The sequence below is a fragment of the Balaenoptera physalus genome (genome assembly GCF_965194825.1).
Source record: "Balaenoptera physalus genome assembly, chromosome: 3".
Classification (NCBI taxonomy): domain Eukaryota; kingdom Metazoa; phylum Chordata; class Mammalia; order Artiodactyla; family Balaenopteridae; genus Balaenoptera; species Balaenoptera physalus.
This window is the reverse complement of record NC_138890.1, coordinates 20,295,771-20,403,108: the sequence shown is the minus strand read 5'-3', so window position 1 is coordinate 20,403,108 and position 107,338 is coordinate 20,295,771. Positions and strand designations below refer to the sequence as shown.

At 47.1% G+C, this 107,338-nt stretch overlaps 4 protein-coding genes and 2 long non-coding RNA genes across 15 annotated transcripts; 4 read left to right on the top strand and 2 right to left on the bottom strand.

Moving 5' to 3' along the window:
• Positions 1–8,610: 8,610 nt before the first annotated feature.
• Positions 8,611–12,103, bottom strand: LOC309657050 (transmembrane emp24 domain-containing protein 9-like; the record flags this gene model as incomplete). Its single annotated transcript, XM_082454012.1, has 6 exons — positions 8,611–9,135; positions 9,261–9,407; positions 9,976–10,101; positions 10,435–10,535; positions 10,959–11,336; positions 12,019–12,103. The coding sequence occupies 6 exons, from the start codon at positions 12,101–12,103 to the stop codon at positions 8,986–8,988; spliced, it is 987 nt and encodes a 328-aa protein (XP_082310138.1). The 3' UTR covers positions 8,611–8,985.
• Positions 12,104–34,619: 22,516 nt separating this feature from the next.
• On the top strand, positions 34,620–38,304 carry TMED9 (transmembrane p24 trafficking protein 9). 2 transcript variants are annotated; one of them, XM_082453608.1, is made up of 5 exons: positions 34,627–34,861; positions 35,031–35,131; positions 35,884–36,009; positions 36,371–36,517; positions 37,470–38,304. In XM_082453608.1, the coding sequence occupies exons 1-5, from the start codon at positions 34,678–34,680 to the stop codon at positions 37,617–37,619; spliced, it is 708 nt and encodes a 235-aa protein (XP_082309734.1). In that variant the 5' UTR covers positions 34,627–34,677; the 3' UTR covers positions 37,620–38,304. The 2 variants fall into 2 exon arrangements, with proteins under 2 accessions (XP_082309735.1, XP_082309734.1); XM_082453609.1 differs by lacking the exon at positions 36,371–36,517 and having other exon boundaries at positions 34,620–34,861.
• A 2,536-nt stretch (positions 38,305–40,840) lies between these two features.
• Positions 40,841–50,961, top strand: B4GALT7 (beta-1,4-galactosyltransferase 7). Of its 8 annotated transcripts, none has more exons than XM_082453583.1 (7): positions 40,841–41,002; positions 42,781–42,936; positions 44,671–45,033; positions 47,893–48,136; positions 49,224–49,307; positions 49,574–49,678; positions 50,211–50,961. In XM_082453583.1, exons 1-7 carry the CDS (start codon positions 40,953–40,955, stop codon positions 50,364–50,366), a joined length of 1,158 nt encoding a protein of 385 aa, XP_082309709.1. In that variant the 5' UTR covers positions 40,841–40,952; the 3' UTR covers positions 50,367–50,961. The 8 variants fall into 8 exon arrangements, with proteins under 8 accessions (XP_082309709.1, XP_082309716.1, XP_082309710.1 ...); XM_082453584.1 differs by having other exon boundaries at positions 40,842–41,002; positions 47,911–48,136; positions 50,211–50,883; XM_082453585.1 differs by lacking the exon at positions 42,781–42,936 and adding an exon at positions 43,127–43,206 and having other exon boundaries at positions 40,859–41,002.
• Positions 50,962–52,967: 2,006 nt separating this feature from the next.
• LOC309656762 lies at positions 52,968–98,168 on the bottom strand. Its single transcript, XR_014261497.1, has 3 exons — positions 97,853–98,168; positions 58,881–58,928; positions 52,968–53,349 (listed from the first exon to the last, which is right to left on the bottom strand). It is a non-coding gene; the product is annotated as an uncharacterized lncRNA (long non-coding RNA).
• LOC309656765 lies at positions 53,345–62,184 on the top strand. Its single transcript, XR_014261500.1, has 2 exons — positions 53,345–53,384; positions 57,633–62,184. It is a non-coding gene; the product is annotated as an uncharacterized lncRNA (long non-coding RNA).
• Positions 98,169–98,342: 174 nt separating the features above from the next.
• Positions 98,343–106,779, top strand: N4BP3 (NEDD4 binding protein 3). 2 transcript variants are annotated; one of them, XM_082453535.1, is made up of 5 exons: positions 98,343–98,490; positions 103,696–104,043; positions 104,563–105,078; positions 105,522–105,749; positions 105,874–106,779. In XM_082453535.1, the coding sequence occupies exons 2-5, from the start codon at positions 103,723–103,725 to the stop codon at positions 106,399–106,401; spliced, it is 1,593 nt and encodes a 530-aa protein (XP_082309661.1). In that variant the 5' UTR covers positions 98,343–98,490; positions 103,696–103,722; the 3' UTR covers positions 106,402–106,779. The 2 variants fall into 2 exon arrangements, with proteins under 2 accessions (XP_082309661.1, XP_082309660.1); XM_082453534.1 differs by having other exon boundaries at positions 98,344–98,490; positions 103,693–104,043.
• Positions 106,780–107,338: the final 559 nt, after the last annotated feature.

Below are 107,338 nucleotides of genomic sequence, written 5' to 3'. Positions count from 1 at the left end.
TTCTATTACCATTATTACTCATGTCATCGTTTATTTCAGTATCAAGATATATATGTATGTTTTTAAAAATTGAGATAAAACTCATATAACATAAAATTCACCATTTTAATCTTTTAAAAGTGTACAATTCAGTGGTTTTTAGTATAATCACAATATTGTACAACCATCATCACTATCTAATTCCAGAACATTTTATCACCCAAAAGGCAACCCCATCCATTAAGCAGTCACTCCTCATTACTCCCCAGCCCCAGCCCCTGGAAACCATTAATCTACTTCCTGTCTCTATGGATTTGCCAATTCTGGACATTTCATATAAATGGAATCATACAATATGTGGCTTTTTGTGTCGGGCTTCTGTCCCTTGGCTAAATGTTTTCAAATTTCATCCGTGTTGTAACATGTATCAGTACTTCATTATTATTCATTCACTATTGACTGATATTCCACATTTTGTTTATCCATTAATTGGTTGATGGATATTTGGGTTGTTTCCATTTTTTGGCTATTAGGAATAATGCTGCTACGAACATTGAGGTACAAGTTTTCGTGTGAACATATCTTTTAAATTACCTAGAGGTAGAATTGCTGGTCATATGGTAACTCTATGTTACCTTTTTTTTTTGGCTGCATTGGGTCTTTGTTCCTGAGCGCGGGCTTTCTCTAGTTGCGGCGAGTGGGGGCTACTCTTTGTTGTGGTGCACAGGCTTCTCATTGCGGTGGCTTCTCTTGTTTCGGAGCACAGGCTCTAGGCGTACGGGCTTCAGTAGTTGCAGCATGTGGGCTCAGTAGTTGTGGTTCGCAGGTTCTAGAGCGCAAGCTCAGTAGTTGTGGTGCACGGGCTTAGTTGCTCCGCAGCATGTGGGATCTTTTCGGACCAGGGCTTGAACCTGTGTCCCCTGCATTGGCAGGCAGATTCTTAACCACTGTGCCACCAGGGAAGCCCTATGTTACCTTTTTAAGGAACTGCTAAACTGTTTTCCACAGCCTCTGTTCTGTTTACATTCCCACCAGCAATGTGTGAGGGTCCTAATTTCTCTACATCTTCATCAACACTTGTTACTTACCATTTTAAAAATTATAGCCACTCTGGTGAGTGTCAAGTGGTATCTCATGTGGTTATGACTTGCATGTTCCTAATGCTAATAATGTTGATCATCTTTTCATGTGCTTATTGGCTATTATATATCTTTGGAGAAATTTCTACTTGAATCCTTTGCCCATTTTAATTTTTATTGGATTGTTTCTCCTTTTGTTGTGGAGTTGTAAGAATTCTTTATGAGTTCTATCCAGACTAGACACTAGGCTTTCTGCTGTCTTGATGCTATCCTTTGATGTACAAAAGTTTGAAACCCCCCCATTTATTGAGATATATTGACAAATAACATTGTGTAACATTGTATAAGTTTAAGGTGTACAATGTGGTGATTTGATATACATATATTTTGTGAAATGATAACCATATTAAAGTTAGTTAACACATCCCTCACCTCATATATCTACCATTTGTATGTGTGTGTGTATGTGTGTGTGTGTGTGTGTGTGTGTGTGTGTGTGTGTGTGTTCGGTGAGAACATTTAAGGTCTATTCTCTTAGCAAATTTCAAGTATACAATACAGTATTCAAGTATACAATACAGTATTGTAAACTATGGTCACCATGCTGTACATTAGATCCCTAGAACTTCTTCTAATTGCAAATTTGTATCATTTGACCAACATGTCAAATCTCCCCATTCCCCACACTCCGAAATCCCTGGCTACTCTCTGTTTCAATAAGTTCAGGTTTTTAGATTCCACACATAAGTAAGATCATACAGTATTTCTTTCTCTGACTTACTTCACTTAGCATAACACCTCAAGGTTCATCCATGTTGTCGCAAATGACAGGATTCCCTTATTTTTTATGGCTATATAATATTTATGTGTGTGTATGTCCATATCATCTTCTTTATTCATTCATCTCTAGACGGACACTTAGATTGTTTCCACGTGTTTGCTATTGTGAATAATGCTGCAGTGAACGTGGGGGTGCAGATATCTTTTCAAGATAGTAATTTTATTCCCTTTAAATATGTATCCAGAAGTGGAATTGCTTGATCATATGATAGTTCTATTTTTAATTTTTTGAGAAACTCCATACTGTTTTTCTTTTTTAAAAAAATTTATTTATTTTTGGCTGTGTTGGGTCTTCTTTGCTGAGCGCAGGCTTTCTCTAGTTGTGGCGAGTGGGGGCTACTCTTTGTTGTAGTGCACGGGCTTCTCATTGCGGTGGTTTCTCTTCTTGCGGAGCACAGGCTCTAGGCATGCGGGCTTCAGTAGTTGTGGCTTGCGGGCTCTAGGGCGCAGGCTCAGTAGTTGTGGTGCACAGGCTTAGTTGCTCTGTGGCATGTGAGATCTTCCTGCACTAGGGCTCGAACCCATGTCTCCTGCATTGGCAGGCAGATTCTTAACCACTGTGCCACCACGAAGTCCCTCCATACTGTTTTAAATAGTGACTGTGTCAGTTTACATTCCCACCAACTATGCATAAGGGTCCCTTTTCTCCACATCCTCTCCAACACTTGTTATCTCTTATCTTTTTAATTGTAGTCATTCTAACAGGTGTCAGATAATATCTCATCATGGTTTTGATTTGCATTTCCATGATAAAGTTTAAAGTGTATTTTGTCTGATATAAGTATAGCTACTTCTGCTCTCTTTTCATTTCCACTTGCATGGAGTATCTTTTTCCATTCCTTGACTTTGAGCCTATGTGTGTCCTTAAAGCTGACATGAATCTCCTGTAGGAGGCTTGTATTAGAGCAGGGGTCCCCAACCCCTGGGCCACGGACTGGTACCAGTCCATGGCCTGTTAGGAACCGGGCTGCACAGCAAGAGGTGAGGGGCAGGCGAGTGAACGAAGCTTCATCTGCCAGTCACCATCACTCCCCATTGCTCACATTACCACCTGAACCATCGCTCACAATACTGCCTAAACCATTCCCCCCCACCCCAAACCCCTCCGTCCATGGAAAAATTGTCTTCCACGAAACCAGTCTCTGGTGCCAAAAAGGTTGGGGACTGCTGTATTAGAGTCTTGTTTTTTCAATCCATCCAGCCACTCTATGCCTTCTGATTGGAAAATTTAATCCATTTACACTTAGAGTAATTATTGATAGGTAAGGACATACTAATGCCATCTTATTGTTTGCTAGATGTTTTGTTGTTCCTTTATTCCTCTCTTGCTGCCTTCCGTTGTGAGTTAAATTTCTGTGCTGGTATGCTTTGATTCCCTTCTGCTTATCTTTCATATATCTACTATAGGTTTTGCTTTGTGGTTACTGTTAGCCTTGCATAAAACATCTTATAGATATTACAGTCTGTTTTATGCTGATAACAACTTAAATCACTTACAACAAGTTTACTCTTTTTTCTCCCTTCCTTTTATGTTTTTGATGTCATAATTTACCTGTTTTTATGTTGTGTACTTATTAACAACTTATTATAGCTACAGTTATTTTAATACTTTTGTCCTTTAACCTGTATAGTAAAGTGGTTAATATATCACCATATTACAGTATTAGAGTATTCTGAGTTTGACTATATACTTACTTTTATCAGTATGTTGTGTATTTTCATGTTGCTAATTAGCATCCTTTCATTTTAGCTTGAAGAACTCCTTTCAGCATTTCTTTCAAGACTGGTCTAGTGGTGATAAACTTCCTCAGCTTTGTTTGTCTGGGAAAGTCTTTACCTCTCCTTCATCTCGGAAGGACAACGTTGCCATATAGAGTATTCTCACTTGGCAGTTTCATCCTTTCAGCACTTTGAAAATATCATCCCCCTCTCTCCTGACCTGTTAGGTTTCTACTGAGAAATCCTCTGATAGTCTTATGAGGGTTCCTTTATAAGTTACAAGTTTCTTTTTCCTTGCTCCTTATAAGATTTTCTCTTTGTCTTTGTCTTTTGACAATTTTACTACAATACGTCCTAGAGAAGATCTCTTTAAATGGTTTGGTGACCTATGAGCTTCATGAACTTGGATAGCCAAATCTCTTCCCAGATTTAGGAAGTTCTCAGCCATTATTTCTCTAAGTAAGTTTTCTGCTTCCCGCCCCCCTTCTCATTCTGAGATTCCAATAATTTGCAGATTGTTTCTTTTGATATTATCCCATGGATCACATAGGCTTTCTTCACTCTTTTTCATTATTTTTTCTTTGTTCTCCCTGACTGGATAATTTCAAAGGTCCTGTCTTCTAATTCCAGATTCTTTCTTCTGCTTCATCCATTCTGATGTTGATGCTCTCTATTGCACTTTTTTTTTTTTTTTGGCTGTGTTGGGTCTTCGTTTCTGTGCGAGGGCTTTCTCCAGTTGCAGTGAGCGGGGGCCACTCTTCATTGCGGTGCGCGGGTCTCTCACCGTCGCGGCCTCTCCTGTTGCGGAGCACAGTCTCCAGACGTGCAGGCCCAGTAGTTGTGGCTCACGGGCCTAGTTGCTCCGCGGCATGTGGGATCTTCCCAGACCAGGGCTCAAACCCGTGTCCCCTGCATTGGCAGGCAGATTCTTAACCACTGCGCCATCAGGGAAGCCCATATTGCACTTTTCATCTCACTCATTGTACTCTTCAGCTCCAGAATTTTGATTTGGTTCTTTTATATGATTTCTCTTTGTTAACGTTCTCATTTTGTTTGTGTATCATTTTCCTGATTTTGTTCTATTGTCTTTCTATGTTTTCTTGCAGCTCATTGAGCTTCCTTAAAACAACTATTTTGACTTTTTATCAGGAAAACTATAGATCTTCATGTCTTTGGTATTGGTTACCAGAAGATTATTGTGATCCTTTGGTGGTGTGATAATTCCTTGATTTTTCATGTTCCTTGAAGTCTTGTGATGCTGTCTTCACATTTGAAGTAGCAGTTACCTCCTCCAGTCTTTACTCATTGACTTTGGGAGAGAAATACCTTCTGTCAGCCCTGCTAGGCATTCTGAGGTTTCTGGATATGCCTACTCTACATTCCTTGTTGCCTCTTGTGGCAGAATTCTTAAGCTTATATGCCTTCTCTCCATCCTGCAGTGCACCAGACCAGAGGCTGACAGACTCCCTTTTGCTTTTCCAAGGATAGAGCTAAAGCTCGAGTTTGTGGTCTCTCCCTGGCCAGCAGATTTAGGCCACCTTTCTACACATGCTCACTACTGTCTGCCAGAGCTTGCTCTCACCACCATCAGGAGTGCATTCAGGGAGATAAGCCACAGGGAGGTGTGTAGATGAGGCACATGGAGCATTGGCAGTGCCTGTGGGCCATTTGGGAGGTTTCAAAGGTAAAGTGTCCCCAGCAGCTCATGACAGTTAGCAGGATCCATGTCCCTTTAATGTCCTCTGAGGGTCCTATCTGCTCTCACTCAACCTCTTCCCACCCCCCAGTCATGTAGCTCACAACTCAGTACTCTGGATGGAGCAAGAGAAAAATGACATCTTTGACAGGATCCCACACTGCTGGAGAAGCTGTGTGCTCACTCACACACTCTCACTTTACCCTGCAGGAGAAATCACTGACCAAGAAAATGATTTCTTAGCATTGAGCTGTGCCAGTTTTGGGGACAGGTAATGCAGGTAAACTCAAACTGTTCCTCTTACCCTCTCCAATGTGTCCAAATGTGTATTTTTCTGCTCCAACTATGTGCTGGAATTTCTCTTCTGGAAACCTGGACTTCCACAAAGGCTCTCTCATTCATAAGTGATTGTCTAAGACAGTGTTCTCCAGGGAGAGAGGCTCACTCCTTCCTCATAATCTTTATCATGCCTCCTGGATATGCACAACTGTCATTTTCTCACATTTATGTCAAGTGTTGCAAAACAGCTCCAAGCTCCTCCATCCAACCAGTTTGCCTATCCAATACATCCCAAAATTTATACTACAGAAGCTGTGGCACTGTTACTGTTGTCAAATAATTTGAAAAAAAAATAACACAAAAAAAGGACAAACAATATACTTGCAGGTCACCAGTCTGCAGCCTCTGATAACAGCCTACTTCTAGTTGTCCAATTTGCAGTAGGTATATTCATTTCCATCCGTTGTTTGATCTAACTTTCCTCCTGTCTTCATCCTACTCATGCTACACTTATTTTCCTGATTCCTTTCTTTTTCAAAGTCTCTGTCTTACAGTGGTATATATTCATGGGTATTGGATTATATTTTGAATTATATTGAAATCTTTTGTACATTTGTATCTCTACAGGCTCCATTAGCCCAAAATGGAATTCCTTCCCTATTCTTCATATTTAAACCATTTCATCTTTCAATGTTCTACTCACGTACTGTCTCTTTTATAAAGACCTCCTTGGCCTCCCTTTTCCCATTCATCAATCCATCCATCCATCCACCCAGGTCTCACCCCATCCTGAATTCTGAGAGCCCTGAGTACCCCATTTGTTAGATCACTTGGGACCTTATCAGGCATACACTTCTTGCTCTCTGTCGTGGGTTGAATGATGGCTCCACAGAAGACATGCCTATGCCCTAAACCCTGGACCCTGTGAATATGAGCTTATATGGAAAAAAAGGTCTTTGCTGATATAATTAATTTAAGGACCTTGAGATGAGATCATCCTGGATTACCTTGTTAGGTCCTAAATCCAAATGACAAGTGTCATTATATGACACAGAAGAGGGGACACTAGAGGAGGAAATGGAGGCAGAGATTGGAGTGTTGTAGACACAAGCCAAGTAATACCTGGAACCACCAGTAGCTGGAAGAAGACGAAGGATTCTCTTCAAGAGTCTTTGGACGGAGTGCAGCCCTGCTGACATCTTGATTTTGTACTTCTGGCCTCCAGAACTGTGAGAGAATAAACTTCTGTTGTTTTAATTTACCAAGTTTTATGGTAATTTGTTATGGTAGCCACAAGAAACTAGAAATTCAAATGGCCAGCTCTTTAAAATCAGAGGCAGTGTGTTTTACCTCTTTGTAGGAGGTCTTTCCTCTACCTGGAGAAAAGTAGCCAGAACAGAGAGAAGAACACCAAGAACTGAGTTGAATTGGCCAGGTTTCAGCATAGCCCATCCCTTATTAGCTGGCTCTCTTTTCTAAATCAGGGACACATGCCATTTCCTCTACAGAGTCACTGTGAAGGTTTCATGTGGAAATGGATGGGGAACTCTCTTCTACTGTGTGTGTGCAGCTCTCCCATGTACTCACTGTTGCTCTTTTGTGACTTGTTTCCCTATTGAAGTGTCAGGATAAGGTCTCACCTCTGTGGGTAGAGGACAGGGTCCCTCTGAAAAGGGTGGTCATTCTGGGGTTAATCACTGGGGAAGAGGCAAGTCCTAGACATGAAATCATAATTTAGAAAGCAGGCTGAAGGCAGCCTCTCTGGATTTGGGATTTTGCTATAGTGGCCTTCTTTCAGCTTCCCCAAATAGCCATGTTCTTTTTTGTTTTAGGGCTTCTATATGTGCTATTCCCTCTAGCCAGAACATTCTTCCCCCAGCTAACTCCCATCCTCTGTCTCAGTTCTAAAAAGCAGCCTTCTATTACTACCTAGATTAGGCCAGGACTTCTGACATATTGCCCTTAGCCCACGCCCTTCTCCTCAGAAGCATGCATCACCCTTACGTCTTGTTCAACATTCTGCCTCATTTGGTGTCATACCACAGGTTCCATGGGCAAGAATGTGCCCACCTGGGTCTTGTGCTTCCCCTGCAGCAGAGAGCAGAGCACCCTCCCCACCCCCACCACCAGCTTCACATAAGGGAAGTGACCCTAAGGTCACATTCTCTGGTTAGAGGTTACTCTCCAGTGGTCCCCGCCCCCAGCCTTCAGTTAACTCTCACTTACACTTTCTGAGGCTAATTGTGGCCAGACACACCAGTGATCAGCACCCCTGAGGCTTGCAGTCATCCCTAAGGAGTATCCTAGGGGAGGGTGCATCTATCTCAGGGGCCAGGGCTGTCACAGCTGCCCCACCCTATGGGGAGTCTCTCTCATTGATATTCCTGACCTTGACAATTTGGACTTGATTTTATTGAGGGTGCCAACCAGTGAATTTCCTTATAACAGAAAATGTCAAATTCACGTGAGAGATGGCTATAATCCAACAGGGCAACCAACATAGGGCTTGGTAAAATATGGACTAGATCAGGCAGAAGCAATGGGGGGCATCTACACCTGTGTGCACTTGTGAAGGTTGAGTTACAGGAGATGCTGAATGTAATGGAAACATTGACTTGGAATCTTTAGGCATCTCCTGAAAGGATTAACCAATGGCATCATAAAAAGAGACAGAGGTCAACTGAAAAATAGCAGGATGACAGAGGTGCCCTTCAGACTCCTTGAAGAACCCAGCAGTCCAGGTGATTAGAATAGGATAGCACATGAGCCTGACCAGAGCCCAGAGAGAGAGAAGGCGGGTTGGGCACAGGATCACCATCAGCATTCAGGTTACCCAAAAGATGGGCCCAAATTGGACTTTTCTGGAAAAGGTTCCACAGGTTGCTAAGGCTTCTGGGGTAAAAGTATTCTTCACCTCATCCATTTTGGGATCAGTCCCCCACTAATGCATGCAGGGCCTCAAATATTAACATCTGATTGGACACATATAATGAATTTCAGAGTAGGAGGCAATAAATGTTTAGGTCAGAAAATTTGACAGTTATAATTTATATTCACTCTTAGTTCACCCATCCTGTTTAACATGGGGGTTGGAGTAACACTCACCCCACTCCTGCTCAGCCTCACAGAGCAACAAAGGAGCCTACAGCTCCTCCCACCCACATGTCTCCAGCTGGAAACCCATCCTCTCCCAAGTCCTGGCTGAGAAACCAGTTTAAAGAGGTCCTCTGTCCCCCCGCCCCGCCCCCCCCCCCCCCCCACACCAGTAACAAGGAAGTCCCTCAGGGTTGGGAGGGGTGGGAGAAGCCAGGAGACAGACCAGGTCAGGCCACTTCCCATTATTCAGCAGAAGGGGAATGAGTGGGGGCTAAGCCTCTGGTCTCTGGGGCTCATCTACACCAACTTCTTGGCTTTAAAGAAGCTCTTGAGGTGCTGCATCTGCCAGATGCCAGTGGCCACAAGGATGAAGGTCTGCAGAATGAACCACCACAGCACCCGCTGGTTGGTGCTCTCGCTGGTCTGCCGGAAGCGCTCTTCTCGCCACTGTGGGAGGGGACAACAGGAAGGCGTGGCTAGAACTGAATTGACCCCCAGGGGAAGAGCTGAAAGAGCCACTCCTTGGGAGGTTACACATCCACTGTCCCAACTGGCCCAGCCCAGCCCCTCACCCTCTGGTACTCCTGCTCCTTCTGGATCTTCTCCACTTGCTCCACCAGCTGCTGTATGCGCAGATGCAGCAGGGTCAGCTTGTCATTGGCTGCAAGTTCCGTATAATCATTGGTGTGTTCACCCAACTGCATGTCCAAGTGAATGGCCTGGGGAGCAGAGGAGCCAAGGGTGGGGGTCAGGGAGCTCAGCTCCACACACCTGCCAGAAACCCAGCTTCCACACGCCAGTCTGGGCCTGACTGAACTGAGCAGTTCAGTGCCTCACACTCATTGATGTGGGGACTAGCTCTGTTCCAGGTGCCAAAACACCAGATCAAGGCCCTGCTTACATGGAGTTCCATGTCCAAAAGACAGAAGGGACAGAACAAAATGTGCAGAACAAAATGTGTATGACTCAGTGTTTGAGACAAGCAGCTCCTAGGAGTTCCATGTCAGTGGGAGGTGGTAATGAAGAGCCTGGGAGCATTCAGCTGCTGGACAGCTCTGAATTTCACCTTATGAAGCTTGGTCTTTATTCTAGGGATGGCAGGGAGCCGAGAGATGATTTTAAGTCAGAGTGACTCCCTCCTGGGTCCCCTCTCATTCTTCAGGACCTGTCCTCTGTATGCTTACTTCATGGAAAGCCCAGGCCTCCTCAAGAGGCACTGCCTACTGAACCCTTCTCACCCAAGGGACTGAGATGTTAAGGGTTGGTGACTTTCCCCTCCATACTCACCAGCTTGCCGTCATAGAAGAGGGCGAACCGGATGGACTCGAGGTGAAGGCAGATCTGGTGCTCTCCGGGAGACTGGGAGGTGAAGGTAAAGGTGCCCCGAGGGCCGTACTGACGGGCCAGCAGATTCTAGAGGAAACAGCCTCCGTGAGCACAGAGAAGCTGACCAGAAACCTGCTTCTAGGAGAGGAACTCTGGGGGTATCCCAGGTTCTGACCCCCACAGGCCAGGCCAGCAGGGAGGGTGTGAGGAAAATGGCATCAGTTTGGGCTTGAAAATCTCAGATCCCAGCACTGCTAGTACACAATACTCCACAGATTGCAAAGAGCATGGCCTTCCTTGAGCCCTCCTGCCTGTGAGGAGATGAGCCCTCCTCTGAGAAATGGAGGACTAGGGAGGACTAGACAATGACGCTGGAGATGTGGGGGTGGGAGGGCTGCAGGGAGTCAAGGCCTGCCTCACCTTGTTCTCGGGGTCCTTCACAAAAACGAACAAATTGATCCACTGCGGGGAGGGCTGGTACTTTTCCACAGCGGGGTCGTATAGCTCGGTCTTGTAGTTACCTAATGGGGAGGCAGCCTGGATGCATCCCCACCCACACTCACGACCAAGAGCCCGCCCAGGACCTCCAGGAGTCACGGGGGCCGGGGGGAGGAACAGGAAGAGCCGGGTGTCTGATGGCGGGGCTTGACCACAGCCCTCCGCCTCTCTCCTTCCCTCTCCTGCCCCGCTTTTCTGCTGTCATCCGGGTCTGGATCAGACTTGCCTCCTCGGCGCCCCCCAACTCCGGCACAGGCAACGGAGAGGATGCTTTGCCCACACTGCTGTCCACCCATTTCCCACCCGTGCCCACCCCCGGCAGCAGAGGGGAGGTATGGGCCTGAGCTGATCCCGCGGGGCCTCATCCCCATTCCCTCTCAGGACTCTGGGTGCGGGGAGGGCAAGGCCGGGACTCTGGGTGCGGGGAGGGCAAGGCTCGCGCGCACCTATGACCACTGTGCCATCGGGGATCTCCTGGATGAAGCACTTCTCCTCCAGCTCGCTGACCTCGAGGTAGAACGCGCCTCCGCCGCCCGTGAGCGCCAGCAGCTGCCCCAGCAGCAGCGGCAGCAGTCCGGCTGCCCTCGCTCGGCCCCATCCCTGCCCAGGGCCGGCCCCGGGCCCAACGCCTCGCGTCCCGGAGGCCCCCGCCACCTTCCCAGCCGAGTCCGAGGCTGTCTGTGCGGGGCCTGCGAGACTGCAAACTCGGGCACGGACTACAAATCCCAGGAGCCCCCGCGCGGACTCGCGTTGCGGAGGGGCCACGCGAGCTCCCACCCCACTAGTGAGGCGCTGTTCCGCGCTTTCCTTGCCCCGCCTCGCTTAATGCGCGCAGAAACCCAAGGAGGCGGGTTCTCTTAGTCCCATCTTGCTGATGTGGTAACAGCCTCAGAGAGAAGAAGGAAGGGACTAGCCCTCTGAAACTTGCAGAGCGGCTGCCTGAGATGGGTGTTGAGAGTGTGGGCAGGTCCAGGCATGACCTGGACCTGAACCTCGAGGAGGTTAGAAGTGATGGTGAGACAGAATGAGAACTGCAGAGAAGCCCTGTGGGGTTCAGAGGCTGACGTAGTAGTTCAGGAAAGGAACGGAGAAATGTCCCTTTTATGGAAGGGGTAAGTTTGACTCAAGCTGTGAAGGATGGTTAAAATCTCCCTGAGCAGCGATGGAGCAAGAACAATTTAGGTGGAGAGACCTAGAATTGCCTAACAGCAGCAGGCCAGTTAAGGGACTAGGGGAAGAAAGTTTATGGGCACATGGGAGGGAGGAGGTAAGTTGGGCCGAATCACTGAGGGGGCAGGAGCTGCCAGGCCCACTTGCACAGGTGGGACTCTTCATCCAGTGGGACCAAAAGAAAAGACTGTGAGTGAGCCTGGCGGGTGAAAGAAGTCGGCAGGAATGCAACTGGAAAAGGAAAGGTAATACATAACTGAAAGGTGTGGGAGGGTGGGGCCAACATGACAAGACAGGGACCCAGGAATAGCAAATCTCAGGAATTGCGAAGCTCACGATGCTCTGAGTAGGGCAGTGTATACTCAAACGTCAATATAAAGCAGTAGCCCTCCCCAGGTGGTGGGATGAAGTCCTCCACCATCTAGTGCCTGATGATAATAGATGCTCATTGGTTTATTCAGTAATATAAAATGATGATGAAAATAACAATACTTTTTATTCTTCTGTGCCAGCCACTGTTCTAAGCACTTTTAAACGTACTAACTAAATTAATATTTTAAAAACTCTATAAGGTAGACTCTAATAGGATTCCAGTTTAACAGTTGGGGAAGCAGTGGCAAAGAGAGGTTGAGTAATAACTTGCCCAAGGTCATCCAGTGATAAGCGGCAGGCATGTGCTCACACAAACTCTGGGCAAGACTTTACGATACATGTTGGACATGAATATGAGTAAAACCTGTCTCCTGTCCTCTAAGAGCCCACTGAAAAGCAAAGGAGCAATGTCAATACAGTGTTTTAAGATTAATAACATGGGGGCTTCCCTGGTGGCGCAGTGGTTGGGAATCCACCTGCCAATTCAGGGGACACAGGTTCAAGCCCTGGTCTGGGAAGATCCCACATGCCACGGAGCAACTAGGCCCGTGAGCCACAACTACTGAGCCTGCGCGTCTAGAGCCTGTGCTCCACAACAAGAGAGGCCGCGACAGTGAGAGGCCCGCGCACCGCGATGAAGAGTGGTCCCCGCTTGCCACAACTAGAGAAAAAGCCCTTGCACAGAAACAAAGACCCAACACAGCCAAAAATAAAAAATAAATTAATTAATTAATTTTAAAAAAAGGTATCTCTAAAAAAAAAACATTTAAAAAGATTAATAATATGTTTTAGCTACCAGAAATTGTCCCCTCACTTTATCAGTGTGGCCCACTGATAATTCTAGGGGAACGTTTTTATTCCTTCCCTGGGAATGATCTTTAAATGAAAATGACAGATGCAGGTGTTAACAAAGGCAGACACTTCAGAAAGGTCAATTAAGACAACAGCTGAAAAGCATCTGTTGGATTTGGGAACTAGCTGTTCATCAAGGGCATTCACCAGGAGCTGGGAGCAGGGGTGATGATGACTCAGGGTTTGGGAGGCAGGATGAGGTGCTGTCCACGGTCCTGAATCGTGATTGCCAGTACCACCGCCTGAAGTAAGGGACTGGTTTTTGGTTTTGGTTTTTGTTGTTGTTTTATATATAAATTTTCCAATCCCTCATGAACCAATACTTTTGTAAAAAAAAAAAATGAAACTGATTATGTGCTTGAATGTCACATCAATGTTAAATTTCTATAAAAGTTTCTAAGCACTCAATTTCTGTGCTTATCTCATTGCAGACCTATAACAAACACTCATGGACCAGCACTGGCCCGCAGTGAGTAGCACTGTTTCATAGCCAGTGATCAGACTGCCCACAGAAATCCCCTAAAGGGACAAAAGTGGGAAATTATTAGGGCCTGCAGTGACATGCATGTAAGGAGATAGTGCACCAGTGACTTTACAGCAAGATTTCAAAGCCAAGAACCCAGATGTTGGGAAGGATGAGATGGTTCCCAAGTAGAAAAAGTATTGTGTTGATGATAAAACCTGTTTCTGAGTGATGACAGGGCTGAGAATACAAGAGCAGAGAGCCCACCATTCTGGGATTCTCCCACTTGACAGTGATCTCATTCCACACTGTCTGCCAAAACCACTGAACCTGGGTGCCATTTGTGAGATTTAAAGGAGACATTGGGGAACTTCATCTACTTGCCCTATCTGTGGTTCCCCTAAGATCGAAGACTCTGGCAGGCCTCTACTACATGCTGTTCCCTTTCTAAGGGATGTCCTGAGCCCCCATTGCTGCCCTCTTTTCTGCTTGCCTAATTCCTATTCACCCTTTCAAGACTCAAGTGCAGCATCACTCTTTTAGGTGTTTCCTGCCTTGGGCTCCTTGGGACCTTGCATTAACCATGTTGAATTATAATTGTCCATTCACATGCAAGTCCCTTGGGGCTGATAGCTGGAAGAGATTAAGACAGGTTTCTGCCGCATATTATCTCTTTGCTCCCCAAAGCCTAGCGAAAACCTAGGAACAGCATGATTGTGCAGTGGATGTTTGGTTAGAGAAAGGGAAGAGAGAGGAAGGAGAGAAAGTAGAAGGGAAGTATGGAGGGAAAGAGGGGGATAGAGAGAGGAAAACGAGAAGTTGGAGGAAGAAAGAGAGAGAAAGAAGAAAGCAAGGATGAAGGAGGTTGGAGAGAAAGAAGGAAGAAGAGTAATGGTGAGTCATAAACCAAAATCTCCATACCTTATTCCTGGCCTTTCTTATGATGTCCCCTCCTCATTATTCCCATTAGGCATCTTGAGCTAGGGATGGTGGGGGTGGAGATACATCAGGGTTAGAATGTTCTTGCACATAAAATCAGAGCTTCCATGTGCAATTCTGCTCTGGTACTGGGTGGATTCTGTTGGTTTGCTGGTGACCTCCACATCATCCCCAGAACACCACCATGCCACTGTTCCTTCCTCTGGTCCACGGGTCTCTGCATTCTTCTTCCTCCCTGGCATGTAGAAAAATATTCCTTTTGACCATCTCCACAAAAGAATTTCCTATGAAAGTTCTTTTCCCTGTGCTTTCTTTCCCAGAACACCTGGGCACTGAAGGGTGTGTGTGTGCTGAATCCAGGGATATCAAGAACAGTTATCACACTGGACCTGGAACCAACCACTGTTCCTGCTTCATGCACCACCCCCACCCCCCACCCCCACACAGGCTCACACTTATCCCTCTGACAGAATTCTTCCACTCCTGGTGAGTTTTCTCAGAGTTTTCTCACTGTCTCCCTTTCCGGTCCATCTCTCTTCAGGGCTTCGGGCAGTCCATCCCACAGGTCTGTGCCTGGCTTGGTCCTCCAACCCTCCTGCACTGGAGGGGTTCCCATAAGGAGGGCAAATCAAAGGGAGTGACTGGGCTGTTCCTCAGTCCTTGAGAATCAGGAAGCCATTGATCCCAGGACACAGAGGACTTCTAGGGATAATGTGGCCAAATGCAACATACCAGTGCACTTAAGCCTCAGCTCTACTCCAGCCAAAATACCGTTATACTTTCCCACAGTAAAATGTTTGCAGCATCCTCAAAGGTCTCCACCGTCTTCCAAACATCTTTTCTGGATGAGTAAAGAAATGCACAGACTTGGTTGAGGCACCAGGACTCCTCTCTGGGCTCAGTTTTCACCAAAGGCGAATCCTCTCCCCTCATGCCTGAGGTTGTATAGATGAACCTGGACAAGGGATGCAGCTTTCTCAGACATCTTCTATTTATCATCACCCTTTCCATCAAGTTCCCGAACTGGTAACCACTTCTGCCCTTGAATGAAGACTTTCTCTCCAGTCTTCCATGCAAATGGGAAACCTTATTCTTTTGGTTCAAAGATCATTCATTGTCTAGAATGAAATAGAAACCAGGGAAAAAGGAGGGTAGGGGACATGATGGGGAGACCAAGGTGGAGGGAGGAGAGAAGAGGAAGATGGCAAATCCAGACAGTGACACTTCCTTACTTCCCCTTTCTTCCCCTTTCCTCTCCACTATTTCCTCCCTTCTTTTCCATAACACCTCCCTCCTCCCTCTTTTCTCTCTGTTTTTAAAAGGTAAGTTTTACTATTATTCAGGCATGGTGAGGCCAACAGATCAGGAGATGATTACTATTGAAAAGATAGTTTGGGGACTTCCCCGGTGGTCCAGTGGTTAATACTCTGCACTTCCACTGCAGGGGGTGCAGGTTTGATCCCTGGTTGGGGAACTAAGATCCCACATGCCGCAGGGCATGGCCAAAAAAGAAAGAAAGAAAAGATAGTTTGTTACGCACGGTTCCCAAGCAGACTGGGTACACCAAGTCATGCAGGGCCACATGGGGAAACACCAGGGTTGGTCAGGAGGCAGAAGGAGTGAGGGGAAAGCATGGATAAAAGCTTTTATTATGGTGTTCATGGGAAGGAGTGGGTGATTGGTTAGTCTGAATAATTTCAGCAGGCTCTGTGGTGTCAGGGCTGTCGTGGGTTTTCTGGTACCTGACCCTGAGGTGATTAGGGCATGAGGAATATTGGCTTGGTGCGTGAGAGTTCAATAAAGATGGTGGTTGGGGGCCAGGGGGTATGGGCTTCGGATTGGTTGGTTTACATATGAAAGGTACCCCCTCAGGTGAGTCCTTTGCTATCTCTAAGAACTAACCCTGGGAGGGGTAGTGAGGCCCCAGATGCCAGAGCATCAGGAACACAGAATATAAGAAAATATAGTTAATACACTTCCCAACCAGAGTCTGCACCACTGGGTTTCCAAAAGATCATTGCAGCATTCTCATCCCACCTACGTTGAGGGCTTTACAGGTCAGGAGATGGGGAACAGGGTGGAGCGGGTGAGGAGAAAGGTGGGTCACAGCCCTGCCTTCTCTTGGACTGGGGCGGAGCAGATTGGGGCCAAGGTTAAGAGGAAAGTAAGACAATTGAGTTTCTACTGCTGCCACTGCCAGGATACTGCTGCACCCAATCTGGCAAGTCCCAGCCATGTTTCTGGCTTTGAAGAACAGGTTCAAATGACCTAAGGTGTGTCCTGGTCTCCATCCTTCCCCATCCCCATCCCCAAAACTAAGATTCAGGATTCTGTACTGGCTCTGTCATTAGTTGACTGTATGACCTTTTACCTTACTTCCCTTCTCCGGTCCTCATGTTTTCCTGCCCCTACAGCTGCTCCAGACGAGGGCTCAGCCCCCTTGCTGCTGGTCCATGTTGCTGAACTCTCTGCCTGTCAGGGGGTTGTGTCAATCACTCCAGCTTACAGGTGCCAACTGTGTGAATACTTGTCTGTTGAATGGGCACTGCCACCACTGGAGAGGAGGAAGAGAACACCAGGACTGCTCCCTGAGCATGGGAGAGGTGGCGCTGGTGTTTGCTTCCTGAGATTGGAGTCTCTTCATGAGGGAGCTTCTGACTTAAGGATATGTGGATGGAATCAAAGTGAAGTAAGTTCTTCAGTTACCATCAACACTGTGATGTTATTTGATCTCCAATTTCCCTGTTCCCCTGAATGTATGTCAAGAATAAACTCCAGGGCTTCCCTGGTGGCGCGGTGGTTGAGAATATGCCTGCCAATGCAGGGGACACGGGTTCGAGCCCTGGTCTGGGAAGATCCCACATGCCACGGAGCAACTAGGTCCGTGAGCCACAACTACTGAGCCTGCGCGTCTGGAGCCTGTGCTCCCCAACTAGAGAGGCCGCGATAGTGAGAGGCCCGTGCACCGTGATGAAGAGTGGCCCCCACTTGCCGCAACTAGAGAAAGCCCTTGCACAGAAATGAAGACCCAACACAGCCAAAAATAAATATAAAAATAAATAAATAAATTTAAAAAAAAAGAATAAACTCCATACCTGTGTCCCTAATTACACACACACACACACACACACACACACACACACACACACACACACACACACACATTGGGTATACATTCATATTCTCCTACTGCTGCCTTCTTTACTTTCCCTGTATTATTTAATCCCTCATGAACTTTTCCCCTGTTACTGTTCAGACTCCCATCTCTTGAGTGTTCTCAAAGCTGTGGCCCTGGATTTAGGAAAACTGTTTCGGACATGGAACCCATCTTCTGCTTTGACTATGTCCAATGCTCAGTGGGGGAGATTTCCAACAAGACTGGTAAATGTCTGGATAGAAACGATTCTCTTTTTCTCCACTGCCACAGAAACAGAATGGGCCAAGAGTTGTCTACTTCTTACCAGTGCAGTTCTCAATGTGAAGATTCTGACTTAAAGAACTCAGAGGAAACCAATGGAACAGACAAGACAGTGTGTCAGACAAAAAGCACACAGCCTGGTGTCAGCATAGCTTGAGAAATATGACATGTGTGAGATGTAGAGATATCCCTTTCCTCATCTCACAAGATATAGGAAATCAAGGAACTTCCTGTAAAACTGCTTTAGCAAAACTCAAATTTTAAGGCAATGACACCATTTAAAAACATCTAACCATGGAAAAAGACTGAAAGCTTTCTTTCTAAAATCAGGAACGGGACTTCCCTGGTGGTCCAGCGGCTAAGACTCTGCTCCCAATGCAGGGGGCCCGGGTTTGATCCCTGGTCAGGGAACTAGATCCCACATGCCACAAGTAAGAGTTCGCATGCTACAACGAAAAGATCCCACACGCGGCAACAAAGATCCTGCATGCCGCAGCTAAGGCCCAATGCAGCCAAATAAATAAATATTTTAAAAAAATCAAGAACAAGGCAAAACCTTGTTTTGTCTACTCTCACCACTCCTATTCAACAGCGTACCAGAAGATGTAACAACTGCAATAAGGCTGGAAGAAGAAATAAAAAGCATGCAATTGGAAAGGAAAAAAGTAAAACTGTCCCTATTTGTAGATGACATGATTGTCTATATAGAAAATCTCAAGGAATCTACAAAAACCTCCTAGAACTAATAAATGAGTTTAGCAATTTGCAGGATATATGAGCAACACATATAAATCAAGCACATTTCTATGTATTAATAATAAACATAAAGAAACCAAAATTTAAAATGTAATACCATTTACAGTCATGCCAAAGAAAATGAATTACTCAGGTAAGATCTAAACAAAGCATGTACAGAATCTGTTTGCCAAAAACTACAAATCCTGATGAAAGAAATCAAAGACGACCCAAATAAATGTAGGGACATACTGTGTTTATGTATTGGAACACTCAACATAGTAAAGATGGCAATTCTCTCCAAATTAATATTCAGGTTTAACACAATTCCTATAAATATCCAAGCAAGAATTTTTATAAATATAGGCAAGATTATTCTAAAACTTATATGGAGAGGCAAAGGAACTAGCATAACTAAAACACTTTTGAAGAAGAAGAATGAAGTGGCAGAAATCAGTCTACCCAATTTCAAGACATTATACATAGTAATCGAGTAATCAAGATTATAGTAATCAAGGCTGTGTGGTATTGGTAAAAGGATAGACAAATAGCTCAGTGGGGCAGAATAAAGAACCCAGAAATAGACCAACACAAGCCAATCTGATTTTCGACAAAGATGCAAAGCAATTCGATGGAAGAAAGATATCTTTTTTTTAAAAAAAAGACATTACTTTTAGAGCAGTTTTAGGTTCACAGCAAAATTGAACTGAAAGTACAGAGAGTTCCTGTATACCTCTTGCCCAGCACATGCACAGTCTCCCTACTACCAACATCCTGCACAAAAGTAGTACATTTGTTACAATCAACTAACCTACATTGATACACCATTATCACCTACAGTCCACAGTTTACATTATGCATCACTATTGGTGTTATACATTCTATAGTTTTGGACAAATGTATGATGACATGTATCCACCATTATAGTATCATGCAGAATAGTTTCAATGCCCCAAGAATCCTCTGTGCTTTGCCTATTTATCCCTCCCTCCCCCACTCCCCCAACCTCACTCCTAGCAACCATTGATCTTTTCATTGTCTCCACAGTTTTCCCTTTTCCAGAATGGCAAATAGTTGGCATCATACAGTGTGTGGCCTTTTCAGTTTGGCTTCTTTCACTTGGTAATATGCATTTAAGTTCCTTCATGTCTTTTCATGGCTTGATAGCTCATTTTTTTTTAGTGCTGAATAATATTCTATTGTCTGCATGTACCACACTTTATCCATTTATCTACTGAAGGACAACTTGGTTGCTTCCAAGTTTGGGCAATTATGAATAAAGCCACTATAAACATCTGTGTGCATGTTTTGTGTGGACATGAGTTTTCACCTCCTTTGGGTAAATACCAAGGAACATGATTTCTGGATCATATGGTAAGAGTATGTTTAGTTTTGTAAGGCACTGCCAAGCTGTATTCCAAAGTGGCTGTACTACTTTGCATTCCTATCAGCAGTGAATGAGAGTTCCTGTTGCACAACATCCTCATCTGCATTTGGTGTTGTCGGTGTTCTAGACTTTGGCCATTCTAATAGGTGTGTGGTGGTATTTCATTGCTGTTTTAATTTGAAATTCCCTAATGACTTATGACAATGAGTATGTTTTCATGTGCTTATTTGCCATCTGTATATCTTCTTTGTCAAAGTGTCTGTCCAGGTCTTTTGCCCATTTTTAAATAGGGTGGTTCATTTTCTTATTGTTGGATTTCAAGAGTTTTGTGTTTATTTTGGATAACAGCCCTTTCTCAGATGTCTTTGGCAAAGATTTTCTCCCAATATGTGGCTTGATTTCTCATTCTCTTGAAGATAGCCTGTTCAACAAGTGATGCTACAGCAATTTGCCACCCATAGACAAAAAAGAAAAAAGAAAGAAAAGAAAAGAAAAAGGCCTTGACCTGTCTCACACCTTATACAAAAATTAACTTAAAATAGGACTTCCCTGTTGTCGCAGTGGTTAGGAATCTGCCTGCCAATGCAAGGGACATGGGTTCGATCCCTGGCCCAGGAAGATCCCACATGCAGCAGAGCAACTGAGCCCGTGTGTTACAAATACTGAGCCTGCGCTCTAGAGCCCAAGAACCACAACTACTGAAGCCCGCACACCTAGAGCCCATGCTCTGCAACAAGAGAAACCACCACAATGAGAAGCCCGTGCACCGCAACGTGCTCGCTGCAACTAGAGGAAGCCCACACACAGCAACGAAGACCCAACATAGCCAAAAATAAAAACAAATAAATAAATAAATTTATTTTAAAAATTAACTTAAAATAGACCACAGATTTAAATATAAAATGTAAAACCATAGACTTTTTAGAAAAAAAAATAGGAGAAAATCTTTGGGGTCTAGTGTTAGGGGTAAAGAGTTCTTAGACTTGACACCAAACCCATAAAAGAAAAAACTGATAACTTGAACTTCATCAAAATTTTGCAATTTTGCTCTGTAAAAAACCTTGTTAATAGAATGAAAAGACAAGCTACAAACTGGCAGAAAATATTTGCAAACCACATATTTGACAAAGGTCTACTATATAGAATATGTAAAGAACTTCCATCACTCAAAAGTAAAAATTCAAATAGAAAATAGGCAAAAGACATGAAGAGACATCTAATTAAAGAGGATATAAAGATGCAAATGAATGCATGGAAAGATTTTCAACATCAGCCATTAGGGAAATGCAAATTAAAACCACAATGAAGTTGAAACCACATTCCTCAGATGAGACTCGAACCCAGCTGCACCTCAGATTGGGACTTGAACCCACAATCACTGACTTAGGAGGGCACTCAAACCCACTGTCTTTAAATGAAACCACACATCTAGTCTCAGGACTTATTGAAGCTCAGGTTGTTTTGTCTCGGCACAGAAAGAATTCAGCAGGAGGCAAAGAAACAGGCAAAGAGTGAGTTTATTAGTATAGGACGCTTGTGAGAGCTACAAGCCAGCAGGCAAGGGAGCGCAGCCCTGAGAACAAAGAGGGCTACATTTTTATAGTGAAAGAAAAAGTGGGGAGGGGAGAAGACCACTTTCTTCCTCATTTTTGGGTAGACGTCAAGGCTTACATCATTAGTTCCTCCTTTAGCTCTGTATCGTCTAACTGGGACTGTCATGGTGCTATTTAAATCATATGTATATTAGCAAAGGGGTGGTGACGTACTAAAATACGGTAATTCATCTCAGGTTTCGGCATAACGTTCCCTTTCCCCTAGTTTTTTCACCTCTCACCTATACTGCTGTAGTAGCTATGTGCAGAAATGCTACTCTTCAAGGACCATTAACTCACTGAGTTCATGTAACAAGATTCAGACTCCATAACTATTGTCTTGTATTTTAACTATGAGTATCTGTGGCTTGAGTGGGTCTGGGGCTTGAATGCACCTGGTCTTCCTTCAAGGTAGAGTAGATTATTACTAGGTTACTTGATTCTTTTCTTGAGTCCTCATTAGCTTACAACAGTCTCCCAAACTCCCTTAAAATTCCTTTTCTGTCTTTAATCCCCCAGTGGAATTTCTAAACTATTTCATTATCCTACTCTATCCTTATCAAAGTGTCATTACAAACATATCAGAATGGCTAAAGTAAAAAATAGTGACAACAACAAATGCTGCTGACAATATGGAAAAACTGGATCACTTATACATTGCTGGTGGGAATGTAAAATAGTAGTCACTCTGGAAAAGAGTTTATCAGTTTCTTTAAAAACTTAGCATTCAACTACCATATGACCCAGCAATTGCTCACCTAGGCATTTGTTCCAGAGAAATGAAGCTTACGTTCATACAAAAACCTGTACATCAGATTTCCCTGGTGGTGCAGTGGTTAAGAATCCGCCTGCCAATGCAAGGGACACGGGTTTGAGCCCTGGTCCGGGAAGATCCCACATGCCGTGGAGCAACTAAGCCAGTGCACCACAACTACTGAGCCTGCGTTCTGGAGCCCATGAGCCACAACTATTGAGGCCATGTGCTGCAACTACTGAAGCCCTCGAGGCCTAGAGCCTGTGCTCTGCAACAAGAGAAGCTGCTGCACTGAGTAGCCTGCTCACCGCAATGAAGAGTAGCCCCCGCTCGCCCAACTAGAGAAACCCGCCTGCAGCAACGAAGTCCTGACACAGCCAAAAATAAAACATAAACAAATAAATAAAGTTAGAAAAAAAAACTGTACATAAATGTTTATTGAATCTTTATTTGTAATGGAAATAAAAATAAGCTGGAAACAACCCAAATGTTCGTCAGTGGCTAAACTGTGGAGCATCAAAGGATGGCTACTACTTAATGGTTACTTTCTCCTTCCCTTTTTTTTTTTTTTAAATTTATTATTTTTAATTAACAGTCAAATTGGGGTATAATTGACATATAACATGACATTATGCTATTTTTAAAATAATGAAATGAGAATACTTTTCATACATTCATGTAATAAATACTTATTGATCATCTATTAGATACTAGACATTGTTTCATAGCAGGATACACAGCACTAAGAAGACAAACTCTGTTCCCATGGACTTATATTTTACCTCTACAGTGGGGGAAGATAACTGATAAACAAGTACATGAATAAAATAAGAAAATATCAGGGGCAATACTTGCTTTAGTAAAAATAAAACAGAATGTTGTGACTGAGAGTGACTGGCATGGGGGGTTATAGTACTCTGGGTTGGGAAAGCCTCTCTGAGATGGCATTTAAGCTGAGCTTTGAACATCAGGAAGAATTCACCATGTCAGGATCTGGGAAAAGGACATTCCAGAAGAGAGACAACCTACACTGTGCATCAAAGTTAGGAAATTGGATGCAGCCAATTCAAAAATTGATAACTTTTAAATTTCCTCATTATTGAAGAAAGAATGAAAACAATTGCATTATTGATTCAATTCAAGAAGTTAGAATAAGGATAAAATATCCTTTGAAAAGGAGAAAGGAAAAATAAAGATAACAACCAAAATAATTAATGCAAAAACAAAAATAAAAAAGCAGCATTGATTTTGTTTTTTCATTCTTCTTTTTTTAAATTTTTGAATATTTTATTATTATTTTTATAGAGCAGGTTCTTATTACTCATCAATTTTATACACATCAGTGTATACATGTCAATCCCAGTCACCCAATTCATCACACCACCACCCCAACCCCCCCACCACTTTCCCCCCTTGGTGTCCATACGTTTGTTCTCTACATCTGTGTCTCAATTTCTGCCCTGCAAACTGGTTCATCTGTACCATTTTTCTAGGTTCCACATATATGTGCTAATATACGATATTTGTTTTTCTCTTTCTGACTTACTTCATTCTGTATGACAGTCTCTAGATCCATCCACGTCTCAACAAATGACCCAATTTTGTTCCTTTTTATGGCTGAGTAATATTCCATTGTATATATGTACCACTTCTTCTTTATCCATTTGTCTGTCGATGGGCATTTAGGTTGCTTCCATGACCTGGCTATTGTAAATAGTGCTGCAATGAACATTGGGGTGCATGTGTCTTTTTGAATTATGGCTCTCTCTGGGTATACGCCCAGTAGTGGGATTGCTGGATCATATGGTAATTCTATTTTTAGTTTTTTAAGGAACCTCCATACTGTTCTCCATAGTGGCTGTATCAATTTACATTCCCACCAACAGTGCAAGAGGGTTCCCTTTTCTCCACACCCTCTCCAGCATTTGTTGTTTGTAGATTTTCTGATGATGCCCATTCTAACTGGTGTGAGGTGATACCTCATTGTAGTTTTGATTTGAATTTGTCTAATAATTAGTGATGTTGAGCATCTTTTCATGTGCTTTTTGGCCATTTGTATGTCTTCTTTGGAGAAATGTCTATTTAGGTCTTCTGCCCAGTTTTGGATTGGGTTGTTTGTTTTTTCAATATTGAGCTGCATGAGCTGTTTATATATTTTGGAGATTAATCCTTTGTCCGTTGATTCGTTTGCAAATATTTTCTCCCATTCTGAGAGTTGTCTTTTCATCTTATTTATGGTTTCCTTTGCTGTGCAAAAGCTTTAAAGTTTCATTAGGTCCCAGTTGTTTATTTTTGTTTTTATTTCCATTACTCTAGGAGGTGGATCAAAAAAGATCTTGCTGTGATTTATGTCAAAGAGTGTTCTGCCTATGTTTTCCTTTAAGAGTTTTATAGTGTCCGGTCTTACATTTAGGTCTCTAATTCATTTTGAGTTTATTTTTGTGTATGGTGTTAGGGGGTGTTCCAATTTCATTCTTTTACATGTAGCTGTCCAGTTTTCCCAGCACCACTTATTGAAGAGACTGTCTTCTCTCCATTGTATATCCTTGCCTCCTTTGTCGTAGATTAGTTGACCATAGGTGCGTGGGTTCATCTATGGGCTTTCTGTTTTGTTCCATTGATCTATGTTTCTGTCTTTGTGCCAGTACCATATTGTCTTGATTACTGTAGCTTTGTAGTATAGTCTGAAGTCAGGGAGGCTGATTCCTCCAGCTCCGTTTTTTTCCATCAAGACTGCTTTGGCTATTCAGGGTCTTTTGTGTCTCCATACAAATTTTAAGATTTTTTGTTCTAGTCCCGTAAAAAATGCCATTGGTAATTTGATAGGGATTGCATTGAATCTGTAGATTGCTTTGGGTAGTATAGTCATTTTCACAATATTGATTCTTCCAATCCAAGAACATGGTATATCTCTCCATCTGTTGGTATCATCTTTAATTTCTCTCATCAGTGTCTTATAGTTTTCTGCATACAGGTCTTTTGTCTCCCTAGGTAGATTTATTCCTAGGTATTTTATTCTTTTTGTTGCAATGGTAAATGGGAGTGTTTCCATAATTTCTCTTTCAAATTTTTCATCATTAGTGTATAGGAATGCAAGAGATTTCTGTGCATTAATTTTGTATCCTGCAACTTTACCAAATTCATTGATTACCTCTAGTCGTTTTCTGGTGGCACTTTTAGGATTCTCTATGTATAGTATCATATCATCTGCAAACAGTGACAGTTTTACTTCTTCTTTTCCAATTTGTATTCCTTTTATTTCTTTTTCTTCTCTGATTGCCGTGGCTAGGACTTCCAAAACTATGTTGAATAATAGTGGTGAGAGTGGACATCTTTGTCTTGTTCCTGATCTTAGAGGAAGTGCTTTCAGTTTTTCACCATTGAGAATGATGTTTGCTGTGGGTTTGCCGTATATGGCCTTTATTATGTTGAGGTAGATTCCCTCTATGCACACTTTCTGGAGAGTTTTTATCATAAATGGGTGTTGAATTTTGTCAAAAGCTTTTTCTGCATCTATTGACATGATCATATGGTTTTTATTCTTCAATTTGTTAATATGGTGTATCGCATGGATTGATTTGCATATATTGAAGAATCCTTGCATCCCTGGGATAAATCCCACTTGATCATGGTGTATGATCCTTTTAATGTGCTGTTGGATTCTGTTTGCTAGTATTTTGTTGAGGACTTTTGCGTCTATATTCATCAGTGATAGTGGTCTGTAATTTTCTTTTTTTGTAGTATCTTTGTCTGCTTTTGGTATCAGGGTGATGGTGGCCTCATAGAATGAGTTTCGGAGTGTTCCTTCCTCCGCAAATTTTTGGAAGAGTTTGAGAAGGATGGGTGTTAGCTCTTCTCTAAATGTTTGATAGAATTCACCTGTGAAGCCATCTGGTCCTAGACTTGTTTGTTGGAAGATTTTTAATCACAGTTTCATTTTCATTACTTGTGCTTGGTCTGTTCATATTTTCTATTTCTTCCTGGTTCAGTCTTGGAAGGTTATACCTTTCTAAGAATTTGTCCATTTCTTCCAGGTTGTCCATTTTATTGGCATAGAGTTGCTTGTAGTAGTCTCTTAGGATGCTTTGTATTTCTGCAGTGTCTGCTGTAATTTCTCCTTTTTCATTCCTAATTTTATTGATTTGAGTCCTCTCCCTCTTTTTCTTGATGAGTCTGGCTAATGGTGTATCAATTTTGTTTATCTTCTCAGAGAACCAGCTTTTAGTTTTATTGATCTTTGCTATTTATTTTTGTTTCTATTTCATTTATTTCTGTTGTGATCTTTATGATTTCTTTCCTTCTGCTAACTTTGGGTTTTGTTTGCTCTTCTTCCTCTAATTCCTTTAGGTATAAGGTTGGATTGTTTATTTCAGATTTTTCTTGTTTCTTGAGGTAGGCTTGTATAGTTATAAACTTCTTCTTAGAACTGCTTTTGCTGCATCCCAGAGGTTTTGGATCGTCGTGTTTTCATTGTCATTTGTCTCTAGGTATTTTTTAATTTCCTCTTTGATTTCTTCAGTGATCTCTTGGTTATTTACTAACGTATTGTTTAGCCTCCACATGTTTGTGTTTTTTACGTTTTTTTCCCTTTAATTCATTCCTAATCTCATAGCTTTGTGGTCAGAAAAGATGCTTGATATGATTTCAATTTTCTTAAATTTACTGAGGCTTGATTTGTGACCCAAGATGTGATCTGTCCTGGAGAATATTCCGTGCACACTTGAGAAGAAAGTGTAATCTGCAGTTTTTGGATGGAATGTCCTATAAATATCAATTAAATCTATCTGGTCTATTGTGTCATTTAAAGCTTCTGTTTCCTTATTTATTTTCATTTTGGATGATCTGTCCATTGGTGTAAGTGAGGTGTTAAAGTCTCCCACTATTATTGTGTTACTGTTGATTTCCTGTTTTATAGCTGTTAGCAGTTGCCTTATGTATTGAGGTGCTCCTATGTTGGGTGTATATATATTTATAATTGTTATATCTTCTTCTTGGATTGATCCCTTGATCATTATGTAGTGTCCTTCCTTGTCTCTTGTAACATTCTTTATTTTAAAGTCTATTTTATCTGATATGAGTATAGCTACTCCAGCTTTCTTTTGATTTCCATTTGCATGGAATATCTTTTTCCACCCCCTCACTTTCCGTCTATATGTGCCCCTAGGTCTGAAGTTGGTCTCTTGTAGACAGCATATATATGGGTCTTGTTTTTTTATCCATTCAGTGAGCCTGTGTCTTTTGGTTGGAGCATTTAATCCATTCACGTTTAAGGTAATTATTGACATGTATGTTTCTATGACCATTTTCTTAATTGTTTGGGGTTTGTTTTTGTAGGTCCTTTTCTTCTCCTGTGCTTCCCACTCAGAGAAGTTCCTGTAGCATTTGTTGTAGAGATGGTTTGGTGGTGCTGAATTCTCTTAGCTTTTGCTTGTCTGTAAAGCTTTTGATTTCTCCATTGAATCTGAATAAGATCCTTGCCAGGTAGAGTAATCTTGGTTGTAGGTTCTTCCCTTTCATCACTTTAAGTATATCATGCTTAAAGTATATCCCTCCCTTCTGGCTTGTAGAGTTTCTGCTGAGAAATCACCTGTTAACCTTATGGGCGTTCCCTTGTATGTTATTTGTCATTTTTCCCTTGCTGCTTTCAATAATTTTTCTTTGTCTTTAATTTTTGCCAAGTTGATTACTATGTGTCTTGGCACATTTCTCCTTGGGTTTATCCTGTATGGGACTCTCTGAGCTTCCTGGATTTGGGTGGCTATTTCCTTTCCCATGTTCGGGAAGTTTTCTAGTGTAATCTCTTCAAATATTTTCTTGGGTTCTTTCTCTCTCTTCTCCTTCTGGGACCCCTATAACGTGAATGTTGTTGCGTTTAATGTTGTCCCAGAGGTCTCTTAGGCTGTCTTCATTTCTTTCCATTCTTTTTCTTTATTCTGTTCCGCAGCAGTGAATTCCACCATTCTGTCTTCCAGGTCACTTATGCATTCTTCTGCCTCAGTTATTCTGCTATTGATTCCTTCTAGTGTAGTTTTCATTTCAGTTATTGTATTGTTCATCTCTGTTTGTTTGTTCTTTAATTCTTCTAGGTCTTTGTTAAACATTTCTTGCATCTTCTCGATCTTTGCCTCCATTCTTTTTTTTTTTTTTCACACACACACACTGTATTTTATTTTTACAAGAGATAAATAGACTGACACCAAGCATTGTACATGGATGACCAGAACAAAAGCAACAATGATTGCAATTACCAAACATGAAACACACTCATACTATGTCATAATATTGACATTCAGTCCAGTAATCCTCCACTGTAACAGCTCCTTTACTTTGCAGTGAAAATTGATTTGTATATTCTTTTTTGCCTCCATTCTTTTTCCAAGGCCCTGGATCATCTTCACTATCATTATTCTGAATTCTTTTTCTGGAAGGTTGCCTATCTCCACTTCATTTAGTTGTTTTTCTCGGGTTTTATCTTGTTCCTTCATTTGGTATATAGCCCTCTGCCTTTTCATCTTGTCTATCTTTCTGTGAATGTGGTTTTTGTTCCACAGGCTGCAGGATTGTAGTTGTTCTTGCTTCTGCTCAGCATTGATTTTAAAATCCAAAATTTATTTCTTCTGCTAGTTTGGAGGGTCTCCTGCGGAGGCCAGGGGTGGCTGTGGCTCACCGTGAGGACAAGGACAGTGGCAGCCTCCTTTTTTCCCCCAATATATTGTGGTAAAATACACATAACATAAAAGTTACTATCAACCATTTCAAAGTGTACAGTTTAGTAGTGTTTAAGTACATTCATATTGTTATGAAACTATAACCACTGTCTCCAGAACTCTTTTCATCTTGCAAAACTGAAACCCTATACCCATTAAATAACAACTTTCCATTCCCCACCTCCCATAACCCTTCAGGGTTTCCATTCTACTTTCTGTCTCTATGAATTTGACTACTCTAAGAATCTTTTGTAAATGATGTAATACAGTATTTGTCTTTTGTGATTGGCTTATTTCACTTAGCATAACATCCTCAAGGTCTGTCCATGTTGTAGCATATACAAGAATTTCCTTCCTCTTAAAGGCTGAATATTTCATTGTATGTATATACCATATTTTGCTTATCCATCCATCAATGGATACTTGAATTTCCACATTATAGCTATTGCTGTTATGAACATGAGTGTAAAACTATCTTTTTAAGACCCTGCTTTCAATTCTTTTGAGTATATACCCAGAAGTGAAATTGCTGGATCATATGGTAGTTCTGGTTTTTAGTTTTTTGAGTAACCACCATACTGTTCTCCACAACAGCTGTACCATTTTCCATTCCCATCAGCAGTGCACAAGGGTTCCAATTTCTCTACATCCTTTCAACACTCGTTTTCTGCTTTTTGGGTTTTTTGATACTAGCCATCCTAATGGATGTGAGGTACTATCTCACTGTAGTTTTGATTTGCATTTCCTTAATAATTAGTTATGTTGAGAATCTTTTCATATGCTTACTGACTGTTTGTATATCTTTTTGGAGAAATGTCTATTCAAGTCCTTTACTATTTTCGAATTGAGTTGTTTGTTTTTTTGTTGTTGTTAAGTTTTAGGGGTTCTCTATATATTCTAGATATTAATCCCCTGTCTAATATATGATTTGCAAATATTTTCTCTCATTCTGTGGGTTGCCTTTTTACTTTGTTGATCGTTTCCTTTGATGCACATTTTAAAAATTTATTCATGAAGTCCAATTTGTCTATTTTTTCTTTTGTTTCTTGTGCCTTTTGTGTCATATCCAAAAAAACATTGCCAAATCCAATGTCATGAAGCTTTTGCCCTATGTTTTCTTCTAAGGGTTTTATAGTTTTAGGCCTTATATTTAGGTCATGGGTCCATTTTGAGCTAATTTTGTATATGGTGGTAAGGGTTAAACTTCATTCTTTTGTATGTGGATAACCTATTTTCCCACCATTTTTTGAAAAGACTGAATGGTCTTGGCACCCTTGTTGAAAATCATTTGACCATATATGTGAGGGTTTATTTCTGCACTCTCTATTCGGTTCCATTGACCTACATGTCTGTACTTTATGCCGGTACCACACTGTTTTGATTACTGTAGCTTTGTAGTAAGTTTTGAAATCAAGAACTTGATTCTTCTTTTTCAAGATTGTTTTGCCTATTTTGGGTCCCTTGACATTCCACATGAATTTTAGGATGGGTTTCTCTATTTGTGCAAAAATAAATCATTGGGATTCTGATAGGGATTGCATTAAATCTGTAACTTGCTTTGGGTAGTACCAACATCATAAAAATATTTATTCTTCCAATCCATGAACATGGTATGTCTTTCTATTTATTTATGTCTTCTACAATTTCTTTCAGAAATTTTTTGCAGTTTTCATGGTACAAGTCTTTCACCTCCTTGGTTAAGTTAATTCCTAAGGCTTTATTTTTATACTATTGTAAATGGAATTTATTATTAATTAATTAATTAATTAATTAATTAATTTAGTTTTTGCCTGCATTGGGTCTTCATTGCTGTGCATGGGCTTTCTCTAGTTGCAGCGAGCAGGGGCTACTCTTTGTTGCGGTGTGCGGGTTTCTCATTGTGCTGTCTTCTCTTGTTGCAGAGCACGGGCTCTAGGTGTGTGGGCTTCAATAGTTGCAGCACACTGGCTCAGTAGTTGTGGCATGCGGGCTCAGTAGTTGTGACTCATGGGCTCTAGAGCGCAGGCTCAGTAGTTGTGGTGCAGGGGCTTAATTGCTCTGTGACATGTGGGATCTTCCTGGACCAGGGATCAAACCCGTGTCCCCTGCATTGGCAGGTGGATTCTTAACCACTGCGCCACCAGGGAAGTCCCCTCCCCTTTGCTTTTATCTCTTCTGTCTGCCAGGAAGTTTTCAAATCATTTAGTTCAAATACCGAAATACTCAATAAGCAACTACTTGATTTTTAATGATGACTTCACAGGAATGGTCATCACTAGGTGCTTTGTTTCTTTTGTATTATACTTGCACTCATCTCTTGGATTGGATATAGCAATAACATTTTTTCATTGTTGAGAGCTCTTGAATTCAGTCATTATCCCCCAGAACTAAAGAGAGTTGGTTCTGAATTCAATTCAGATTAAAATTATTGACATTTACCCCAAACAATACAAAATTTGGTTTTATTTTTGTCCTTCAGTTACCTAATGTGAAGTTTGGATGAACAAAGCATGCACAACTACAGGCTTTCTACTTAACTTCTGGGTTTGCTATTAAAAACGCTGTTTACCCTCATCGCCTTCTCCTTAGCCCTTCATATTTCTTTGCCTCTATTCTTCTGTACTGTAGATTTTTCTCACCTATTGTACAAATAAATTGCGATGTATATTTTCATGTAATTTGATTGTGGAATTCTGTCACCTTAAGTAGTGAGTTCTTCCAAAATATAATATTTTTCCAATAAAATAAAAAAGTAAAATAAAATTAAGTAAAATGAGTCTCTTGCAGATAGCATACAGTTGGATTGTGTTTTTTACCCATTTTGCCAATCTTTGTCTTTTGATTGGAGAATTTAATCTATTTACATTTAGTAAATTACATTTAAAGTAATTACTTATAAAGAGGAACTTACTTCTGTCATTTTGCTATTTTTTTCCATTTCCCTTATAGGTTTTTGTCCCTCATTTTCTGCATTTATTTCTTTTGCATTAGTTTTTGTGGTGAAACATTTAAATTTCTTTCTCATTTCCTTTTGTGTATATTATTATTATTATTATTTTTATCCATGCCTCATGGCATGCAGGATCTTAGTTCCCTGACCAGGGATCGAACCTGTGCCCCCTACAGTGGCAGCACAATGTCTTAACCACTGGACCGCCAGGGTAGTCCCTTGTGTATATTCTTTAGCTATTTTTTTTTGTGGTTACCATGAAGACTACATTTAACATCCTAAAGTTAAAACACTCTAATTTGAATTTATACCAGTTTACCTTCAATAACACATAAAAACTCTGCTCCTTTAACAGATCTGTTCTCACCCCTTTCAATTGTTGATGTTACAAAATTATATCTTTATACATTGTGTGTAATGGTTATTTTTTTACTATAAAAAGAAACTAACAGTTGGAACATGCAATAAAATGAATAAATCTCCAGAGAACTATGCTGAGTGAAAAAAGCCAATTGCAGAAGGTTACATACTGTATGATTCCATTTATATAACATTCTTGAAATGACAAAGTTATAGAAATGGAAAACACAGATTAGTGGTTGTCTGGGGTTACAGAGGGGGTAAGGGAGTAGGGAAGTGGGTGTGGCTATAATAGGACAACATGAAGTATCCTTGTGGTGATGGAAGTGTTCTGTGTCTTAACTGTATCAATGTCAATATTCTGGTTGTGATATTGTATTATACTTGGGCAAGATGGTACCATTGGGGGAAACAGAGTAATAGGCACCGTGGATCTCCTTTAGTTACTTCTTACAGCTTCAAGTTAATCTATAATTATTGTGGTGCTCCAAGGACAATGGTGCTTCAAGGACAAACGTGCTTTCAGGACCCTGCCTGAAAAAGTTGCAGGGTTACACCCCCTACCAGACTCTTAATCGCCCTCCCCACTATGTTGCGATGGTTACGAAATTCCTGAGCCCACCTGGGTGACGCCCACCTGGGCAATGGGACCTGTCCCAAATAAGGAAAGGCATATGCCCTGTCCCACTCCCACTCTATAGAAGGAAGGTATATGTGCCTCGACCAATCAGTAAATGAAATTTTCACCTCGGACCATTCCTTTGTTTTCTGTCTATAAAAACTGATCAATAGCACATGTTTGGGCTCGACTCTCCCAGACTACTAGGAAGTCGGCCTGCTCTTCTGGCAGTGACCCTTCCCTCTAATAAATTCTATCTTCTTTACATTCTGCCTTGTGTCTGGAAATTCTTTTCCAACCCGCGTTTGGATCACGACAATTATCTCAGTATAAAAAGTTTAATTTTAAAAATACCTGAAAGTATTATCATAAAATGTTATCATTTATTAATTCTGTAATTATTTGTTAATTCTGAGTGGTGGTTACAACAGCAGTAATATAGTATGTAGTTATAATAGCACAAAGAAAAACACAACCAGCAATTCATAGAAGAAAACAAATGACCAATAAAAAAATGTTCAGTCCTCAAGGAAATAGAAATTAAAGGATACTGAAATACTATTTTTCATCCACTGATATTGCAAATATTTAAAAGGTTAAGAACATTTGACCAGGGTATGAGGAAGTAAGCACTCCAACACACTGTTGGTGAGGTTGTAATATGGTACAAACTTTTTGGGAGGATAATTTTGTGATCTCTTATCAACAAAACTATGTCCTACAGCAATGGTTTTTAGAAAATGAACAAGAATTTTTACTGCAGCATTATCTGTAAGAGCAAATAATTAGTGGGATAGAAATCTTAACCACTTTCATCAGTTATGGTTAAAAAAAATAAGGTACATTCATTTTATGGAATTTTATTACTGTTAAGAAAAATAAGGTAAAGACTTTCCAATGAGGGAGAAAGCTAAACGCATTCCCACTAAACCCCCCTCCCTAGGGACAAATGAAACAACAAAGAGAACTCAAAATAAAGAGAAAACTGAAGCTTCTATGAAGTCTTGAGGTAGCACAATCATAAACTGCAACTCCTTAGAAGAGCTGCCAAAATACACTGAAATTCGGATACAATTCACGAAAGGCAGATCTCTGCTGATCTGACCCTGAGCTCTCCAAAACGCGCAGTTCCGCCCCAAGACCCCCACCAATACTCCTTTACCAGCCTGCCACTGGGGCACTGAACCCCGGTTCAGAGACGAGCCATCAAGGCTGGTATCTGGCAGCAAAGCCGGCGTGGATGAGTAGCGGGGGGGAGTGGGGGTGGGGTGGGGTGGGGCGGGGTGGGGCGGGGGGGTGTGGTAGGATGCCTGGAAGCACACAGACTAGTGGACGGCGTTTGGGGGACAAAGACATGGCAAAGGGGTACCGTGGCGGCGGCTGCGGCTGCTACCGCTGCTGTTTCTTGTTTCTTCTTCTTCTTCTTCTTCACTATTTGAAACATTTTCGAAGATAAATTCATGGATTGTTTGTGCCATTTTTTTCAAAATTCTATTTTTAAAAACAGAAGCAAACCGAGTGGCAGATGCTATGCCGAGGGAAGTCAAGGTTCCTAGGTTCGAATCCTGTCCCTGATCATAATTCGCTTCGCGACTCAAACTGCGTTAGTTTCATGATCTGTAAAAAACTGATAATCAACACCAGTCACTGGGCCGCGACGAGGGTCAACGGAAAGAATTTCTCAATTCTGCGGCCCCAATTCGCTCCTAGGTAGAAGCGGCGCCCCAATCAGGTACCGCCGCGCCGCGGTCTCGGGGCATCTGGGATTTGTAGTCCGCCCGGCGGAACTCGCTGTCCCGGCAGGCTGCGCGGCGGCGGCAGGGCTACGTGGCGGGGCCGGCAGCTGCTGCGCGGGCAAGTGGGGTAAGATGGCTGCGCAGCGGGGCGTGCGGGTTGCTGGGCTCTGCCCCGGAGCCCGCTTGGGTAGGGTCGTTCGGGCCCTCCTGCTACTGCTGTGGTTTGCGGCCCGCGGAGGCGCGCTTTACTTCCACATCGGGGAGACGGAAAAGAAGTGCTTTATTGAGGAGATTCCGGACGAGACCATGGTTATAGGTACGAGGGAAGGGAGAGAGTTTTCAACAAGACCGCGGTCTTGGGGCGGGGGGGTGCGGGAGGGTCATCTCCTCAGAGCTGGGAGCAGGCGTCCTCGGCGTGCCCTGGCGACCGCGGACTCAGCGCCACCTCGCGTTCCTCTGACTGGGCTCGCCCTGCTTGCTTCCAGGAAACTACCGGACGCAGTTGTATGACAAGCAGCGAGAGGAGTACCAACCGGCCACCCCCGGGCTTGGCATGTTCGTGGAGGTTAAGGACCCAGAGGACAAGGTGAGTCGGCTCCTTAGCCCCGCTGAGCCCTCCGCTCTGAACTTGAGCGCCAGACCAAGCAGGCGCCGGTACTTCTTCCCCTCCTAGTTTCCGCATCTGCTAAACAGTTGGTGTTGTGGGAAGATCCTGGGTTTTCACTCCGGGCTAACCTTGGGCTTTTTCAGTGCTGGCTGCTTCTCTCAACTTGTTACTGACCGCTGCATGAACCCGCCAAGTCAGTTGCCTTCTCTGAGCCATTTCCTTGGTCTGTGAAATAGAAATTCATCTGTCTTATAGATGTGATGAGTGGATTAATTGTGGTGCTAGAAACCAAAGAGTTTTGTCGACTCTAAAGCTATGACATAAGACTTTACGATTTCACGGAACAGGGTACTTTCCAAAAAGAATGAGCAGCTTTTAATTTAACAAATAAGGATATTAAAACAAACAAACCAAAAAACAAAACTTCAAAACCGTTCAACTGTCACCTTTCATTTGAAAGAATGACAGCAAAAGAGTTGAAAGGGCATGAGCTATGAATAAAGTAAAGCCCTTTCCAAGAGTGGTCACATGCCAACCTAATGTCAGACTCTTCGCCCCTTCTCCAGATAGTTCGAAGGCAAGTTTTTGGCAACTGCTGCTAAGCAGCATTGGCGCTTTTAGTTTTGTAGGATGCCTAGGGCTCTGCTTGTCAACTTTTGAGGCACTTAGAGCCTTACGCACCATTCAGTCCTATTCCTACCATAATACTCACTGAAGTCCCTTCTCTCCAGGTCATCCTGGCCCGGCAGTATGGCTCTGAAGGCAGGTTCACCTTTACCTCCCATACCCCTGGTGAGCACCAGATCTGTCTTCACTCCAATTCCACCAAGTTCTCCCTTTTTGCTGGAGGCATGCTGGTAAGTGGACCCATGTTGGACTCTTTCAGCCTCTAGCCCCTGGTCAAGACTGGGGACTGGTGCCACTGTAGGTGTGAGATGACTATGTCAGATTTTGTGTCTCTTAATACAGCTGGGTTTCCAGTGAACATTCAGGGTGTGGTTGCGGAGCTCTTTGTATATGCTTTGGTCAGAGTATCAGCCAAGGCTTATTCTTGCCCTTGGGCCTAGAGCCCCATAGGGCCAGACACTGACGAGACCTCAGTCAGTGTTGCCTAAATGAACAAATAAAGAAAGGTGGGAGGACCAGCTGTTAGGCCCTGGCAGGAAGACAGAGCAGGACTACCTGATTCTCCTATCTTCCTTGTCTGTCTGTCTCCAGAGAGTTCATCTGGACATCCAGGTAGGTGAACATGCCAACGACTATGCAGAAATTGCTGCCAAAGACAAGTTGAGTGAGTTGCAGCTACGAGTGCGACAGCTGGTGGAGCAAGTAGAGCAGATCCAGAAAGAGCAGAACTACCAGCGGGTGAGTGGCTGAGCCAGGAGCAGTGGGCTTCTTCCCAGGAGCTGCACACTGACTTAGCCAGGAGTCACATGTCAGATTTATTATGAACCCAAGGGATTTACATGTCTGTGCTGCATTGCAAGTCTAAAAGGTGGGTTGGGTATTACTAACTACTTTGTAATTGAGGAGGCAGTCTCTTAAGGGGCTGTCATTGTCTTATTAGGAGACACACAAAATGACAGAGCAGGAATTGATACCAACACCTTGGGTGTGATTTCCATGGTTCTCAGTGCTCCCAGGATCAGGGGTTTCAATATCACCTGTGTCCAGGAGGCAGGCAGGTATCATGAATGGATCTGTGACCATAATGACGGGTAGAATAGTGACCTATCTAAATGGAAACAACTACTGTGGTCAGCTGAGGGCAGCATTGCAGAATTGCTATCCCAGGGTTTTAAGAGGCATTTAGAGGTCCCGGTTTTTTATGTAAAAAATTCTGGGTTTTAAATGTCAAAACACTGTGTGAGCCAACAAAAACGTGTATGGGCTCGATCCAGCCCCTGGACCACCAATTTGCAACCTGTGCACACAGTATTCAAGGAGCAGTTTGGGAGACCCAGGCAGAGGGCTCAGAGCAAGTCCACTTCTGAGTGTTCCAGGACAGCTCTGTCTGATAGGGTGATACCACAGCCACTTTACCACTCCCACAGGCATCAGGGTAGGACCAGGTAAGGGCTGTACCTTACAGATGAGCAAATAGACCTAGGAGAAATGAGTGGGTTGCCTCAGGTCATCTGGCTGGTGAGGGTGAAGACAGTTCCCAGGTGGGGTGGCTTTTTTCGGGCACTTGACTGGAACCTGGGCAAAGTTAGTTGGCCCTGGGACATCCTCCGGGGAGGGAACCCAGCAGTTCTAGTGGCCCCAGGTGGGGCCCAGCCAACTCAGGCTCGTCTTCCTTTCTCCCCTCCCACAGTGGCGAGAGGAGCGCTTCCGGCAGACCAGCGAGAGCACCAACCAGAGGGTGCTGTGGTGGTCTATCCTGCAGACCCTCATTCTCGTAGCCATCGGCGTCTGGCAGATGCGACACCTCAAGAGCTTCTTTGAAGCCAAGAAGCTGGTGTAGCCGTCCCAGGCTTCCCAAGCCATCCTTTCTCCCTGGCTGGGGAAGCAAGGGCCTCCTGGACTGACTTCTCTCCGGCAGGAGGCCTGGTCCCCAGCCATGGGTGTCTGCAGGGGAGAGGGGCCACAGCACAAGCTGAGGGTAGCAGCTTGGCTGGCTAATACTGAGCAGGTAGTAGCGTAAATGCCTGCCCCCTCCCCTGGGCCCTTTGCAGTAATCTGAAGCCACTGGGAGCCCTACTGACACCTCAGAATCACAGTGTTACTGATCAGGGATGTGAGCCTATTGTCTGGGATGACTGGGGGGAGGGGAGTGGGTGGGCAAGCCAAGTCTTCCTTCTGTCTTCCTTTCCTAACTTGGAATTTTGACCAGGTTGGGGCGTGATTCCCTGCCACCCAGGAAACCTCACTATTCCCTCCTTGGGCCTAGACCCAGCCTGCTGATCCGGGGTGTGTGTGTCAATTGAGGGTGGGGTAGAGGGAGTTGCAGTGTGGGAAGGTAGCCCTGAGGTGGACCCCGGGTTCTTCACATGGTTGTTCTTTTGGGGACTAGAGAAACTGGGGTTAGGCCAAATAGAGGCCTTGGTGCTGGTTGGGGATGGGGCCTGCAGAGTCTTAGTTACTGATTTCATTTTCAATAAGTTTAGGTTTGTTACATTGGTTTCCCAATAAAAAAAAAATTAACTTCTTGTCCAGTGTAAAGTTACTCTACTGTCAGTGGGCATAGCACTGCAAGGTGCTTGAGGGAGTGTCAGTTTTTCCAATGGGCAAAGCACTTCACATTCTAAGATGAGTACCCACCTGTGAACTTCATACTTTTCATCCTCTCCATACCCTCCAGTGACAGTGGGTAGTGGTTTTGCCCAAGACCATCCAACAAGTGAAACGTAGGTGGACAGAATTGTTGTGGTGCTTCAAGGAAGTGCCTAGTTAGTGAAGGTACTGTACATTGAACAGAGGAATGCTGCAGGTGTGGAAAGGACAGGAATCCCTGAGTTGGGGGCAGGAGGGGGATACTGATGGACTTAACCAATAGCATGGGATCTCAGCAGTGACCTTGAAGGAGAGGAAGGATTCTGATGAAAGAAGGCAGGACAGGGGTGGTTGAGGAAAACAGGCAAACAGCTGGTATGCAGATAGATGGGCATTGTTTCAGCTGAAGTTGAGGGGGCGGGGTTGTGAGAAAGCTGGAAAGAAAAGTTAGAAGAGCCTTGAACGCCAGGTAAGAAATTTGGATATTACCCAGTGTTCAACAAAGTTTTGAGTATTAGAACACCCTGAATAAAACTTGAGGAAGGGTAATCCAACAGTGTGTGAGAAGGAGACTGGGGGTGGGGAGGCAAGTTTGGGGACTACTTGAACTGTCAGGAGAATGTAGTCTGAGCTCATATTGCCACTTAGGCCTCCACATTTAGGGAAAAAAAAACTTTTTTAAGAACAGCTTTAGAATTGCAGAAAAATTGTGAAGATAGTTTACATCATGCAGTAGTATGGTACATTTGTTAATGTTAAAATGAATGAACCAATAGTGATAGTCTATGCTTTATGCAGATTTCCTTAGTTGTTACATAGTGTCTTTTTTCTTCCAGGAACCCATCTAGGAGATACTATTGTTACATTTAGTTGTCTCCTTGGGCTCCTCTTGGCTGTGACAGTTTCTCAGACTTCTTTATTACCTTGACAGTTTTCAGGGATACTGGTCAGGCATTTTGTAGATTTCCCTCAATTGCAATTGGTCTGATGTTTTTCCTCATGATTAGACTGGGGTGCTGGGTTTTTGAAAGACCACAAAAGGAAAGTGCCATTCTCATCCTGTCATATTAAGGGTACTAATTATCAACATGATTGTGGATGTCACAGTTTAAAATAAGTTAATTTGGATTTTTACATGAAACCTGACTTAGATCTGATACTAGGGGGCTTCATCCTGATGCGACAACAATTAGCTGGAGTGAATGGTAGCTATCCCCCTAAGATGGGCTTGTGCTTTCCAGGTCAGGCCCATCTCCCAGTTTCCATCTTTGGCCTTACCTGACTGTCTCTGCAGGGGTCAGCCTTGCCTTTGTCATCAGCCAAATCTAGGCTGGATTTGTCGAGGTTCTGGTATAAGGTACGCTGCCCTGGGAGAGCTCAGCAGGAAGGGGACTGGTGGGTTGTATGCTGGGTGAAAGGGGGCTCCTGGGAATGATTAATTTCCTACCTACTATAGTGAAGTCCCCTCAGAAGCAGAGTGGTTGAGACCATAGATTGTGCAACCAAACTACCTGGGCTTACATTCTGAATTACCTCTCTGTGCTTCAGTTCCCTCATCTTTAAAGTGGGCATAATAAGTACAATACTCATAAGGACAGATTGAGATAACAGTAGTAAAGAATTTAGAAAAATGACTGGCACATAGTAAGAACTCAATGGATGTTAGCTATTAATATTTATTAGGAAACTTAAAATTTGCCTGGAAGAACAGAGGAGATCAAGTCTAATAACTTTGCCACTTTCTTTTCCCAGGTGGGAAGCTGGCCCAGCTGGGGCCTAAGTTCTCAGGGTGACAGGGCAGATATGAGAAGTCAATCTTATTCAGTTCTTCAGTTCTCAGTTCCACCAAAGTACTCCTCTCCTGGCTGATAGCTGCCATTTATATAGCGTTGACTACTGTGCCCTTCACTGTACCAAGTTTTTGCATTTTCTCCTTTAATCCTCACAGCAACCATATAAATCAGGAACCATTTATATACTCAGATGAGGAAACAGAAGCAGGCTGTGCCCCAAAACACAGCCGAACTGGCAGAGTCAGCTTTCAAATCCAGCCAATTTGCCTTTAGTGCCTGTCTCCTAACTACTACTTGGGGTGTCACTTGAGGTATCAGGCTGAACGCAAGACTGAGCCCTGAGCTTGGCCCTGCCCCCCCCTCCAAGCTTGCTGCCGAGAAAGAATGCACTTGGTTTGACGGCAGGACTACTTGGACGCCTTCCCTTGGGAAGAGGAGGAAGATGCAGATTATCCCAGAGCGCTGGTTTGGAAGTCTGGAGTCTAAGTCCAGTCCAAGCCCATTGACTTGAGCCCTCTCCGGGGCCTCAATTTCTCGGGATGTCCAGCGGCCCCCGGAAAGCAGTTAGCAGTTCAGGCGGTTGGAGCGCTCACGTGTTCCTCTGGATGCGGAACCTTTGACGCCGCAGCTCCGGGGAGCAGACGGCGCGGCCGGAGCGGCGGACCCTGTGGACCGAGGGGCGGGGCGGACGGGCTTGGGCGGGGCGGGAGGCGGAGGCGCCGCGTAGGCCGGGGAGGCCGGGCCGGCCCGGCTGGGAGCTCGAGCCCCATGAGCCGCCGCCTCCCCCCACGATGTTCCCCTCCCGGAGGAAAACGGCACAGCTGCCCTGGGAGGACGGCAGGTGAGCGGCGGCGGCCGGCCCGGGTCCCGTCCTCCCGGGTGCCGATCCTTTCCGGGCCGCCCCGCGGAATCTAGGAGCCCGAGGCCGTCGCGTCTCCGTCTCTGCGGGGTTCTCTGAGGGTCTGTGGTTCTCCTTGTGGGTCTCTCTCTGTATTTGGGTCTCTGTTTCTCTCTATGTGGGTCTCCCTGTCTACCAGTCTCCGTCACTCAGCAGGTCTGTATTTCTCCGTTGACTTCCCTTTGTGAGTTTCTGTCCCTCTATGCGAGTCTGTCTCATTATGGGTCTCTGTGTTTTTCCACTGGCCTCTATTTTCATGCGGGTCTCTGACTCCGTTGACCTCTCTCAGTGGATCTCTGTCTTTCTGTCTGTCCCTGGTTTCAGAGAGTCTGTATTCCGTCTCTCTGATCTCTGCCTCCCCCATCACATCCCTGTAGCCTCAGACGCTACCCTCCTCCCTCCCTCGTGCTTCCCCCTTCTCTGCTGATCGCCTAGAAGAATACACCAGACAGAAGCTCTATGCTCTGCCTGGCTGGCTACTGCCTCGCCGGGACTAAGTACTCCCGGCGTAACGTTAATTCATTTCCTGTGCAGCTGTACTTGAATGTGGCCTGCCCCATGTGTTAGGTGTGAGGTTGACCCAGACCTTAGCTAGTGATTACCACTAGAGCAGAATGGAGGTGGGGGGCGGGGGAGAGCTATTTGGCCGTTTAGATTGGGAAGGACTCCCACACTTCAGTCTTGAGATGTACCCCCAAAACTCTTCTCACCCAGAACACATGATAGTGGGTCTACACCTAGTGAATGACACCTCTTTCCCTTTCCTCTGTTAAGCTTGCCGGGTGCCAAAAGACTTTGGAATATAGTGAGCACAACTCTTTATCGTTGGGAATTTTTCAGACTTGGTGCTGAAGTAAGAAGACAGGAATATAGTAGAAAGTCTGGACTGTGGATTTAGGCCTGGACAGGAATCCTCTTTAATAGCCATGTGACCAGAAGCATACTTAATCTTTCTCCTCAGCTTTTCCATCTCTGAAACAGGGATCATAATATCTACTCTGCAGGTCTATATGAGGATTAAAGGAGATCACATATATAAAACTGTTGACACTGTGCTTGGCACAGAGAAGGTGCCAGTTTTCTTCCAGTTACTTTTGCAGTTTGGAGGTGCTGTAACCAGTGCAGCTGAGTATTCAAACCTGTATCACTAAGGTTTGTGTGAGGGAAGAAAGGGAAGGTTATGGAGGAGAATTTCCATTTCCTAATTCCTTTCCATAAACTTCTGGAACACAACCATGATCCCACAAAACTTGTATCATTTCATGCTTTTGACACAGGGATACAAAGATCCATGCAACAGATGCAGATAATGTAACAATTAAAGAGTGATGGCTCTGGAAACAGCCTACCTGGGTTTGAATCTTACTGGCCTTGGACACAGATTGATGAATGAGAGAAAACCTCATCTGGTCTGCCTCCCCACCCCAGAAACAACGATGGCCTGGGCCTGGTAGCAGCTGAGACTGCAGATCTTGAGTTTGCCAGCAGGTGGCACCAGAAGCAACAGTTCTCAGTGTCCACTGTCCTGAGGAATTGGGATTTCAGCTCTGAATTCAGTTGTTCAGTGATTTGGGCCCTTGCAGCACAGGAAGAGAGTGCCCATGGGGACGTGATCCTGGTAGGAAGGGAAAGCTGGACCGAGGGAACAGCACTTGAAAGTGCATGGAGTGCCCAATCCATGCCATACCCCTGGATAATGGTCACTGCTTCTTCCCCTGAAGGTGGGATGTTTCCCCATGTCCATCTCCCCGGTCTCTACCCTACCCCAAGAAAGAGCCCAGAGGGAGAATCTGTAGAGGTTCCAGCCTTCCCAGGCCACTAGGAGGATTGGCCTCTGCTCCTCCCCTGCGGAAACCCCCACCACAGGACAATGGGGGGTAAGTCAGAAGCCCTGCAAGGGTGTCCTATCAGTCTCCCTCTCTGCTGTGTGTGGGGCCTGAGCCTGGCTTCAGGGCTGCTGGTTACCAGATTGGCAGTTGTGCCTCTAGAGAGAGGCAGGAGTTGGTCTGGCTTTAGTGTGTGACAAGCATGCCCTGAATGCTTGAACCCTTCCTTTAACTCACTTAGCAAGCCCTCTGCTGTATGACTTGTGCTAGAGCCACAGCTGTGAATCTGATTACCTGTGAAGAAGACAAGCATGGACACAGGTGATTACAAAACTCTTAAGTGCTTCAAAAAGGGCAGTACCAGATACCATAGGAACACAAAGGAGGGAGGGAGTATGTATCTCCGTTTGTGTGCACGTGGGGGTGGGGGGTGGCAGTGCTAGCCATGACATTGGCGTTTGGCCTTGAAGGATCAGTGGGGTGCTTCCAGGCAGATAAAATAAGGAAAGGCATTTTAGGCAGAAGCAGTGGACTGTGTGAGGGCTAGAGCAGGAAGGAATATGGTGAGTGGAGAAACTCTTGAGTTGCCCAACGTGTAGCACTGGGTGAGTAGCAGGGAGCAACTGGAGATGGGACCAGGTCACAGAGGGGTTTGACTGTCAGGCCAAGGAATTTGGCCATTATCTTATAAACAGGAGGATCATCCATGAGATTGAAGGGGTCTGAGCAGGGCAAGGACCAGATGAGACTTGGGCTAAAAGACACGCAGTGGGTAAGGAAGGATCAAAGGGCACTTTAGGAGGTAGAATCTATATGACCTGGTAGCTAATTAGTGACTCTCAGAGGTTATAAAGTAGATTGCTTTGCTGATTATTCTAGAATAGAGGAAGCTTCCCTTTTCTTGGATTCCTTAGTTCCTCCTTCACTGCCCTCAGGAACTTCCAGAGAGAGGGGCAAAGAAACCAGGTGAATTCCACCCATTTCTTTGTACTTCATAACCTGAAAGGCAGTCTCTCCCAGCACTACCCCAAAGTCTAAGATATTCCGCTGTTTTTCCAGCTTCTGAAATAAGCCTGGGTGCTGTTCCCAGCCCTCATCTTTCCTTCCCTCTCTGTCTCTCATCCCTTGTCACATGGGCTGCCCTGGACTGAAGCTTTGACATGCATTCAGTGAACTGCCTTTGTTGGTTTGGGCCTCACATTGGTTTGGGGGCAGACCTGATCTTCTCAGAGTAAAGAGTGGTCTTTTCACTGGGGCTGAAACAGGCACATGCCCCTGTTTGGGGAGCTTTCTGGTCTGAGAAACAGGATGAAGCCAAGCTTTCTGATGAGAGTGAACCTGCAGGGGAGCAGGTGGAAGGCAGTGGGTGGGGTCTCTAAGGCGGGCTTCTGCCATCAGCTCTGGACATGAGCCATTGTCTTGGGGAGGGGCAAGTGCAAGAGACAAGGAGTCTTGTCTCTGCCCTCCAGCAGCTCTTGGTCTGGCTGGGACTCAGGCACAGAAGGTAAGAGAGCATCGAGGAAGTGGGGCAGCTCCGAGACCTGGGGGTGTTTGGAGGGCCTCCTGGAGGTAGGGGGGCTCAGGCTGAGCCTAGAGCTCTAAGCAGGATTCTGATGCATGGTGGCAGCACGAACAAAAGCACTAAAGTTGCTTCTGCACTAATTCCCCGGGCGCTTGGGGCAGACCAGCCACGTTCACCTTACTTGTGGGAAGCCAGAGAAGGGGTCTGTCGCAGGACCTCGGCTCAGCCTTGCCCTTCTGACCTGCTCCCTGTTCTTGTCCCAGGTCCAGGTTGATCCCCAGCGGCCTCCCCCGGAAATGCTCCGTCTTCCACCTCTTTGTTGCCTGTCTCTTACTGGGCTTCCTCTCCCTGCTCTGGCTGCAGCTCAGCTGCTCTGGGGACATGGCCCGGGCAGCCAGGGGACAAGGACAGGAGACCCCGGGCCCATCCCGGGCCTGCCCACCAGAGCCACCCCCTGAGCACTGGGAAGAAGATGAATCATGGGGCCCCCACCGCCTGGCAGTGCTGGTGCCCTTTCGAGAACGCTTCGAGGAGCTGCTGGTCTTTGTGCCCCACATGCACCGCTTCCTGAGCAGGAAGAAGATCCAGCACCACATCTATGTGCTCAACCAGGTGGATCATTTCAGGTGAGGACCACCTCCTGAGCCAGCACCCGCTCACCTGGGCCTGCCCTGGTCTCTTGGGGCCTGCTCCCTTTCCTGACAGCAATCCAGTACCAGGTGGCCCAGGCCCATGAAAGGCCACCCAGGGCAGCAGTGAGCGGGTGGGAGGTGCTAGACCCCTCTCACTGGGTGTGACAGGAATTTGGGGGGAGGGTTTGGGGCTGGGGAGGCCCCTGATCTGGTTTCCATTTCACAAAGGTCCCTGTGGCTGCTGTATGTGTCGGGGCCATACCAGGACAAGAGGGGAAGCAGGGAGACCTGTCGGGCAGTCATTGCAGTCACCTGAGCTGATGGGGGCTCAGGCAGTGTGGCAGAAGGGGTGGAGAGAAGTGATGTGGAGGAAGCGCAGACAGGGCTTGCTGGTGGATTGGCTGCGGGGATTAGGGAAAGGGAGGGTCAAAGCCACGGCTTAACTTGTTCACAGTCTGGCATTATCCTAAAATCCTTGCCCTCACCAAAAACTGCTCCCCTCCATGATCACAATCCAAGCATCTCACACTCCACCCCCACCTCCTTTCCCTCCAACTCGCTCCCACTGGGAGACGTGGACCCAACAATTCTTGGACCCTGACAGGCCCTTTAGTCCACAATCCTCCCAGTGCTCTCCATCCTCCTTGTCCGTCTTTTCTCCTGACCTAACTTGGATACCATGGTTCTTGGTGAAAGTCACTCCCTCACATGCACCTCAACTCCCTTCCACTTTCTCCCTGGCACAACTCCCACCGGATGAAACTCGACTCTGCCTGCTACACACCTGCACCTGGCAGCTGGATGTAGCTGGAGACACTGCTCATCTCCCTGACAATGAGCCCTGGCCCAGGAGGGCTCTCATTCCTCTGGTCTGCTGCCTCTCCCCTCCCCGGCAGCCTTGCACACCCGCTCCTCTCCTCACTCCTCCCTATCTTCACCTTCAGCTAATTACTTTGCTTCCTATTTGAGAAAACAGAATCAATTGGAAGAGAACTAACCCAGGTCCCCACGCCTGGACTCCTTTTACAGCTTCTGTGCAGGTGTCCTCAGCTTCCCACTGCCTTTCCCGAGGATGCCCCTCCAGGGCCAGCTCTCCTCCTTGGGCACTGGGTCCCTTTTCTGCTCTTCTACTCAAGGACATCACTCCAGCCATTGGCTCTCTTCTCACCTGCATGATCAATTTTCCCCCCTCCTGGAGTATTCAAATCAACAAACATACTGAAATAGCCCCCATCTAAAAAGAAAAAAGAGACCCCCGCTTGATCCCGTATCGCCCACATCTATTGCCTCTTTTCTTTGCTCCCCTTTCTAGCAAAACGCCTTCCCTTTCTCCCCCGTCGCTCTCTCTTGAACCTATTCCACTCAGACATTTACCCTCATCATGACATTGAAACAGCTCTTGTTGACATCACCAATGAGCCCACCTTGATAATCCAAAGCCCAGTTCCCAACCTTCATCCTATCGACTTCCCGGCAGCATTTGCCAAGTGGATTACTTCTTCCTTCTTAAAACACCTCAGTTTGACCTTTGGGACAGTGCTCTGCTTCTCTTTCCTCTCTGGCCACCTCTCCCCATCTCCTTTGCTGGTTCTGCCTCATCCCCCTGATCTCTCAGCCTTGGTGTTCCTTGGGGGTCAGTGCTTGGGCACCGTGTTTTCTGGCTCCAGTCGCTCCCCAGGGGATCTCATCTAGTCTCAAGACATCAAATCTCATTTCTACCCTGATGACTCCCAAGTCTGTATTCCCAGCCCAGACCTCTCTCCTGAACTCCAGACCCATATATCCAGCCAGCTGCCTGTGCAGCCCTCTGTTTGGTGGTCTCAAGAGGCATCTCAAGCTTAACATGATTAAAACTGAATTGCTGATTTCCCACCTGTCCCTGACCTTCTCCTGCCCCCTTCCTCATTTCAGGAAATGGAAACTCCACACTCCCAGCTGCTCAGGCCAGAAAGCCTTCGGGTCATCCTCAACTCCTGCTCCCTCACACAACACGTCTAGTCCATCAGCAGAATGCATCTAGAATCTGCCCTCTTCTCACCATCTCCACTGCCACCTCTCTGAGTTAAGGCATCATCATCTCATGCCTAAATTATTGTAACAGCCTCCCAACCTGTCTCCCTGCTTCCACCCCTCACCTTCCAGTCTCTTCTCAACACCCCAACTAGAGTGATCCTGTTAAACGCTGAGTCACAGCACATGATGCCTCTGCTCTAAGCCCTTCAGTGGCTCCCCATCTCATCCAGGGTCAAAGCGCAAGTCCTTCAGGGGCCTGTCACCCTCTGACCTCATTCCCTGAGACCTCTCACTCACTCTGCTTCACCACATTGCTATCTGCTCCTGCCTCGGGCCCTGGGAGTTGCTCTTCCCTCTGCTCGGAGCCCTATTCCCCTGATTTCCATAGGGCTCATTCCCTCAGGCCTTCAGGTTCTGCTCACGTGTCACCCTGCTACGCCGGCCCTCCCTGACCACCTCATCTAAAAGGACAACCCCCACCCCCCAGCATGCTTTATCCTCGTCACCCTGCTTTACTATTCTTCTCAGCACTTAACCACTCCCTGGCTTGTTACATATTTACTTATTTGTTTATTTTTGTCTCTTCTTATTAGAATGTCAGCTCCTTGAGGGCTTTGATTTCTCACTGCTGTATCTCCAGTGCTCTGAATAGTTTCTGGCACATAATAGGTGCTCAGTAAACATTTGTGAGATAAGTGGAGGGGCAGATGTGCAGCTGGGCAGCCCCACAATGAAGTCGGTGTCAGGCTGGAGGGCAGCATGGGTACTGGGGGTGGGTGCTGTGGAGACGGGCTCTCATGCAGAGATTGGGGGAGAGCAAGCTCACTGCCCCTGGCCCAGCCTCGGTGCCCTGCACAGGTTCAACCGGGCAGCACTCATCAACGCGGGCTTTCTGGAGAGCAGCAACAGCACAGACTACATCGCCATGCATGACGTGGACCTGCTCCCTCTCAATGAGGAGCTGGACTATGGCTTCCCAGAGACTGGGCCCTTCCACGTGGCCTCCCCGGAGCTCCACCCGCTCTACCACTACAAGACCTACGTCGGTGGCATCCTGCTGCTTTCCAAGCAGCACTACCAGCTGGTGAGGCCTGGCGCACCTGCTCTGCTGAGAGCCAGGGAGCACCCACCTGGATGGGGGCAGTGGCAAGAGGAGCAGGATTTCTAGGGCCCAGCAGATGGAGGATCCTGCCTGGGGAGCCCAGGAGCAGCCAGAGGCATGAGAGAGGAGCAGGACCAAGCAAGCCAGTTAGGGAGGATTCTGCCACAGTAACAGAACCCCTGTGCTAGCTGGCTTCAGAAGCCCTGGGGTTCGTTGCCTCTCAAAACGGAAAAGTCTGGGTGGGGCTGTCTTGCCCAGCCTCTCAGATGATGTCATCAGGACACCATTTCACCTTCCATCTCTCAGCTCTGCCTTCTCTAGACTGGCTTTATTTTCAGACGTTCAGGATGCAAGGTGGTGGTTGTAGCTGCAACCTGCATCCGTCTAGGCCCAAGTCCAGTGGAAAATGGAGCCGCCCATTTCCAACAGCCCAGACAGGAGACCCACAGCTGCCCCATGCTGGCTCTTGATTGGCCTGGCTTGAGTCACAGGTCTATCCCTGAATCAGTCACTGTGGTAGGGGGTGGGAGTGGGTGGCGGGGTAGGAAGAACTGAGTGGCTTAGACCACCGTCTCTTGCTCCTCTCTTCAAGCTGTGGCTGAAGCCAGCTTAATGTAAATAAAGCCTGAAGTTGGATGGCAAAAATTGATGTCTGCCATAGAGCCCACGTCCCTCTCCCGCACAGAGGAAGAGAGCAGGGCAGAGCCCCCTCAGGAGAAATGGGAGTATGGGGCCAGGCAGAAATAGAGCAGCAATTGGCACTTGTTCCCCTCATTAGCTCTCCAGAGATCTCCACCCACCAGTCAGACATTTTTGAGAAACTAATCATCTCACACAAATCCAAGGCCCCATTAAAACAGGCAAAGGGACTGGGATGCGCTGACTATTGCCTCAGTACCTCAGAGGTTGTGGGAACTGAAAGCATCTGAGTGTACATTCAGAACTGCTGGGGAGGAGGAGGAAAGGGGGCCTGGCCTGGCCCAGCTTGGGCTAGGGACTCCCAAGTGGTAGGAGACCAAAGAGCACCCTGGGAGGGTGGGGCAAGTGACATTGCTTGTCTTTGTGTCAGTGCAACGGGATGTCCAACCGCTTCTGGGGCTGGGGCCGTGAGGACGACGAGTTCTACCGGCGCATCAAAGGAGCCGGGCTCCAGGTAATGCTCCCCAGCCGCCCCACCTCTTCAGCCATCATGGCTGCCCTGAGGTTCCTCTCTGCCCTCAGATGAAGTTCCTGTGGCTGGGAGATGGCACCCCTGGTTCTGATCCCAGCCCTGCCCCCGACTAGCACACCTCTCCTGAAGAATGGGAATGCAGGCCCCTGCCTGTGGGCTATGGCAGGCAGTGGGACCCCAGAGGACTAGTGGTGAGGGCCAGGGCTCCAGGAGAGGCAGCCTGATCCAACTTCCTTTGGTCTCCTTAGCTTTTCCGCCCCTCGGGAATCACAACTGGGTACAAGACATTTCGCCACCTGCATGACCCAGCCTGGAGGAAGAGGGACCAGAAGCGCATCGCGGCTCAAAAACAGGTACTGGCTGGTCCCTTGATCGGGGATGGATAGGTCATACATGGGGAACCAGCAGGCCCAAGCATTTCACCAAGTTCTCCTTGAGCCCAAGTGGTCCCATCCTCCCCTGCTTGGCCCAGGTCAGTCGTTGGCATTCTGCTTGGGCACCATGCCCTCCTCTGGTGGCTGCCATGGCCCCTGTGCTCTGTGGGTCAGCCGAGACCTCAGGGTCCACACGGGCTGTGTGTTGGGGTGGGGAGCGGGGATGGGACTCAGCTGAAGGTGCCAGAATCCTAGGCAGACCTGGGATACAGGAGTCCCCATCTCTCAAATAGCCTCTTCTCTAGGAGCCAGATTAGTTCAACTGGAAAACCCCTGCTGTCCTGCTGACGAGGATGTGTAGCCATGGGCGAGAGACTTCCCATCTCTGAGCTTCCCTTTTCCCTCTCTTCTGTGGGGATCACAGGACCTCTGATGACAAGGTCGTGGGGGATCAGTGGACAGCTGGCACCCACAAACCCCTGAGTACGTGCTCTCCCCCTTTCCTTCCCAGGAGCAGTTCAGGGTGGACCGGGAGGGAGGCCTGAGCACCGTGAAGTACCGCGTGGATTCCCGTACAGCCCTGTCTGTGGGTGGGGCCCCCTGCACTGTTCTTAACATCATGTTGGACTGTGACAAGGCTGCCACCCCCTGGTGCACATTCAGCTGAGTTGGCTGGACAGCAAGGAAGCCCGTGCCTACAGGGCATACTGCTACTCAAGCCCAGGACAAGGCCTCAGGCCCTGGGCCCAGCTCCAATAGGACGTGGAGTGGCCTGAATCAGTGGACAGCAAGCCACGTGTTTGCAGCAGCCCGGCCCCCAGAGGCAGGCTTGAGCCAGGAGAGGACACACGCAGGGTGCCTGGGACGCTGCCAGCAATAAACAGTGATGGAGAGAGGCTGGGACATGGCTTCCAACTGAGACTCTCCACCCTGCCTTCCTGCTTGCCCTGCCCTACCCTCCTTTGTGTGCTGAGATCTGCAAGATCTTGTTCCTTCTCCTGGACTGCCAGGCCACTGATGTGGGTGGCCAGGGCCATCAGGAGGGTTAAAACTGCAGAGACCAGTGTGCAAGCCCCACTTAAAGGGAGCAGCTGAGACCAGCTCTAGCTGGTTGTCGCCCTGAAGGAGTGTGGGCCTGGTGTTGCCAGATCTTCTGATTTCTCAAAAGAAAGTAGAATTCTGGATTCTTGAGTGAAATTGGTTAATTTTTAAATGATAGCAACTAATTCAAACTTTTAACAAGTATGGCAAGCCAAACCAAATGTGTTTTGAACCACCAGTTTGTCACCTGTGGCTGAGGAGAAGGGGATGGGGCAAAAGATGACGCTTCTCTTAGTTATAAGCTGGCAAGGAGTTGGGGCAGGGCTAGGGAAGACGAGGCCAGGGGAAGCTCAGGTGGGAGAGAACCCCAAGGCACAAGGTCCCTACTTCCTCCCTCAGCACTCCAGGCTTTGCTGCCCTTCTGGACAGCCTGACCACTGCCAGGCTCTGGTGGGCTCCGACTGGAAGGGGTGCTTCATCCTGCCTCACTGAGATGGACAGAAATAGATCACAGGACTGAACTGAGGGTAGGCAGGCTGCATCTGCAAAGACTCACTGGGTCATGGCTCAGGGAGGGAAGACGACGTTTCTGAGGCGGGAGGAAGATGAGAAGTAGGAGAACCCCTCGAGTATTCCCAAAGCACGAGGGGAGATTACCAGTGGTCACCAAATGCCACAGAGAGGTGAGGGAGGGGAGCCAAGGGAGCTGGTGGAACTGGGGAGTCATCTTGGAGGAGCCATCTGGAGGTAAGCCCAGGGCCAATGAGAGAGGGAAGTGATGGGCCCTGAAAGGTAAATCACTCCTTCAGGGCATTTGACTGCCAAAGATTTGGGGCAGAAGTCAGAGGAGACTGGGACCAGTTAAGGTTAGTTTGTTTAACAATAAATAGGACACCTGAAGTGCAAGAGGAAGGACTGAGGTCCCTGATTTCAGGAGGGTAGAATTCAGCAGCTCTGCTCCAAAAAGGCTCCTCCAAGGATGATCTTAGGGCTGCTGTGTGCAGTTGTGTGGGTTGTGCACTATACAACCTGAGCATAAACCAAGAGGTTTAAGCAAAGATGAGTGGAGGGAGTGAAGAGCTTCAGGTTCCATGTAACTATTCAAACTTATAAGAGAGGGTCCTTGGGATCCTAAATTGACCTCGCCCAGCAGTTCAGTTTTACTCTCTATGGTGAAGGGCAAACAGACCTTGATTACAGTGCAAGGGTATTCAAGGGACTTTCTCAACTTGAGGCCCAGGAGAGGGGAAAGGGGAATGGTGCACCTTCTGTATGCTCGTCTCCTGGACAACCCTGACTATCATCTTGGACTTAGAAAACACGAAGCCTCTTGGAGTTGGTGGGAGTAGATGTGACAACGCCTCCAGCTCTGTACTCACCTGGTAGGTATGAAGACCAAAAAGATGGGGGATTCCTTCCTTTCCATCTGCACTGGGAATTGGGATGAGCAGGAGAAAAGCAGGATCAGCCGACTCAGCCTGGGCTGGGGTGCATTTCTTTTTTTTTTTTTTTTTTTTTTTAATTTTATTTATTTATTTTTTTTATATTTATTTTTATTTATTTATGGCTGTGTTGGGTCTTCGTTTCTGTGCGAGGGCTTTCCCCAGTTGCGGCAAGCGGGGGCCACTCTTCATCGCGGTGCGCGGGCCTCTCACTATCGCGGCCTCTCTTGTTGCGGAGCACAGGCTCCAGACGCGCAGGCTCAGCAATTGTGGCTCACGGGCCTAGTCGCTCCGTGGCATGTGGGATCTTCCCAGACCAGGGCTCGAACCCGTGTCCCCTGCATTGGCAGGCAGATTCTCAACCACTGCGCCACCAGGGAAGCCCCTGGGGTGCATTTCTAACCCTACGGTCCCACACTCCCCCACGGCCACTGCCACCACCTCCATCATCCAAACACCAGACGGCACCCCAGGCCAGGCCTGATGCAGCTTGAATCTTCAGACCCCATCACTCCCCAGCACGGGCCTCCCCCGAGCCACTCAGGGAGAGTGGGAGAAGGCTGAGAGGTGGTCAGTAATGGGAAGCAGCAGACAGCTCTTCTGCCTCTTCAGCACCTTGGCTGCTTCTCTGTGGCATGGAACAAATGTCCCTGCCTTGCTGGTCAGCGTGTGGATGACATGAACCCAGGGTATAGGAGCACCTGGCACACGTTTGGCCAATGTGGTTGTAATGATAACAACCAGCACTTGTTGATCATTCACATATACAAAATTTAATACATTGCTTTATTTCATGTAGGCCTTCACCTAAGAGCTAGGCCTTATTTATTGACCTGTTTTTTAAATTTATTTATTATTTTTGGCTGCGTTGGGTCTTTGTTGCTGCACACGGGCTTTCTCTAGCTGCGGTGAGCGGGGGCTATTCCTCGTTGTGGTGCGCATGCTTCTCACTGCAGTGGCTTCTCTTGTTGCGGAGCACGGGCTCTAGGCACGTGGGCTCAGTAGTTGTGGCTCGCGGGCTCTAGAGCACAGACTCAGTAGTTGTGGCGCACGGACTTAGTTGCTCCATGGCATGTGGGATCTTCCCGGACCAAGGCTCGCACCCGTGTCCCCTTGCATTGGCAGGCAGATTCTTAACCACTGTGCCACCAGGGAAGTCCTATTAACCTGTTTTATAGATGAAGACGGTGAAGCACAGAGAGGTAAGAAACTTGCCCAAGGACACAAAGCTGGTAAGTAGTGGAGCTTGGGATTTGGACCCCCAGAATCTGCCTTCTGAGCAGAAGAAAACATAGGAGAAAATCTAGGTGATGTTTGGTTTGGCAGTAAGTTTTTAGATACAATACCAAAAATATGATCCATGAAAGAAATAATTGATGTTAGACTTTATTAAAACTTAAAACTTCTACTCTGTGAAAGCAACTGTTAAGAGAATGAAAAGACAAGACACAGACTAGAAAAAGAAACTTTGTAAAACATATATCTGATAAAGGACTTGTACCCAAAATATACAAAGAATCTTAAAATTCAACAAGACAACAAAAATCCAAGTGAAAAAATGCGCAAAAGATCTGAACAGACACTTCAACCACAAAGATATACAGATGGCAAATAAGCATATGAAAAGATGCTCAACATGATTTGTCACTAGGGAATTGCAAATTAAAACAACAATGACACACCACTACATACCTGCTAGAATGGCTAAAATCTGAAAAACTGACAATACCAAATGCTGGTGAGGATATGGAGCAAAGGGAAACATTCTCACCATTGGTGAGAATGCAAAATGATACATCCACTTTGGAAGATGGTATGGTAGTTTCATACAAAGCTGAACATAATCATGCCATATGATTCAGCCATCTCACTCCTAGGTATTTACCCAATCAATTTGAAAATTTGTCCTCACAAAAACCTGCATGTGAATGTTTATAGCAGATTTATTCGTAATCACTAAGTACAAGAAGTGACCAAGATTACCTTCAATAGGTGAATGGATAAACAAACTAGTGGTACATTTATACAATGGAACATTATTCAGCACTAAGAAGAAATGAGCTACCAAGTCATAAAAAGACATGGAAGAACCTTAAATACATGTTGCTGAGTGAAAGAAGCCAGTCTAAAAAAGCTATATAGAGAATTCCCTGGTGGTCCAGTGGTTAGGACTCCGCTCTCACTGCCAAGGGCCCAGGTTTGATCCCTGGTCAGGGAACTTAAATCCCATAAGATGTGCGACATGGCCAAGAAAATTTAAAACAATTTTTAAAAACTGTATAGTATATGATTCCAATTATAGGACATTCTGGAAAAGGCAAAACTATAGAGATAGTAAAACTATAGAGACAGTGGTTGCCAAAGGTTTGGGGAGAGGGAAGGAATGTTGAATAGATGAAGCACAAGAGATATTTAGGGTGGTGAAACTACTCTGTGTGTAATGGTGCACACAGAGTAGTTGATGTGCATGACATTATGCATTTGTCAAAACCCACCGAACTTTTAGCATAAAGAATCAGCCTTGGGAATTCGCTGGCGGTCCAGTGGTTAGGACTCTGCACTTCCACTGCAGAGGGCATGGGTTTGACCCCTGGTGGCGGAACTAAGATCCCGCAAGCCACACAGCGCAGCCAAGAAAAAAAGAAAAAGAAAAAAAAAGTGAGTCAATGTATGCAAATTTTAAAAAGTCATTTAGTAGGTAAAGGGATCCCAGGAAGGAATGCAGACCATGACAAGAAAATCTAACTACATTACAATGTACAAAACTGCCTCATTGGGCTTCCCTGGTGGCGCAGTGGTTGGGAATCTGCCTGCCAATGCAGGGGACACGGGTTCGAGCCCTGGTCTGGGAAGATCCCACATGCCGTGGAGCAACTGGGCCCGTGAGCCACAATTACTGAGCCTGCGCATCTGGAGCCTGTGCTCCGCAACAAGAGAGGCCGCGATAGTGAGAGGCCCGCGCACTGCGATGAAGAGTGGCCCCCACTTGCCACAACTAGAGAAAGCCCTCGCACAGAAACGAAGACCCAACACAGCCAAAAATAAATAAATAAATAAAATTAAAAAAAAAAATCTTCTAAAAAAACTGCCTCACTGAAGGGGATGGGGGATTAGGTGCTAACCTAAATAATGCTAGAAACGAGTGGAATCTGTAAGACTAAAGTCAAAAGGAAGTGCACATATGCACTATCCTCTAGTTGTTTCCCATGGGGATATGGGGTGTGGTATAACAATTCTGTATATTAGGATTGAGCAATTAGGTGAATGGATGGTGGGAGCCAGGTTTCTTACTGTTGGAGTGGGAATTCATGAATAAGCAAAGGGCAGAAGGCTAGAATGAGGCATGTGATGATGGATTAGAGCTGGATAAACCAGTATGAGTTTACATTAAGCTTAATTGCACAGAGAAATATTTAGATATGTGTATCACACACACATATATTTCCTTGTTCTATCAGCTGAGAGGACCTAGAAGCAATGACACTCCAGGGGCAATGAGCACAACTAGTGCCCAGATCTTGGTTTCAAATACCATTCTCCAATGAAAGGAACCACGGCTCCTTAGACAAATGGTTGAGTCAAGGACTGGGGTGGAAAATATACAAGATGAGTCTGGAGCATCTTTTAGTTCCAGAAAGTAAGGAAATGTTTTTAAAAAATTGATGGGGATATTGTCAAAGGAACACAGGAGCCAACTTAAAGAGCTCTCAATGGCCAAAACTGGAACAATTTGAGCAAAAAAAAAAAAAAAAAAGAAAAGAAAGAAAAAAGAAAGTAATATTGGGTTATAACCCAATGCATAAAATAAATATACATGCATCCATACTGATAAATATCAATAAATAAGTGGGGGTGAAGAGACAAATGTCTTATGCAGAATTATTACAGATAATTTATGTCAATACTCTGCCCTCAAGGAAGGGGAGCATAAGTCCCCACTCCTTACCTGTCAACTGCGTATAGTGACTTCCTTCCAAAGAGGACAGTGTGGAAAGGGGGTGAGGTGGGGAGAGTAACTGTACAATGGAAAAACGTGACAAACACTACCCTAGCCGGGTGATCAAGGACATCAACAGTGATAAATCTCTTGATAGTATGTACCCTTGATATGTTGTGATGAAAATGATACTTTATGTCTGTGGTCTTCTTCCCCCAAATCCATAACCCCAGTCTAATCATATGAAAAACAGCAGCCAAATTCCTATAGAGGGCATCTTACAAAACATCTGACCAGTGCTTCTCAAAACTGTTGAGGTCATCACATACAAGGGAAGTCAGAGAAACTGTTACAGCCAAGGGGAGCCTTAGAGACATGACAATAAATATAATATGGTATCTTCAATGAGATCTGGGAGCAGAAAAAGGACATTAGCTAAAAACAAAGGAAATCTGAATAAAATATAGTTTTATTTTAGTTAAAAATACTGTGTTAGTATTGGTTCATTAATTGTAGTAAATGTACCTTACTAATTGAAGTTGTTGATGATAGGTGCAGGTAGATGGGCACTCTGATTAATATCTTTGCAATTTTTCTGTAAATCTAAAAATGTTCTTAAAAACAGTCAATTCTTAAAAAAATATTTATTTATTTGGCTGCACTGGGTCTTAGTTGCAGCACATGGGATCTTCGCTGCTGCATGAAATACCTTCCTTGCAGCATGCAGGATCTTTAGTTGCAGCATGTGGGATCTTCCTTGCAGCATGCGGGATCTTTTTTAGTTGCAGCATGCGGGCTCTTAGTTGCAGCATGCGGGATCTAGTTCCCTGACCAGGGATCAAACCCGGTCCCCCTGCATTGGGAGCATGGAGTCTTAACCACTGGACCACCAGGGAAGTCCCCAAAATAGTCTATTTTTTTAAAAGGGGGAAACAAAACTGTGTGGTGGGAACCAAGAGGAGGCAGCTTTTGAAAAGTCTAAGTAGCCCTGTTTCATGGAGGTTGGAGTAGGGGTGGTCTCAAAGGCACTCGCTTTCCTCCCACTGGTTTCCTCTACGTGTCTGCCCAGCCCCCAGCCCCAGCCCAGGTTTTACTGTGGCTCTAGAGTTCAAGCAGAGAGACTTTAGTGCGGGGGGTGTTTGGCAGTGTCTGAAGACCTCTTTTGTCATCACAACTGAGGTTACAACTGGAATCTAGTTGGTAAGAGGCTAGCAATGTTGTCATAGGACAACTCCCTACAACAAATAATTATCCAACCTTAAGTTCAATAATGCCACTGTTGAAAACCCTGGGTTGAGGAAAGGGCTTCTGAGGATGCTGGGATGCAGGCAAGGCAGTGGAAGGACGAGTGTGAGGAGGCCTTTACTTAGCAGGTGCCTGGGGATGCTGGGCTCCCTCAGTGCAGGTACTTCTGAATCAGAGAGGTCCTCCCTGGGTTGAGGGTGGAAGGGAAGGTGGCTAAGTCAAGAACTATCTAATTGGATTACTCATGTGGGTGAATGTTTGGTTCCAGAATTTCAGGACCAAGCACAGGAGGCTTCTAGAAAGAAGCTGCAGGAGAGCCCAGAAGCTTCAGACAAGATACAAAGCAAGGAGTACTGGGGGCCAGCAGGAATGGCTGCCCTGCGGACACTGACAGGTTATCCAAGGGCTCCCAAGCTACAGGACAGGCCTACTCCACTTTGGGAAGAAATCTTGTTACTGGGTCTGGAGCAGGGCCAGTACCAGTCCTCCCAGAGGTTAAGGAATCTTTAGGAAGAGCAGCCAGGCAAGTTTGAGATGGCAGAATCCCCCAGAACCCACAAACCATACAGAGATGAGATGGTGGGTCTATTCTTCAGTATTGGTTGGGCTTGTTACTTTAACTAGAGAGCCAGCTGCCAGTTGGAGGGACTCCCTGATGCCATGTCACAGGTCCCATCACCTCATGCCGTGGCTGTGTGAGAGCAGTTCTTCTACACACCCAGAGGTAAGTTGGAGGCTTAGCTCTGGACTGAACTGGTTCTTCTGGACCTTCCCATGCTCTTCTGGGTACATTTCTCCATCCAGCCTACAGTTCAAGTGTGTAGTGGAGTTTGATGGCAGAAGAGGAAAAGGAACCCTATGAGATACTGTGGTCAGCCTTGAGAGTGAGTAAATGAGGTGTAATAACCAGGTGTAATGTCTGGGTTAATCCAGAGAAACAGAATCAATAGGAGATATATATATGTGGAATTGACTCATGTAATTATGGAAGCAGGCAAGTCCCAAGATCTGAAGGGTGAGTCAGCAAGTTGGAGACTCAGGAGAGTCAATTCTTTTGTTTCATTCTGAGTTTGAAGGCCTGAGAACCAGCAAAGCCAATGTTGGAGTTCCAGTCCAAAGGCTGGCAGGCTCAAGACCCAGGAAGAGCCAATGTTTCAGTTCTAGTCTGCAGGCAGGAAAAAGCAGGTGTCCCAATTCAAAAGCAACCAAGCAGGAGGAATTCTCTCTTACTAGGGGGAGAATTTTTGTTAGATTCAGGCCTTCAACTGATTGGATGCGGCCCACCCATATTAGGGAGGGCAATCTGCTTGACTCAGTCTACCAATACAACTGTTAATCTCATCTAAAAACACTCTCACAGACACACCCAGAATAATGTTTGACCAGAATGTCTAGGGTCCCTGTGGCCTAGATCAGGTTGACACATAAAATTAACCATCATTTTGGGATTCCTGAGCTACCAGCTCTGCCAGGGAGCTGGTGGATCCAGTAGGGCAAGGATTCTTCACTTGCTCACCTCCTTGGACTTCACCCTTCTGATCAGCAATCTCCTCCATGAGCAGACCTGAAAGGAAATACAAAATTTCTCTGCATTTCTGACTGTGGCAGCTATGAAACTGTACTTTACTCAAACTCTTACTACCAGAATCCTTAACTGGCTGAGGGCTCCAGCTGCCACACTTAAAATCCATCACATGGTTTATCGAGAGCCCGCCTCCCACAGGTTGCTCTAGTCATCCACTCAGAAAGGACTCCTTTGTTGGCACCCAAACATCTTTCTCCCTCTCACTCAGGGTCAGACTCGCATGGAAATCTGACAACTCTCCCTACCTCTTCTGGCTCCCTCCCTATTTCAGGCATTTCCCCCAGTAAACTAATTGCATGGTTAATCACGTGGTTAATCATGTCTTGGCGTCCACTTCTCCAAGGACCTAGACTAACACACTGACCTCCTCCTTCAAAGAGACAGCATCATCTAGAACGAGCACACATTTCAGAGTCAGACAGACCTGGACTGCAACCTGAATTTCCCCCACTTACCTGCTCTATCATCTCATTCAAGTCACAATGTCTCGGAACTTCAGTTTGGCCAGAGTAGTTGGATGATTAAATAACATATTAAAAGATAGGTAACATGAAATCCAAATTTCTTTCAGGAATTTAGTATCTTAGTCTGTTTGGGCTGCTTTAACAAAAGCATCATAAGCGCAACCAACAAACATTTATTTCTCAGAGTTCTAGAAGCTGGGAAGATCAAGATCAAGGTGCCAGCAGATTTGGTGTCTGGTGAGGGCCCTCTTCCTGGTTCATGGATGTCTATCTTCTTGCTGTGTCCACACATGTCAGAAGGGGCAAGGGAGCTCTCTGGGGCCTCTTTTATAAGGTCACTAATCCCATTATTCAGGGTTCCACCCTCATGACCTATTCACCTCCCAAAAGCCCTCATCTCCTAATACCATCACATTGGGGGTTAGGATTTCAATACATGAATTCGGGGGGAGAGGGGCACAAACATTCAGTCTACAGCATTTAGTTATGAGTATTGTACTACTGTCAACTTCTTAGTTTTGATAAACGCACCATGGTTATGTAAGATGTTAACCTTTGGGGAAGGTGGGTGAGGGGTATACAGGAACTTTCTGTAATATCTTTATAATTTTCCTGTAAATCTAAAATATTTCCAAAGGAAAAAAAATTAAAGATAAGTTACAAATGAGCAATGTAGTAGTTGCTCAATAAGTGACAGAATCCTCCCCTGCCCTTCAGGCTGACAGAATTGAGAACTGCCTCTGCTATTGCATCTGTATGAGCCATGCCCCCTCACCCACAAATAAGGTTTAGTTGTGGACTCCCCAGGCTGTGATACTGGATTAGAAAGAAGTATTGTTTTATTTACTAGAAAGGTATTTTGTTGTCTGAAAGTGCAGCACTGAGTATTTCCTCACCTAGGAAGGGAGGAAGAAGTTTGTCCTTGATGACCATCCCCAGTGTCCCCCACTTCATAGGGGCCTCCCTGACTACCCATTCCAGAGTTCACACGTGTGCACACATATACACATCACCCTGTTTTACTGCTCTCACAGCTATTACCATTAACTGAAATCATATTTATTGTCTCTCCCCCCTTCCCCCATCCCTCTAGAACATTGGATACCCCAGGCTCAGAGCTGGGGTATCACTGCTATAGCCTCAGTGCCTAGGACAGTGCCTGCTGCCTTGTAGGCACTCAGTTTTTATGGAATTGAAGTTCTCTGGTGCAGGTTCCAGCCCCCAGCTTCAGCCACTGTTGTTCAGGCCTCCTCTGCCCTAAAGGCTGATGTCCTGCTCTTCTGTCCTGCCCTGAAGACTGGCACCACCCCTTCCCCACACCTGGGCTCCATCTTTGTTCACTGGCCCTTTCCACCCTGTTTACCTGTCTGCCAGCAGCTGCCATGCTCCCTGCCAGCCTTAATTCTGCTTAATTTAAGCTCATTTGTACCAATTTCCTTTTTAAGAACAACCATCACAGTCCCCTGAAGAGCGGCACCTGTTCTGGGCAGCCCGTTTCCCTTTTCCTAATTAGCCCAGAGCCTCATAGAGAAGGTTCTCCTGAAATGACGGTTCCCTCCCATCTGGGAGATCGCTGGAGCAGAGCCCAGTTCACAGGCCCAACAGCAGGTATTTCCTGGGAAGCCCCTCTGCCAGGACAGGAGGAAGCCTAGAGAGACTCAGAGATGCTCAATTCCTACCAGGCTTGCAGTCGGTGGAACATGCTGTGAAAATTCTGAATGTAAGGAGACGGGAAGTCCAAAGTGCTTTGCGGGCTGACCTGCCTCCTGAGGTGACTTTTCCTCCCTCACAGTTATGACCCACCCTATGTCCTCACTGCAGGGGCTTTAGACCTCAGACAGTCCTGGGGGCTACAACACAGGAGGAGGGTCAGTTCTACTCTCGGGAAATTGGAGAAGGAGGTTCGGGAACCGTGTCCCTGTCCCAGGGAATATTTTCTTTTCACCCTGACAGCTGGCAAAACCACAAGGCCTAACTGACATAAATTTTTGCCCAACCAGAACTACCCTTTCTGTGTAGTGTTCTAGAATCTCACCTCAGCATGGGATGAGGCAGGAGATGGGTGGGCCCCAAGCTAGACATTTACAACTGGCCTCCTGTTCACACTTTCTGGGGTGAGACGAAGATGGGCTCCAGGCCGGACATTCATTACCAGGCCCGTTTACATTTCCTGAGGCAAGAGACAAATGGGCTCCAGAGTACATATTTATGACCAGACTCCTGTATTTCGGGATCTGCACTTCGATATAAGAAACAACAGGAATAGGGTAGATAACTGGACATGGGACACTTTTATGGCAGGAACAGAGAGGGGCTAAACACTTGTTTGAGTAAAGGATCAAGAGGTCACATATTTCCCATCCTTGGGGAAAGGGAGACACTGCACATGTGCAGAAAGGCTCCTTGGGGGTCAAAAAGAGGGGGCACCACCCCGGAATATGTGATGCTGCCCCATAGGCCTCTGGGCTGGAATCCATCTTGGAAAAAAGTTGCGCACGCATGTTGGGGAGGGCCCTAGGGCAGGTCAGGTGTGGAAAAGGAAACGAGATAATTGGCCAAAGGTAAACAAAGACCCGGAAGAACTGCCCTATGTAAATGACTTCACCGCCTCTTTACCGCACTCCTCCTCACTAGTGAGGATGCCCACACCCTTTCTCTGCAGGTGTGTCTCTCTGCCTTGCTTCTATCTTCACTAAACAAACTGTTCCTCTATGTGCTCTCCCACTTGTTGTGCTATGTCTCTAATAATAAAGTTTGTACCTGTTTTTACAGTTTTTGCCTCCGTGAGAAATGTATTTTTCAATGGGGGCAAGAGCCAGGGGGTCTGGTGGCTAGGATTCCTGGTTTTCATCCAGGCTATCCAGGTTCAATTCCTGGGCAGGGAATTAAGATCTCGCTTCACGCCACTGCTCACTGCTGCCTCTCCAAGATCAGGGAGACGAGACTGTCCTAGCACATTGTCACATCCCCATCTCACTTTCTGCTGCAGAAGACTCATTAGCATATAATTAATTCATCTTGCATTTCATGGAAATGAAGCCAAGGTGGGAAGTGGGGGAGGCAGAAACAAAAGGGCCCAGGAGAGGGCCCTTTTTCTCCACCCAGAAGAGGAGAAATTGCTGGGGCTAGGTGGGCCAGGGTCACAGGACTGGAACTTCGGCCTCAGCCACATGAGGTGTGAGTCCCACCTCCACCATTAATTCACTGCGACCACTGGCAAGTCACTGAACCTCTCTGAGCCTTGGTTTGCACATCTCTAAGGTAGAACTTTTAATACCTGCCTACCTTACATGGCTGCTGAGAATAAACAAGATAATGTCAGTATCTGGTATAGTATATGGTATTGATATTTGATACATAAGGAGTACCCAATAAATAGTAGCTTTTATTACCACTGGAAGGCTTCAAAACAATGAATGAGGCCACCTTTATCTCATTTCAGAGAGTGTCACATTACCTCATCATGTCAACAATTCTAACCTAAAAGTCCACTGGAGCTTGCTGAGGATTTGGAGGGCCTCACAGGTATGCCTTGCAGAGAGATGCAGGCCATTTCCACAACTACACATGAGGGACTTGGCCTCAGACCTTGAACTCACTGACTTTTAAAACTAATTGCTATTAGCTAGATTGTGTTCCCTATAACATTTGTAGTGGTCTAGATTAAAAAGCAAAACAAAAGCAAACCACCCACAACAACAAAAAAAGAAATGGGTATTTTCTGGTCTCTGCAAGTGTGGCACAGAGAATGGGGGCTGTCCTCCAACCATACAGATTCCAGGGTCTGTCTCCTTCTAGGTAGTCTATATGCGGGTGGATATGGGGGTGGCTTTCTGGTGCAAAGGGAAGTTGATGGCAAGATTTGAACAAAAAGTGGATTCTTAACCACTGGACCACCAGGGAAGTCCCGGGATGCTTTCTTTTAAAATTGAAGTATAGTTGACTTACAATATTATATTAATTTCATGTGTACAACATAGCAATTTGATATTTTTGTAGATTATACACCATACAATGTTTATAAAATATTGACTATATTCCTTGTGCTGTACATCACAGCCCTGTAACTTATCTATTTTATAATTGGCAGTTTGTACCTCTTAATCCCCTTCACCTATTTTGCCCCTCCCCCCTCCCCCTCTGGTAACCACTAGTTTGTTCTCTGTATTTGTGAGTCTGTTTCTATTTTGTTGTATTTGTTTTGTTTTTTAGATTCCACAAATAAGCAAAAAGATACAGTATTTGTCTTTCTCTGTCTGACTTATTTCACTTAGTATAATACACTCCAGGCCCATCCATGTTGCTGCGAATGGCAAGATTTTACTCTTTTATATGGCTGAGTAATATTGCATTGTATATATATGCTACCACATCTTCTTTATCCATTCACCAGTTGTCGATGGGCATGTAGGTTGCTATGTTGGGATGCTTTTGAAATCTCTGCTGTGGTGAACTCAAATCTCCTGTGCATAAAGCCCAGACTCTCCCATAATTGATAAGCTGTTCACTTTGACCTTGACTTGGGTAAAATTTTTCATAAACTTTATGATTATCACAAGATGTATATTAGCTTAAGCATGGTAAAAAACAATGAGGAAGATGAAATCCTCCCTTAGTGTTTTCTGATAGGATTATTAGCCACTCTTTAAGTAAAATAATTATTTACCTGTGGTACAGCAGAAAGAAAATAGGGTTTGGAAGTCAGAAAGACCTTGGTTTGAATCTGGCTCCACCCACTGACTAGAGCACAACCTTGGGCAAGTTACTTAACCCCTCTGAGCCTGAGTTTCTCGTATCTAAAACTGGGATGATAACCATCTCACAGTGTTGTTATGAGGCTCTCAGGACATCTTAATAGTTTTTTGTTCCCTACAGATATTCTCAAGCTTGTCTTTTATTCTTTTAAACGTATTTGTGTTGGGACTTCCCTGGTGGCGCAGTGGTTAAGAATCCACCTGCCAATGCAGGGGACACGGGTTCGATCCCTGGTCCGGGAAGATCCCACATGCCGCGGAGCAACTAAGCCCATGCACCGCAACTACTGAGCACATGAGCCACAACTGGACAGCCCACGTGCTGCAACTACAGAGCCCACATGCTCTGGAGCCCACACACTGCAATAAAAGATCCTGCATGGGCTTCCCTGGTGGCGCAGTGGTCGAGAATCCGCCTACCAATGCAGGGGACACGGGTTCAAGCCCTGGTCTGGGAAGATCCCACATGCCGCGGAGCAACTAAGCCCGTGTGCCACAACTACTGAGCCTGCGCGTCTGGAGCCTGTGCTCCACAACAAGAGAGGCCGCGATAGTGAGAGGCCCGCGCACCGCGATGAAGAGTGGCCCCCACTTGCCGCAACTAGAGAAAGCCCTCGCACAGAAACGAAGACCCAACACAGCCATAAATAAATAAATAAATAAATAATTTTTAAAAAAAGATCCTGCATGCCGCTACAAAGATCCCACGTGCCGCAGCTAAGACCCAATGCAGCCAAAAAAAAAACCCACACAAAAACAAAACAACAACAACAAAAACCCAAAAAGACACAGGAAATCCCACTAGAAAACACAGCACAATTTAAGCATCCAAAAAAAAAATGCACAGCATAAAACATATCAAGTAGATAATCCCTGACACTTAGGATGGTTCAACTTATGATTTTTCAACTTCATGATGGTATGAAAGTGATACACATTCAGTAGAAACTGTACTTCAGATTTTGAATTTTGATCTTCTGTTTTTCACATTCAGTACAGTGTTCAATAAGTTACATGAGCTATTCAACACTTCATTATAAAATAGGCTTTGTGTTAGCTGATTGTAGGGTAATGTACGTATTCTGAGCACATTTAAGGTAGGCTAAGCTATTATGTTCAGTAGGTTAGGTGTTTTAAATGCATTTTCAACTTAAGATATTTTCAACTTGTGATGGGTTTATCAGAACATAACTCCATTGTAAGTCAAAGATCTGTATACATAACATGTGAACTCATACTCCAATGCAGGGGGTGGGGAGGAGTGGGGAGGAGAGAGAGAGAGGGAGAGGCTGATCATTGGTTACCATTGGAGATAACCAGAGAAGGCACTGAATCTTTAACAAATTGGCAAGTAAAGGAAAATATTTAAGCATTTATTCTGTGTGTCTTGTCTGAGCAGTCTTACACAGTAATCAAATAATGCCAATTGATGAGGGAGAGGTGATCTTTACAAAGAATGACAGAATGACAGAATATCATTTTGCAACTCTTCATGAAATAGTTCATTAAGGTAAATCCATCAGTGGATGAAACCATTGGACAAAAGTTTGTTACGGAACTTTTCTTTTTTAAAAAAAACTGGGCTTCCCTGGAGCAACTAAGCCCGTTCGCCACAACTACGGAGCCTGCGCTCTAGAGCCCGTGAGCCACAACTACTGAGCCTGCGCACCTAGAGCCCATGCTCTGCAACAAGAGAAGCCACGGCAATGAGAAGCCCGTGCACCGCAACAAAGAGTAGCCCCCACTCACCGCAACAAGAGAAAGCCCGCGCGCAGCAACGAAGACCCAACTCAGCCAAAAATAAATAAATAAAATAAATTTTTTAAAAAAGAAATAAATCTAACAAGCAAAAATTACATAACTTCATTGTAAACATTACAAAAACCTAAATCAATGGAGAGATAAACTATGTTAATGACTCAAATAATACCGTGTTAACAACTCAGCAGGATAATGAATTAGGTTCTTCCCAAACTCATCTATAAATTCAGTGCAATTCCAGGCAAATTTCCAAAAGGGCTTTTCACAGAACTTGATAAGCTAATTCTAAAATTTACATGGTAAAACAAAGGCAAAAAATATTCAGGGCACTCCTGAGAAAGTACAGAGTGGGGAGTTTGCTTACCAGATATCAAGACTTATTAAAAGCCATGGTATTACAGTGTAGTATTGGCACAGGGATAGACAAACAGACTGACGGAACCAAAGAGAAAACCCAGAAACAGACTCATAAATGGAAATATGATATATGACAGAAAGGGCACTGCAGTTCAATGAAGAAAGAAAATTCAATAAAAAGTATTGGAACAACTGGTTTTCATATGGAATAAATGAAAGTGGATCTGTATCTCACATACTATATAAAAAATAAATTACAGATAGCTTAAAGATTTAAAGTGAAAGGCAAAACTTTAAAAGCCAATATGGAGAAATATCTTTAAGATCTTAGGGTAGGAAATAATTCACTAAACAAGATACAAAAAGTAAAAACTGCAAATGAAAAGTTTGATAAATTTGGCTATATTAAAATTAGAAATATATAATTCATCAAAAGATGCCATATGTGTTCTTCTTCGTTTTATTCCTTTTCTCCTTCTTTCCACTTCCTTCCTTTGCCTCCCCTTCCCTTCCTGAAACATTCAGTACTAAAAAGTTAGGTGAGGACAAGTCAGGTAGTTTATCACATTGGAGGGTGAAGGGAGAACAACGGTGGCGCAGAGGGGGCATCAGAGTTCAAGCAGCATGGAGGCATCTGCACAGGAGATGTATCAGAGCCTGAACAGCGTAAGCAGGGGACCTGTACAGGGGCAGCAGCCTGGAATGGGCAAGCACAAGGCAAGTTAGAGTACAAAGCAAGTGGGGAAGGCATCCAGACAGGGGGTGCATCCTTTCAAATATACAAATATACATATGAAAATATATGATGTCTGTGATTTGTTTCAAAATAACACAGGAAGTGAAGGATGTGTGTGGAAGAGGCAGGATCAGCCAAGGGTTAACGTTTGGTAAGTCTGGATGATGGGTACACTGGGCTGTATTCGTCTATGTTTTCCTATGTCCAAAATTCTCCATAATAAGCATTTTTCAGTGTAAACACACACACACCATAATGAAAATGAAAATATAAGCTACAAACCAGTATAAGAATTGTGCTACGCATATAACTGATGCAGGATTAGAATCCACAATATATATTTAAAGAAAAAAAATCCCTCTATGTCAACAAGAGACAAATAATCTGCTTCCCGGAGAAGGAAATATAAAGGCCAAAAAACCTGAAAAAATCCCTAACTTCATAGTAATCAGAAAAATTAGATACTAGTTTATCTTCATCAGGTTGACACAAATTAAAAGCCAATGATATGCTGTGTTGCTAAGTCTCATGCACTGCTTGTAGGAGTGTAAATTCATCAACTGTGTTTTGGCATCATTTAGCCAAGTATAAACTCTTATACGTGTGCACCAGGTCATGGGAGTAAGAAGACTCAAGGTAAACTTACTTGTAATTTAGAAAACAAAAGCAAAAACTGGAAACAAGCCAAATGTCCAATGAAGCAATCGATTAGTAAACTGTGATACACAATGAAATGCCATAAGCAGTGCAAATGTACTGCATACATCAACATGAATGAATCCTGCAAACATAAGGTTGAGTGAAAAAGGCAAATCACAGAAGAATACAAAAAATATAATACCTTTTTATAAAGTTCAAAAACAAGCAAAACTAAACAATGTATTCTTCAACAACACACATACATACATATGTGGTAAGATATAAAGGAAAGCAAGGAACAATAAAAATTCAGGGCAGGTTTATCGTGGAGGGTGAGGATGGAGAGGAGGGAGAGGCTTCAAAGATATTCTTAGAGTTCCATTTCTTAAGACTGGATGTTGGGCACATAAGGGCTCATTTTATTATTTTTATATACTTTTATTTTATTATATATTTTATTTTATATATCTATATATAAGTTTTATTTATATATTTTTATATTTTATCCTAATATATTTTTATTAGGAATTCAAAATCAATTGAATTCAAATACTTGAAGAGTGAATATTAAAACACAGATTAATTGTAAACAAAATAAATCTTTACTCACCTTCTCTCCAGATGGACAGGAAATACTTACATAAAGATGATCAAGAAAATTTGCACTCTGACCTGAACCAAGTACCTTGCATGGTAGTTGGAGTGCTAAATGTGCCAGCTGGCTGAGTTGTCCAGCTAAATTTATTTTTTAAAAAAGAAGAACACATCTTTGGAAACATTGTTCTCATCAAACATTAAAATACTAAAATGTTTTTTAAAAAAGAGAGAGAGAGACCTAAGAGACATATCCACCAAATGTAAAGTGTGGATTTTAGGTGGATCCTGATTTGAGCCAATCAACTATAAAAATATACTCTTGAGAAAATGAGGAAAACATGAATAAGGATTGGGTATTAAAAGATGCCAAGGTGTGATAATGGTATTGTGACTGGATTAAAAAAATTCTTATCCTTTAGAGATGAAGCCTAAAATGTATGGATAAATGTTATAACAGCTACAATTTGCTTTAAAATAACCCAGTGGTGGGAGAGGAGGGGAGGGATAAAGATGGAACAAGAGCGGTCCTGAGATGCTCACTGTAGCTGACTGGGAGGTACAAGCGTGCATTGTTCTCTTTGCTCTAATCTTATTCTGTGTGAAATTTTCCATGGGAGAAGGGAAAGATGGGAGAGGAGGATGGAGGGAGGGAAGCAGGAAGGAAGGAAGATCCTTGGAACAATGCCTCGTATCTCTCAGAGCAAGGGTCCAGCTCTGTGAGTGGTTTCTGCTGCCCTCCTGCAGGAGATAACGTCACTGGCCAACGAGAACTTCAGAGGAGGGTGGTTTCACACACTATGCCAATTTCACCATTCTGTTGGAGCCAAAACCTACCCAAAGGGCTGCTGTATCAGAATGCAGGGTCTGAGCAGGACCGGGCATCCATCCCTCGTGGGTTTCACAACCCTGGCCTTTCTCAGTCCCAGGAAACCATGCGCCAGAAGTGGGGCCACTTTCCTTTTTCAACCTCCTGAAAGACCAAAGCAGTTCTGATCTTGGGTAGCCTCGACCTGCAGTGGCTTGAAGCAGGATTTTGGTTCCCTGGCCAGACCACCAGGGCCAGTGGCCAGAGACAAGGCCCTGGCCCGTCGGCTTTGTAGAAATGAATTCCCACAAAGAGATGGAAAGTAGTGAAACAAGTAAAGTGTTTATTAGGAGGAAAAATGGTACGTGTGGATAGACACACGTGCAGGCTCAGAGAAACAGTCGCACCCTCGTGGTAGTTTGAATCACTATTTATACGGGGGCATTTCTTCTGGGTTTCCTCTGGCCAATCACCTTGCTTTGCCTGGCTCTGAGTCCATATTTGGTTTATCTCAGGGTCCTCCCTTGTGTGCGTGCGCATCCCTTAGCCAAGATGGATTCCAGCGAAGAGGGCTATGGGTAGGTTGACATCACCTACTATGGGGTGGCGCCCCCTCCCTTTTGGCCCCCTGAGGAGCCTTTCTGCATGTGTGTAGTCGGGAAGGTCTCCTTAACCTCGAGAATGAGAAATATGTGGTCTCTCTATCTTTTTTCTGGGCAGGGCTCAGCTCCTCTTTCGCTCCAGCTATTATCTTCATCTCGGAGTATCTGTCCACAGGGGACAAACTCCAGCTGCTCAGCCTGGGGCCATCTATCTCCTGCCTCAGTTCCTCTTGAAAAACACCAAACATTTTCATTCCACTCCTTCTGGCACAGCCTGATAGCCCTTGAGAAGGAGTTCGGAGCTAAGAACAAGAGCCTGGCCGCCCCAAACCCAACCCCAGGCCTCTGCCTCCTCCTGGGAAGGGGAAAGACATGGTGTGGACTCTGGGTGGGGATAATCTTTCCTGATAATTCCTGTTCCTCCCCTCTTCTACTTCCCCCAACCAATACAGACAAGGAGACGTCTCACTATAGACGTGCCAGGATAAAAGTTAGGTGCCCTTGGGTTCCTGTGTTATAAGTAAAGGGAAACTTTCAGGGAGACTCCAGGTGCTGAATGGGGCTGTTCATTCCCCCCTCCCAGCAAGAGCTCCTCACTCATCCACTGGCTTTTACTGCCCCCTTGTGGTCATTCGCTTCCTATAGACAATCCTGCATTACAGATTTCCCACCCACAAAGCCAAGTCGGTTGGTCCCCTGCAAACCTTGCATTGGGCCAGTCTTCATTAAAGGTCAGACATTTCGCTCAGTAGTGAGAAAACTTTCTTCCAAAGCAAGTAAGTACATGAGTATCTTCCAGACAATTTCTTTGCTTTTTTTTGGGGAGGGGGGCGATGCCCTGCAGCTTCTGGGATCTTAGTTCCCTGACCAGGGATCGAACCTGGGTCCACGGCAATGAAGGCGCCAAGTCTTAACCACTGGACCGCCAGGGAATTCCCTCTTTGCTTTTTAAAAACCTTAACGGTTGAAAATTTTTTTAAATTAATTAATTAATTTTTATTTTTGGCTGTGTTGCGTCTTCATTTCTGTGCGAGGGCTTTCTCTAGTTGTGGCGAGCGGGGGCCACTCTTCATCACGGTGCGTGGGCCTCTCACTGTCGTGGCCTCTCTGGTTGCGGAGCACAGGCTCCAGAAACGCAGGCTCAGTAGTTGTGGCTCACGGGCCCAGCTGCTCCGCGGCATGTGGGATCTTCCCAGACCAGGGCTCGAACCCGTGTCCCCTGCATTGGCAGGCAGATTCTCAACCACTGCGCCACCAGGGAAGCCCTACATGGAATTCTTAAAAATCTAGTATGTACTAGTAAAATGTTATCAGTCAAAATTCTAGCTATTTTAAAATGTTGCATGTCACAGCAGTAAGTTTCTTTTGTCAATTACATTGTGATCAGATGTTTAATAACCATGACTTTTTAAGTCTTTCTGTCATTTATAGACAGTTATTGTACTTTGATAAATCTCAGGTTGTACTGAGGAACTGGGTAAGATTTCTTTCTTTTCTTTTTTTTTTTTTAATTTAGGTCTCTGCTGCTGCGCGTGGGCTTTCCCTAGTTGCTGCGAGCGGGGGCTACTCTTCCTTGTGGTGCGTGGGCTTCTCATTGCGGTGGCTTCTCTTGTTGCGGAGCACGGGCTCTAGGCACATGGGCTTCAGTAGTTGTGGCACGTGGGCTTCGGTAGTTGTGGCATGTGGGCTCAGTAGTTGTGGCGCATGGGCTTAGTTGCTCTGCGGCACGTGGGATCCTCCTGGACCAGGGCTCGAACCCGTGTGCCCTGCATTGGCAGGCAGATTCCCAACCACTGTGCCACCAGGGAAGCCCTGGGTAAGATATTAAAGAATCCTAAGGAAAAACCTGATGGCTTCATAAAACTGTTAACGAAAGGATTAGTTACATAGGACTGAGTGAACTGGTGAATACTGATATAATTTTTATGGTTTCTATCTGAAAAATTACTGGTTTAAATCTGTGTTTTCCAGCTGTAAGGAAAACCCTTCCCTTCAAACTAATTATGACTTACAGTAATTTGGTAAATTATACCTTTGTAAGCAGAATTGAAATATTTATCTTTGCTCTCTATCTGCTCCCTCCAGAAACTGGAAACTTTTAGGTTCTCAGCAGCTTTATCAGATAAATTAGGAAGGCCACCTCCTAACAGGTGTAGCAATCTTGATATTTTTGGGGACCTCTAAAAGCGAGAAATTCACCAAGGCAAAATGTGATGACGCACTTTCAGCATGGATTTCCTGGCCCAGAGAGGCCTTTTGGGGAATTCAGTCTGAGACTCCTGAGAAATTACACCAGAGTCAGTGTGGAAGAGCCTATGTGGTTGATGGATCAGTTTTACTTTAGAAACAAATTAATCTTGATTTGGCTATATTTGACAAAAATGAGGGTAATTTTAGAGAGAAAAAGATATTTCAATGGATATCAAATTCTAATTCTGTTTATTGAGGTCTATATTCACTAAGACTCACTTCTCAGATAATTCCTTGCTATTATGTTATATTGTTGCAAAGTTTAATTGAATTATTAATAGGACACTCTAAGTTTGTTTTTGAAACTTAACTCAGTAATCTGTCTTTGGCTGAAGATCAAATGGTCCATGATCTGCAACCAGGAAGTTAATATCAGGCTATGGTCATTTAAATTTAAAGGCTCCCTTAGGTTGGGGACAATTAAACCATCCTAGGGATAACCAGCCTGGTAACACTAGGAAATAGGGCTGGGTGCCTCATGGACAATACCAATATAAAACTTCCCTTAAAGATAAGGATTGGTACAGAACAGACTAAGTCAGACGACCTGGGATATACTGGGCTGTACCTAATGGAAGTTCTTGACTTATATTCTTGCTTATGACCTTACTAACACTGCTAACAGTACTATATTTATATTGCCTGTTTTACAAAATTGCTGTTTCTTGCATTACCAAATGTGTGACTGAGCCTCTGATAAAATGATGATATATAGTTCCATATGAGATCAATGATTGTAACAGTGTAACTCTAGATATGGAAAGAAGCAACAAGAGGGAATATTTTCCTGGACCATAAGAGACTAGTAAGACAGGTGGTCCAGAGACTTTTGGCTACTGTTAATAAGGCCTAGTCCCGTAATAGCACATTGAGTGGCCTATCAGCAAAATCTTTGCTAGACCTAGGAATGAACATTCCTAGCACCATGAGATGAAATGGTCATGAAATGCCCCCTAAACCATGGTCAAATTTATGACCCTGAAGGGGCCCTGCCAACTGAAAATTGGCACTTGCCATCTGCCTCTGCAAGGATTAGGTCAATGGCCACTGCAGCCACTGACCTTCAACACACCCTGAAAGGAGTTCAGGGTGGAGATCAGGAATGAGGCACTCTGTGGTCTGGAAAAACTGGCAGAACAGGCCTTCAGATAGTTAGATACTTTCAGGAAAAGACTTTATGAGTCCAAATTCTTGCATCTTCTCATATCTAGAAAATCACTAAAATCATTAATGGTGACATCTGCTTTGGCCATTAAGGAAAGAAATGCAATTGAAAGTCAAAATGCAGTAGCTGTGGTTCAGACATCCAAGGTAATACTAGGTGGCATTATGGACATGATTTCAGACAAGTCCTTGTATTGCTAAGAACTTGAGTTTTCTGAGCTGTGTCAGACTTGGGATGCCACCAGCCATTCTCAAAACAATGTCTGCTGGCAGCTGATAGCTGCAACCTTATGGTTTCAAGATATCCTCTTGTAACTGTTAAATTTTCAGAAAATGAAATTGCTTTAGATCAGATAGTAGAAAAAGGAGACGTGGAGTGGCCAATAGCTCCTGTTATGTATATATTAATACCACATTGGAAGTTAAACCTACTTAGATAAAAGCAAACAACTGGCTACCTGGCTACAAGTCTCCTCAGGGTGTGAGGTCCAGACTGGGTTTCAGACTTATTCATCTGAATTCCTCAGGGAATGAGATTTATTTTGTCTATTAAAATTCTAGTTGTCACTCCTCCAACTACTTTTAATAGGGTCTGTTACACCAAAATGGCAGGCCAAGGGATTGAGATTTTGATCATACAAGACTCAGATCCAAGACTCAGATCCAGGACTCTATTCTCCAAATTGAGGCCCCATTTTAGCAGAAAGTGGCCAGAGTAGTTGTCACCTAGTTCCCTGAATTGAAACTGAGTGGGACTCTGTGGGGCTCCGGAGTACAAATCCTTTCTGCGTCCCCTGTTTCTTGTTTGTAGGATATAGGCTTCATTCAGCCTCCTTGACCTTCCCTGAGTTCCAAAGGGCAGATTCAAACAGTTGCTAATCATGGAAGAGAGGGGATGCAGAAGCAGGGGAGGAGCAATCAAATGGTGGTGCACCCCTGTGGCAGGGTCCTGGTTCCTCCTCAAGGAGTATGCATAAGAATATCTTTGAGCTCTTCCACAGAGCTGGGGCCCCCACCCAGGTGGAGGATGGTAACTTAAGGCTGAATTCAAGGTTCCTGGAGCACCGCTCTGTTACTTCACCACCAACCAATCAGAAGAAAGTCACATACCCTGCAGCCCTCACCCCAAATTTTGCCTTCCTTTTCTGGGCCCAGCAATAACCATCCTGTTAGGCCTCCTGTTTGGCCCCTGTCTATTTCAACTGCTTACAAGGTTCATGTCCAACAGGGTCCAACAAGTTTCAGGCTAAATTGCTGTTATTACAAGGGTGAATGCCAGTTTTGGGCACAGAATACCTCGATTTAGATCAGGTGGAGAGACATTTCTACTCTACTAGGCAGGACTATGTCCACTCTCAGCAGGAAGTAGTCACAGAAGAAAGAGACCTCCGCCCCAATTCCCAAGAAGTATCCTGAGTACGAAGTCTCTTAGCAGGGAGTCAGGGGAACCACTAACCGAAACTGCCCGCCCTGGCCAGGCCGACAGTAACCACCTGCATGAGTTATCTTACAACAGGAGGTCCTGGTAAGGAACACAGAACTAACAAGCTACCACCAACTGGAAGAATTTGGGAAAGGTCAAAAGGAGAGAGGAGATGCCAGTAAATGTGTTCTACCAATCTCCCAGAATCCTTCTCGCTGGAATCCATCTTGGCTGAGTGATGCACGTTCCACCAGAAAGGACCCTGAGTCAGAATGACTGGCCAGAGAGAACCCGGAAACTAACCCCATTACCATAAAACCTGAGACTGCAAGCAACGTGGCAGAGCAATTCTCCTGGGTTCTCTTACCCTGCTGCTCTCTACTCTGGTCCTCTTTCCAATAAAGTCTCTTGCTTTGCCAGCACATGTGTCTCCTCAGACAATTCATTTCCAAGTGCTAGACAAGAGCCCACTCTAGGGCCCCGGAAGGGGTCCCCCTTCCTGCAACAAAAAGATGAACTCAGGGAAGTATATGCTCCTCCAATTCTGCACCCCAGTTCCAATGTGTGGGTTTTTCTCCCACATTGCCAAGCAATTGATAAGAGAAATGTTTACATATTGAGGTATGGGGAAGTCATTCTGGCTTATACATGAGTTAACTTGAATTTTATGCTAACTAGAATAACCTGTTTGTGGCCTATCAAACATATATTGTACATCTGCTTTAATTATTAAAGAAAAGGGCACATTGACCAGAAGTAAAGAATGTTCATGTTAAAAATAAAGATTAAATGCCTCCCTTCCTGGGACGCCAATGCTGGTACTCCTTCAATGATAAGACTCCCCTCCCAGGTGCTAAGGGCATACTGACTTGCTGTGTACGTGCTGGTCTGGTTTTTTTGAAACCTTCAAGAAATGTATCCCTGACTTGTTTAATGTTCTTTGTTCTGACAAGACGTAAAGCTGTGCTGAAAACCATGCTTCTCTGCAGCAGTTTCTCAGATTAATCTGGGAGGCTGGCTTCTGGGCTATAGTCCTCAGTTTGGCTCAAATAAATCTCTTTTCTTTTTTTTTTTTTTTTCCCCGCCACAGCTTGTGGGATCTTAGTTCCCTGACCAGAGATTGCACCCAGGCCCATGGCAGTGACAGTCCCAACCACTGGACAGCTAGGGAATGCCCCAGGGAAGGGTTTTTAAAGGCAGTATTTGGGGTGAGGGTGGCAGCTCATGGACTTTCTTCTGACTGGTTCATGGTAAGGTAATAGGGTGAAGTTTCTGTAATCTTAATCATCAACCTTCTGGTTCTAACCAGTCTGGGGTGTAGTGCTTGTGGTCAGCATGCGGTCACCATCCTCCACCTGGGTGGTGGGGGTGGGTCTTAGTTTCTGCAGAAGAGCTCAAAGATATGTGTCAGGGGGCTTCCCTGGTGGCGCAGTGGTTGAGAATCTGCCTGCTAATGCAGGGGACACAGGTTCGAGCCCTGGTCTGGGAAGATCCCACATGCCGCAGAGCAACTAGGCCCGTGAGCCACAACTACTGAGCCTGCACGTCTGGAGCCTGTGCTCCGCAACAAGAGAGGCCGCGATAGTGAGAGGCCCGCGCACCGCGATGAAGAGTGGCCCCCGCTTGCCGCAACTGGAGAAAGCCCTCGCACAGAAACGAAGACCCAACACAGCCAAAAATAATTAAATAAATTAATTTAAAAAAAAAAAGATATGTGTCAGATTGTTATGTGAATCCCTTGAGGAGGAGCTAGGACTCTGCTTTATGGCTGAACTATTGTTTTAGCTATCTTTACTTCCCTTGTTTGACAGCTTTTCCTTTGTTTCTGCATTCCCTCACTTCCCTAATTAGTAACTGTTTGAGTCTCCTCTTTGGAACTCAGGGAAGGTCTAGGAGACTAAAGCCTTTTTCCATAAATAAGAAACAGGAGACAAAGAGGGGCTTTTGTATCCAGGAGGGCCCTGCAGGGTCCTGCTTGGTTTTGATCCCCCCATTTCTTTGATCCTCCTCAATCATGAGGGAAACAAGGGTGAGACAAGAATGGGAATAAAGTTTTGGATAGAGAAGTTAATCATAAACTCAGCAGGGGAACTTGGTTTGGGGGGCGTTTGGTTTCACTTCTGACCAACTGGCTATATCAAGAGATTCCCAAGAACCTCTCCTTGGATTCAATTAATTTGCTAGAGTGGCTCACAGAACTCAGAAAAACATTTACTAGATCACCAGTTTATTAGAAAAGGATATAACGGACTTCCCTGGTGGCACAGTGGTTAAGAATCTGCCTGCCAATGCAGGGGACACGGGTTCAAGCCCTGGTCCGGGAAGATCCCACATGCCTCGGAGCCACTCAGCCTGTGCGCCACAACTGCTGAGCCTGCGCTCTAGAGCCCACGAGCCACAACTACTGAAGCCTGTGCGCCTAGAGCCCGTGCTCTGCAACAAGAGAAGCCACCGCAATGAGAAGACCGCGCACCGCAACAAAGAGTAGCCCCCCCCCCACCCGCTCGCTGCAAAGAGAGAAAGCCTGCGTGCAGCAACGAAGACCCAACACAGCCAAAAATAAATTAAAAAATAAAATAAAAATTAAAAAGAAAGAAAGAAAGAAAAGAATATAACTCAGGAACAGCCAGATGGAAGAGATGCACAGGGCAAAGTATGGGGAAAGAGCTCGGAGCTTCCACACCCTCTCCGAGCACGCCACTCTTCCCAATCTCCAGGTGTTGACCAACCCAGGAGCTCTCCAAACCCCATCCTTTTGGATTTTTATGGAGGCTTCACTACCAGGGAATGATGGATTAAATCATTGACCAGTGCAACTGACCAAACCTCCAGCCCCTCTCCTGACCTCTCCAGAGGTCAGGGGGTGGGATTGAAAGTTCCAACCCTCTAATCACATGGTTGATTCTCCAGGCAAACAGTCCTCATCCTTAGGTGCGTCCAAAAGTCACCTCATTAGCATAACAAAAGACACTTTAAATCTCTCTTATCGCTTAGGAAATTCCAAGGGTTTTAGGAGCTCTGTGCCAGAAACAAGAAGACCAAATATATATTTATCATTTTAAATCACAATATCACAGCTCCCTTTCCCATTTAGGAAGTACGTTTACAGCAGCTGCCTTCAGGAGCCCCCAACACCCACGACTCTGACTCCTACCCTGTCCCTCTTGGACAGAGGGCCTAGCCATCCAGACTCCTATCAGGGCATCGGGTGGCCTAAGCAGGCAGGGTCCCTGGAGGTCATCCAACATGCCTCTCCTCTTACAGACCCAACTGGTCTGACCCAAAGCTTTTCATGCTGCACCACGGAAAACATACTATCCTGCCCCTCCTGCCACTCAGCTGCAGCCTAAACTCCCCGCTTCTCCCAGCAGCAGCAGGCACATTCAGGCTTCCAGGACAGCCACACAGGAGCCAGTTTAGCTATTCCCTCTCCCTCACCCGGGCATCCAGTCTACGGGCACAGAATCCAGCCCTGAAGGGCTGAAGCAACCGTGAAGGGCATGCAGTTCAGCTACACAGGCAACACTTGGATTCCCTCTGAATGGCTGAGGCGAAACTGTCGTCCAGGCTCAGCCTGAACATTGCCCCCACCTCCACGCCAGGGAGTTGGCCACTTCCTGACATTACCTGTTACATCTTGAAACAGTTATGATGTTGAAAAATGGCCTTAGGTTGAGCTGAAAATTGCTTCCCACACACACATTTTCACTGGTCCTAAGTTTTTTCTGGGGTTTCACAGAACAGACCTGCCTCCTCCGCCTGCATCTTAGCCCTTTAAACATGAAGGCTACGATCACACCTCCAGAGGGTAAATATCCCCCATTGTTCTGGCTGGTCTTGTATAACATGTTTCAAGTCACTAACTTATCCGTCCCCTCCTCCAGACATGCTCCAGTTTATCCAAATCAGGTGTTGCAAACTCAGTGTCTACGGGGGGGCCAAGCCAGTGACATCAGCGTGTGAGGTGGTTGGAGTACAATAGAGAGTGGCAGCGACTGCAGCAAAGAGAGTATGTACCTCAGTTACTGGAAACAACAATTGGTACCTTGGTTATTGGAAACAAGCCAGGTGTTACCATGCAGAAGTGGGGCCCCAGTATTGCCAGTTCTCTCACTTTCCAGTAGAAACAGGAAATCTGGATTTGTATTTGAAATGTCCTGATTTTTTAAGTTGGTAATTAATTAAAACAAAACACTATATGAGTCAATACTGTGCAGGCAAAACAAAAACCTACGAACACCAGTATGTAATCTCTGGTCTACAGGCATCTATTGATAAAAATGTGCCACCTAAAACTGAATGTGACACTCAGAGGTGGTTGCTGACCTATCCCATCCATCCTTCCTTGGGAAAGCCTCTTCCCTCCCTCTTGATGTCTGCTGTTTCAGGTCTTCACCATCTCTCACCTGGACTAGGCCTGCAGTATGCTGACCAGCAGCCATCGCTCCCTCTCCTGCCTCCTCCTCACCACTGTCCAGTGCACGCCCATCACCCCAGTCCCCGCCCTAGGACCTACTGTGGCCAGACTTCAATCAGCCAGGTCTGGTTCCTTCCAGAGAGCCGACAGGCCAGGGCCTTGGTTAACATGGCCCCTTAGCCTCTCCCCCTCTTCTGACGGAAGCCCCCCACTTTTCTGCCCAATCCTCCACACCTTTACTCAAGCCAGGCCTCCCTCCAGGAATGCCTTCCTCCTCCCCCACCCACAGGCTTACCTCCACCCAAGGCCTTCCCTGGCAGTGTCAGCCCTTCCCCACCCCTTATACTTTGCCACATCTGTAATATGGGGAGAGTGACAGACCAAACTCAGAGGGTGTTTGAGGAATAAATGAGGTGACTCATGTCACCTTGTTACTGAGTCCAAGCTCACTCTGCTGGCCGCATGACAGGCCAATAAGTTGGAAGATGAAGTGTTGAGACAAGGAATAGCGACTTTATTCAGAAAGCCAGGTGTCCAAGAAGATGGCAGACTAGCGTCCTAGAGTACCATCTTATCGGGGTCTGGATGCTAATTTCTTTTATAGAGCAGAGGGAGGAGGAGGTGAAGAAGTAAAGTAAAAAGGCCATAAGTCTTGCAAAATATCTCCTGGTTTTGGCCAGCCTCGGGGGAGGGGATGTGTTAAGTTCTTCTTTTCTGCAGCCATTCACAGGTGGGCAGGGTCAGGGTGTTTCCCTGTGAGCTGAACAAAGGCACTTTAGTTTAACATTCAGGCAGAGGGGCAGGATTCCCCAAGGCAGGCCATTATGTATGCCTATAGCTATAGACAGAACAACAGTAACAGAAAGCAAAGGTCAAAGTAAAAGAAACAGATCCAACATGGAGTCAGATTTTGTTCTTCCCTGTTACAACCTGCTTGGAGCAGTACCGGGCATACAGGAAGTGTTCAATGAACATGAGCTGTGACCATTAATACCTGCTCAGCACTGAATCCACAGGCCGTCGTGTGCCTTTTCACATTTGCTACTCACATCTTTCCAGCTAAATGATGAAAGAAGCCTGGATGTGGACACTGGCAGACCTGGGTCTGAATTCCATCTCTCCCACGTTTTACCCTGGTGAAGTCATACAACCTCTCTTGGCCTCTGTCTCTGTATCTGTGAAATGGAGCTAATGGTTCCCACTTCTCAGGGCTGTGATAAGGATCAAATGAAGCAATGTCTGCAAAAGCTCTAAATAAACTGGGAAGAAATGTTGTAAGAACGACCAGTTTCTGGAGGAGGAAATTCCAGACCAGCCACCATACTGCTGGAGACAAGAGCACGTGGTTCTGTCTTTGAGTAGACCTAGGACATTCTTTTGTTGAAAGTTCAACAAATAGTTCTTGAGCAGCTACTCTGGGCCAGACACCATGCAGAGTTGCTGCAAAGATGAAGGCCAAACCCTCAGACTAAAGGCAGTTAAGTCACCTTAGAGGTGGCCCCACCGTCCCCCTGCTCATTCCCCCTGTCCATGCACACCCTCACCTGGGACCTGGTATTCCCCACACCTCCTGACTTCCCTTCCCAGGCTCTTCCCACTCCTGTCAGTCCTCTCACTGCTGCCAGAATGACCTTCGTGCAACACATTCATTCACTCATTCACACATTACATAAATATTTATTTAGTTACCAGCCTTCTGAAAATAAATCAGACCAGAATCCCTGCGCCTCATGGGTTTTACATTCTAGTAACTCTAGTAACTCATTACCTAATTTCTTTGCTTTAAAAGCTCCACTGGTCTTCAATTACTTATGCTAGAGTCAAGTCTTGAGCTTGGCTTTTGGGACTGCTCACATCTGTCTCCACTGCTTCCAGCACCTTCCCCCTTTCCCAGGAAGTCGCTCCCACTGGCTCCAGGTGGGCCACACCCCTTCAGGCTCAGTTTCCTGAGTTTCCTGGTTGTTTCCTCAGTCTGGGAAATTCCTCTTCCAAATTAGAGGCAGCTGAATGTTTTCTCTGTAGGGGAACCTGTTCTCAGCCCCGCCCATGAGCTCTGCCACACTTACCTGGGAGCTCGCAAAGGTCATTTTCCTTTTTTTTTTTTTTTTTTTTTAAATTTTATTTATTTATTTGTTTATTTATTTTCGGCTGTGTTGGGTCTTCGTTTCTGTGCGAGGGCTTTCTCTAGTTGCGGCGAGCGGGGGCCACTCTTCATCGCGGTGCGCGGGCCTCTCACTATCGCAGCCTCTCTTGTTGCAGAGCACAGGCTCCAGATGTGCAGGCTCAGTAGTTGTGGCTCACGGGCCTAGTTGCTCCGCGGCATGTGGGATCTTCCCAGACCAGGGCTCGAACCCGTGTCCCCTGCCTTAGCAGGCAGATTCTCAACCACTGCACCACCAGGGAAGCCCTGTCATTTTCCTTTTGTTTCCCCAGCATCTACGGAGTGGATACTCAGCCATGGGGATCTATTTGTGTGTATGTGTGTTGAGAAAGAAGCTGGCAATGAACATAAATGGTTTTGTGGATGGCCAGAGAAGAGACGCAGAGAGCACCTTTCAGTGGGGAGATGACAGAGGGCCTCTCAGGGAGGCTGTCCTTGTCGCCTGGGCCAGGATGTGACCACAGGAAGGAGGATCACCTGTTAGGCAGACGGGTCAGTAGGTGCAGGAACAGTGTGGCCAGGATGGGACAGGCTAAGAAGCCATCCAGCGTTCCATGGGCCAGGAGAAGAAGGTAAGAAAAGGAATGGGGGGAGAAGGAAGGTGGGAGAGAGGAGATGTCTTCTGAGTTGGAAAGGCCTTGAATGTCAAGCTTGGTAATCTGACTTTAGCAGATCAGGGGTCAAAAGCTCAGATGGAACAAGGGCAGGTTAAGGAAATGAATGTGGCCCATGAGACCCAGGGGAAGTGCAGACTAGGGCCTTTCTGAAAGGGAGAGGCATTCTTGGCTCCCTGTGATAGAGGCAAAGGTGGGAATCTGGGCTCAGGGCTGCCATAGCTTCACATTTTAAAAAAAGAAGAGCCAGAAATCCAGTCTTTATAGTGAAATGTTCTGATGGAAAACACCACCACCACCACCAAACATGTTTATGGGTCTTGAGTTTGCAGCCTCTGGGCAGGGTTTTAGGTGGCAAGATCAGAGATGTTTGTTGGCCCAGTAAACTGGTGACTGGTGTGGAAAATGCCCCAGGGAGGGCCAGAGTAGAAGCAGCTGCAGAGGATTCGAGGGGGCTGCAGTAGTTCAGGTGGGCCTGAGTCAGGGGTGGGGATGGAAAGGAGGGGAGAACTGCAGGAGGAGTGTAAGGTTGCCAGACAAAACAGTGAAACCCCCAGTTAAATTTCAATTTCAGACAGATTATTTTTTTAGTATTAAAAAGTGGTATAAAAAATAACTCATTGTTTACCTGAATTTCCAATTTGCCTAGGAGTTCTGTGTTTTCATTTGCTAAACCTGGCCGCCTTACAGACAGGTCCCAGGGCTGTGGAACTGAGAGCACTTGATAAAGAACTGACCATGTGGGGAGTGGGGGCGGTTTCTGTGCGGTGTCCCAGGTGGCTCAGGGCAGGGCAGCAGCACCCGGCTGGGGGGCCTGGTGAGGGTGGCTCGGCCCTATGAACCCAGACCCGAGCCACCATTCTGGATCAAAGAGCCGGCAGAATCCCAGACACCTGCACCCCTGCTTCCTTGCTCCAGTCCAGTCTCTGCAGGGTGACCCCCAGGCTGGGCTCATGAACAGTGAGGAGATCCGGGGCCCCTGGAGTTGAGAAAGAACAGCAGGACTCCATCCTTGCAGGGGCCTCTCCCTTCAGCACAGCAAAGCACTCCCACCACGCGTCTTCCCATCAGGTCAGCTGAGCGGGGCTCCCTGTCACTCTACCTTCCCGACCGACTGCATGATGGCCAGGGCAGCGCGTGCACACCTGGGCCCAGCCCGACCCGGAGGGTAGGCGGGGGTCCGAGCCAGGTTTCCTCCTCCCTCTCTGAGGGTCTCGCTGGCTCCTCATTCTCCTTGACTTGCCTTCACATCTGGTAGTCCCATCAGCCTTGACCTTGAACCCCGTTCTCTCTCCAGAGGATCTGAACCTCAGGGCTTCAGTGTTATACAGAGGGCGACAGCAGGGCAATTTTTTACCCTGCTTGTTTAAACCCCAAGGTATTCTGTCCTGCTGTACCCTGTATGCTCTCCTGTCTCCCCAAATCCTCCATTTCTCCCTCCCCCTCTCTTTCTGCCCCCCTCTGCCCTTTCCCCTCTCTTCCTTCCCTCTATCCCCATGTATTCCTCAGCTATTCTAGTCTCTCATTCTCCATTTCTGTCTTGATCACAAAACTCCTCAAAAATTTCTCCTGGATTCCCTAAGAAACAGAGACAAACTATCACTCTTCCACCAAACACCACCAAATAAAACTGACAACAGCTGAAACTACACCGGCAAAATGTATGATTGGCTTTAAAATGTTGGAAAAATTCAAATCTTCTTGACGTAGCTTAGATCTGCAAAACCTGATCCAGGAGACTGGACTTGATAGAAATAACAGTTGCAAAAGGAAATGCAAACTGATTGAAGAAGAAATTGATTTTATTTTAAAATTAGATTGAATAAAAAATTGAAAAGCAGTGATAACCATGAAAATAATTTTTTGCAAAATAAACTTTAAATGCAAAAAATAAGAAGTCGTTTGACTGTTCTGTATTTAAATTTTTTTCATCAAAATAATTTGCTTTGGGCTTCCCTGGTGGCACAGTGGTTAAGAATCTGCCTGCCAATGCAGGGGACATAGGTTCGATCCCTGGTCTGGGAAGATCCCACATGCTGCGGAGTAGCTAAGCCCGTGAGCCACAACTACTGAGCCTGCGCTCTAGAGCCCACGTGCCACAACTACTGAGCCCACGTGCCACAGCTACTGAAGCCTGTGCGTCTAGAGCCCGTGCTTCCCAACAAGAGAAGCCACGACAATGAGAAGTCCGCGCACCACAATGAAGACCCAACATAGCCAAAAATAAATAAATAAATAAATTTATAAAATAATTTGCTTTAATGCAATTTATTCAAAAAATGCTTCATTGACCCAAGAAAAAATCATCAGTGTTGGAAAAAATTCTAATTAAAATATTTCCATTCAAGAAAACCACAGGGTCAAAGTGCCCCCTTCCTACTGAAGACTCACAATGTTATATATCACTGCCTGAACTCCAGACCCAAATATGCAACTGCCCATGGAACATTCTCTCTTGGACATCCCAAAGCCTCATCAAATATACATACCCAAAGCCAAACTGTTGATCTTCCCTTCCCAAATTGTTCTTCCTCTCAGACACCTGTCTCTGAGACTGGGACTATTACATTCAGTTACTCATGCCAAACACAACAAAAAACCAAGCCCATCATCTCAATATCCAGAGTAGCTCTCAAAATCTGTCTTCTTTCCAGTTCTGCCTCCAATGCCCTCATCCAAGCTTACAGCATCTTCCACATGGATTAACATAACTTATCTCCCCAAAACCACTCTTGTACTTTCTGATCCACTCTCCACACTGATAGTTTAATAGTTTAAAAGGCAAACCAGGCGGTCCAGTGGTTAGGACTCGGCGCTTTCACTGCCGGGACCGGGTTCGATCCCTGGTCGGGGAACTAAGATCCTGCAAGCCCTGCAGCGCGGCCAAAAAAAAAAAAAAGGCAAACCAGGACCTTTCTTCCAGTAAAGGCAGTCTAGATATTTTGGACAAAACCTCCTGCTGAAGACAGCTAAAGGAGCTGGGCAAATGCTCATACAATTCTCACACACACACACTTTTTTTTTTTTTGGGCCCCGCATCACGGCTTGCAGGATCTTAGTTCCCTGACCAGGGATCAAACCTGGGCTCTGGGCAGTGAAAGCCTGGAATCCTAACCACTGGACAGCCAGGGAATTCTCACACACACACACACACACACACACACTCACTTACTCTTAAAAGCATCAAAGAGCTAACAAGATATTGAGGAACTGCTGTGCCGAGGTCCCAGGGAGGACAGGATTCCAAAGAGGTGACCCTGATACTTGATGCTGTGGTTGCCCCCAGAAACTTTTGCCAATTGGAAAGAAGTGGCTGAGAGGTCAAGCTCACCTCTAGTGGCCTTGCATGGCTAGAGACAAAAATCAGATTCAAGGGCCTGCCAAGGCCAGGGTGGCGGGGGGGGGGGACTGACAAACCAGCCTGACACTGGATTCAGCCCCAAAGGACTGTACCCCAGAAGTAAGGGTTAACTGAAAGCAAACCAGCCCTGCCCTGAATGGCAGTCAAGCTCTGACTCATCCAGGTGCCCCAGAAAACATCATGCCCTAAGTATGAACTAACATGATCTCAGTTTGCTAATCCCTCCAGGCACCTGGCAAAAGCAATAGAAAATTCTCCTTGGTGAATGACAAAAATCACCCTATTTCAAATTATCTCTACAAATAATTTCACAAACACAATATTCAACATACAAAAATAACCAGACACAGGAGGAAGCAAGATTCCTTGAGCAAAAACCTTTGGAAATAATAATCAACAGAAATAGAGCTGGAGGAACTCCAGACTATAAAACAAATTATACTTACTATGTTTAAGAAATTAAATACTAAAATTGAAAATTTCAGCAAGGAACTGGGAACTCCATAAAACTATATATCATATGCAAAAACAGAATAAATAGAAACTCAAAACTCGAAACTCAAATTATAAACTGAACGGATGGGTTTAACAGCAGATTTGACATGGCTGAAGAATGAATTAGAGAACAGGAAAGCTGCTCAGAAGAAACGAACCAGAAAGAAGTATGGGAAGGCAAAAAGGTGGAAAATACAGAAGCTACGGAAGTTACAAGATCTGACATATTTCTAACTGCAGTTCCAGAAGGAAAGAAGAAAGAGAGACCAGAACAGAGGCAACATTCAAAAGATGGGTTGAGGGGACTTCCCTGGTCTGCCAATGCAGGGGACACGGGTTCGATCCCTGGTCCGGGAGGATCCCACATGCTGCGGAGCAACCCAGCCCGTGCGCCACAACTACTGAGCCTGAGCTCTAGAGCCCGCGAGCCACAACTACTGAAGCCCACGTGCCTAGAGCCCGTGCTCCACCACAAGAGAAGCCACCGCAGTGAGAAGCCCCCACACCGCAACGAAGAATAGCCCCCACTCACCACAACTAGAGAAAGCCCGTGCACAGCAATGAAGACCCAACGCAGCCAAAAATAAAATAAATAAATTTTTTTTAAAAGATGGGTTGAGAATATTCCAGAACGGATGGAAGATATTAATCTACAGATTTGAGAACTCAAATGGATCCCAACCAGAATAAATAAAAAGAAATCCATGTCTTGACCCAACATAGTGAAAATGTAGAAAATCAAAGACAAATAGAAAAATGGTAAAAGCATCCAGAGAAAAACAGGTAATAATGCTGGTTATTTACCTCTTGTCTCTCAGGTCTCAGCCCACCCTTCCGTAACCTTCTCTGTGATGTTGGGGCGAGGGTCTGAAAACCATATTTCCCAGGCCCCCTTGCCTGCTGACTTTCTGTTCCGTTAGGCCAATGGGAGGCACTAAAGGGAGATTAACAGGTGGGAGAAGGGGATTCCTTCCTGTAGCTTCGCTTCAGCAGCCCCAGCTCCCTGCAACGCTCCCAGCACCAGCCACACCAAACCCCCTCCCAGGTAACAGCCCAAGCCAGCAGGGCCCTTCTTATGGTCAGAGTCCCAGCTGCAGGTCCTCCTCCAAGCCCCTAGGTCCTGCTAACCCTGCCTCTTCCCTTTTATCCTCCCAGGCCAAGGGGTGGCAGCTGCTTCCTGTAATTACTAATATCTGGGTAAACTCAGCATCCTCTTTTGCTCTTGCAGCCCTCAAAAATCTGTGTAAACAATCCATCTTGTGTATTATATCCCCTTTGTTTGAAAAAACAAACATAGTTTATATTTTCCTGGGTGTACCCTAAGTGCTACAGAACTCTTCGAAGAAGCCACAGTGTGGTAGATAGCATTACTGTCCCCAATTACAGTCATCCCTCAGTATCCACAGGGGATTGGTTCTAAGATGCTCAAGTCCCTTATATAAAATGGTGTAGAATTTGCATATAACCTACACACATCCTCCCATATACTTTAAATCATCTTTAGATTACTTACAGTACTTAATACAATGTAAATGCTAAGTAAATAGTAGGCAGGCACAGAGCAAATTCAAGTTTTGCTTGTGGAAGTTCCTGGAGTTTTTTCCAAATATTTTTGATCTATGGTTGGTTGAATCCACAGATGCAAAACCCTTGGATATGGAAGGTCAACTGTATTTGTTACCAACCCCCATGGGAGGCTAGTATTTTTCCACCCTGCTGAAGTCAGGCATTGGCCAATAATGTGTGGATAAACGACATCTGCCACCACTTCTCAGCAAAAGCTTTACAAACCATCACATGATTTTGCCATGGTTCTTTTCCCTCTGCTAGGAGACTAGCATGTCCCAGGTAGCAGCTGCAGCCAACACTTGCAGGACATGGAAATGAAGCTAGAAACAAACCTCTGTTGTTGCAAACCAAGGAGATTCAGGGGCTGTTTGTTACTGCATCATACTCTAGCAAAACCTGACTGATTCACAATATTCGACTACATCTGGCTCCTCAACAGCAAAAATGGAAGCCAGCAAATGGTTGAACAATAGCTTCAATGTACTAAAAAGAAAACTAGTGCCAACTTAGAATTCTATACACCAAGACACTATCCTTTAAGAAGAAACATTAAATAAACACATTGTCATAAAAAACTGAGAGAGTATGCCACCAGGAGACTATTATACATTGAAGGAATTCTAAAGGCTGTTCTGCAGAGAGAAGGAAAATTATCTGAGATGGCAGATCATGGATGCAGGAAGGAATGAAGGACAAAAACCATGGTAAATACGTGGGTCAATCGAACTGAAGACTGGCTGAGTGAAAGAACAATAATAAAGTCTGTGGAGGGACTTCCCTGGTGGTCCAGTGGGTAAGACTCCATGCTCCCAATGCAGGGGGCCCGGGTTTGATCCCTGATCAGGGAACTAGATCCTGCATGCATGCCACAACTAAGAGTCCACAGGCTGCAACTAAGAAGTCTGCATGCCACAACTAAGACCCGGCGCAGCCAAAATAAATAAATATTAAAAAAAAAAAAAAAAAAAAAGCCTGCGGAGTTATACAGAGAACAGTAGCTCGGAAATCAAAGGGTAGTAACCGGAATTTAAGTGTTCTAAGGTCTTCGCAGTCACCAGTAAGGAGATACACTGATATCTTATAGCCCCTGATACGCACTGAGAAGGCACATATCTCTGTGGTACCCTTCCCCATGCTGCTCAGCCTCAGATAAACACAAGCTGAGGATATTCTACAACACACCTGGCCAGTGCTCTTCAAAAAGTGAGGTCACAAAAGATGAGTAAGGACTAAGGAAACGTCAGAGCCTGGAGGAGACTAAGAAGACACGACAACTAAATGCCTTGTGGGGTGCTGGGCTGGATCCTGAACCAGAAAGGGGGCATTAGTAGAAAAACTGGTTGAATGCAAATGAAGTCCACAATTTACAGTACCGAACCGCTGTTAACTTCTCAGTTGTCAACACTGTACTTGGTTATGTTTGACATTAACATGAGTGGAGGCTGAGTCAAGGGTATAAGCAAACTTCACTATTTTTGTAACTTTTCTCTAAGACCAAAACTATTTCAAAATTAAATCTAAAAACAAATCACCCAGAAACACTGACTGTTAACATTTCTGGTGTATTTTCTGCCTATCCCTTATCTTGCACGGGGCGATGTTCTACGCTCCACATAAGTAAGATCATGTCAGGCACGTGGTTTTATTCTAAACCAGGCTTTCGGAGATGTTACCATGTTTAAATCTTACAACAGGCATCATCACCCTCATTTTACAAATAAGGAAATTAAGGTCTAGAGCAGGTTAAAGGTCATACAGTTAATAAAGGCCCAGACTCAAGGTGAGTGCAGGTCCCCTGATGCTAAATTCCAGAATCGCACTAACTCAATTTTTGAAGAATAAGTTCATCCACTTGTTCACGTATGCATTCGACCATACCCCGCACCTGCTGGGGGGAGACAGTCTAGGAGACCATGATCCCACCATTAACCTGCTTCCATGCTAAAGGTTTTATACTGCAGCCCAGGGCCCCCAGCCACACAGCCTGCCTGGTGTGACTGGGTAGGACAAGGTGATGTGCCCCTGCAAGAAAGGACTCATTGTCCAGCTGCAAGGAGTGTGGCTGGATGACAGTGCCCAGCTAATTGCATATTCTGGGTCCATCTCAGCTTTCAGATGGAGGTCACACTCTTCTCTGGAAGCCAGCAAGGCGGTAGTATAAGGACCTCATACCTATTCGATCAGGGAGCCTCCAACAGGCAGTTAGATCTGGAGCCCCTCGCCGGGCACAGTTGTTGGGGTCTGTATCGGCTGGTGGTGCCCTCTGCCCAATCCTGCTCCCTTCCCTTTTCTTTCATAGATGTTCCCCCAATAAACTCTCCCTTTCCTAACTCCATCTCAGCATCTGCTGCCCAGGGGATGGACCTGCAACAAACTGTTCAGTAGATTTGCGGACCTTCCCACTGGCTCCTGTGGGTAAACTAACCCAGGGACAACGGGTGGGGTGGTCTTTGTCCCTGTCAGCCTGGTAAGCCCCCTGAGGCTAAAAGCTGTGTGCAGAGTAAGAGACTGGTCCAGGGCCCGACCTCCCTGATGTCCACACCACACGCACAATCCTGTGCCCATCCTGCCATCAAACCTACCAGGGGCATGGACCAACTCCTGCTTCGAGGACCTTGAGGACCAGATGAGGACCTGTGTGTGGCCGGGATGTCAGAGGAGGTGGAGCAGTGGGAGGGGGAACGGCTGCCTGAAGAGGTTTGGTCAGAGGGTGGGGTGGGGGCGTGCCAGGCAGGTGAGGGTGTATGCCAGCCTGTCTGGCTCTCCTGGGTAGGGCCAAATGAATGTTTGCATACAGGCCGCAGCCGTCACCAGTCTCTTAGTCTGAGTCGAGCCTCTGTGGGTTGGGGATGGAAGCCAGATAGGCAGGCTGTGTCAGGCATATCTACTCAGTGGGCTGAGGAAGGGGAACAAAGCAGGGGCCTGGGGAAACCTCTGCCTGGGCAGAAGACACAGGGGAGAGGGCTGATTTGCAGACTTCCAAGGTCTGTGGTGTTTCATGTATTAGGGCCCAGGGCAGGGCATGGATAAATGGAAGGGCAGATAAGGTGCCTGCTGGGTGGACACGTGAGTAAGGGGGTGCGTGGGTGGCAAAGTAGCTGAGATCCCCAAGACCACAACCTAACTGGTCAGGCCTGTGGCTCCCACCCACCGTGGGAAGCATTCCTGTCTTGGCACTGAAGCCTGCACTTCAGCACATCAGCAATCTTTTCCACACATGCAAGAGTCCTACAGGTGACCCCAAGGTCTTTCCTCCTGGCCCTCCCTTGAGGGCGAGAGGAATGAGCTTCCTTGTTCTCTCTCAGGAGAGCAGTGACCCTGGTGCTGGTGGAGGGCAAAGCAGAGACCACCAGGTGGCCCTATCTGGCAGACCCTGAGGAGTCTGAACCCTTCATACCTATGAAATCACCCGGCCTAAAATAAATGCATATTACAATTTAAAATGCTTGTCTACACTGAAATATTGATGGATGAAATATCATAATGTCTGGTTTTTGCTTTAAAATAACCTGGAGTGGACTTCCCTGGCGGTCCAATGGTTACGACTCCGTGCTTCCAATGTGGGGGGCGCAGGTTCAATCCCTGGTCAGAGAACTAAGATCCCACATGCTGAGCGGTGTCCCCAAAAATAAATAAAATAAAATAACCCAGAGTGGGGGAGGGGCTGGGGGCGTGGGGGAGGGTTTATATGGAGATGAATAAAATCAGATGATGGGGTGATGGATACCTGGAGGTCTTTTATTCTCTTCTCTTTACCTTTGTGCATGTTTGGAAATGTCCATAATTAAGCTTTAAAAGTAATCTAGGTAAAGTCTTTGTTAAAAAAAATTCTCTACTAATAGCACCCTTCAGTGAACACTGGAATATGAAAATCTAAGTTCACTTCAGTGTAGTTTTTTTCTTTTAAAAAAATTCTAATTGTGGTAAAATACACGTCACACAATTTACCATCTTAACTATCTTCAAGTGTGCAGTTCAGTATTAGGTACATTTATATTGGGCCACCGATCTCCACAACCCTTTCATCTTGCCATGGACTTCCCCAGACTTCTCTCAATCCTTCCCCCTCCCTCCCATACTTCCCCACTGCCTGCCACCCATAAATCACTATAACCAAGGGACTGGAGCCCAGGTCTCACAAGTTCCAGGGCAAGGTTCCCTGCTACCACCCTGGGTGGCAGCTGGGCCTGGGCCTGGCTGTGGGGCCAGTGGGCTGGCCAGGCAGCCTGGACTTCCGGGCAGCTTTCACACTGCAGTCCTGCTGGCTCCTGCAGATCTGAGCTCTCTGCCCCAGGGCAGGCACCTGAGCAAGTCCAGGCAGCTCTCAGCTTCCACCTCCACCTGTTGGCCTGAGGCCGCCCCAGGTCACCAGGGGAGGGTGGGCAGGGAGGGCAAGAGAGGAGAACTCAGGCTCCTCCCCAGCACGAGTGACTCAAGGAGGGGAGTCCAGGTCCCAGGAGTCCACTTTCAGCCCAGGGCGTGGGGTGCAGGCAGGTGAGCAGGGTCCTACTCCCTCCACCCCGACAGCCACAGTGCCCCGGTTGTGACACAGCTCTCGGGTTTAGAACAATCTTGGACCTGGCAGAAGCTACAGCGGGCACCAGGAGTTACCTGTTAGCCTGCTCTTGCCGTGGTCTGAAATCCTCAGTTGCTGCCTCTCCAGGAACGGCCAGCTCTCCTCCCTCCTCCCTTCACCCTCGGGCTAGGGCCTGGCCCCAGGGGACAAGAGAGGACAAAGGAGGGCAAGGAGTGAAGAGTGGGTGGGCGGGGGACACACAGCTGTGAAGCCCCTGTAAGTGCCAGTTCTTTCCCATGGGTTAAGCCATTTCATTTATGACCTGGTTCTGCCTGTTTACAAGTGAAGAAACTGAGGCTCAGAGAGGTCACCAGGAAGTTACAGACTCAGGATTAGAGCCAGGGCCGCCTTTCTTCATCCTCCTCCTCCTGGTTAGAAAGCAGTCATGAAGTGGCTTTTTTGCAGATGGTGGGTTGGAGCTGAGCATGGTCAACCGTCAGGTTTGGGGAGGCACTGGGGGACGTGGACTGGGGGCTCAGAACTCAGTCTCCTGGGGGTGACAGCCAGATGACCCACAAGTGCCGATGCACTGCATCAAGCGCTGCCCCAGTGACAGAGGATGGGGGAGTGGTTTTGCCTTGGCGGTGGGAGGAGGGGCCTTGGGCACAGTGGATGCCCTTAATGGATTTTCCCAACAACAAGCACTTACAGAGGAGGACACTGAGGCAGTCCCCAGCACAGAGGTCCGTGAGGCAGGGGCCAGAGCTGGGCCTGAAGGAGCTGTGGGACCAGTCCTGAAGATGGGACGCCACCTCTCAAGTAGAGGAGAGTGGAGACATCATGCATAGGCTGGAAAGTGCCCTCCAGGGCAGAGTGGGGAAAGGCCAAGAGCAGGCAGTAGGGAGCCCAGGCAGGCTGCTGCAAAAATCAAGGGGAAAGGTGATGAGGCCAGAGGTGGCAGCCTGAGAGAAGGGGAATATTCCAAGCCTCCATGGGTGGCTCCGGGGTTCTACAGTCTTGGCCACTCACAAGTAGCATGGATGCACATACTACCCAGCCCAGGGAAACAGACCCAAGACAACGTGAGTGCGTGCTGGGTGGGGGTTAACAGCCTTCCCAGCCACTTTAAGTCAGGCTCTGTGGCAAGCATTCTGACCTTCTGATCTACCTTCCCCATAAGGAGGAGAACGACAAACTGACATTTACAGACGCCTACTATCTGCCAGATACCGTGCTGCGCATGTGCTTCACAGATGATACTTCATTTAATCCTCCCAGCCAAATTATGATCTCCTTTTTGAGATGAGAAAACCAAGCTGCAGAGAAAGCAACGAAGTTGTCCAAGGCCAGCTGATTCAGGAAGTGGGCGCACCCAGGGAGCTTCTTTCCCTTCCCCGGCCCCAGGCCTTAAGTGCCTTGCCCCTTGACATGTGGGCAGTGTGGCTCCTGAGCCAGCTCCACAGGGTTGCCGAGTCAGGGGGCAGGTGGCCCAGGCAGAGGTACCTGCCCTGTGAGCCCAGGAAGGTGAGCAAAGTTCACTGCATACAACCCCCACCCCCACCCACTCTGGCCTCTCCCATGCTGTCCAGGCAAGCATGTAGAGGGGGACAGAGACCTAGTTCCTGCCCAGCCCACCTTCTTTTTTTGTTTTGTTTTGTTTTGTGTTTCACTGAGGCTGCTGGCATTTAGTTTTGCTGGCATTTATTATTTATTATTGTAACCACATCAACTCTGTGATACACGAATTTGACTAAATGCACTTGGTTGTTGTGTCTAAAAATGTGATAATTCAAGGAATGTACAGGAGAAAGAAGGTGGAAAAGCAAACACAATGAGTAGAATATTTTACAAAACTGAAAATGACACCAGTTAGGTTAAAATAAAGGAGAACATCCAATTAACATATATAATTTCACTTTTGTGCTATATTTAAAGGATATTTTCAACGTTCAAATTTAACTTGTTTTTGAAAAATAGCTTTACTGAAATATAATTCACATACCATTTAATTAATTCATTTAAAGTGTATAATTCAGTGATTTCTAGTTGAGAAATCACCTCAATCAATTTTAGAATATTTTCATCACCAAAAAAGAAATCTCATAACTATTAGCAGTAACTCCTCATTTCTCCCAAATCCCCAGTCCTAGGAAACCGTTAATTGACTTTCTGTCTCTATAGATTTGCCTATTCTAGACATTTTATATAAATGGAATCATATAATATGTGGTCTTTTGAGACCGGCCTCTTTCACTTAGCATAGCAGTTTCAAGGTTTATCCATGTTGTAATAGGTATCAGTACTTCACGCATTTTTACAGCCAAATAATATTTAGAGCTATAAATTTCCCCATAAGTACTGCTTTAGCTGCATCCAATAAACTTTTGGCATGTTGGATTGTCATTTTCATTCATCTCAATGTATTTTCTGATTCCCTTTGTGATTCTTCTTTGACTCGTTGATTATATAGAAGTGTATTGTTTAATCTTCACATATTTGTGAATTTCCCAAATTAATTTTGTTATTGATATCTAATTTAATTCTTTTGCCAGAGAACATAATTTATATGATTTCAATCCTTTTAAACTTACTGAGGTTTGTTGTATGGCCTAGCACATGGTCTATCCTGTAGAATATTCCATGTGCACTTGAGGAGAAGGTGCATTCTGCTGCTGTTGGATGGAGTGTTAGGTCTGCTTGGGTTATAGTGTTGTTCAAGTCAAGTTCAAGTCTTATATTTCCTTGTTGATCTTCTAACTAGTTGTTCTATCCACTACGGAAAGTGGGGTATTGAAATCTCCAACTATTGTGCAATTTTCTATTTCTTGGTTCAATTATATGCATTTTTGCTTCATGTAATTTGGGGCTATGTTGTCATTTTCTCTAATTAAATCAGTATCCTCAGATTTGCTAATATATCCTTGTCTAAATTTTTATGAGGTAGTTTTCAGGAAGCTTTATATTATAAGAGACACTGAGATAACTCTTTTTGAGAATCCATCCCTGCTGTTAAACAATAGTCAAAATTAGGTTGATTTGTCTTTTTTATAATACAAATATAACAGAAGCTTAGTTTATTACTTTGCAGAATGGATATACTATTACTAATATTAATTCTAATACATTTATAAGGAAAATATTTTAACTATTTTGCAGTTTCCAAAAACCATTAGACATTATAGAAATGAAGTATATTTGTCTATGAGCAACTGATATCTTAATTATTATTATTTTTTTAAAATTATTTTATTTTATTTTTGGCTGCATTGGGTCTTCATTGCTGTGTGCGGGCTTTCTCTAGTTGCAGGGAGCAGGGGGCTACTTTTCGTTGCGGTTCATGGGCTTCTCATTGCAGTGGCTTCTCTTGTTGTGGAGTACGGGCTCAGAAGTTGTGGCGCACGGGCTTAGTTACTCCGCAGCATGTGGGATCTTCCCGGACCAGGGCTCAAACCCATGTCCCCTGCATTGGCAGGTGGATTCTTAACCACTGCGCCACCAGGGAGCCCAGCCCACCTTCTTAAAGGCCTCAGAAAGGCAGATCAGAAGCTAAGGGCCAAGGGGACAGAGGTGAGAACAAGAGGCAGCCAGCGTGGAGGGAAGGAATATAGTTGAACTCCTAGGTGGCAAGAGTTTTAGCTTCCACACCCAGCTTTGCAGGAACTAGCTCTGAAATGTGTTTTGAATGAGCAAGTCATGTGTCTTCTCTAGACCCTAGTTTTTCCATCAGAGGCAGTTGGACTGAGGGCAACCAAGGGTTCACTGTCATGCTCTGTGGTTAACGCCCTAAGGTATTAAGCTTCTGAATATGCATAGGAAGGCATGAGGATGCATGGCCATGGAGGGGGAGGAGGAGGCACTTTCTGGATTAGAACTGAAGGCAGCTGGTCCCCTCAGCCTTGCACCTGGATGGGGACCATCCAGGTGACTGGGACAACCTCAAAGGGCTCCGAGAAGCCAGGCAGGAAGGAACTCTGCCAGGCCAGCTCCTCAACTTCTGGGAAGTGGTGGTGGGGTCCTCTTAGCAGTACAGAGCCCAGAGCCTGTGCAGGAGGTTGGGGACAGGTAGCCCAGTCCAGGCTGGAGGGGGCCACAGACCTGAGCTGTCTCTGTGAATGACAGCTCTGCTAGAGGGATGAAGCCAGGCTTCTCTCCACCCCTTACCCAGCCCACTGCGCTCTGCACCTTGATGCCCAGCAGCCAAGGGTCCACCAGCCTTCCACCTTTAGCTGCTGTCTCTGGTTGAAGCCAGTTTCTTGGTATTCCATTCAGCAGAGACACTCTTGCCCCTCTCCCCTCCCCACCCTGTCTTTTATATCTCTGGGCTCCAGAGTACTTTCTGATTTCCTTCCCTCCTGCTGGGATGTTCTAAGATATTGAACACGCTTCTCCTCCCACCTCCCTCTGGCAGCTTAGTGCTGGGAAAAAACATTGGGCTGGGGGTTGGGGGTGGGGGGTCAGAAGACCTTGGATAAGTCACTTATCATTGATCCCTTCCCTCTCCTCCTAACGGAATTTCTTGCCAAGACAAGTCAATTCTTTCAGACCATCTCATGAACGTCCTTCATCTCTTCCTCTCCTTACTGCCCCTGCCCTCCGTGGCCCTGTTTCTGTTCCCTGACACTCCTCTAATCCGGCCTCCCTGCCTCAACCACTTCACAGGGCCTGTGTACACGCCCCAAAGTCCGGCTTGGTCCTCACACTCCCCTCTCTTAACACCTCAGAGGCTCCCACTGTCTAGTTCAAGAGGTCTTCCTGGGTCTGCTCAAATGTGCCACCTGTGCTCCATCTCTCCCACTGACCTTTCCCATGCCAGGGCTCCAGGCTCACTAGCAAGCTTGCCTTTACCCAGCCATGTGCTGCTTTCTCCAGCCATAGGCTCTTGCTCCATCATTAGCACCCTCCTCCATGGAAATGGCTTTCATCCTTCAAGTGCCATCTCAAAAGCCACTTCCCCAGTGAGGCCTTCCCTCAGGTGCCCATAAAGGTGAAGCGTGTCCTTGCGCTGAAACTTCACCTGTAACCCTACCGGACTGGGGGCTCTGCAAGGGCTGACACCCAAAGTAGTTATTAATGAGTTTTCTTAATTAGACAAGTCCTCTGAAGTCTGGCACTTCTATTGTTAGGACATTGGTCAGGGCAGCATAGAAGACATGGGCTGCAAACTGGTGGCCTGTGGGCCAAGTCTGATTAATCGGTAATGATGTCTTTTTTTTTAATTGAGGTAAAATTCACATAACATAAAATTAAACTTTTGTTTTGGCTGCGCCAGGTCTTAGTTGCGGCACATGGGATCTTCGTTGCAGTCTGCAGAATTTTTAGTTGCGGGCATGGGGGATCTAGTTCCCTGACCAGGGATCGAACCTGGGCCCCCTGCATTGGGAGTGGTGAGTCTTAACCAATGGACCACCAGGGAAGTCCCCAAATTAACCATTTTTAAAGTGTAGAATTCAATGGCATTTAGTGCATTCACACTGTAGTGCAACCACCACCTCTATCTGGTTCCGAAACATTTTCCTCATCCCAAAAGGAAACCCCATACCCATTAAGCAGTCACTCCTCATTCCTCCCTCCCCACAGCCTCTGGCCCTAATCTGCCTTCTGCTGGATTTACCTGCTTCATGTAAGTGAAATCATACCACATGTACTCTTTAGTGTCTGGTTTCTTTCACTTAGCAAAACTGGCAGATCATCCATGTTGTAGCATGTATTAGGACTCCATTCCTTTTTATGGTTGAATAATATTCCATCTGTGGATACACCACATTTTGTGTATCCATTCATCTGTTGGTGAACACTTGGGTTGTTTTCACCTTTGGGCTATTGTGAATAGTCCTGCTACGAACATTCGTGGACAAGTGTCTGTTTGAGTCCCTGTTTTCAATTCTTTGGGGTATACCTAGGAGTGGAACTGCTGGGTCATACCTCACTATATGTTTATAACCTTTTGTGGGAAACGCGGTGTTTTGTTATTTGAATCTGAACGCCGTTAGGTGTCCATTTCTGTCTCGGTTTCCATCTTCTATTGCCCGTTTGACTCACATTATTTGCCTGGCCCCTGAAGGCATCTGAATTTGCTCCCCCTACAAGGCTTTGGCAGCAAAAAAAAAAAACCTTAGCGCCCAATTCAGTCGCTAACGAGCCCGAAACCTTGGGTAAATGTCTCCACACCTCTCGGACTACTGTTTTGCTCAGCCTCAAAAGGGAATAATACTGCTTACCTAAGAGGAGGCGGCGAGAATCAAGGAGGTGATGGACGGAACGCGCCTCTTCCGAAGCTGTCGGGTTCTGGAAACCGAGACGGGCGGGCGAGGCAGGAGGAGAGGAGACGGCGGCGGAGGAGCGGGACGGGCTGGGCGCCCTCTGGGAGCATCGGCCACGCTTCGGGCTGCGGACTGGCCCGGGTCCGAGCTGGCGCACACCGGGCGCCCGCGACGCAGAGCGCAACCAGCAGGGAGCTCAGGCGCCACCGCCGCGCGACATCTCGGCGGGCAGGCTTAAGCTGGAGCCGAGACCCCGGGCGGGGCTCAGGTTGGCACGCAGTGGGCGGGGGTGGCCCCTTTCCCCGCCCCCCACATCCGGGGGCCTGGGCCCGGCTGTGGGCCGGCCGCGCGCCAGTGAGTCAGGCCGGGTTTTCCCTCCGCCTCTGGGGCAGGCTAGGGAGCGCTGGCGAACGAATTGGCGTTCCTCCCTCGCCAATCCGGCTTCGGCGCCCGCCCGCCCGCGTTTTTCCGGCGCCTGCCGCCTGGCCGCTCCAGCCTGGTTCGCAGTCTCGGCTGGAGACGGCGCCCTGGAGGGAGGGTTCAAATCCGCGCAAGGGAGCTGCAGCGCGCGAGGGGTGCGGAGCGGAGCCGGCATGGTGAGTGGGGCGCGCAGCGGCCTGGGGCCGGACTCGGGGGGTGGGGCCGGCCGCCGAGGTCTAGCTAACCCGGCGACCTTGGCTAAGCCGGAGCCCTACGCCGGCCGAGGTTCACGTCTGAGAAGTGAGCGAGGGTGGCAAGGTGCGGTGTGCGCCCAGGTACCCCTTGCTTCCAGATACCGAAGCACCGAGGTGCGGGATCGGGGACTGTCCGCGAGCAGGGACGCTCTGCTGGGAGGGCGGGCGGCAGGTTACGCTGCAAACGCGCTTTTCTTGGAGCAGCTCCTGGGACCCCTGCACCACCGCTGGGGTGGGGCAGGTGCCCTTGGCGCTGGAGTCTGACTTCGGCTTCCGCGCCCCCAGCCTATCCGCTCGGGGCAAGCCTTAGAGAGGAGCCTGGAAGAGACATCCCCTTCCGCCCCTCAGGTAGCTGGAGGACCTCCCGCAGTTCTGGGGGAGCCCTGGCCTCGGCCACAGCCTTCCCTGGGGAAATTCCATGGAGATGCCAACCTCGTCTGCCCCTCCACCTTACCCACGAGACCCCTCTCCTGCCCTCTCCCGCCCCCTCCGGGATACCCCCTTCCTCCACTAACCCCCTACCCTGTACGAGCGGCAGCTGCCAGCCTGCTGCCAGGGGTCCCATGAATAGGGGACGCTCCCAGGTCTTGAGCACCATCCCAGTCTGGCCACAACCTTTGGCCAAAGTGAGGGCCCGCCTGGGGCCGGGGGGAAATCGGGGCCCTGACTGCGTCCAGAAAAAGGACTGGGACCTGTCATCTCCTACCCGGCAATCTCCCTGCCTCCACGAGCAGATCGGGGCTCTCCTTGCTTGCACCAGGGGCTCAGCCTGTCCCTCGGCCTCGGTGCTCCCTGCCCGGCCTAGGCAGGGAGAGAGGCCAGAGGCTATCCTGGGCCCGGTGATCGGCCTCCTCCCAGAGCCCTCCTAGGCAGGGCTTCTCTCTCTACCGGCTGGCTGTGTGTGGGTGTGTATGTGCGAGACTGAATGAATGCAGCCAGCCTGCTCCCGCCACCGCCTCTATAGAGCTAGCAGCTTCCAGGGCTCAGAGTCCAAATGCAGCCGTGCTTCCACTATTTCTTCCTGACCCAGGGGCAAGCAGGGGGGGATTCCAGGCTGAGGGGACTGGGATCCAAACCAACTTGGTTGCAGGTGCCCTTGCAAGTGGGGAGCTGAGCAGATATAATAATACACAGCAGTGTGTGCCCATGGAGGGCAGCTGGTAACCCCTGGCTGGGACAGCCTGGAGCAGAAGAGAGGGCCTTGCCTGGGGAGTTGGGATTGCTCGTCTTGTGGGATCTTAGGCAGCTCACCTCTTTCTGGGCCTCAGTTTCCCTAGCTGTAAGATGGGGTAAGGGTAACTACTGTCTTTCCCGCCTCCATGAGGCTGTCGTGGAGATGAGATGATGAAACAAAAGGGCTGATAAAAACTGTAGAGTGCTGTGCAACTGTAAGTGACCATATAGTGATACTAAGAATCACTCCTGCAGCATTTAGACGCTGGACTCTGCCTTTTCACAGGTCGAAGTGGGACTAGGGAATGCCAGCCTCTCCCATTCCCTCCTTGGGCCCCTCTTACTGACTGCCCCCTCTTTTGGAGCTGGGACATTCCAGTCCCATTCCTCAGGGGCAGCTGCAGTCATGCCCCTCAGCAAAGCTGATCCCACAGCAGGTGGTGGGACCCTCCCCTGGGGCCAGGGCTCAAGAGGGGCTAAAGGCATCCAAGGCCAGACTGGGAGCTTCCTACCCGAGTACTCTGGGTACACCCCAGAGGAGATGCACAGTGGGGTCAGGGCAGGCTTCTAAACGTGGGGAGCCTGTGTACTTTTTCCAGTGCAGCTGAACATGACCTTAGGCACATTATTTTACCTCCTGGGCCTCAGTTTTCTCTTCTGAAGTGGGGGATGACACTATTCCCTTCCCATGTGTGTTGTGAGCATGTGGTAGGCCCAGCATCAGGCTGACTCAACAAGGCACCCACTAAGGGACACTGGGATGCCTCCCTGAGTGTCCTCTCTTTTTCTGCTTCATGGCCAGGGTGGTCCCCCAGCCCTGTTCTCCTGTCTCCACCAAGGGTTGGTCCAAAGGAGATGCTCCCAGTGTCCAGGCTCTCCGTGTTTCTGGCTAATCTTGGAGCGGGTGGAGGGGGAGGTGGAAGCAGGAGTAAAGGGGCCCTGTTGGGGCCAACCAGGACCTGTGCAGAATAGGACCTATGTGGCCCAGCCGAAACCTTGCTGGCAGGGCAGTGGGGTGGTGGTGGTGAGGTTCAGCTTTGTGCAGAGCTCTGGGCCCCAGGCACGTAATGAGTTCTGGGCGGGGAAGCCCAGGCACTTGGAGGAGGAGGCCCTGTTGTTTGCTCTGGCGGTCCCAGTGGGGCTGCAAGGCACTTGCTGTCTCTCCCTCCCTCCTCCCCCGCCACATCCTCTCCTGCACAGCTGCCCTGGCCTGAGTGGACCAGTCCCTGGGCTTCCAAGCAGTGGGAAGGAATGTGTGTATTGGGAGTGTGGGGGAGGCAGGGGAGGTGGATGGTCTCCTTTAGGAAAAAGGACTGTCCCCAGACTGAAACCTGGGCAGGGTGGAGCCTCCCAAAAGCCAGGGGCCTTAGCCCCACTGGGGGAGCTAATAATATAGCCAGAGAAGTTATCTAGGAGGGGTGGAGGGTGGAGGGGAGAGGGTGGGGACCTTTGGGAAAGACAAAGGGAAGGGCTGTTTTTGCCCCTCCATCTAGCTCCATAGTTATTTCAAATTGCTCAACTCACTTGCGGAGAAAAGCCGGTCCCGTGTGTGCGCACGCACACACACACACATACACACTCCCCTACATCTAGCAGCCTTGGGGCTAGGGAAGACAGTATGTATTCGTGTGTTATGTGTGTGTCTGGAAGGTGATCAGTGCTGTGTGGATGACCTTGCGCGTGACTGTGTCTGCTGTTGGATCCTCTCTGTGTCCTCTAACGGAGGAACTTCTGTGCCGCTGGTGGCGCTGACTGGACTGCCGTATGTGTGTGGTGTATGTGCTGTTTTGGCCCATGGCTGCCTCTCCCCTGGACCTGAGACCCTTCGTGGGGATTATGGAGTGTCGGTTATTGCTCCCTGAGATAGGAAATGAGGCTCTGGCCAGAGGAACGTGAGGCACTGTGTGTTTGGGATAAAGTGGGCATATTTGGCACCACTGCCACCATCCCAGCCCCCATGCTGTCACCAGGCTTGCAGTTCACAAGCCCTTTCACCTCCCCATCTCTGTGTCTGTCACAGCAACCCTATAAGGATGGCAGGGCAGGTAGAGTCTTTCCCACTTTGGGGAAAGGTGGGGAAACTGAGGCATGGCGAAGGGAGGTGCCCCGTGGAGAGATGGTGTGAGAGTGGGCTGGAGACCAGATTCTCTGCTGTCTACCTCCCCAAGAAGCAGTGACAGGAGTTCAGTGGGCTCTCCGACACAGCGGTGTCTGTTGCTGGGTGGGCTTGTCATGGTGAGGGGGGTGTCAGATTGGGGGGCAAGATGCTTCAAGTCCAACTCTTGGGCCGTGGGTGCATCCTGGGTCCCCACTAGACATTTGGCAGTCATGGTACTAGAATCACAGACATGCTCACTCTGACCAGCTCTGTGACCTTTGGCAAGCCACTTCACCTTTCGGAGCCCCCAGTGCCCTTATCTAAAAAACCAGATAGTTAACCATGTGCCAGGACTCCGTGAGACCCCTACGCAGGGCCATGTCACTGTAGGTGCCCAGCACGTGTCATTCCTTACCTGGATGACTCCCTTAACCCTGTGTGGCTTGTGACACCCCCAAAGGGGTTGAGCTGTCTGGGGGCTGGTAGGGGATGGTTGGGAAGGTTGCTTTTGCCCGGCGTGAGATTGAGGGCCACAGGGTGTGGGGGCAGGGCCGTGCCCTTCCACCCCCCTCCCTCCTTCCCACTCCCTGTGAGCTTTGTGTTCTACAAACACAAAACCTGGAAATGGTTGAGGAAGATGGAACCTCCTAACCATTGTTTGGAGCGGGAGTCAGTGTCCCGGAAGCATGTTGGGTTGCGGGGCAGGGGTGCGGGGGTGGATGGGCAGCTGCACTGTGCCTGCTGGGTGTCTGTCCGTGAATGGGAACAGCCGGCTGGGAGGCAGAGAAGGTGGCATTCGTTCATTTGGCAAGTCCTCTCTGAGCACCTACTGTGTGCCAGGTGCTGGGCTGGACACAGGGGATCCAGCCGGGCACTAGGGACAGGCGCTGCCCTCCACAGTGTGGTCCCAGCACAGGTGGGAGACCTGGTCGCTCGGGAACTTGCTGGCGGCGTTCACGTGTCTACCAGCTAAGCTCAGCTTCAGCCAGCCTGTGTTGATCCTGGCTGTAGGCCAGGCCCTGGACTGGGCGTTTTGTCCTCTAATCTTAGCCAGTCCTCCTAGCATCCCTGAGTGATAAGAGTTGTCATGGCCATTGTCCAGATGAGGAAGCCAGGGCCCACACACTGATTGGTTCCACACATTGGGTCAGGATTTGGGGGCCCCGCTGCCTGGTGGTGGGCTTTGGAGGAGCAGCATATACAGGGGCTGGCAGGGGCTCTGGCTGCCCCTTCCCCTTGCCTCGCACCACTGCCCCAACATGGACACCTGTTCCGGAACTTGTGGCCATTGTTCCCACCATCCTTCTTCCCCTCGGGCCCTTCCTGTTTGTATCCCTCCTGCGGTAGCCCCCAACCCCACCCGTGCCAGGTGCTTCCCTTGGGAAAACTCTGACCCTCTACAGGAAGAGGGGTTGAATGGGGTTTTCCCCCTCCCAAGGGAAGAAGGAATGGAAATTCTGAGGCCACCGGCCCTGGTTCCCTGGTGCCCTCTGCCCACCCACCACATTGGGTGCCTGGCAGGAGAATGAACAAAGTTAGAGTCAGACAGCGATGGAGTCCTCAGCTGGCCCAGTCCTGGGAGGGGCCCCTATCCTGCTGCTTCAGGTCCTGGTCCCCCGTGACCCCAGTCACACACTGGCCCCTAGTTGGAGCTGGAGCACTAGACAGGTGGCCTTGGGACCTTTACTCCTTTCTCTAGGAATCCTGTCCTGGATTCTCTCTAGAACCCACATCTGCCACTCCTGGGTGGGCCAGGTGGGGAGCTGACACAGAGAGCAAGCACTGGTTTTAGGGCATCAGGGGAGTTGGGCAGAAAGCACCTACCTGCTCTGATGGAGCCTCCCGACCCCTAGAAGCAGCCGCCTGTGCCCTGGTGAAACTTCATGGCCACAGCCCCAGGCGCTGCTGGCATTGCCATGGGCAACGTGGGCAGCCTGTTGGAACGGCAGGACTTTTCCCCTGAAGAGCTACGGGCAGCACTCGCAGGGTCTCGGGCCTCCCGCCAGCCTGATGGGCTCTTCCGGAAAGGCGTGGGCCAGCGCGAGCTCTTCAGCTACCTGCACCTCCCCAAGAAGGACAGCAAGACCACCAAGAAGGCCCCTCGGAACGAGCCTGCCGACTACGCCACCCTCTACTACCAGGAACATCCTCGGGCTGGTGACTTCAGCAAGACCTCGCTGCCTGAGCGGGGTCGTTTTGACAAGGTGTGCCTCTGCTGTGCCCCTCCCTGCTGTGGTAGTGTGGGGATGGGGGCTTCCTTGGAGACCCTGATGCTGGGATGGGATGTGAAAGCCTTTTTTTTTTTTTTTAAATAACATGCGGAAATATTTTTTTTAATATTTAATTTATTTATTTGGTTTTGCTGGGTCTTAGTCGCGGCAAGCAGGCTCCTTAGTTGCGGCACATGGGCTCCTTAGTTATGGCAGGTGGCCTCCTTAGTTGCAGCATGTGAACTCTTAGTTGCAGCATGCATGTGGGATCTAGTTCCCTGACCAGGGATTGAACTGGGGCCCCTTGCATCGGAGCGCGGGGTCTAACCACCGCGCCACCAGGGAAGTCCCGTGAAAGTGTTGCTATGTGCTGGCTTGAGACTTGGTCACTGCCTCCTGGCGACATGTCCCCCATGTTCTCAAAGAGGATTCCCAGAGGCTGCGGGAGGGAGCATCGGAGGGAGAGCAGAGCAGTCAGCCCAGGGTCTCATTCCTGCCCTCTCTTCCTGGCAGTGCCACATTCGCCCATCAGTATTCAAGCCGGCAGTGGGCACCGGGAAAGGCTTTCTATCCATGCAGAGCCTGGCGGCCCACAAGGGTCAGAAGATGTGGCGCAGCAATGGCAGCCTGCACACGCTGGCCTGCCACCCGCCCCTGAGCCCGGGGCCCCGGGCCAGCCAGGCCCAGGCCCGTGCCCAGCTGCTGCAAGCCCTCAGCCTGGATGAGGGTGGCCCCGAGCCCGAGCCAAGTCTGTCCGACTCCTCCAGCAGAGGCAGCTTTGGCCGCGGTCCCAGCACCGGCCCCGGCCCCTTCTGCTCCTCCCTGGGCCACATTAACCACCTCGGGGGCTCCCTGGACCGGGCCTCACGGGGTGCCAAGGAGGCTGTGCTGAGCTGCCTGCCCGAACCACCCCCCCCCTACGAATTCTCCTGCCCCGCTGCCGAGGACACGGTGGCCGTGCTGCCCGACTCCTGTGAGGAGCTCAAGAGGGGCCTCAGTGATGAGGACGGCACCAACCCCTTCACGCAGGTGAGAGCAGCCCCTGCCTTGGGGGCTGGTCTGTCCCTTGGCATTGGAGTACAGGGCAGAGAGAGGGTCACCAGCCAGCTCTCCCACATGGCTCTGGGCACAAGAGAATAAGGAAGAGAGAGGTGATTTGGCTCCTCTCCCCAAGCCCCATGTGGTGGGGATGTCATGGCATTGGTGGTCCTTGCTGGGAGTTGGGTAGGAGGGAGACTCCCTGGGAGGGCCATGTGTTGAGGACACTTCACCTCTGGAGGACATCCTGGGTTAGGGCACATGTGTGGCCAGAGCATTGGACCCTGGACCCTGTGGTGTTGAGGCACAGGACGTTAGAAGCAGCTGGAGTGTTGGATCTGTGGGCCAGCCATGGGAGTGCAGGCAGTCGGTGTCTGGGGGGCAGGGCCGTGTGTGGATATCAGGGCATGGCAGGTGCCTCTTCCCCTTGACAGGTGCTGGAGGAGCGCCAGCGGCTGTGGCTGTCTGAGCTGAAGCGCCTATACGTGGAGCAGTTGCACGAGGTGACCCAGAAGGCCGAGCGTAGTGAGCGCAACCTCCAGCTACAGCTGTTCATGGCCCAGCAGGAGCAGAGGCGCCTACGCAAGGAGCTGCGGGCACAGCAGGGCCTGGGCTCAGAGGCCGATCCCAGTGCCCGACCAGAGGAAGAAGCCCGATGGGAGGTGAGAGACTAGGCATTCAGAAACTCCTGCCTTCATTACTGTCGTCCCATCCTCTGCCTGCCTTCCAACTGGTCCCCCCTTACCCTGCTTTGCTTGGCTCTTGCCCATCCCTGTCCCCCTTCAGGTGTGCCAGAAGACAGCAGAGATCAGCCTCCTGAAGCAGCAGCTGTGGGAGGCCCAGGCTGAGCTGGCACAGAAGCTTGCTGAGATCTTCAGCCTGAAGACGCAACTTAGGGGCAGCCGGGTGCAAGCCCAGGCCCAGGACGCAGAGCTGGCCCAGCTGCGAGAGGCTGTGCGGAGCCTGCAGGAGCAGGCCCCTCGGGAGGAGGCCCCAGGCAGCTGTGAGACCGATGACTGCAAGAGCAGGGGGCTGCTGGGGGAGGCAGGAGGCAGTGAGGCCGGAGATGGTGCCGAGCAGCTGCGGGCTGAGCTGCTGAAGGAGCGGCTCCGGGGCCAGGAGCAGGCGCTGCGCTTTGAGCAGGAGCGGCGGATATGGCAGGAGGAGAAGGAGCGGGTGCTGCGCTACCAGCGGGAGATCCAGGGGGGCTACATGGACATGTACCGCCGCAACCAGGCTCTGGAACAGGAGCTGCAGGCACTGCGGGAGCCCCTCGCGCCCTGGAGCCCTCGGCTTGAGTCCTCCAAGATCTGAGGCCAGCGGAGTGAGCTGACAGCAGAAGCACTGTCAGAAGATGGCTTGGACAAGCCCACTCTGAGACGGCCAGCTCCTTCCTTACATTGGTCTGGGGCAGAATCTGCTGAGACCAGCCAAAGATGGAGAGGCTCGCTGACAGGAGGGATCCAGTGGGGCTGTGGGCTGGATGGGGTGCCAGCAGCAGGAGCCAGGGCAAGGCTCTACTGGCGGAGGAATACCCAGGCAGAGCCCAGCCCTGCTCTCTGAAGTAGGTGTGGCCCAGGAAAGGAGGTTTGGGAATGAAGAGCCCTGTGATGCAAAAGGGCCAGTGTGAGGGAGGGAGGCTGGGGTGGGAACACTGGCCTCCCCAGAATAAAATCACATTTTCTACAAGGAGGCACCAGGTGATGATGTTGGGCCTGTCCCTGACCTGAGTCCAGAGGATCGTGGATGGTCAGGGTTAGGGCTGTTGTACCGGGCTGTCGCTCCACCATGTTCATGGTCAGTGGGGAGGGTATGCCTTGTGCCTCTGTGTGCAGCTGCTGGACATGCACGGTGGGGAGTGGAGGAATCCTTGCCCTGGAACCACAGAGTTCCTTAGCTGCCATGTGGGATGAAATTCCTTTCTTTAGCATCAGTGGGACTTTTCAGAAGGCAAGTCAGCCAAGGTATTGCTATAACGTGAAACGACGTCCTCTTTTTGGAAAGTCTGGGCCCCAGGTTCCCAGGCCCAGCTGGATGTGGGGCCGGCCTAAGACAGCTTCTGCTGGAGAACCTTAAGCCTCCAGGAGGGGCCCTGCCCCTCCCAGAACATACCTCCCACCTTTTTCTCTGGCTTGTGCACCCCTCCCTCCGTTGGGATGAGGGCCCTGGGGAGGTACAGGAGATGAGGCAGAGAAAGCTTGGTAAAGGGCCAGAACCACAGCAGGGAATGTGGACATTTCCCTGTAGGCAT

Bases quoted from the DNA above. Each gene is read 5' to 3' on its own strand.
- TMED9 (XM_082453608.1), top strand. From the start codon at position 34,678: ATGGCTGCGCAGCGGGGCGTGCGGGTTGCTGGGCTCTGCCCCGGAGCC. The intron at 34,862-35,030 runs GTACGAGGGAAG...GCTTGCTTCCAG, and splicing joins GGACGAGACCATGGTTATAG to GAAACTACCGGACGCAGTTG. The intron at 35,132-35,883 runs GTGAGTCGGCTC...CCTTCTCTCCAG, and splicing joins TTAAGGACCCAGAGGACAAG to GTCATCCTGGCCCGGCAGTA.
- B4GALT7 (XM_082453583.1), top strand. From the start codon at position 40,953: ATGTTCCCCTCCCGGAGGAAAACGGCACAGCTGCCCTGGGAGGACGGC. The intron at 42,937-44,670 runs GTAAGTCAGAAG...TTCTTGTCCCAG, and splicing joins CCACCACAGGACAATGGGGG to GTCCAGGTTGATCCCCAGCG. The intron at 49,308-49,573 runs GTAATGCTCCCC...TGGTCTCCTTAG, and splicing joins TCAAAGGAGCCGGGCTCCAG to CTTTTCCGCCCCTCGGGAAT.
- N4BP3 (XM_082453535.1), top strand. From the start codon at position 103,723: ATGGCCACAGCCCCAGGCGCTGCTGGCATTGCCATGGGCAACGTGGGC. The intron at 104,044-104,562 runs GTGTGCCTCTGC...TCTTCCTGGCAG, and splicing joins AGCGGGGTCGTTTTGACAAG to TGCCACATTCGCCCATCAGT. The intron at 105,079-105,521 runs GTGAGAGCAGCC...TCCCCTTGACAG, and splicing joins GCACCAACCCCTTCACGCAG to GTGCTGGAGGAGCGCCAGCG.